Below are 139,493 nucleotides of genomic sequence, written 5' to 3' on the forward strand. Positions count from 1 at the left end.
GCTCTCATATGCACTTACTCCACACTCAACCAACGTGGAGACAGACATAAAGAGACGCTGTACACACGATCACACTCCCCAAGCGTACTCTACGAACCGGGTCTAGGTACCCTTGCCCCTGGAGGGGGGAACTGCACCCAGACCCAGGTGGTGTTACCCTTTTCCCTGCGGTGGGGGGAGGCAGACCGCCCCGACTCCGCAGCAGCAGGGAGGCCCCACACTCCAGACCGCAGTCGGACGGCCAACTCCTCCTCCTAGTGTGTGGGTGGATGTGGTGGAGCGGGAAGGGGGAGGCAGCTGGAGATGGGGAGGGAAGGAAGGGAGGGGCAAGTGACCCCTCCCTGGGGCCAGCTCCCCCGCTGACCCCAGTAGGCACCCCCATACTCCGCCAGGGAAAGGGGGCCCAGGCCCATCCAGACCGGGGCCCAGTGGGCAGTGGACAGTCCACCCAACCCCACCACAGAGAAAACTGCACCCACCCCACCATCCACTCATCTTCCAGACTACATAAGACAATAAACACCCAGGCTGAGATCTTCCTCCACCTCTCCTGTATAACTTGAGTTTTCTGAGTGAGCAATACTAAATATTTATCCACTGACAAAAATCAACTAAATTAAATCACAATTTGTGAGAACTTTAAATTTTGCTTTCATAAAAATTGAGTGTAACTAAACTAAACTAAACAAATTATGTTTTATCATCCTGGAGCTTAAGAAATTTCTTATACGGTGTTCATATTAAGTGTTGTTGTATGTAAGCATAATTAAAAACACTTCTTGTAATGCAATTAAAATCAGCCCAACTTTTATTTTTAAATGCAAAAACAGTATTTCAGCCAACATGCTGGACACCATTCTGCTGAACAACAAACAAGTATACTGCAACCATTGTAGCTTGAGTTATTTAAATATTATCAAATTGAAATGTTATATTTATTTTTACACAATTTTAAACTTGAATAACCTTACAATAAAACAAGGTCTCAGATATAATTATTCTGAAACTAAACTTAGGCTTCCCATAACTTTGTACTGCAAGTAACATTAATAAATATAAAATGTATTTATTGTTCAGCCATAAGTGCAGTCTGTAGCTCAAACAACATATTTGTTTTGCATTTAAACACAGAAGCTTGGTATATTGTAATAGTTCTAAGGATAGTTTGTTTCTCAGTCCAGGCCTTCTCATTCCCGACACTTCACACTCAGCTGTGAACTGCTCCATTGCCAGCTGGAGACCACCACTTGATGGCTGACCAAGCCCAATAGGACTCCTCCTTCAGCTTGATGGCTCCCTTCTGGGATTACCACCACAAAACAGGCACCACCAATCACGCAAAATAAAATGACCATTAAAACAAAAATAAAATGACCATTTCATATGTTTGTTTTTTTTTAATTATGAGGGCATTTGTATTGACCTGAGATACACTCTCTCAATCTACTTCTTTGTTTTTTATCTAGAAACAAAAACATAACAAACTACAAAAAAAAAAAAAAGGTCAACAAGAAAAAACGATCAAAAATATATGAACTAATTAATAATTAATGATTTTAGTTGGGTGACTTATTTGTATGTTTTACATACAAAATTCCAACAGTAGTATAAACTGTCAGATAATGAAGTAAAATATAAAATATCCATAGAGAGGCAGCAATAGAGAGAGGCATAAAAGGCCAGACACTCAAGTAAAGTAAGCTGCCTGTGAGATGTAACCTACTTAAGTACAGCACAGAGTAAATTAACTTAGTTACATTGCACCACTGAAAAGCAAAATTTCCAGCTTAAATTTTCCTAATTTAAGCCAATTCAAATAAAGTTAGAGTTATTAATCAGCTTTTTTTTTTTAACAAAAGCTGCTGGTAACTTAAACTGAATTCTAACAAGCTGACAAAAACTGAGTTCAGTCTACTTAATGTTTTTAATTAAGCACAATATTAGGTTTTACAGTTTACTTACATGTTTCAAAATCGTCAAACAAGAATAGAATAGAATAGAATAGAATAGAATAGAATAGAATAATCCTTTAATTGTCCCACAAGGGGAAATTTGGTTGTAACAGCAGCCAGAAAGACACATATACAAACAAACAGTACACAGGACAGAAACATACACAATTTAACATATGGACAATGGTTGCTATAAACAGAGTACTGTACAGTTATTAAATTAAATAAAAATAACTACAGATAAGAGGCAAACCAGGTTGTAGTGCAAATCGGTTGATTAAATTATTGCAGTTACAGCGCAGATGTAAACATCTGTGTTTGTTGGGAGCCGTTCTGATTGTACAGTCTGACAGCTGCAGGGAGGAAGGACCTGCGGAAACGCTCCTTCATGCATCTAGGATGCAGCAGTCTCTCACTGAAGGAGCTCTGCAGTTCAGCAACATTTACATGCATGGGGTGGGAGACTCTGTCCATCAGAGATGTTATTTTGGCCAGAGTCCTTCTTTAACAAATTTTAACATTAAATAACAATATCCCGAGCAAATATAAAATGCATTTTTTAAATGATGGTTTGGTTTATTAAGGGCAAAAAAAGCTATCCAAACCTATCTGCCCCTATGTGAAAAAAATTATTGCCCCTTAAAGCTAAGGGTTGGGCCACCCTTGGCAGGAAGAACTGCAATCAGTCATTTTCAATAACCGGCAATGAATCTTTCACATCACTGTAGAAGAATTTTGGACCATTTATCGTCTCAGAATTGTTTTAAGTCAGCCACAGTAGAGGGGTTTTCAAGCATGAATGAATTGTTTATGGTCAGGTCAAAGCATCTCGATGTGATTTAAATCTGGACTTTGTCTAGGCCACTCTAAAACCTTTATTTTCTTGCGTCAGAGGTAGGCTTGCTGGTGTGTTTCGGAGCTTTGTCCTGGTGCATAACCCAAATTCACTTTGAGTTTCAGGGTATAAATTAATGGCTGGATGTTCTCCTTCAGGATTTTCTGGTAGAGAGCAGAATTCATGGTTCCATCAATTATGGCGAGTCGCCCAGGCCCTGAACCAGAAAAGCAGCCCCAGACCATCACATTAAAATGACCATGTTTGAATGATGGTATGATGTTCTTTTATGAAATGCTTTGTTAGTTTTACTTCTTTTGTGACATCTTGAGTGAGTCATTAATGTGCTCTTAGACTAATTTTGGTTGGCTGACCACTCCTGGAAAGCTTCACCACTATTCCACTTTTTTTTTTCCATTTGTAGATAATGGCTCTCACCATGGTTCACTGGAGTCCCAAAGTCTTAGAAATGGCTTTGTAACTCTTTCCAGACTGATTGATGTTGATGACTGTGTTTCTCAGCTATTTCTTTAGGTTGTGGTGTGAAGCTTTCCTTTTTGGGATCTTTTAGCCTATTTCACTTGGTCAGACAGGAACGATTTAAGTGATTTCTCGAATCAACAGGCTGGCAATAATCAGTCCTGGAGACAGCTAAAGAAACTGAACTGTGCTTTCTAAAAAAAATGTTGTTCACATTAATTAACAGTTCCTTTACTGAGGAGGGGCCAGCTAGGTTTGGATTACCCTAATGAATGAAATCATCATTTAAAAACTGCATTTTGTGTTTCTTTGGGTAATCTTTGTCTAATATTAAACCTCCTATCACAATGTAAAAATATAAAATCAGGGGCAAGTTCTCCATTTTCTTGCCAATAGTAAAACGAGTTCCTCATCTAGGATTTTTAAAAATGAAACCAGAGAGACACCTTGTATAGTATCAAACAGTTTTCTTTTCTATTAGCCACACAAAATCTTTTTTTTTTTAATCTCTGAGAAGTCTGGAAAACGTGGAACAAACGTCTCCCAAATCAAAAATAATGACAAAAAAGAGGATGTGAGTTCTTCCCTTTGACACAAAATGAATATTAAAGAGGAAATTTATCTCAGATATAAAAACGTACCCCGTATTACGTATTAAACGGTAATAAACAATCATTTCGATGTCTCTTTATTTGAGACTTTCATTTCATCTCAATTAATAATTCATGAGTCTCCTACTACCATCACAGGAAAACAAAGCTACAGGGGGTGCGGTCTTTCCTGTAGGCGAGAACGGAAGCGGAAATTCGGCCATCTCCTCGTACATTCAAGCTACAGCAGGGTCAGTAGACATTTATTTTAGATATTTATTGTGCCGGGTTGTCAGCCTTTTTCGACTCTTGAATGCGTGTATTCAGTAGTGTCCCAAAGCAGGACGTGAAGCTGGAGCTCATACGGTCTGTCAGTCATGTAGCGAACTAGCAACAGCTAACTGCTACCAGGCTAGCTGGCTAATGTGTCCGAACAGCAACAGCAGCAAAGTGATTTCTTTTATCAGTCAAAGTGGCAGGTAACCTTCACCTTTTTATCGATTTTGGGGTAATTCAGCGCTGGGACAGGAGCGACTCGTTCTGTTTAGTTACCCCGCTTTTTTGTGCCTAACTAAACCCCTCCGTGCACCTGTTAGTACTACACCCAGACTTTTTGATAGCAAAGTGATCGCAAACAGTTTCGATTAGCTTAGCTGGGAATAAGAGAGTTTGGTGCTCAGCTTTAGTCGATAAATTAAGCCTCTGCGACATAAAAATGTTCGCTTAATACCCGTGTGTGCCATTTTACAGCGGGCATTATCGTTTGCTTGCAGCTAGAAAAACGTTAGATGACAGTTTGGTTGCTAACATGTCATTTAGTTAGCCTGCTATCTTAATAGGTGTGACAGGGAGCTCAGCATCTGCCTGGCAGGGTCGTTAACGTTATCTGGGTGGGGGTCACGTCTTCGGGAGGCTGTGCAGTGTTAGCTGGATATGAGTGATAGGAGGAATAAATCAGTTAACACTTATGCCTGCTTTTCGCCTTTTTTAGTTGGCTTCAACCATACAATCCATCCTTCATATAGAGCAGCTTCCTGTGACGTGAGTTATGAGTAAATAAACGCTACAGCAGATCGTTTATCGCTTGTTCTGTATGTGATATAAGTGAGAGATCTGTGTATTTTTGGCGCTTGAGGCTGATAAAGTGTGTACTGTAGTGCTTCTGATGAAACTTTGTGGGGGATCTTTTTCCCTTCAGTGTGGCTTCAGACTGACGATATCCGAGAAGAGGAGCTATATAAAAGGTATGTTATGTCACTTATCATGGTTATCACGGATTAGCTGGCGTGTCTGAACTTTGGCACTGGGCTTCAGGAGTCTCTGAACTGACTTTTGCAATGGTTGCTTTCTGTTCAGTTATGCAACATGCTCTCATGTTTATCTGGCCTACAAATCTGAACCCCTTATAGCTGTCAGGCTCATGTAAAACACTTAATGATCTTTGGAACGGTTATGTTTTTCATATAGTATCCAAACTAAAGGCTTTAAGTTTGTGCCATTTAAAATCCATTTAAAATGTGTAATCGAATGGTTTTCACACAGCTGAAATGGTGTGAATGACAGTTTTAGCTGTGTGGTCAGATGAAGGCATTTTTGAACGTGACACTGGGGCCAAACCATCCTAAATCATCCAATTGTTAAGAACATTTTCTGCTCAACCTTGTCCGATGTGCCTGTCTTTTTTTGTACATTTTCACTGCATTTTTAATATTCTTTGTATATTTTAAACCTAACCTGAGTCATACAGGGCAGTAGGTCTTGAAAATTAAGAACGTGCATGTATTTAACAAAATTTTCTCAGTTGAAACTCTGGAAACTATAAATTTACTATATTTGGATTATGAATTAACTAAGAATTTCATGTCAAAACAATATTCTACACATTTCATTTTGTGTAATTGTGAAATAAAATTATATATCACTCAGAAATTATTAATAGTTGGCTTTTGCAATGTGATTTTTTTTTTAATTTTTTTTTTTTATCAGTATGTGAATAAACATGGGAATTTACAAGATGGCTTTCATTTTCCCCCTCCATATTTTAGTTAGAAAATACTCTGTATTTGTCTGAAATTACAGATCCCGATTCATCATTTGATATAGTAAATTTCAGGTATTTATCTTTAATATTTGCTGAGGTATGCTCATTCAAACATGGTCCCAAATTTCAAAGTGTAAGCTAGAGAAGTATTTCATATATTAATATAAATCCAAACTTTGGACCATCTCATTTTTAGGGATATCTGCGATGTTCGAGCAGAAGGCCCACTTTGTTTTGTGATGGAATGACCCAGCAGTTTTCAAACTTTAAACCAGTGTTTATATCTGCAGAAACTAGCCTTTATGTCAGCTAAAATGGTGTGAATGACTGTTTTAGCTGTTGTGTCAGATGAAAGCACTTTTAAGTGTGACCCCTACAATTTTTTTTTTTTTTTTTTTTTTTGGTCTCCAGTAAGCTCCACAAACATGCAACTTAGTAGTCGGAGTTTCTCTCAAGATCTGGTTTTCAGGTGTGTCTTGCTTGTGTGGCACAGCGTTCACATTTGTTAATACCTTACAGAAAATAAAGGCCTATTAACATCCCAGTCCAGCTGAAGCTATAAAAAAGTATATTTTTTTGTATTTTTTTTTTTCCTCCTAACAGTTCTTGATCTTGAAGTGGTTGTATGTGTTTTTCTCTATACAAAAAAGTGATCAGTTTTACCACTGTGCAAATTTGATCCTCCTCACTCTCAATCAGGTCATTTCATGTCAACTAATGTAGTACATTTGAATTTCATTGGTTACTTCTTGTGCAGTTACAGTAATCATTTTTTTTTATCCAGCCACACTATTTGGGAACCACTGGTTTAAACATTGTCAGCAGGTTGATTTATTACTGCAAGTTACAACTTATTTTAATAAGTAACAAGCAGTCAGAGCTAAAATCTTATTTTTCTTTCGTTCTTTAACTAATCTCAAGTTTGTAACCAGCATGCTGTTTGTAGAAGTCAGTTTCTTTACTTTATTGGTTCAGTATGAAGAAGGATCTGCTTGAATCTGGAGAAACGGAAAGAGCGGCAATGTTTCTTGCCAGTGCTGGTTTGCCACCTGGGGGAAGGTCCTCATACAGTGGGTGGGGAAAATTTGATATTTATTATATTATAAAGGAAAGACAATGTGCTTCCTTTATTTTGATCTGTTTTATTGCCTTTATTCAGTTAGATCCATAAGTGTTTTGAGAGTGATAGTTTTTGTAATTTTGCCTCTGTTCACATCAGAAAAGTGTAGCTAGCCCCTTCAGTGCTTCTGTCGGTGTCCAAATACTTATGGACCTGACTGTATTTTTGTGGCACAAGCTGAGGTAGCATCTGTTACGCAAGGAAAATGCAGATTGTGGCAGTGAGAGCTTGCATCTGGTCAGCAACAGTGTTTCAACCTGATGCGTGAGCAATCGGATACTAAAAAAAGCTCAGCAGGTAGTGAGGGATGTGCTGTTGATCCACAAAAATCATTCTGCGTGCCTTTTTTCTTTCTCCATCAGCAAACAGAATAAGTCCATGGTTTTTTGTTTTTTTTTCTTAGACCAAATTCAGGAACTGTCAGTGGTGTTGCAAAACAGAAACTATACGTTATTGCACCATAAGGTTTCCCACACTTGTGGGTATCAATCTCTTCGAATTAAAATACTCATTTAAAATCCGTCTCAAGTTTATAGTTTGTTTTAACCATGCGTGTCATTTTCTTGACATCCATACGTGACTCTGTCTCTGATTAGTGTCAGCACTGGTTGATGATATGTTGTTTTTAATAATCTGTGGTTCTGCTCTTGAGGCCTGCAAATATGGGTTCAAGATTAAAGTTTGTGGCAGTGTAATGATTAGAGTACCTGAAGTTAAGTAAACGGATCCCTTCTAAAATATTTATCTTAGTGCAACTCTTGTATAAATTTAGTCTGGTGTGAAGCTGGAAGTTGCCTAGATGTTTAGATGTGAAAACTAAATTATTGACTTTGTTAAGGAATCAAGGTTGAGGAGCCAAAATGGTTTGCCTGAAAGTGTGAACGCCATCTTTTTCTGTAAAATCGCATCCAGTTAAATTCACTGCTACATTTCTGTCATAAATTTACTTTGTTTTCATTCACGCTTTCTTGCTCTTTTTACTGATTACTTTTATTTTTTGCTTCTAAAGATGGAATTTAACATTGTCAGTAAACATTATTTATCAGTTTGGCCTGGGGTAAATCTTCAAAGAAGATGTAAAGAAGAGAAAACAGACTTTAAAACTCACTGAATAATTATTTATAGTTAGATTGTAATGTTTCTCTTCACTTGACAAGTAAATAAAAAGACAACCTGTATTAGCTTTCAGTCAGATGGTCATATTTAAAATGACTGCATTCCTATTTTTAAGCTGTTTGCTCTAATAAGAGAAAAAGCTTGTAACTGATAAGTTGTGTCTCTGTGAAGCATGTGTGGATCAGCAACAGATCATGTGATATTTGTTGCTGAATATCTCCTTTGTCCTTTTGTTTTTTAAAATTTTTATAAATGGTTACTTTAGATTTAGTGACAGATTAAGTTTAAGGCTGCTTGCTGTGCTGTAGCAGAAGTATCCAAGTCACAATGCATTTACACTTACATTAATCTCAATCCTGCTCCCTAGTTTTCATCCCCCTTAGTCTGTGGTTTTGGGACCCAATGTTGCCACGGGAAGAAACAGACAAACCGAGACAAAGCACTCCATGAATGAGTGGCAGCCAAGATAGAGGAACGGCAATATACCAAGAGGAGAGACCCTTTTCCTGCATCAGTCTTGTGTAACAGGTGTGCATGATATTGTCTTTATTCCTCGTTTGATGCTGATTTGGGTTACCAATGCCATCTTCCACTCACTGATTGTTCTTCTTAAAGTCTGCTGCTCTTTCTTTCAGACTCTTGTATACGCACACTTCCTTACGAGTATTTCAAGTCTTCATCGTCTTTCTTGCTGGTTGTTTTATTGGTTGTAAGTCTTGTTGATTTGTGTGCGCTGGAAATAAACTTGTATTATTTGTATTGTACTAACTATACTTTACATTTCGTCTTGCCCATCTGCTGTTCAGATTTCAACAGAGCTCAGTGGCCAGACCGTTGCCATGTCGACCTCATCGCTACGGCGACAAGTAAAGAACATCGTCCACAACTATTCAGAGGCTGAAATCAAGGTTGTCTCTTGGCTTCTTAGCTGGCTTTTCTTCTTCTGTTTCATTTTCTGCACACATTCCCATTTTGTATCTAGGACTTAAGTGTAGCAAATGCATCTCTGCCACACAGATGATGAGATTATGCGGATTCCGATAATCTAATATTTCTTTGGAGAACCTCCTCACTCTTCCCCTTGTTATGTAGAGAATGAGCTAATCTAATCATATCGTACCCATTCATTATTCTCTGCAGCTTGTGATCTGATTGAATTTATTTTGTTACTCAGAACACTGTGCACCAACATGTCACAAAGTAATGTCTGAAATAATTCCCATCTCAGTCGGTTTGAGTGGAATAATTAATGGTTTATCCCTTTTGTGTGTTCTTGTGTCCAGGTTAGGGAGGCAACGTCGAATGACCCATGGGGCCCCAGCAGCTCCCTTATGTCAGAGATCGCTGATCTTACCTACAATGTCGTGGCCTTCTCGGAAATCATGAGCATGGTGTGGAAGCGCCTCAATGACCACGGCAAGAATTGGAGACATGTGTACAAGGTTTGTGAGTCCAGAAGTGAAGTTGGGGAATAACAATACAGATTAAACACAAGACCGTAAACACAATGGGAAAACTCCAAAATATAGCATATCATTATCTCATTATTTCATCCAAAGGAAATAAAGCATGCTACTTAAATTGTGAATATTTAAAAGTAAGTTGTTTGGAACAGTTCATCAGATATCTGGTTTAATAAAAAGGGCGAATCTGGGACTTTGCAGTGTGCAACCTTTTTTTTTTTTCTGCATATTTCTGTCTTTTTGCTTAACCGAGAGACCCAAAATGTTCCTGCAAGTATTATTTTCATACTAATCTCGTGGTATTTACACACACAGAGCACCACTGTGACTATTGGTTGACATAGTATTTATGCCACCCCTCCTTCATTAGGTGCCTTGGTAAAAGCTGACAGTGGCGAACGCAGCCTTTTTGAAATGTGTAAAAATATGGCACAATTCTTACAGACCTTTGGAAGGAAAGTGCCTCAATTATAGGAGAATTCATAGTCACAATTATTGTATTAAATAGTAAGATTCCAATTAATTTTTGGTTTTGCAAAAATCGACTGACTAAACGTAAAAGAAGAATGATGTCTTTTATACAAGTGTATTTCCATTAACTTTAATTCAACTGAAAAACTAAATAAAGAAATAAATGTGAACCAAACTAAATCTGCTGCCTGGCTGGAAGTAAATGTGGACTTTTATATAGAGGTTACAGTAAAGGAAAGGAATGTCCAAAACAGAGTGCAGCATAATAATCTTTCTATCAGAATCAGCTTGTGTTAATAAGTCGTGGAAACCGAAATTAAGGTTCACCTAATTGCACAGCCATAGTCTTTAAAAAACTGCTTGGTAGACACATCACCCTTAGATGTTTTGTAGTTTCAGTGTCTGCAAGTGCGCTGCTTGGGTCCAAGCAACAAAAAGTCTCCCATCAGACATTTTGCTTGAAGCTGTGTGCAGTTCTGTTTTCTTTTCTTTTTCTTTTTTTATGACTGCGCAGGTTTGTTTACAGGACATTACCAAAGAGTGCACTACCTATGTGCCCTTTAAAAAAAGTTTTCCAGGAATAACTACTTATCCGCAATGTCTGAGTGTCTGCAGCAGGGAATAATTGCCACCTAAAAAGGTTTGGGGCTTTGGATGGGAATCCATGGCGTAGTTATGTCTGTAGTACAGAGATGGTCAGTAATTATGTGCGGGATTTAAAAACCGAAAGCTCAAATATTTGTTTTTATTTTTGTGTGTAAGATGTTTATTTTCTTTTTGGGAATTTTTGTATTTGTTTTTTTTTTTTTTTTTTTTTCTCTTCTTTTTTGGCCTGTCCCGTTTGGCTCTTTTGCCATCAGAATTGTTGTCTAAAGGCAAAGAAAGATGCCCAACGGATTTACTTAACCAAACTGACCATCCCAGCCTTGCCGTAATGGTCCATTTGATTCACCTTTTATTGTTTATTTTATTTTCACTTAATGAATACGGGACAGACTTGACTGGGGGAAAGAAGGGGAGAAAGAAAGAGGGAAAGAGAAACAGCTGAGAAGAGGGACGGGGGAGAAGGGCAAAAGACAAAAACCAACAGAACGGGCAGAGAAAAAAAAATGCATATATCAATCACCTGGATCACCTGCTGAGAAAGAAAAAAGAAAGCAAGCAGAAGAGAACAAGAGTAATAGAATAAACAACATCACAATGATATATGGGAATATGACAGTAAATACTAAATGTTAAACATTATTGTGCAGCACATAAGATCAACAGAATACAGTGTGCTTTGAGGTAGGAGCCAAAAAGGGTGTAGTTTGTGGGTGTGATCGCCCGTGTGTACACCTGTGAGCATGGACGCGCTTGTTTTTTGTTTTTTAAAAGGTTCCTTCATGTAATAATCTGCTAGAGGGTGTGGGGGGGCCACAGCCCCGTCCTCCAGGGCGTGAAGCAGGTGTGGAGGAGATCAAAACTCCAGACATCCAGAGGCCCCCAGAACACAAGAGACCAAGGAAGACCAACAGAGGGGCAGCTTTTGTATTTGAAAATTTACAGTTCTCTCCATTTTCTCTAGGCTATGACTCTTATGGAGTACCTGATCAAAACTGGTTCAGAACGTGTTGCCCAGCAGTGCCGAGAGAACATTTACGCAGTCCAGACCCTCAAGGATTTCCAGTACATAGACCGAGATGGCAAAGACCAGGTACACAGACACACCCATGCATTCAAAGCTGAATGGAAAGGAGAAGTCAGTGGTGATTAAAGTCCACGTTTGTGGAATGCAGGCGCACTCTGTAAAACGTCCTTGACTAAACTACAAGCAGCATGTTTGACTAGGTGTCTCTGACCTGTTGTGCAACTACACAAAGCCAGCCATAAAAGTTTTATTGGTTGTTGATAAATGAGCTTTGCTTGAGTTAAAACATTTTTTAAATCAATACAGTATGCTGTGTAAGTAACTGCTTTTATACTTGATTTTGTATCTGTTTTATGTTATGTATTAAATTAACAGTGGTTCGCTTTGTTTTTCCAGGGTGTGAATGTTCGAGAGAAAGCCAAACAGTTGGTGACGCTGTTAAAAGATGAAGAGAGACTAAGAGAGGAGAGGATCCACGCCCTGAAAACCAAAGAGAAGATGGCACAGACCTCCAGTGGTGAGACACCTACTCTAAGTAGTTAACAGACTGATCCAGTGGTCACAGTTGCAGTATTTATAAGAGGGTTTGGTCCCTTCTGTGCATATTTATCTCCACTTTAGCCTCCTCAGCCCCCTCAGCACCCAGCCTGGGGGGCAGCCTGTCGCTGGGCTCACATTCTGGGGGTGCTGATAGTGAGCAGGCTTGGCCACAGAGCTCTGGAGAAGAAGATCTGCAGCTCCAGCTGGCTTTGGCTATGAGTAAAGAAGAGGCAGAGCAGGTAACACCAAGTAGACCTGTTGAGCTAAGCTTACTGGTCCTTTACTTCAGATAAGTTTGCAGTCAGTCTAATGTACACGTCACTTATGTACACAAAGGCTTTACAAATATTGTACATGCAGCACACCTAGCTTTGCTCTCACCATTTAACCCCTGAACTCCCCCAGAATAGCACGGACCCTCTGGAGGATGCAGAGCTCCGCTATGCACTCACACTCAGCAAAGAGATTCACCAACAGGTCAGGGGCAGAGAGTGTGTCCAGCTGGCTGGAGAGCCAGTCATCAACTATCTGTCTTTCTGTCAAATGGAATTTCTCAAGCAAATGTCAAGTATTGATCGATCAAGAAAAAATGAATTAATGCTCGTATTTGCAGTAATCCTGTTGCAGTAATTCAGTTTAAAAAGTCGCATCCTAAGAGGCGCTTTTCAGAACCTCATCAAGATGTGTTAAAACTGCAAGAAAAACGTGCACCTAACAAATTAATCATCTGCCATCTAGAATTTGCATGTCACTTGCAAATATTTGCCATAATTTATTAACAATGAGTGGCTTGCAAGTATTGATTATTCTTTCTTTCTCATTGCCGTCTCTGATAGCATGCACTTAACCCTAGTCTTGATTTGAAACATTTCTTTCCTAACCTCTAACACCCTCCTGCTGTTGTAACTTCCTGTTTCTGTGTTTACTGAGTGCTAACCTTGTTTGTCTGCATCAAGTGTTTGCAGTCCTGCACTTACTGTAAAACTAGACTAGTTTAGCCTTTCAGATTTAATGTTAATGTTGCTTACTGGCATTAAAGACGATCTGTTGTCTTGCAGATAAGTCTGTGTTATGCTGTCAGTCCTCAGTGAAATGTGTTAGAATAAAGGTGGCAATAGGCAGGATCTTAAGTTGATGTTCAAGATCTCCATCTGAGCTGAAATTAATTGTTATTGATTTCATATAAAAGGCTTTCTATTTCTACTATAAAAGTTTTGTCCTTCAGGTGATAAAGAAGCTCTGCTGTGCGCAGCTACCGAACTGATACCATTGTTGGTGCAGGCAGTTAAAAACCCACACAGCAGTTGGAGTATTCACCATGGCAGCATTTGATAGCAAACAAACGAACCACAGCTGCTTTTGCACCTGTATCCTCCCTCTCAGGAGCCGTTTTGCCTACCCATGTCTAAGACATCTTCCTGCCACCGTCTTCAGTTTTAGGATGCCGCGTGACAGCGCTTGTAATCTAAATTGTGTTAAGCTGTGTAAAAATTACAAGCTCTTCACACACATTGTGTGAACAGCCTTATCTTTTGCCTTTGAATCATGATTAAAGGTTAGGGTTTCCTCTTTCGCTCATACTGACCTTCAGTGTGGATTTAATGAATCTGTGCCTGTGGTGCGTTTTTGGAGTTTGCTGATGGATATAATTGTGTGTTTGTGATTGGCAGGAGGAGCGGCTGCGCAGAGGTGATGACCTGAGACTGCAGATGGCTATTGAGGAGAGCAAGAGGGAGAAACCAAAACCAGAAGAGGTGGGTGTTTTTGTTTTGTTTTAATGAATATAGATAAGCTGCATTGGATCATCTGCTTTACTTGGGTCTGTGTGTGTCTCCATGAGTAAATTCAGCTTTGTTAGCTGTGTGTCTGATTAACAAAGTGTGACTTGACTTGAAGTGAAAACTTTCAGATACTAAAAGTGTTGGTAAAATACAGATGGACTGTTCAGCAAAAAGAAAAAAGCAGATGGTACGTGAAAGCATTATCAGGTGTCTTATTTGACTTCATGTGTAAGCAGTGTTGCTAAGGATTCAAATTTGCATGAAGCTTGGAAACACACAATGTTTTCATTGTACTGGGGAGACACATTGTGCTCCATAAAACGCACAGTGCGTAGATTTTATCATGACTGATGCAATAATCCGCTCGTTCGTAAGAAAGCTTTGGGTCCAAAGCTACTCCTCAGTGTTACACAACCCTTCAGGTCTTTCAAGTTTCAGAGCTTAAGACACATTAATCATTCTCTGAAATGTGAGATACCTTTGTGCTTTCATTCAGTTTTTTTCTCCTCTACAGTAATAAAAATCAGTTCAGCCGTTGCCAGAATTTTCCACCAAAAAGGCATCTTTGTTGAGACTGCAGATGGTCTTCAAAGCATAACTAACAGCTATTATTATTTTTAATAATAAATTAATTAATATTTCTAATTTTCAATTTTCTCCTTTATCAGAACACTATTATCTAACCTCAGAATGTCACCTGAGGTTCTACTCCCCTGATCCTTGGTTCATACAAGCCAACATTTGAGATTATCCCAATTTTATTCATGTAAAATAGTTGCTTAAAAAGACCAAACACGCATAAGAAAAATGGAAGCCTCTGCAAAAACAATGGAGAGGAAGAAGGCCTTTAACCGCCCACACAGTGAGCAGTTTGGTTAAGGCTTACTTCCCTAAACTATTTGGAAAACTAAACTTTTGAAACAAAGATTGAAATCACTTTCATTTAAGTCCCAACTCAAGTAATAAATAATTTTAAAAATGTGCAAAAAACAGCGAAAGAAAAGTTGGTGCTGACAGAGGAGAGATGCCAACAATTCTCCTTCTGTGGTTTTACATCTCATCAGCACTATTGATGAATGCCCGAGAGAGAGAACAGGCTAATAAGACTGATAGAAAATGATAAATGTGCTGGCATAGTGAACCGTGTGTAATGATGTCCATCAGCTGTGCAAGCATTAATTCATTAAATGTTCTCTTGTACAGAGCGCTCTGATGGAGCTGAGTGCTGTGGACCCCTGGGGGACCCCTGCTGCTCCTGTCGTGAGCTCCGCCGGGCCCTCACCTCTACCCACAGTTTCTGCCTCTGCCGCCTCGGGCCCGTGGGGCACAGCCACCACAGATCCATGGGGGGTAGCATCACCCACATCCCCTACAAGCTCTGATCCTTGGGGTGGGGGAGCTCCGCCTGTTATAGCTCCTCCTCCAGATCCATGGGGTGAATCGTCCAACAAAGTAAACAACGTCGACCCCTGGGGAAGCTCAGGTAAGGATCTTCGACCCGTGGTCATGTTTGACGTCTGTCGGCAGTCAGGTGGGTGGGACTGTACTTGTTGCTGGTGATTAAAACAGAACCTTGTCTCTGTGGGTGAAAGAGGATGTGGAGACTTTTTCTCCCCTTCACTCCACGGTTGCATTTCCCCTCATACATGTCACCATGCTGTCATAGCTGATCTTTTCATCCGTCTATACATGCTTTCTCTTTGTAGTGATGAAAGCAAGCATGCCATTCCCCCTCTGTGTCTAAACCAGGGATTTTTATCCTCTTGTTTTTACTCAGGACTGACTGTGGCTGTCTCAACCAGAGCTTTCTCTTCTCTTGCCCTCTGTATGCCTTTTTCAGTTATTTATCTATTATTTATTTATTTATTTTTTTAATGTATAAGGTTGCTTCTTATCTCTCCTTTACCTCCGATAAGTTTCAGATTATCTTTAGGAGTAAGTAATGTGGCTGTCAGTTGCATCAGTCCTCCTGGAAAGTTAACAATGGAGAGGTTGAGGAGAGAGAAACACCTCTGTTGTTGCCCAGCCCAGCTTCCTGTCCCCGCCTTATTGTGAGTTGTACCTGTAAGGTGTTGTGTTAACCCTCCCCTCCCTTGCGTGTCCTTCCCTCCCCTGTAGCTGTGACCCCCCCCAGTGCTGACCCCTGGGGTCCTCCATTGCCTCCCAGCACTTCCTCCTCCGGGGGGCCAGTAGACCCCTGGGCAAAGGACGGGCCTGTCCCTGCCTCTGACCCCATCACCTCTGACATCTGGAGTGGCTCCGCCAAACACACTAACGGCACAGGTACATTGACACTTAAAACTACGTGAACTCTCACATGCTCGGGTTCTGGCGCAAAATTGTAAACAGAATTGACATATTTTGCACACAAATTTCCAAATGCATGCACTCAGCAGCTGTCCTGTCTAACATTTCATCCTCCTTTGTGTGAGTATGTACTCGGATATTGTTTTTTGCTGTTATGAGTGCGTTTTTAAGAGTCTGATTTACTCTTTCTGCTCCTCATTACCTCGCTTAGGAGATCCAGAGCAACTAGGATCTTCAGGAGCAGGCGCTGACAGCACAGGCTCACCGGTACCCTTTGACCTGTCCTCTCTTGGTTCTTCACTTCCTGTTCGGAAGACTCCCGAGTCCTTCCTGGGCCCCAACGCAGCACTGGTGGATCTCGATTCTCTGGTGCCGTCTAAACCCAAACCCAAACAGCCACCGCCTCCCTCTATCTCGTCCTCATCAGCACACAACCCCTTCCTTCAGAACACAGGTTAGTTACAGCTGAACTTCATGAGCTCGACGTTTTGTGTCCAGAAAGACAAATTCAGTCTCGCTGAATTCCTGTGACTCGTATTTAGGGAGAGCCTGGAATATTCATGAATTTCTGTAAGCATTTATATGAAAATGACTGACATTAACATGAAACTGCTGTGTAATGGGGCTTTGCAAACTTTAGGGGCGTACCTTTTATCAGCCTATGGAAGCATTTACAGAAATTGAAAAAGGAAAGAAAATCATTGAGTTAATAAATCAGTAGAAAATATATAACTTATTTGTTTAAATGTAAAATTAAAATTTGAGTAACTGTAAAAGTAAAATGTAAGAGCAAATGTTTGCGTTTCCACCTTTATTTTGTGGGACTGAAACAAAATATGAGTATTTTATTTGAAAGATGAAAAATGAATTTAAAACATGCTTGTCAGGGAAATAAAAACAAAATGAAGATGTAAAATGATTATCACAGTGGTTTCTGATTAATTTGGTCGATCAGTTTACTAATTCAGCTCCCGTCTCTTCATTTTTATTTATTTATTTTTTTTGCATTTGCCTCACTTTCATGCACATGTCACAATATCATAATATCTGATCAACATGCAGAAACCAGGCTGAAGTCCAAAATATTGTTTTGCTTTTTTGTTTGCTAAAATTTTAAAACTTCTAGGTTAACATGGCGAAAATTGATTTAATCTTCTCTGCGAGATTTTAACTCGGAGATGTCAAACTGTCTCCATTCTTTTATTCATTATTGTGGTTTACAAATAACGTTTGTGGCATTTTCTGATTCGATAACGAGAAACTTCTTCTTAATCACAATCCACACATCGTTACCGACCAAACACAGACAATAATGGCAAAAAACACAGAAGTTTCAGAATGAACTGCTCTTTTAGAAAGTGCAATGTATTAAAAATTAATTCCATAAAACGTCTGTTAGCAAAGCAAAGACAAAACGCAACCCTTTTAATTGTATGTGCGTGCCATATTCACATTTAGTTTGTTTGTTTTTTTTTAAAGAAAACATTTTCTTAATTGCAAAAAATATATAATAATCTCAAATACTGTGAAAGATCATTGCATATATATCTTAATATATCTGGCTATGTGAACTAAGCCAGTAAAAATGTATCTTTACTATGTCTTAAAGGCTTTCTGATGTTAATAAGGATGATGTTATGATATAGACCAGGGGTAGGCAACCTTTCTGATGATGTGTGCCGTCTAAACTTTCCTCAGAAGTCAATGTGCCATATGATTGCATTAGCAATAAATTTAATATCAGAATGGGTTTATTGCCAGATGTTGAGGTTTACAACATTAGGAAATTGCTGCGGTGCTTCAGTGCAGACAATAAGAATTAAAGTGCTATGTAGAAAGAAAGATATGTGCATGCGATATACATGAGATATATACATGAGAATAAGAATTAAAGTGCTGCGTAGAAAGATATATACATGAGTGCAGGTGGTGATCAGTGCCAAACATGAAATGATGCAGTGACACAGCGTAGGGTCATGTGTTAGTGGCGGGGACAGTCATGTGGTTATTGTTCATGTGTCCAACAGCAGAGGGGAAGAAACTGTTCTTGTGGCGAGAGGTTCTGGTGCGAATGGACCGGAGCCTCCTGCCTGAGGGGAGCAGGTCAAACAGACTGTGTCCAGGGTGAGAAGGGTCAGCTGAGATCCGGGCTGCACACCGCAGTGTCCTGGAGGTGTACAGGTCCTGCAAAGATGGGGGTCTGCAGCCAATCACCTTCTCAGCAGAGCGCACAACACGCTGCAGTCTCTGTTTGTCCCTGATAGTGACTCCAGCGTACCACACGGTGATGGAGGAGGTGAGGATGGACTCGATGATTGCAGTGTAGAATTGCATCATCGTCCGTGTTGGCAGGTTAAATTTCTTCAGCTGCCTCAGGAAGTACATCCTCTGCTGGGCTTTCTTAATGACGGAGGTGATGGTGGGCTCCCACTTCAGGTCCTGGGTGATGGTGGTACCCAGGAAGCGGAATGAGTCCACAGAGGTGATGGGGGTGTCAGTCAGGATGATGGGGGGGAGTGGGGCTGTGTGCTTCCTGAAGTCCACAATAATCTCCACTGTCTTCTGGGCATTCAGCACCAGGTTGTTGTGGCTGCACCAAGACACCAGACGTTCAACCTCCCTCCTGTAGGCAGACTCGTCCCCGTCCGAGATGAGCCCAATGACGGTGGTGTCATCTGCGAACTTGATTAGCTTGACAGACTGGTGGGTGGAGGTGCAGCAGTTGGTGTACAGGGAGAAGAGCAGAGGAGAAAGAACACAGCCCTGAGGGGAGCCGGTGCTGATGGTCCGGGAGTCCGAGACATTCTTTCCCAGCCTCACATGCTGCTTCCTGTCCGTCAGGAAGTCAGTGATCCACCGGCAGATGGGATCAGGCACATTCATCTGGGAAAGCTTGCCTCGGAGATGGTCTGGAAGGATGGTGTTGAAGGCAGAGCTGAAGTCCACAAACAGGATCCTGGCATAGGTTCCTGGGGAGTCCAGATGCTGCAGGATGAAGTGTAGGGCCATGTTGATGGCGTCGTCTACAGACCTGTTGGCTCTATATGCAAACTGCAGGGGGTCCAGGAGGGGGGCCGTGAGGGTCTTGAGATGGGAGAGAACTAGGCGCTCAAATGACTTCATGACCACAGATGTCAGAGCCACGGGTCTGTAGTCATTTAGTCCAGTGATCCTAGGTTTCTTGGGGACAGGGATTATGGTGGAGGTCTTGAAGCAGGCAGGCACATGACATGCCTGCAGTGAGGAGTTGAAAATGCCAGAAAATACTGGGGCCAGCTCGTTTGCACAGTGTCTGAGGGTGGCAGGAGACACACCGTCTGGGCCGGGAGCTTTCCGAGCATTCAGACTCTTAAACTGCTTCCTCACATCTGCTTCATGAATATGAAGAGTTGTGGTCGGAGGAGGTGGTGTGAAATCCTCTTTTGTGTGGGGTGAGGGGGCGGGTGTTGCAGGTGAACAGTTTGAAGGTGGTGATGGCTCTATGGAGGGGGGAGAGGTGGGGGAATGAGTGTCCAAAGTGCCTCTATTGTTGGGGCCATTGGAGGTGTGAAGGCTGCCTGATGGCTCGTCAAAATGGCAGTAGAAGTCGTTGAGGGTGTTGGCTAAGAGCAAGTCATCAGTGGAGTGGGGGGTTTTAGGCTTGTAGTTTGTAATATTCCTAAAACCTTTCCACACAGAGGCCGAGTCATTCTCTGAGATCTGCTGCTGCATCTTCTCAGAGTGCTGATGTTTAGCAATGTCCACTTCTTTAGTGAACCTGTACTTGGCCTCTCTGTAGCAGTCCCTGTCTCCGCTTCTGAACGCCTTACTCTTTTCCAGCCACAGCTTTTTGAGTTTAGGAGTAAACCAGGGTTTGTCATTGTTATAACTCACCCTGGTGCGTGATGGCACAATGCTGTCCTCACAGAAGTGGATATAGGAGGTGACAGTGTCCGTAAACTCGTCCAAGCTGTTAGAAGCAGCCTTCATTGTGTCCCAGTCTGTGGTCTCCAAACACGTGCGAAGCTCCTCCACAGCCTCGTTGCTCCACAGTTTTTTAGTCCTCACGACAGGTTTGGAGAGCTTCAGCCTCTGTCTGTACGCGGGGATTAGGTGGATCATGACGTGGTCAGAAAGTCCGAGTGAAGCGCGGGGCACCGCGCGATAGGCCCCGCTGATCGTGCTGTAGCAGTGGTCTAATGTCCTCTCCTCTCTGGTCGGGCATTTAATATACTGCTTATATTTTGGAAGCTCATGGCTCAGATTGGCTTTGTTAAAGTCCCCAAGAGCAATGATGAGAGAGTCCGGGAATGTCCGCTCCGTGTGGAGAATCTGCTCCGCGAGTGCGCACTGAGCTGCCTGCGCATCTGCGTCCGGCGGGATGTAAACAGCGGCCAGGATGAATGAAGCAAACTCCCGCGGAGAATAAAACGGTTTGCAGTGAATAAAAAGATATTCCAGAGAGGGAGAGCAGTGCTGAGCAATCACATAACGCTCTATATTAACAGTTTCACACTATATAGAACCACTTTGTAAAATTATATTTGTTTGTAGATGTTGGCAGCTATCAGCGAATAGTTATCAGCTATTTTGAAACAAAAAACAGACACTTTTTATCCATAACAAGAACTTCATAACAGCAAATGAACTGTACAACAGAAATGCAAATGCTATTTATGGTCTCCTCACAACAATGATAAGAAAAATTAACTGGGCCAATATGGCATGTTTGTTAATGCAGAGACACACATGTTAATGTGATTTCTGGTCTCCCACTCAGAGACACAGGTCTCCGAGTGTCCAGCATTCAGACGGCTACCTGAGGACACTATTCGTGTGAGAGAAAATCTGCTCACACAGATACAGTATGTAGAGCCAAAATCTGTCAATAAGACCTCTGCAATGTTCTGAAGACAGTTAAACCTGTCAGGTAGTGATGTCCAGCAGGTGAAAATGCAAGTTCCATGAACACGCACAGCTGTGGATTCCAGCTGCGTTCGTAGTTCTGCAAACTTTGACCCCCACAGAGTCAAGCTTTCCAGTTCAATCAGCTGCATTTCAATGTTGCATTAACTGGCATTAACTCAGCCAGTTAATGCGAGACAAATCCAGCTGCTCATTAAAGCTTTCTGGTTTGATCAGAAAAGAAAACATTGGTCCATACACCTGAAAGTCCAGAAAACCTATTGTGAATTCTGTCTCAAGTCTACGGAGGTAGCCATGTATTTCCATGGTGCTGATGCTGCGCTGAGCAGACAGCTCCTGAAGCTTTTGAAGTGTCAGAATGTGGAAAGCTAGCAACGTCCCTTGGCTACGTTATTTTTAGCCAATTACAAGTTGAATCTGGTAGTTGGGGTTGTTAGCTAAGATACCATCAATAAGAAGCGGCACAACTACTGTGTCTATGTGAGCTAATTTGCGATGTGCACCGCTGGCCCGGCCATTTATTTGAATGCACCTTCTCAGATTAATTCACTGCATGTCGTGCCCAGGGCTGGACTGGGACAAAAAACAAACGAGAGAAAAGCTGATCACTGATCAGTTTCATGATTGGAGTAGCAACAGGAGAGGGAGGGGGAGAGAATGAGAGAAGAGGCAGCTGTGCAGCGTATAGACCCAGAATAACTCCAGCTTTGTGTCTTTACGGGACAAACTTTGTTTCTTTTCAGCTCCATATGAAACGTGTAATATTTTCTCTGAATACGAGACGATTCTGTTTTTCTCTACTAACTAACCTTATGAATAAAATAAAGTTCACTATCAGTAACATCATAGCACCCACCCAGCTGTATAGAAACTCAGTCATGCTAGCTAGTACGCAGTATGAGTTATTGTAACTGACGGTAAAAAGTAAGCCCAACGAAAATAAACTACACCTAAACTTGGTTTATATCTGACCCAGATAGACTGCAGGTCATAACTTCTTATCGGAAGTTCAGTTCACCTGACACTCGGACCGGCGGCCGCCTCGGGTCTCTCCTCCTCCTGCTTCCCCTTTCGCTCATCCACCTGCTGGCCTCTGTGGATCCTCTGCCACAGCAACCACCAAACAACTGAGTTATTTTTACACATCGGCCAGCATCTGGCCAATCCACCACCATTCATTGTTTATGCTGTTACAAAAAAATAATAATAATCGGCCCATAAAAATGAAAAATCACCATTGACCCATCAAGCAAATGTCCGGTATCCCGATGGCCAGTCCACTTATGGCCATGCCATCAGTTAACCCAGCTGGCAAGCGTGCCCAGGGTTGCCGACCCCTGGTATAGACGTTAATTAATATTAACAATAATTCACTGACCAACCTAACAACCCTCGGGTCAGTTTAATGGCTCATGAAAAAAAACTTTTATTTTTTATTTTTTTTTAAATATTAATGCAATCTAAATAATATTTTTTTTATATCATTTCACTTTCAATCTGAAAAATGTTATGAAAGCCTTGTAATGAATATGGTCTAGTACACCCCTGCCCCCCTTTAGACTCACTCTGTCTGCTGCAAGTTGTTCCTTCCATGTAAAATATGACAGCTGCCGTCAGCCTTTAGAAAGCTGTATTTGTAATTTAACCATTCTGATATCAGACTACGTTAACAGATCGTCTGCATGTTTAATACAACTCCACAGCCTCCAGCTCCACATTAAACTGTGCCAATGTTAATAATAACATTAAATTAAAAATGTGTTAGACGAGTGAACTTTGATTTATCCCGTGTACGTGTTTCTTCTGTCCCAGGTTCATCTCCTGCTACTGGCATGGCAGTGACTCCGGGCAGTACCATTTCCAGTAGGGGGGTTTCTCCAACACCTGCATCATCCAACCCTTTTGGGGTGGCTCCTCCTATGACCTCCATCTCACCTCAGCCCTCCTCACTCGGCCTTAGCGGCCTCCGCACCAGTCCTGTGCCTCCCAATCCCATGCTGGGCATGGTGCAACCAGGAATGGGCATGGTGCCAATGAGTATGGGAATGGGGGCTCCGGGAATGGGCCTGGGCATGATGCAGCCCAGCCCCATGAGCATGCCGTACAGCGGGCTCTCCCCAATGGCACCCCCAGGCTCAGGTCTGATGGGACCTGGAGTCGCACCACCTCCTCAGCTGATTTTGGGTGGGCCCACAGGACCAGGAGGGGTGATGGGTGCTGGAGGATCAGTGGGAGGTGGAGGAACGACGGGCACAAGCACCAACCCATTTCTTCTTTGAGGAAGTGTCACCACTACTTGGCTCACCTTTCAGCCTCCTCTGTCATACCTGCTGCCCCCTTCAGTCACCCCCCCCCCTCACCAATGCAATTTGTGTCCAAAAAGAAAAATGTCTACATCTCTATATTTAAAGAAAACAAACAAACAAAAAAAAACGAAATCAAAAAAATGTTTCATCTTTTCCTTTTTTGAAAGCATTATTTCATTTCAGAATAATTATTTCGTTTATTTAGTCCTTTCATTTCACGGGTTATTTTACGGGTGGGAAATAGAGATCTATTTATTTTGTTTTAATTCTGTTCTGTATCGTACTTCATGTATTTGTTTTTGTTTTTCATTTTTGGTCCTTTCAGTCCTGTCTTGAAATGAAGGTAAGTCTGTGATACCTCGAGGCTTTTTCAGTAGTGTCTCTATTCTAACATTACTGCACTGGGAGAGAGGGAGGATGAGGAGACAGCCACTAACAAACTGGACAAAGAAACTGTTGTACCTGCCTCTTCCTCTTCTCTCCCTCTAGGATGAAGACAAACACTGAATCACTGAAATGAAACGAGTGCATGAAGAGCTATTTTTAATGAACTGTAGACTGAGATACGGGCTGAACAACCTGCATTAACATTTCAGGCACAATGTGGTCAAATTGTTTCACTTTTAATTTAATGGTAAATGTAATTTATTTTTTCCAACTTTTTGGGAACAAATAAACAAGGAGGATTGTGTGATGATGCCATCTAGATCAAATGCCTTTCCCCCCCCCCTTTTTTCCCTATTCTGCTTCTTCCTGGTTACTGTAGAAAACCTAAAGAGCTCTGACATCTGTGATCCAATGGGGGGAGGGAGGGAGTGATGTTCGTTGAAAGTGTGTGTGTGTGTGTGTGTGTGTGTGTGTGTGTGGCAAAGTGCGAATGAGAACACAAATGCTCATTTTTGAGTGTGCAAGTACGCAATTGTTCAAATGTTCATGTCTTTGTATGTGTCTGTCTCCATTCCCCCCCCCCGTGTCCGATCTCATTTCAGTGACTCAGAAAGGAAGAATCCACATTGATTATTTTTGCTTTTGGAAGTTGTAATAATAAGATGTAATGTGGGGATTTCAAATGAGGTGTTGTAAGGGTCACCTTTGTTTTTTTGTTTTGTTTTTTCCCTGCCAATCATATTTCACACTCTTCTTTTCAGTAATTAAAAGCAGTTTTTCTTAATCACACATTTCATATGGGATTCCTGGCATGCAGGTGTCCTAGAGCAGCACTGTCCTTGTGTTTCATCCCCCTTTCCTTTGGAGAGGGACGGCAACTGATGCTTCTTTAAAAATAAGAAATAAACAAAAAAAGACAATTATTTCAGCAAATGGAAGGAGATAAAACTGGGAACGACAATATGCTTTTCATGCTGTTCTTTTAATTTAGTTTGATGAATTTATTGTTATTTTATATCAACAAGAAGAATATCTCTTTTATCGGGTAAGGTGGAATTTTGTGTGGTGTTGACTGTGAACATTCACATTTGAAAAGTAAAATGGAAAAAAATCAGAAGAAATTTATGAAATAAAACAAAAACACGAAATGTCTTTTGCTTTTTCGTTCTTCCAATGTGACTAAAATCTTGTTTCATTATTTGAGTAGGAAGATGGGAAATGAGTGCATTAATGCATGTAAGGTGAACTAGCAAACACCGTCGTAGTTACATGCGGCTGTCTTCTTGTTTGATGGCAGATACTCCCTTCACCCTGGCCAAAAAGGCTAAAATGACCAAAGAAAAAGTGGAAAACAGTTAAACATGAGAGGTTTTTGGACAAAGTTTGTTTTTTCCATTGTTTAAGCACTGCTTCCAGCCAAGAGTGATGCCATAAATCCCCTATAGCTGCAGAAAAGGCTAACATTGTTATCTTTTTACAAAAAAACAGCTGAACATGACAGGTTTTTGGACAAAGTGTGTGTTCTCCATTCTTTAAGCACTGGTTTAAGCACCGGCGTTTCAAAAGTACCGGTTTGGTACTGGTATCGGATAAAACCTAAACCATACCCATCCCTATTCTTTGATGGATCAGCTGAAGTCATGTATCTCTGTGTCAGGTCTTTGCTGGATTTTCGCCTGTTTTTTAAGGATATGACTTTTCAGATACCATCCATCATCCACCATTTTTTAGGCTTGCTACTTCTTTCTTTTGTCCAGTTTCCTCAGATTTCTTTAAGAACACACCATGCCAAGTAGTAAAATAGCTCTGTGACTAGGGATGGGTACCGGTATTCGGTGCCATGATGGCACCAGTTCTGACATAAACGGTACTAGTAGTAACCAGACCGAAAAGCAGCGCACATTTCGGTGCTTTTTTCCCCCCTGAGATGTCAAGGATAGTAGGCGGGCCCAGGTACGTAAGTTATTTTAGAGCAGAGCTACAGATTAAAAATGCCCAAGGCGAAGCGGTCAAAAGTCTGGCTGTACTTCACAGCAAAAGATGCAAACTCAGCAGCCTGCAACAAGTGCTTTAAGCTGATACTGTGATACTGTGCAAAGGAGGTAACACCTCAAATCTGATGAGACACCTGGCGACGCATAGCGTTTTTTTTAAAAGCCGAGAAATGTGCCGTATTTGATAGCTTGCTGCCAGACCTCACACCGAGCACATCTACTGCGGGTGTGGTGCCTGTTATCGGACCCGGAGTTAGCAACATCCCCCAAAAACCCGAAGAGGAGAGTCCTGGCCCCTAGCCCTGCCAGTGTAGCAGAAATGATGACGGATGATGATGGCAGCAGCAGCCGTTCTTCTCTGCGTGAGTAGCTTAATGTTGTTCATGTGTAATTTACGCTGAGTAGGTTAACCACGTTATTACATTAATGCATGTAAGGTGAACTAGCAAACATCATCATAGCTACATGCGGCTGTCCTCTTTTTTGATGGCAGATACCAGAGGTGGGACCAAGTCATTGTTTTGCAAGTCTCAAGTAAGTCTCAAGTCTTTATCCTCAAGTCTCAAGTCAAGTCTCAAGTAATGTCAGGCAAGTCAGAGTCGAGTCTCAAGTCACTGGTGTAAAAGTCCAAGTAAAGTCACAAGTCTGAAATTTTGAATTTCAAGTCATTTCGAGTCTTTAAAAAAAAACGAAAAAAAGCATGTTGCAGTTTTATGCTAAGTGTAAATATTAGACCATGTAATTTTTAAATCTGTGTTTTTTCTCAACACATGACAAAATAGTGAACTTAGAAAATATACACAAATTGTGAAATTGCACCTCTTTAAAATGCAGCTCAATTAAACCTAGCTCCAAGAATAATTTTCACCGACAGTTCTGAGATAAGCTGCATGTTATTCTTGGATGCGGTTGTAGGACTGGCTTTAAAACCGCATGACAAAAATATCATACACATTAAAAAAAACTGTATCACCAACGTAGCCTGGACAACATTTGCAAGTTAGATGAAGTCAGCTATCTCATCGTAGCATATTTATATGCATATTTATAATTATACGGTTCTTGGAGTGAGTGCATACACTCATGAAGTTTAGTAACTTCCGGTCACTGCAACAAGCCCAGGTACAGTTTACCGACGGATGGGTGCAGGACCTTGAAATGCACCGTGTAGAAAGTAAAGACCATCGTACGTATCATAAGTTTACCAGTCTCACAAATCGTCGTCATAAATACACATTCGTTAACCGTTTATTAATAGGACCTTTGAGCTCAATGGTAATTAATTAGCAGTGGAAATAATTTTTGGTAGCATCACAGAAATGTAGCAGTGACAATAATATTGTATGCTGTAATCCTACTGTGCAATTAGTGATACAAAACAACTGTTTTATCCTGTGAATAAAAGTATATGTTTTTGTCAATGTACCATAATAACAGAAGCGAAACGCAATATTGTGTCAGGACAATTTACTATTTATGCACAATAAATAAAGGAGCATAGCGCGACCATTTCTGTTCAGCGCCAGACTTGCTTGTAACCTATATCACCAATTATGTTAAAAAAATGACGTATTAACTACAACAGCAGACTGACCTTTGTGTAAATGCTTGGAGCAGACTAACATGTGAGCTGGAGTGTTCTGGGACGTTATATTTTGTCTTTGAATGGCTGCAATCCAGTCGCCTCTTTGTTACTTCGGAAACATGGCTCGAACAATTTCTCTTCAACGACGTAATCCGATAACAACCGATCTCTTTACCCGTCGGCTTCCCGTGGCTGTCATGCGACCGGCTATTGCAGTTAATAATACAACAGCTTCTTGACATTTTTGTGTTTCTTTTTATCGCTGTGTGACTGATTTTAATTGAAAGCCTGCGTGCGCTAGTACCGCTTGCCACGAGTTCCCAGAATCCTTTGCGGTTCTACCCGTGAATGACGTCACATTTTCAATCTCTATATAATATGCATGTTAAATTTTATATTTGGGGTAAAATATCAAGTCTTTTCAAGTAAACCGGTTCAAGTCCAATTCAAGTCCCAAGTCATTGGTGTAAAAGTCCAAGTCAAGTCACAAGTCTTAGAACATTTTTTCAAGTCAAGTCTAAAGTCATAAAATTAATGACTTGAGTCTGACTCGAGTCCAAGTCATGTGACTCGAGTCCACACCTCTGGCAGATACTCCCTTCACCCTGGCCAAAAAGGCTAAAATAACCAAAGAAAAAGTGGAAAACAGCTAAACATGAGAGGTTTTGGACAAAGTTTGTGTTTTTTCCATTGTTTAAGCACTGCTTCCAACCAAGAGTGATAGCATATAGGCCCCATAGCTGCAGAAAAGGCTAACATTGATATCTTTTTACAAAAAAACAGCTGAACATGAGAGGTTTTCGGACCAATTTTGTGTTCTCCATTCTTTAAGCACCGGTTTGAGCACCGTTTAAGCACCGGCACTGTTTCAAAAGTACCGGTTTGGCACTGGTATCGGATAAAACCTAAACGATACCCATCCCTATCTGTGACAGGCAGCAAGTAACAAAGAGCCTAAAGATGCAACTTAAATTGAGTTCTTTATAAGTTATGTGTAGGCAACACTGGTTCATCCCTTGAGTTTGGTGTCTTTTTAATGATTTAAAGGTCAGTGTTAAGTAGCTAAACCAAAAACAAAAAAAACATTCCTCTGAAAATGGTCAGGTACAAGGACTTGGCTGAAAACGAGTTATCAAAAACAAAAAAAAAGCAGCCAATGTCCAAAGAAAAGCTCTGAAAGACCTTCAGAAATCTTGGAGAACTACTGCTCAGGAGCACTTTTACAAAAGCCTGGCTCCTTGGAAGAAAAACATAAAAAGGTGAGGTGAGGCTCAAGACCTTTACACAGTTCTGTGTTTTACAATCCAATAGACACCAGCCTCCCAACTACCTACATAGGATATGCTAAACAAACAGTATTACAGCATATGAATTTGAGTAATATTGAAAAAATAACTATTTGAACCTCGGGGGGCATTCAGTCATATGTGACAAACTCGATCCCATACTTGCTGTCAGAGAAGCTTTAAACATGTACAACAGAGTGAGACAGCTTCTGCAAAGAGTAGAGTATTTTCTCAAAAACATTTTGGGGTTTCCACACAGAGCGAGAGGGTCAAACAATCAGAGAGTCCCAGTCAAAGTCGTCCTGGATCTCCTCACTGTTGCTGTGCAGATTCTTTAGTGGGGGACGCTGTCGTGGCGTCATCGGCTGAGGATGAATCCCAGCTGAGAAGGAAAAAAAAAGAGGACACATGGACTGAGTATATAACAAGAAGGAAGTGAGAGAATGTCAAATCATATTTTTCTATCTAAACAACTTCTTTTAAACAGACAAAACCTGCTGTCCAGATTTATAACAATTTCTGTTCAATCTTAGGAGAAAAACTGTTTTTAATTCAGTGTTTCCATAAATAGCTCTCATAGCAGAAACATGTCACTGATCTGGAAGATTATTCTAAAACAGGCTTGGGGAAAATATGAACCCATCCTGTCTTATTTCATAAAAGTAAAGAAGAAAATATGTTTTTAAGTCCAGGTCTCACCGGCTGTGCTTGCAGGCTGTGTTAGCTGTGGTCTCTGAAGACCTGGTCCCTGCATGGGCAGAGCCCGCCGCGGTGGTTGTGCACCATTGGCAGGGGGAGCTATTGAAGAGTAGGGAAGGGGTGAGGGCTGAGTGAGGCTGGAGAGGGTAGGGGGTGGGTTGAAGTTAAAGGCTGGTAAGGGTTGAGGGGCACCAGGGGCTACAGGGGAGTTATTCCCAGGGGTGATCATGCCTTTCTGAGTGAAGAAGCGGTTCAGAGAGTCGCAGAGGGAAGTGAAGACCGCCGGGTCCAGAGCCCAGTCGCAGAGCTCTGCCTGTCTCATGCTCTGAACAAGGTCTGCAAATATAAAATGAAACAGCAGATCAGAGCACGAAGGTCCAGTCTGTGGCTTTTTAAGAACAATATGAAACATCACAGTCCTTTCTTTACAAAATACAGAAAAGCTTTCAATGGATTGGATTGATTGTTTAGTGTGCATGATGTGCTTGTCTAACTTCTAAAGAGTCAGGCCGCCCAAATGACAATAAAAACACTGGAGGAATATAGCTACGACAACTCTTGTTTCTTGGCTTAATAATAACTTGCACACAGTCTGCAGACAGCCATTTTTCACAGCAGCCATTTAACATGAAACAGCCTTTCAGTCAGGTTGAAGTCTGACTGAACCTTGGTTCTTCATTCATAAGCTGAGTTGTCATGTTCTTTTTAGAGGGAAGACTCTTTCTCCTGGCAGCTCTTCTAAACAAGCCATACTTGTTCAGTGTTTTTCAGATTTTACAGCCGTGAACTTTAACATTTAACATCCTGAGGCCAGTAGAGCCTGAGATGTAGTTCTCAGAGTTCTTGAGTCTTGCACCTGGGGGGATTTGCTGGGACATCCACTTCTTGGAAGTTTGTGAGATTGACTGAATGTTTGATTAGGATCAGTTAATCAAGTGTATTTGATTAAAAGTGTAGGGATGATATTTATCCTATGGAAGTTGTAAATGTGTGCATGGTTTTTCAGAGGACTCTTTGCAATCTTTTGTTTTCCTGCCAATGTACGTAGCACTGAAACATGTCTGTGTTTAACCACTATTTCATGTAAATGGTCGCAGTGAAAGAGGACTGTAATCTAGGACAATAATTACTTTTACTAATCAGCTGATCATTTCTGAAAAATTGCCTAATCTCCTTTTTACAGGCCTGCTGTGAAATCTTCTAACTGCTCGCTTTATGTAGCCATCACTCCAAAATACAAAACTAAATACTTCAGTGTTACATGTGACAAAGATAAAGGTGAAACCAGAAAAGACTAAATAAATAATAATAATAATAATGATTAAATTAAATGATGAATTAATGATCAAAATGACTGAATTCCAATCACTCTATTAACTGGCTGATTAAACATTTTTACTCATGTCCTCACGACTCTAAACTCCACAGATCTATGAACCCTGATGATTGATTAATGTGCCCATTTAAACAAGAACAAAACAGACCTGGGTGACCAGTGAGGTCTATGTTTGCCCAGTCTAAGTTGCTGGCAATGCGGAAACTCTCCTTCAGAGAATCTGGGTTACTGAACCAGTCAGCTGGCACCGCTACAAGTGGAAGGCAAGAAGGCAACTTTAGAAGCATTGAACTTTTATACAGTTTATGCATTTCTGGTTTGAGAAAGTCGCATGAGACTTACTTAATTGTGAAATGCGCTCAGTGTCGGCAGGATGTGCAGCTGGTGCAGCCAATGCAGGTGGTGCAATTTGTGCGGTTGCAGGATGGGGGGACATGGGTAGCAGAGTTGGAGTGTGAAGTGGGGTAATGTCATTATTTGGGATCACCAGGGGAACTATATCCGCTGGAAAGAAAAGAGGCAATTCCTTCAATCCATCTATGCAGAATCTAAACTGTACAGAGTCAAAACACAGATACACACATGCCACTTACACTGCGAGCCTCCCCTCTCGCGCACTGTCCTGAACAGAGACTTGAAAGACGCATACAGATCAGGTAAGTTGAGCTCGTCAAAGGTGAAACGCAGCAAGGGATCAGTAGGGGTGTTTACTGAAACGACGGGAGGGGCGACGGCTGATGATGGGACAGTCAGTTCGGATGAGTGATTGGGTCCCGAGACGATGCAAATGGGAACAGCTGTCGGATCAGGCGCGCAGGAGAAAGCGGGAACAGACACAGGGTCTGAAGTCACAGGAAAAGACAGCGCAGCGTCAGAGAAGGAGGGAGCAGCTGGAGACGCTGTAGACATGTTGGCAGGAGCCAGAGGTGTAGCAGAAGCAGGGGGGATGGAGAAAGTGGGGCCAGGTGGGTGAGAAGGTGGGAAAGAAGTGATGGATGACATAGGGGCTGCAGGTGGGAGCACCGCTGATGGCGAGACGGATGGATGAGGGACAGGGAGACTGGAGACAGAGGTGGGCATGTAGGGAGATGGTTGCTGTAAAGATAAGAATAAGGTGTTATGAAGAGCAAGGTGTTGTTTAATTAAAGTAAACCTTATAAAAGGAGTGAGAAAGTGACTGTACTTTGCATGGGGGAGGAGAGAGGGAGGCAGACTGTGGCGACTGCTGCTGGATGCCTCCAAGTGACTCTGAGTTAAAGAGCTGTTGGTCTGTGTGTGAAGCTGATTGAGGCTGACGAGGAGAGAGCCCCGTCTCTGCTTTTAGTTCCTGCAGTTGAGGAACCTGTAACAGCACAGCATAAATACTTTCAACAGCAACAACAAAAAAAGTTGTCAGTATCCTGCAGGCTAATATATATATTAAATGTTAAATAAGACTGAGCACCTCCACTACAGCCAGAAATTACCTCCTTTCAAAAAAAAAAAAACAACTCCCTTTTGGCTCTCAGCTTTTATCAAAAAAGAAAGTTTGCTCAGTCTAATCTTAAAACTAGAGATGCTGTTTGTCTCCTAAATCCAAACTGGGAGTTGGCTCCACTGGGGAGGGGCCCGGAAGCTGAACTTTTAAAGACCCGGGGAAGCACATTGGTACACTTCTTTTCATAGGACGTAGCCATACCAAAACTGATATCTTAGTCCATCTTAATGTTCTCACACATTGCAAATAATGGCATAATTAGAAAAATGTGGCGGTTTTAATAATCTGCCACATGCTTGAGGTTTGGTTAAGAGTTTTAAGCGTTAATGGGCTATAATTTACATCTGTGTTTGCACTTTATGTGGTCTCATTATGTATTTGACAGGTGGAGAATAAAGGTTTGTCACAAAAAAACACCCCGAAAACCAAAAACATACATCCTCTCTCTCCTCGTCCTCTTCAGGATAGGAACGTTTAGGTGCCCTCACTTGATGTCCGTCTGAAGGTCCATCCATTGTCCAATAGGAACCCTGGAAAGACACCACAGGTTTGTGAATTCATGCTCTTTTTTTTAAACAGTCATCAATCTCAAATGATGAAAACTCCAACAGTAGGTAGAAGTAACTCACCTTGCCAGGGTCGTTCTGCGGTCGAGGAACTTTCCTGAAGCATTTATTAAGGGACAGATTGTGTCGAATGGAATTCTGTTGGGAATGACATGTGTCAGGAATGTCCAGTAAAGCAGATGTTACACTGACTACACTTTAGTGACATATTATTACTGCTCGCCCACACTGATAATATGTTGTAGCTTACTTTCCATCCGCGGCCCGCCCGGCTGTAGTAGGGGAAAGTGTCACTGATCCAGGTGTAAATGTCATTTAAACTCAGTTTCCTCTCAGGTGCAGCGGCTATTGCCATGGCGATTAGAGTAGCATAGCTGTGAGGGGGTTTCCCTTTACAGTTAGAAGGGGAGGGGTCCGGCACTGAGGGTAGAAAGTCTCCTTTCTCCCTCCCTCTGTCTTTTTTCTTCTCCTTCTCCCCTCCTCCTCTTCTCTCTTTCCCAGAGCGCAGGCTGCTGATTCCCAGCTGGGGCAACCAGTCAATACTGGTAAGACTGGAGTCCAAGTCAGAGGACATTTTTCAGTTTTAGTTTGTTTTGTTTTTTTTCTCAGTCCAGGCTCTGAAGGATCAGAAGAGAAAGTACTGGATCAACAAGTCTTTTTACATTTTGCTTACTCTGAATATAGTAGGCAGTCAAAACACTGAGCACTCCCACAGAGGATTTCCCTCTGCCTGTAACTGTGTCAGCAGTCCTGTTCCTGTACTTCCCAACTAGCGTCTATTACACACCAGTAAGTTCAGACAGAAGACACTTTGTGCTGCTCGGGAAACTTTCCACTCACCAGCAAAGCCATAGCATGACTATAGGTACATATGTTTGCCAATTCCAACTACTTGTGTTGTTTTCTGAGAAGGAAGAATGACTTACTTACCTCTGTATGGTCACTCGAGGCCCAAGGCCTTCAGAAGTGTTAATGGCTTATGTTGTCATCAGCTGTGCACAGCTGCTAACAAACTGCTGTACGTCCTCTCCTTCAGGTCTCTGTCCTCAGCATGTCGGTCCCCGCAGGGCTGCAGTCATACCTTCGGCTAGTGAAAGTTTGTGTAACTTTGGAGAAATATACACACAAAAAACTTATCCGACAGCTTCCTTTTTCGCTCTCCCTCCCTCTCTTTGCTTCCCCTCCCTTTCTGGTTTACCAGAATTACGTCACTCACTCCTCCTCCTGCGTGATATCACTCTATGCACCGCCTCTGGGAGCTGGTTCCACCTCTTTACTCTTTCACCAGCCTTTTCTCTGCCTGTCAGGTTCTGGTTACAGATAATGCACCTGAATTTTCCACTAAGACAAGTCCAAGCTGTTATGCAAGGTACAAGGGTCTGATTCATATACACAAACACACACAGAGCAGATTTAAAGTAGCAGCATCGCTTTATTGGTACAGCTCTTTACAGTGGGACACAATGGTAGGACATGGGTCTCTTTACAGAGCGCTGAAGAAAGCAAGGAGGCCGGTGTCAGGAGACGGATGCGCCAGAAGCTTCTGAATCTGTCAACACAGTTTACGACGTGGGTTAGTCATGTAATCGTATAAATTTTGGCATGTTCACACGCGCAAAAACAGGTGTCTGATTGCTGCACCCTTTACAACAAAAGGTCAGTGGGGATAAGTCGCAAATTATTACCACTCACAACAGCTTATTGTGTGTGTGTTTGTGTGTGTGAGAGAGTGGGGGAGAGCGTGCATGGGCCATTTCTGTTGCACCTGGTTTTTGTTTGTGTTTTTGTCTGTTTTGTGTGACTTTAATGTTTAGCTCTGTTTGAATTTTCCCTTTTTTTTTTTTATTCAGCCCCTGAATGCCAAAACATTATCTTATGCATGTCTGAGCATAGACATCATCAAACATTTAAACTGACATGCTGTATCACTGCAAGAAAAGAATAAAGTAATTTTGAATTTGATGATAGCAAACTGTCTCCAAAAAGCTGGGATGAGGGAAAACAAAGGGTTGGAATTAAAACAGCTGGAGGAACATTTTGCAACTAATTAGGTTTACTGGCAACAGATTGAAGTGTATTTCTTTTTTCTCACCAAAGAAAAGGATTAAAAAAAAACATTAAAGGAATTTGTGTTAATATTGTAGTTATTGTGTAATTACTTTAATAATGATGATATAAACACAGAAATGTGTATTTTGCTCATTTTTTTTGTTTGGTTTTCTTTAGGGGGTTAAGCCTGTTCAGTGTCTGTTTTGTACATTGACCACCAACTGTTTATGGAATCTAATATGTGTTGACTGAATAAACTAAGCTAAACAATACTGAGTCAGGAGGGCGACAGGAAGCATCTGTAGCAGGTACCTCCTTGAAGTTGGGGTGTTTGGCATCTTGAACCAGCTGCAGCAGAACAGCCTCTGTGGTGGTGAGGTATGCTCCGCTCTGTTTCAGTCGTGACAGAGCAAACAAACGATCCGTTTGGCTGAGGAGGGAAGTGAAAACGTTATAGTAAAGTGCACATGTAACTTCCCCAAGGCACACTCATTCCGTGTGTGTGACATCTCTTACTGCAATGAAAAAATACTGTTCAAATACACCGATACCTTCTGGATGACACGGCGTCAGCTACAATATGAACCTCTATCCCCTTCTCGAGCAAATCAAAAGCTGTGCACTGAGCAAAAGACAAGGAGGAAAGTTTTCTATTTGTCAACTAAAACTGCAAACTCAGTCAAACACAGTTACAAAATTACATATTTATGTTACTTAATGACAGTGTAATAAATTAATAATCACCTAACATCATTACCTCCACCACTCTGTTTTTGTGATTAAAACTTAACACTTAGCCCACATTATAAAGATACAATATCTTGCATGCATCCAAGTGCACCTTAAATTATTATATTTATGTCATTTCTGCAGGTCACAGACAAACTGCTTGTTGCTTCTTTTGTGGAACAACTGATAAGACACATACTGATGTGACATGCATTGTTTGTGCATGTTAGAGAATCCAGTTGAAGACTAACGTCTCCATATAATTGTCTCCTGATAACTACAACTATGCTTCGCATATAAAATATACATTTGAAAAATATGAAAGAGTTGGTGCCTCATTGAATAATTGTATGCTCAGAATAACAGATACTGAATGTCACTCTATTCAAAATACCCAAGTCAATGGAAAGATTTTGTTTCGTTTTAACGGCGCAGATGCTGAATCCCATTTGTGTCTTACAGCGATACAGGCGTGAGCCTCTATTCCACACAGTATGGCTTGTTTGGGGTTCCCCAGGGCCTCCAGCTCCTTCTGCACCTCCTCTATCATCATGGTGAATGAAGTTTTAGCATGGGCCTTTAGGTCCTCAGCTCCCAGCTCTGGTACTGTGGGCCCAAGACCTTTAGGATATTGCTCTGTCAAAATGGGGGGGATGCCCAGGATACGACTGGCCTGTCAGAGAAGAGGAGAAACCTGGCAAATCTGATTCAGACTCTCCAAATTATTCATCCTCGACAACTGTGCTGATGAGGAGAACCAACCTGGAGCAGTCTGGCTGCATTGCTGACAATGTTGGTGAACTGGAAGATGTTGGGTCTGAACTTCTCCTGCATATCGCACAGGAAAAGCACTGCATCCTTGGTGGAGAGCCTGCCAATGTTTGCCACTACAAGAGCAAGGTCACAGAAGGCATTCAGGTAGATTTAATACCATCTTGTACTATCATCAGAGAGATTTGAAGTAAAATTTATAAAGGTGAAACTTTATAAGTTTTATAGCTTACAACTGTAGCACAGCTGCTTGTTGCAGTCTTTAACCATTATTTGGACAATCGTAGACTCTAGCTAACCTGTCAGCATGAGTCTAAAATGGTGCGTTTTCTTCCTTGTAGGACATTATTTCCTTCTTTGATATTGCACTGTTTTGATAACAAAGGCACCAGTGACAACTCAAAAACAGCTAGACTCAAAGGAATTTGCTAAGATCATGGCTCGTTTTAGCGAATTAAAGCATAAGAAATGTCACTTACTCTTGTTGCTTTAATAGTCCAGAGGTGAGGTAGAGAGTAGTGGGTAACAGGCTGAAGGGGACTGCAGAAACTTTAACTGTCAGGTTAAAGTATTATTTCCCATGTGACGTCGCCTGTGTAAACCAAATAAAATATTTACATGTCTTACTTGTAATAGAAAAAAGAACGACCGAATTTAATATTGCAGACAAAATTGCGTATATGTAATCATATTAACTAATAATAAATAAGTATATTTGTTATTAAAGAGTTAATATATTAGCATCTATAGTCGGATGTAAAAAATAAAAACTAACCTAGCACGAAGCTAAGAAGACCACGGAGTTCAACTTCGGCTTCAGCCTTTCTTTGACAGGCGCTGCCTTCCTGGGAGCGATTATTGACCAATAGTATTGCGAGCTGTAGAGATTGACGCTTCTTTTGCGCCAATAGCCGCCGCTGCTGAGCAAATGTTGAGGTGGTTGGAAACCATAAAGTAACCCGGAGTGGTGAACCAAAGATGTCTGACACTGCAGAGTCCCCAACAGAGACGCAGAAAGAAGAAACACAGCCGCCGTCAGACGACTCGACGACAAATGACGAGAAGAAGAAAAGTAAGAGAGCGGAAAATAACTTCTCAGTTACGGGAAAACAATTGTGTTTCTGATGACTGTTGCTAATGCTAAAGAAAACACATCCGGATGTGTGACGTACAATATGATTGACAGTGAAAGTCGGCCACTAGGGTGGAAGCATGTTCTCTCTTCAGCCAATAAGCGCGTCGTTTTCTAGCAAGTGGTACTGCCGGTTTGGGGAACAGCTGAAGCTAATGCTAATAAACATTACATGTATTTTGTATTCTTATATGTTACATAGTTCACAGAAAGTCTCTGTTTTGCCATATTTGATCAAATATACTAACCAGTCGTCTCAATAGCAACATATTCTGCGTGCAAATGCAACAAGGATCTTAAGGAGCTACACTTGGCTCAAATCTCTTAAAATGTCACAAAATCCATGGAGCTGAAAATCTGGGATATGTTAAGAAGAGAACATAAACTAGAATATATAAAACTTGCATGGTGTGCCTACGACTGTGAGTTTAAACCTAATAAAATAGTTTATAGAGTCGAATCCTGGACTGCAAAAGGAATAACAACAGCTACTACTGATCTTCTGATCTACACAAAGGGGAAATTAAAAGGCTTTGAAAGATTGATATCACTTTATAATATGACCTCTAAAAACATAACTTTTTCTGTTGGCTCCCGATGTGCGATTACTTTGAACATACCACTAAAAATAGAACATTCCATCTCAATTCATAATTTTTTTTTACATTTGCTGCTCAACTGTCTCCATTTGCCTAAAAATGTTAAGCTCCAAAGTTTTCATATATATACAAACCACTGCTGTTAAAATATTAGCTTCATAAATCAAATACTTTTAAAGATATATTTGTTTTAATAAATTGTCCATCAATCCACTCCCAGGATACTCACTTAGGTGATGTTTGAACATCGAAAAACTATAAAAGATAAGCCAGATGTTTTCACTGGCCTCTCTTGCCATAAAAGTCAGTCAATATCTGTAGTTTGGGACTGATCTAAAAAGATCTGAATATTTCCTTGTTCTACAAAAAACAATTCAAGCAGTTCAAAGTTCCATACTAAGAACATACTAATGAAAGTAATAATAATAGGTAATAAGAGACAAACAGCAACTATTTTTGAATGATATATAGCTAATGCAAAATAAAATGACTATAATACTTTTTAACATGAACTTCTTAGTCACAAAAGGGAAGAAAATGCTACTTTCCTTCAACCTTTCTGCTGGATTTACCAGAAATATGAGTAGACAGTCTAATGAACAAAATTAGGAGTTTGCAGATGTTATATCAATTATAACTACGGAAATAACGTTAAATATATGCATATTTTTCATTTTTGAGACCTACTGCACTGGAAACATTCAAGAGTAAAGAAAATAAGAAAAGTAAAGATAATAACTCACTTAACCTGCGTAGTTTTGCAGGACTAATTTGCACAAATACCACAACAGAAATTTAAATTAAAATGAGGTAAAGAGACAGCTTAGTCTGTATGTAGCCAGACATCTAATTTCAATTTTGCAATACCCTGCCTAAAATTTAATGAAACAAATGAATGAGGTCATAGTAACTTATAACTAGATTTTAGTAATTGAATTAGATCTGGGTGTTGAATGTTGTTTATATTACTATTAGAGGTTATGTTTAAGCTTAGGCACTGTTTGGGTTTTTTTTTGGGGGGGGGGGGGGTTCTGCCCTTCAGAAAAGCTGATGTGAAAGCACACGAAGACAAGAAGTTAAAGGCGGTTATTATGCACATTCCACATTAAACACATCACAAAAAAAAAATAACAACACCTAGAGCAATATGAAATTAAAATTTCCACAGGGGAGTGTTTGATATTTCACCAAAACACTATTGGGGGAAAATATTACAGTAACATTTTTGAACTCTGTGCAGCACTGGCTTAGTTGCATAGGTAGATGTTTACTTGGGATGAGGGTTTGCCTTTACAGTGTTTTTGTTTTTCCACCATGGTATAATGTAGTGTCTATGCATCAGTGACTGCACCTTCCCAGAAATTCCACTGTAAATTCAAGTTGAGATTTGCCTGTGCCAGTCGGCGTTGCAACAATGTTGAATAACTTTCAGTTTTGTTTTCTTCATTTTTATAGTCGATGTGCTGTTGAAGGCAGTGGGAGACACTCCTATAATGAAAACAAAGAAGTGGGCAGTGGACAGGGGGAGAACAGTACAGTCTCTTTCACAATTCATATCTCGCTTCCTCAAGCTTGATGCCAATGAACAACTAGTAAGCATGACATTTTTTTCTACCAGCTTGTTAATTTTTGAAGTCTTATAATGGACATGATTTAAAAACCAATTATGAAAACTAAATCTTTTTTTTCTTTTCTCAGTTCATCTATGTTAACCAGTCTTTTGCCCCCTCACCGGATCAAGAAGTAGGGGTCCTCTTTGATGTGAGTGTAGTTTTAAATGGGGCAGCACACACAGACATACAGTTTATCAACAACATTATGTTCCCTGTTGTTTTATTAATTTAATAGCGCACAGTCTGGAGTTACAGACCGAGTTGGTCTTCACTGAAATATTACATCAGTAGCACTAGTGTTAGGCAAGTATTTAACTGGGTCCAAACTTCTTTGGACACTTCTTTTTGCCTCTGTACATCAGCTCAATTAATTTTTAACTCAAACCATCAAAATGTGACTAAAGTGCAGACTTTCAGCTTTAACTCAAGAGTTTTTTTCTTTTTGTTTTTGTTGTTTTTTTAATACAGAATCCATTGTCAGAGGCGCAAAATTAATTGGACAAATGAACATCATTTTAAATATAAGTATTGTTTTTAGTAATTGAAAGAAAATCCTTTGTAGTCAGAGACTGCCTGAGCTCTAGAACCCAGAGACCTCACTAAATGCTGCGTTTCCTCTCTTAAGCGTTTTGACCTTTACTGCAGCCAGTTGCTGCTTCATTGTGGTTCTCTCCACAACCAATAACTGAAAATCTGCTCTATCAGGTTGACATGAGGCCACTGACATGGCTATTGAAGTATATCTAATTTCTTGGCCGTGAGAAACTCTTGAGTCGCTTTTGCAGTACATTTTGGGTCATTATCCATTTGGACTGTGAAGTGCTGTCTGCACAGTTTTGAAGCATTTAGCTGACTCTGAGCAGAGAGTGTAACCCTGCACACTTCACAATTTGTCCTGCTCCTTCTACCAGCAGTGACATCATCAGTAAACACCAGTGCCCAGCTTCCACTGGCATTTCCTCCACCAGATAATGTCATATGCTTCGTGAGCTGTTCTTTCCTTCTCCATACTTTTCTCTTCCCATTGTTCTGATACAAATGAATCTAATCAGACCTTCTTGTTCTTGAGGGGTTTACATGTTATTGTAAAGCCTCTATATTTCTATTCATGAAACGGTCTCTTGCTTGTGGACCTGAACAATGCTACTGCTTTATCCACTTGAGTTGTTGTCTGTGTTTTTTCAGGCCATTTGGTGTTGCCTGACCAGATTCCTCCCTTTTTAAGAATGAGCCAGATTGTTAACTTAACCACTCCTAAAAATTTTTGCTGTCTCTCTGATGGCATTACTTTGTTTTTCCAGCCTAATGAAGGTTCCTTTACTTGCATGAAACTACTGTTTGGACATCTTATCGAGAGTTCCAGTTAAAGCTGCCAAATGCATGTTCAACACTTGGAAATAACTCCAGATCTTTTATCTACTTAATTTGTTGTTAAATAACAAGGGAACCTGCTTCACCTGGTGATTACTCTGGAAGTCTTTGTATAAAAATCATTGTGGTTCCTAGGCAGTTAATGAAAACTTCTGTTGAACCCCTTAAACTAATGCTGGACATCTGCACTTCAATCACATCTTGTTTTCTTGATTTAAAATCCACTGTGGTGGAGTATAGATGCAAAATTAACAGAGGGGAGAAAACGGTCAATGTCCAAAAACGTATGAAACTTCTAGACCTAACTGTTTCTGCAGGTTCAGCCTGTGTGACCTGACAGGTCATGCAGAGCTTCTACCAGCAGAGGGTGCAATAAGAGACAAGCCTTCTGTGACATAATCTTAAATCCTTGAGCACTGGTAAATGTCTTAACAAGTAACAGTAAAAACGTCAAAGTCTAGATCAGTGGTTGGCTGATCACCTCTCTGCTCTCACTGCTAGATCAATATCTAGTTAAAAGGTCCTTTCTGATGTCACAACAGCAGTTAACACTGATTTTAGACTTTGTTGACAGCTCACTCCTGTGTTTGACAGTTTAACTTCAACGTTTGTATTCCCGTCTTTTTGTCTTTCAGTGTTTTGGAAGTGATGGCAAGCTGATTCTACATTATTGTAAATCTCAAGCCTGGGGTTAGCTGCTTTCTACAACTACATTTTCCCTCCTATCCCCATCCTTAACTTCAAAACACGACAACATAGTGTTGTCTTTCCCCTTTGCTGTTTGCTGTCTTACAGGTTTTTTTGTAAATACACTGTAAATAAATTATTGTGTATATCATAAAAGTCTTGACACTGTTCTTGTTTTTTGTTCTGTTGCTAATCTGGGGAAATGTACATAAGGTACTATAATGTTAATAAAAATAATAAAATAGAGCTGTAATGCAGTGGAACTTAAACTGCTGCTTAAAGTTTAGGGAGGGTTAGTGAAGGCCACTGCTGAAAAGGGACAGACACGGGAAGAGAGGGGGCACTATAGTAACAGATGGACTTAGAGGGATTACATGATTCAGGGTGGGTTTGTGTCATAAATTACCAAGAAAGACAGTAAAGGGAGTAGAGTGGCTTGGAGACAGACATGCAGTCACTCCATTGGTTCGCATCTCCATCGGAGGAGGATTACACGGGGCTTGCAGCCGGAGAGGTAAGGGCCACTGATGCTCACACTGGAGAAGGAAAGCTGATGCACAGAGAAAAGATGAAGAGAGTAGCAACAGAGAGGGTATTCAAGATGGAGCAGCTGAACTAAAGTTATGAACGAGCTTTTTGATTAAGGGCTTATCAAGAAGGCAGAGAAAAACCACAATGTAAGTTCACTGCAAGGCAGTGAAATATGTTTTATGATGGACATGAAAGACTACAGAGGGCGAGAACAAAGTCTGGTAGGTATTTTACTTATTTAAAAATAATTTGTTCTGAAGTCATTTGTGGATTCTTCATCAGCAATCGCAAAAACATAATTTCTTTAATATTTACACATAGCAAAAAAACGTCGTTATTACACTGAGTGTTCAATTAAATCTGTCATTTGTGAACGAAAACTGAACGAGCTATTTTGGATGGACGTCTGCAAAAATTGAGCAAGCTGGAAAATGATGCATCAGCTAGTTACTGATGTGTAAAGGCTGAAAATATTTATTGTCTTAGCAACAGTCGACATGGTAAGGTTCATGCTAAGAGTAACCATTTCAAACATAATCTTATAAATATCAATACTTGGTCACTGGCTGCTGTTAAACCATCAGTAATATGCAGAGGTAGACTTTCACACAGATTATCAAGGTGCTTTGTGGGGTAATTGTTTCAGTGCTGAATGAATTAAACTGGCATCTCTGTGATGGTGTGACGCACTGAGCGGTAATCTAAACAAACAGTGCTTAAAAGATGTGCAGTTCTGAAAGGACATAATGTACATCTGAGAATAAACGCAATGCAAGTATTTAGGAAAGCCTTATCTCTGCTGAGCATTGGCTTTAACTGCCTCAGTAACACTCCAATGGTCATTAAGCGTATTATCATACTGATGGAGTTTTATTTCCAGCAGTACAGATGACAGAAACCATGCTAAGGGATGAGTGATGTGCTACATTCACCTGATTTAATCTGTGTTATGTTTCAGGGGCTGTGAGCTGACAGGGGGACATTGCATGAGAGAAAGATTGGCAGCAGACATGGTCAAAGTGTACTTCACACTAAAACACACCTAACAAAAACAGATTAAAGCAGATTTCCAGGGATTACGTGTAAAATTTCATTTAGATCTCTGTCTTATCTATAATTTCATCAAAAAAGTAATCTAGTGTTTTGCTCCCCTGCATCGTGCCTTCCACTTAAGGCCCACAGTTTATAATGAGCGGCAGGCTTGGGCTTGAGTGCGTTAATCAGGAAGCACAGAGATGTTAGCCGGGGTCACAGGAAAGTACACATTACTCAGCCTTTCACAACCCCCCTTTAAACAGCTGGAGGACTTATGTGACTTCAGGCAGTGATTGACAGTGTAAAGCTAGATTTCATTATATGGGCAATTTCCTTTTACCCTCTGTTTTCTTTTTTATGCTCACTTGCTCTCAATTTCATTTAACTTTTTTTGCAAAATAATAAGTTCAGGAATCTATTTTGATGTCCTCTTTAGACATACAAGTTTTATTAATAAATTCTAGTATTTGTAGATGCTTTTTTGATACAGTTGAATTGATCTAATACAGGAAAAAAGGGCTTCGAGTGTTGATTTCAGAGGACGCATGTCTGTATCTGTTCCCGCAGGAATCAATCGCTCCTCATACTGAAGAAGTCAGGGCAACAAAGAGTAATATCCTGGAATCCCTCGGTTCTCTCCCACTGTGCCCAAATCATCCACCTAAATCTCCTCTTGTTCATTTTTTTGTTCCTTCTGTCCCTCTTTCCCACGTGTATCAAAATCAGAGCATCTTGTCGTGCTCCCTGCTCTCTCTCTTTCTTTATCTTCCTTTCTATTAATCCCACTGACTTTACAATATCGTTCCCCATCTGTTTTCTTATCTTCTTTCTTTACTGTTACATCACGTTTTTATTTGTTTTCTTTTTAAACCTGGCCGCCCATAACCTCTTAAAACCCCCACAAAGCATCTGTCCCACCCTCTCAGCTCCATCTGTGGCTGTTTTCATACCTTCTGTCCTGCTATTCGCGTGTGCCTTGTCCCGTTCTGTCCCCTGTTTGTCTTACTTTGACCTTCCTCTCTCTATATCTGACCCCACCCGTACCTCCATCTTCTCCCGCGTGGCCATGCTGGAACGCATGTCCCGTCGCTCTCGCTCCCTGCTCTCCCTCACCTTGACCTCTTTGGCTCTGGCCCTCTCTATCCTGGCTCTCTGCACCTCATACTGGTGTGAGGGCACTCACAAGGTGGTCAAGCCCCTCTGCCTGTCGCCTGTCAAAATGAAGAACTGTGGTCAAAACAACAGTGAGCCTTACACCACAGGTAGGAAACTCAACATATCCAAAGGAGTTCTGTATTTATTTACTGTTAATGTATTGTACATACACTTACAGTGTCATCGTCAAAAGGAGTTTACTCCCTTCCCGATTTCTTAGTTGTTTGGATATTTGTTAAACTTAAATATCTCAGATCAGACAAACTTTAATATATTATACAAAGATAACCAGAGTAAACACAATGCCGTTTTCAGATGCTAATTTCACTTGTTAAAAGCTATCAAAACCTGAATCAAGAGATCATTTAAATAGCTCCTGTCAATAAAGTGAAGAAGGCTAAAAGATCTCAAAAGCCAACACATTGACATCTATCAGTCTAGAAAGGGTTACAAAGCGATTTCTAAGGCTTTGGAGTGCCAGTGAACTACAGTGAGATCATTATCCACAAATGGAGAACACTTGGAACAGTGGTGAAGCTTCCCAGGAGTGGCCAGCTTACTAAAATTACTCCAAGAGCACATCAGCGACTCATTGTAGAGGTCACAAAAGAACCTAGAACGACATCTAAAGAACTGCAGGCCTCATGTCTCTCAGTTAAGGTCAGTGTTAGTTCCAAGTTCCACGGAGAAAACCTCCTGCTGACCAAAAAAACACAAGGGCTCATCTCTCATTCGGCAAAGAAAAACTTTAGATGAGCCCCGAGACCTTAGGGATAATATGATGTGAACTAATGAGACAATGCTGGGACTTTTTTGAAGGTTTGAATCCTGTTACATGTGGAGTAAAACTAACACAGCATTTCATAAATAGAACATCACACCAACAGTCAGACGTGGTGGTGGTAGTGTGATGGTCTGGGATTGCTTTGCTGCTTCAGGACCTGGACGGTTTGGTGTAACTGATGGGACAATAAATTCTGCTCTTTATTAGAAAGTCCTAAAGGAGAATGTCCGGCCATCAGTTTGAATTTTTGCTTATGCAGCAGGACAATAAAACATATCAGTAATGGCTCCAAAAACCCCAAAACAAAATAAAAGTTTTGAAGTGGCCTAGTCAAAGTTCAAAATTCAATCGTGGCAAATGATGATTGCAGTTTTCGTTGCCAAGGGTTACACAACTAGTTATTTGATTTAGGGCACAATTACTTTTTCCACATAAGGGCAGGTAGGTTTGGATAACTTTTTCCCTTTAATAAATTAAATCATCAATTAAAAACTGTATCCATTTTTATTTGCTCAGGTTATCTTAGTCTAATGTTATTATTTGTTCGATGAAACATGTAAGTGTGACCAAAATGCAAAAAAGAAAAGAAAAGAAAAAAGAAATCAGTACGGGACAAATATTTTTTTCATCGCATTGCTTTTTGGTAACCTTTAACCTTTTATCGTGTACCTGTTTATTAAGACTTATGCTTTTATGATCTGTGAGTCATCATATTTTATAGTATAGTTTTGAAATAGCATCACTAAATCTTTAGGGCGTCAGCAGAAATTCAGTGTCAAAGTGCATCGTCCTTTGACCTTTAGACATTCCATGAAATGTGGAACCATGTGGAAATGCTTATGCTTCATAGTAGTGTTCAGGAGTATTTAAGAACATCAGGTTTTGACTTGGACTAAAAGAAAAAGCAAACAATCAAATCGGAGTCGACTTCTGTGCTGCACAGAAGTTGGGAAAATACACTGGTGACTAATCCAGAGTCTGCTGCATCACGTTCACAGACATGTCACAATTTGCTTGTAACAGCAAAAATCCTTGGATTCATTCTTGTGTAAACAGTTGTGATATTATCTTGGCATTTAGCCACTTGAAGAGCCTGGGATGATTTGAAAGTCTTAACTGTAAGTAGAAAGGTACAGCCAATCATAGCCACAGCCTTATGATACACCTTCAAAAGCAAACATGCTGTCTTTCATTGCGTTTTATTGCAGTAGGTTGTATAATCGCCAACGCAATACAATAAAATAGGATTTAATTAGGGATTTCTATCATTTATAGACAATAGATAAGATTTGATTTGATTAGACAGATTTGTCAAAATAATTTTAATTTTTTCTGGAGCTTCTCTCTGGTTCTCAGTGTTCAGGAACGCTTCATGTAAAGCAGATGGAGGCAGCTCTGCTTGAAGCAAACTCCATCTGCTTCATCTGAAGTAAACTCCATCTGGGGGAAGTTTGCTGAAAAGAAAGCTCTGCTGAAAGGAAAAAAGCTCAACAGGTGGAGTCTTAGGTAACACTGTTATGTGAAACCACGTTTTTAAAGTTTAAGATTGAACCTTCATGCCTAGGTGCTTTTTGAGGCTATGCTTCTATCCTAAGTTAAACAGTATCTAGAGAATTCAAATCTGCTCCTCAGGCACACTGAGATTGTTTGCGGTGCTGGATCGGCTTACACAATAAAGTGGATGAGGCTTTCTGACACTGAACTGTTAGAAAGCAATTGTCCTTGCTTTTAATCTCCTTTCCCCCCAATACCTTTGTTCCACAGTGTACTCAGTTATGGCTTAGTATTAATCTGTGGGGTGTGAGGTTATTTCTAAAGGTTTCGTTGTTGACAGCTCTTATTGCATATAACAATCATCTTTGACACTACACGTGCTTTGTGAACTCACACAGAAATATTTCATTTTTACTATGTACAGTGCGTCCATTTAACTCTCCCTTATGCTTCTAAACCTCAGGACGTGTTTGGCACATCATAGTGAACACTGACAAGACTGCATGTACACAGAGGCTTGCTGATTTTGAGGCACTGGTATAATTAGCAGACTTGCAGGACTTTTGTGTTTACCCCTAACCATTCTCTTTTTAACGACACATACTTTTACATGCTTACCCCTCAATTTGATACCCGCTATTCTGCTGTCTAACTCCCTCGTCATTTATATGTTCTCACTGCCTTTTCTTGCATTGTGTGTTTGACAGTCAGTGGATCCGCTGTTAATACTCATGCCTCACCAACAACATTTCCTGAATTTGTTAAATGTTTGCATCATATGGTGAGAAACTACATGGAGACAGAACGTACCCCTAGTGAAGGCTGGATTATACTCTGACCACATTAAGAATGAGCAGGTGCAGAACCGAACCTTAAATTTGCTTTTTTCCACTGTCACCCTCTCAGAGAGTCCCACTCAGAACCCATACAACCGCACGCTATCTCCAGCCAGGAGAGAGGAGCTGGCTAAGATCAGACAAAGGCAGCTGGCCAACGCTGTCCACTACATATGGGAGACGGGCGAAGACAAGTTTGCTTTTAGATACTTCCACACGGGCTTCTGGGAAAGCTGTGAAAAACACAGTGATGGTAAGAGGCACACCTGGGCAGTTCATTTTTTTGGTTGCCGTTTGGTTTCAACTTGGATTGTTAATCAAAGCTGATGTTTTTCACTTTCAACTACAAAACTTTATCCTTAAATCATGACGTTTTGTTGGCAGGGGAGAAGTGTCGCAGCTTTATAGACTTAACTCCAGGAGAAACTCAAGGTGAGATGTGAACTGCTTAACAGTCTCCTGCCTTAATATTGCCATGTTGCCATTTGATTAAAAGTTAGCTTGTGACAGTGTGCTCACTGTTGTTGACATGTTGCAGGTGTGCTCTGGCTGTCAGTTGTTTCTGAGTTTACATACATCGGTCTGCTGGGAATGGGGTTCTTACTCATGTGGCTGGAAGTCTTGTGTTCCCATAAAGAGATGCACTCACTAAAAATCAATGCCTATGCAGCTATCTGCACTGTGTTATCAGGTCAGACTCAGTCTAATGCTCACTTTTACATTATTTTGTAACCCGCGTGTGCATATTCAGATATATCTATTTTATTGCATGTTCCTCTGATCTTTCCGGTTTATGTTGGATTAAGTTTGTCTGTTTCACCTCCTGTGTAGGTCTTCTTGGGATGGTGGCACATATGATGTTCACCACAGTGTTTCAGATGACAGTAATTGTGGGCCCCAAGGACTGGAGGCCTCAATCCTGGGACTACGGCTGGTCATTTGCGTAGGTGCCAGATATGATTTAAGCTTTCGTCGGGACTTAATGTTTCACTACAAGCTTGATATTTCTCATCTCCTAACTATGTTAAATTCCCTGCTCCTAGTCTCGCCTGGGTGTCCTTCAGCTGCTGCATGGGAGCTGCTGTCGTCACGCTCAACTCATACACAAAGACCATCATCGAGCTTCGCCGCAGACAGAGACTACGTTTAGAGGAAGCCAGAGCCACCACTCACGCTCCATCCTATGACGAGGTGGTCCCAGGGGGAGGGCTCTACTCTGTCAGTGGCCTATTGCAATGTCCAGATGGGATGATTGATGTGGCGTGGGCTCCAAATGGCAGCGTAGTCGGAGTGGGAAATGGGGATGTACCAACTTTGGTTTTAGTAGGAGGCTGTGGCCCTGAGGGGTGTGAGGACTGTGAGAGAGAGATGGATGAGATGGGGGAAGCCATGGACCGAGTTGATTCACCTTGTTAGCGAATCAGTAACACGTATCAACTGAAAGGGCTGAAAATCTGAAAAGGAAAGACACTTTAACTAAGGTGGAGAAGGTCAATGTAAGCAGACACATCCTTTCTTTCTTGTCGTCCACTTTGACTCTCTGTGAACATGGGATGTACTGATTGGGCTCAAGGTCCAAAGAAATCCACACATATCAAAACGCTAAGCCTACAACGTATGTATCTGTGTATGTATCTCGTTCACATGCAAGCCTGCATTTTTCTGGGTATTTCTCAGTGCCTCATAGTAGGAAAGAAATGTATGACTTTGTTTGCAAATGGAAAGAAATGCTTCCTCTATTCTATTGTTTATATATTAACTTGAAAAGCATCATCTTAGCGATCAGTTCGTTTCAGAGGACGATGCGTGTATTCCTGAAAGAACAGCACGTTCTATAGAGAAACATGCTGCTCATAAACATGTTTCCTTTTTTAAACTTCTTTGGTCAGAAACTTTTGAGAGACAAAATTTTTTAATGCAATTCATGTATAGCAGAAGCTACCACAAGCACAGCCTCTCTGGAGATGCACAGACAAACCCATAGAGATGGAAAGATTACAGAGATTTTGAAAAGTCTGCTCTCTGATGTTGAACAGAAGATTATGTGTAAACCAGTAATCCCGAGTTGGATGGAAGGGAGGAGGAATAGAGGGAGGAGAGTGAAGCAAGAGGGGAGCAGCATGTGGGGGGGTCAGGATGAAAGTTGGAAAGAATTGCCTGCACACACTAATATCTGCAACACCGAGACACCAGTTTCAGGAAAACAACGCTCTAAAAAACTGCATTTAGCTCCTGTCATATACTATGTTTGAGATAAAATTGTATAAGTACTGAGGTTTTTTTGTTTTGTTTTTTTACAAAAGTCAAAAACAAGTAGTTAAATTTACCTTTAATTTTTGTAGGTTATACATTTGAGGTAATCCTGGATTTACTGTCAGGGATTAATACAACTGAAAAAGTAAAACCTAAAGTGAAAATTTTATCAACTACCAGCATTTTAATATGCAGTATGTTTCTAGGTCAAAGGAGATTTAATTGTTTTCCAGGAGAGATAAGATAAATAGATTTCCAAAGCCCAGATGAATGATAAAATCTTTGATTTTTTTGTACAAGTGAGTAAATTACAATACTGGAGGACATTTCAAATTTCTAAAAAACAAGAAAAGCATAACAAGCTAATAATTAAGTATGATACTTAATGTGTATAAGTATGTGTAACACACAAATGTACAGAAACTGTAGGAATGCTTATTTACAGAGGGGCCGAGAATTTAAGGAAGAGGACGGAGAAAACATCTGATACGGAGAGAGAAAGAAGAGGGGAAAAGTGGGTTTTTAAAAAAAGAAAAATAGTTTAATAAAAACTGAAAAGGGGTCCAAGAGGAGAAACGTAGGAATGAGAAGGGATTTAATGTTTTATTGGTTCGTAATGGATCAGACGCATTGCGTTCTCATTTTCGATCACTCCTGTAATGAACTCTCCTTCAGCCAGTCGATCTGTGAAGGGAGGAAAAAATAAGGAGTTAAGACGAGAAACGTATAAGTACAAAACAAGCCAGGAAAGTGAGATAACACGAGGATGGATTATTGTTATCTAAACAACATGTTCTTATCTCGTGTGCTTGGTACACAGTAGCATGTGATGTATAACTTAAGATGTTTTTGGGCCAATGATTTGTAATAAAGCTTGCGTGACACAAGTGATCCTGTAAGTGGAGACTTGCCCCCAGGTGGATTAATCCTTGTATTACTGTTAAGCCAAACAGCTGATTGTAAAATGTAATCTCCCCCACAGGATGCTGGAACATCAGCTAAAGAAAGGTAGCAGAGGCTTCCATTGATATTATCTCCCTCTGAGCAGAAGCACTACCACTACACGTCCTACCATTGTCTTTCTTTTCAAAGCAGCCCCACAGCTTGTTGGCTCTCTTCTCGGGTGTGTTCTCATCATCTGGTAGTTTGCTGAGGTCCTCTTTGGGGATCAGCTTAAACAAGGCCTGAGAGGGGGTTGGGTATAAGATGGAAAGTAATGCTGCATGATTTTTCTCATCACCAGCACAGTACATAAAGCAGATGGATACTGACCAAAGAATATGTAAGCACTAGTAAAACTGAGGATGCTAACAGCCTTCTTCAGTTAATTTATTAATGTCTTGTGCATATTTGGAGTTACTGGTATTGTAGTGAAAATATGGAGGCCAGTATTTTTTTTTATAGTTTTTAAACATAGACTATTTATACAAATTGCAAAATCCTTTTATTACAAATACATAAATATTCAAACAAGCTACAGCATTTCATAGGGCAACTCTCCTGTCATCTCTCAGACAGTGGACTGAATGACTAACTGAGTGTAAACCTCCTGAGTGTGCACTTTAGGTTCAGGCCTTTAAGTTTGTGTCCCACTTAGAGAGGGAGCACTCATCTCCCACATTTAAGACACCTAGATTAACATGGATTAGTGCCAAGACTCAGGCCACAGGCCAAACACCAAGATGTCATCTCTTTTCCCTGGACTATCCCTCAATCTCGCCCCTGCTCTGATGTTATGGTCAGTACAGTTTAGACTTCAGACTGTGATCTACGCTGACAGACATCAAGGTTGTGAAGTCATAAAAATAAAATTAAGCAGCTGGTTTCCTTAAAATAAATCACACTTGCAGTCTTTAAGGATTTGTCTAACATGTCAGAACAGTGTACTTGCGGGCTGGTTTTGAGGCATTTCCACCTTTTTCACTTATGTTTTCTAATTTAACATATTATTTATACATTACATAAGAATACTTTCTGGAAAATGGAGGCGGTGTATCCTTTTACCACACAGTAAATTTGTATTTGTCGACCTCTACCTCAGTGTTTTACAGACCGGAAAGAATCTCATCTTATAGTAAGTTTTTGAACTGCTATTGGGGCTTTAAAATGCAGCTATTTTATGCAGTGTGCTGTAAACATGGTGCTTATGGACTCAAGCCAGTTGGCCAGGAATTCAATCCCATTACAATGCCAGCTGGATTCTTGGCTCATCTGTCTAAACCTCTTACAATTCCATATCATTTGTCTGAAGAGAGAATATAGAAAAGTGTAAAACCTCCATAAGTTTCATAACATTTATTATAGTACAGTCTTCAGTCCACAGTGGCAGTCTCACAAGTAAAACAGCCGTGGATTAGAATCGAGATGATGAGTATACTCTTGTTTAGGAGTGGAACTTAAGAGTAGCTCTGCTCAGGAGTAGGGCTCCCTATATTGTCTGCAGGCTAAACCTGTAATCGCCAAGATTATCAGTTTTAGGCTCAAATAGACTGGCTAATAGGGCTGCCAATTAAGACTGAGACCTACATACCATGAGAAGAATAGTAAATTCTTAGTTAACAGCAACACAGCTTTAATGGATTTTGCAGAACGTGGACAAAATAAGGAGATAACCTAACAAAATAATCCATTAATAATGCTAGTTGACCTAATGTTACAGAGTTAAACCAGTTAAACATAGAAAAAAAGCAAAAACATTAGATTCAATAACAGGCATTAATGTAAGGTTTTGCGTTATGTTGCCTTATGTCAGTTAATCCAATAAATTTAATCGGACATCTCCGTTCCCTCCTCACTGAAACCACGGCTGGGAGAATAGTTTGAACTTCTGATTTACAAAGTTGTTATAGTGAAAGAAAAATAACACTTTAGGTTTTTGGGGGCTTGGGGATTAATAAAAACCAGAATAAGAAAAAAAGATCAATGTTTAAAATGAATCTCTTTCTGACGGGATATGAGTTAACATTAACTGCTTGCTGTCACACTAGAACCATTAAAGCCACTCATCCATTCATCAATGTCGCTTTTATAAACTGAACCACGCTCACCTGGCATATTTCTTTCACTTCTGCCTTGGTGATGTATCCGTTCTTGTCTACATCAAACAGGGAGAAGGCCCACTCCAGTTTTCGGGTTGTCCTCCCAGTGGAGGTCATATGTAGTGCAATGATGTACTCCTTGAAGTCTAAGGTGCCGTCATCGTTGGTGTCAAAGGAGCGAAACACATGCCTTGCGTAGCTCTTAGGATCACTGTCAGGGAAGAAGCGCTCATAGATTTCCTCAAACTCCCCTGGTGAGATGCGTCCTGATGGACACTGCTTCTGAAAGTTCTCGTACCACTGGGAGATTTCTTGCTCAGTAAATTTTGTGGTGAGCTTCAGGTCCTCCAGGATCTCCTTTGATATCGCGCTACTGGTTGCATTTCCCATTGTAGTTTCTTTTTAATATCTTTGCAATGTGTTAAACTGCTTGGCTGGGATATGCCACTTGATAGGCTTTCTTCTCTGGTGTCAAATGACTCTTCTTTTTCCAAACTATTATTGCTTACTGGCTTGATGTCTTCTCTCGATGTCAAAAACCAAGCAGAAATCTGAAATATAATTTTGAATTGTGATATAATTCACTTAACTTTAAATTAATAACAACTTGCTTGTTAAAATGTGCAAAATGTGCAGAAACCTTACCAGTGTGTTGTGTGAGCAGATGATGGCTGAGGAACCGAGTGTCTCTCTCGACAGTAAGACAGTGAAAGATATAGGCGGGCGGGGAAAGCACATCCTACACGAGTTGACTAGGTTAAGTCTGTTAATGCGGGATTTAAGGTGGATGAGCATTTGACCAAATTGCAACCCCAGATCCTAATTTTATCTATTGTCTGTTTGAAAAGTCCGGAAATCTCTAGTGTACGTTTATACCCCTGCTAAATTACTTATGAACTCTGGCAATCAATTTGTCCCTGTTAGTCTTGTACTCACTAATTTACTAGTACTAAATTGCTGAATATGAACCGATAAACAGAACTTTAGTGCATCCAACTGTAAGTTACAGTTCACTCTGGGAGCCAAACGTTACTTCGGTAAACTCACCAAAAAGTGAGTAGGTGCTTTCTAGCAAACTGTGAACAAAGCTTCAGGTGGGTTTCAGAAAATTCTGTCTGCTGTTTTAGTTATGACCTTCAATAGGTTTGATTGAGCACTGAAAGCCACTCCACCATCTGTCCCAGACCCCGTCTGTGCACGTCCTCCTTCCTGTCCTACAGTACTGCTTTCCTTTGAGTCACTAGTTTAGGTTTATATTACCTAGCTAAACTTTGTTTTGTTTTTTTACATGTTTTTTTGACTGTATGAATTTCTTTAATCTCAACATTAATAGTTGCGGACATGACTTACATTCTCTTTTCTCCGCCATAAGGTACTTTCATGTTTTAAAGGCTTACTGAACTGCACACTAACAAAACACACACTGATGACTTCACTTGAATTTTTTTCTGATAGAAACTCTTTTCTGTCTAGTCTCTTGTAACTCAGCTCCGATTTACTTTTTCTTGTCGTTTCCATATTCATTGCCAACAGCTATGTTCTCATTGGAGGCTATCAGGTATTATCAGTATAACAAACTCACTTCATGACACTTTGGCTGCCACATTTACGTCATTAGTCTGTTTACTTTGTGTCTACTTTAATTAGAGCGAAAGTATTATCTTGATTGTCTTAGGTGTTGTTTCAGACCAACATAGCATGTGTAAAGGAGACTTCATGAGTTATGCACACGTATAAGAAACACACATAAACACCAGAGATGAAAGCAGCATGCACTTATTGTATTTAGGACATGTATTTCCCTGTATGATAATCAATAATTCATTTTTTATGTTTAAACTATAATTTGCTAACTGGATTAGTCAAGCCCCGCCCTCTCCTACACAAGCCAGAGAATAGCCAATTACCCCCGTCTTCATCCTATAAGGGTGACGGTCAACTGAAATACCCCTTCTCTACAGAACAATCCCTGACATGTGATCTCTACTCTTGTTTGGGCTAATTGCTAGAGCCAGAACGAGCAAGGATTTGTAGCTACTCTTGAGATGTTTTTCCACTTGGGGGAGAGAGTGCGTAAAAATATCGGTAACATGGGCGTTTGGCATCTTAGATTAATTAGGATTCTGTCAGAACTTAATAAAGAAGTTTTAACATTGCTTTGCAACATTAAATCTGTATTTCTTTCACAGGCAGGAACACATGCACATACAGTAACATAAACAATGAAAACTCGAAGGTTTATTTGTATCAGAAAATAACATGACTATAAATATCCACAATTACGTCAGTGACAACCTCCTACTTGGCAGCATTATATGGTATTAATGGGCTGTATCAAGTGTCGCATGTGTTACAGCACTGACCTGTGAAACGTCAGTACTGACGTATTCTATAAATCTGCAACACTTAATGTGTCAATGAAGGATCAGCCTTATTAATTACTATCTACATTTAGTAACAGATCTCTGAAACAAGGTTGTCTTGAAGTTAATCGTTTATAACTTGAATTTGTGTTGACCTATAGTTCTGTTTTAATATAGACAGGCTCAGGATTGAAATTCCCCAATAACATTTCAAAGTTGAGTACGAGTATAAAGTTTGAGATGTAAGAGCACTGAGAAAATAATTCGAGAAATAGGAATGCCAAACAGGAAAACGTTTAAAGAAAAAAAAAACAATCTTAGTCCAAACAGTGCCTTGGTGGGACGCAACTCAAATCTTAAGACTGAAAGCAAGAGGAAAGGAGGAAGGGAGTTGTTTCCAGATAAATATCTGGTAATGGCTCATAATGACGCGTAATGACAGACGACAGCTTCCTACTAAACACAAGGAAAGAGGGGAACAAACATGCTGTGACGGAAGTCTTGATGATTGCGTCCACAATTTTGCAAGGCCTCGAGTAGGTGATGTATTTCAGAAAAGCACTTTGCCGCTGGCGCCCATTTCTACACCCACTGTCCAGAGAGAAGTCAGGAGTGCCTTTAGTGTCTAATCATAGAGAGTTTCATATTTAAAAGATACTTACTTTAAGACTTTATTTAAGGACCTTCACTTTTATAAAGTTTCCTCTGACGTCTAAGCTCCTGGATCAAGACTGAGGTAAGAAATGTTACACTTAAAATGTAAAAAAAGAGAAAAAAATGGACTTTTTTGGCTGTCTAAAATTACAAATATTAACAATTCATTTGGCTTTCTAGAATAAAAAGCTTTTATATCCTAATATTCAGGTCCACTCAATTAAAAAAGTAAAGAGTTACAGTTACAAATACTGGTAGAAAACCTGACGTGACAAACGCGTGTGTGAAAGGTTGTTTCGATTATCAGATTAAAACAATGTCCAATCTTTAAAAAAGTGTGTACTGAGCTAGTTTACATTTAATTCACTGAGCCTGCAGTGAATTGATCGATGCATATTATACTTTACAGCCACAAAATACACATCGGTCATCAGTTAAGGCTTTTTCATGAAATGTGTATAATATGTATGGCTATCATTATAAAATACAGATCCTATAAGCTTTGGACGTTTTCTTCTGGTTGCCTGCCTAAACAGGTTCAGTTATTTCAAGGAAAGCTCAAACACACTGATGGGAATTTGACACAGTATATAATTATACAAAGTTTATACCGACAGCTTGGGATGATTTATTTTAAACTTGAAGCTGCATAACTGATACCAGACATGAAAGCAAAGTGGGGGGTTTTCTAATCAAGACTATGTGTGATATCGTAGAAAGAAGAGAGAAGAAGCTACATGTAAAAAGCCCTCTTGGCCATCTACCAAGCAATAAAAACAGACCATGGCGTCCAAAATGGAAACCCTTGATCCTTCAACTTTATCAGATGTCACCTCTACTGTGAGATACGGGTCTAAATCGGAAACCGTGACCTTACCAGGAGGAGTTGTGTCAGTGGCGGGCGTCACTGTGGTTACTGGAGGCGTTGAACTGTCTTGTGGATCCTGCATGCTAGCTTTTGGATTTTGGGGAACTCTCATCGGCTTCAGCTGCCTGGCTGTGGGGCTGTGGGACCAGCTGAACTTCTATAAAGGGGGAACCTCTCATTTGCTGGGACTGGGGCTTGTGATACTGGCCCTCAGTTTTGTGGTGGTGGTGGGTGTGGCAACAATTCACCTCCTAACCAAGAGAAAAAGACAGATGACAAAAGAAGTGAGACAGCATGGGAAAGAAGTTCTTGTAGAGAGTGGTAGGGTAATAAAAAAAGTCACAGTATAAACAGTGTTTAATGACAGACATTAAGGAAAAAAGATCTCTGATCTTTTAGAAATAAATTATCACCATTCCAACCCAACTCTGTACCACTACTTATTAGGTATCTTTAATCTAAATAATGTAGAAATGCAGTTATTCAGTTTTGAGGCATTTTATTTCAACTTACAGTCATTAAAATTTTACACACTAATATTGTAGTTTTGTATTCTAATTGAGCCGTGTAGGCTGGCAAAGTTCTTCTTAATGATCAACATATGTTATTGCTTATGCTTATGACTTGTTGCTTTGTAAATCTAAAAAAAAAGCAGTGAAAATGAGTTTCGTCTTGAGCAGTGGTTCATGTCACATTAATAATAATAAGCCAATAATGTAACACTATTCGACTACATTATGCACATTGTGCTACTTACACTTAATTAAAATTATGAATATAAATGTTTAATCCCACTAATTATTTTCCTTGTAATGGGTTTTTTTTTTTCACTCCTGCAGCTTGTAATGTGTGCACAGAGCATAAACAGAATGCAATAATTGGACTGGGTAAAATGTGAGAGAATCAAAAAAAGGAAGAGAGAGACAGGGTTTTATTACAACAGAATACAGGACATTGCTCATTTTAACCTAGTGGGTCCCATGCATGCAGATACCTTTTAGGTTTTGTATTTGCACCCAAACTTGATATTAAAAACTCAGCAGGACGACATCTTTATAGAAACACTGGTTAGTGAGGATAACCCAAAGCCTTTCACAATGTTGCTGGGATAACAGAGACCTTCCTGTCTACGTATCTTTTAGGATCAGATATGGGGATTATCCTGAGCTACATTATCCTTAGTATTTTGCCTTTTATGATTTTTTTTTTTTTAACTTTAAGCACCACAAATGTCATTTGAGGGTTTAGTTAAAGTTACTAGTAACCAGACAAATTTACAAATCACAGTGAGCATGATTCATAAAAGTGCAGACCAACAGAAGTAAGGTAGACTATAAAAAGCACTGGAGTTACTAATACACAGAAAAAAAGTTGTTAATTCTTTTTTGGGAGTCTCAGGAGTGTGTGTGACAATAAAATACTAAATATAATTTTAAATTGTATATTATTTTTCTAAGATTTGTGTTCACTGGGGTCCTTTATTTTGTATTTTTGGTCAGATCATATTTGATTTTATTGAGCTTTCCTGCTTGATTTGTAATTTTTTGTTGTAGGTTATGTTTAATGTTTTGGCTACTGTAACGAGAATAAATAAAGTACAAAATAAATGTTATATTTCAGACCTGTGCTTCTCATGTGATGTGCCCATATGTCTTTGCTGCTCACTGACCTGAAAAGGAAAAAAAAAGTGAAAGAGAAACTATATCACCAGTAAGACCCACAGAAGTTAGCTAGACAGGGACAGTTAAGCTAACTTAATAAAGTGCAAAACAAAGTTTAGAAAATTAATTTAATATCACAAATAACATTAAAAAATAAACAAAAGCAATGAAATACTTGATATCCAACAATGCAATTCAGGTTGTTTTTATCAATATTTTATTTAGTCAAAGAAAATGACCATATCGTGGGAATTTCATGGAACACAAAGTCACATAGTCATTTTGTTTTAGTCAACTCTAAAATTTGCAATTTGATGAATTATTCAACTAATTATTTTAATCCTGTAGAGCTAGCTAGGAGGCTAGCACAATTAAAAATGTTTGTATAGTAACACTCTGACTATCTTCTGACAAAAAGAGGGACAGGACTTCGGATATTAGGTTTCTGTGACTGTCTAACGTGAGAGTTTAAATGTATTGTTAATTTTTTGCTGAATTTACCTTGTAAAATATCATTTACCTGTTAAGGTTCATGGAGCAGGCATTTTAAAGTGAAGGTAGCTGCATGATGGACATCCTGCAGATAGGATTCATGATCATCCAGGTATAGTATAATACTTTACAAAAATAAAAAAAGGAAGGACAAAACTCCGAAAGGCTTTGTTTTTGTTTCCGTAGCTTATTTTCATTGACACTGAGGAAGTGTAATGTTCTTTTATGCTTGTAAAAGCAAATGTAAAAAAGTTGTGAGAAAACAAAAACAGCAAAACAAACAAACATAACAAAGCTCTAACCACATACAATGAACATGAAATGTACTGAGGGACCAATACTGCCCAAAATACTGACTTAACTGATTTACCTTCATTTTCCCTTTAGTTTTGTTACACAAGAACAATGTTTAAAGTTACATTTAATAAAATCGAGTCCAATTAACTGTACCCGATTGATATACATTCAGGTTAAGCACATTTACCTTAAATATTAAGTATTTGAATTATTATTCTTTTTTTGTCTTTTTTTTTAGAATATCGCCATCTAGTGGAAGGAAAACTAACTGTACTTTATCCTAAGACAATTCTAGCTTTTGCAAGTTTGCAGTAGTTTTACTTTAGTTTCGTCGGTGTAATATTAAACACGTTTGCATGATTGTTTTTCCCCATCTCACTAGGAAAGAGATCCCTGCACAAATATCCCTTAAAGACACTTCATCTCTTTCGACTTTTTAATTTGACATCACATCTGTAATGTTTTTATTTTAATGATTCGCTCACAAACATTGCGGTAAACTGTTCCAACCACTTGTGGCAACATGGGAAAAGAGATTGAGCTGTTCTCAGGAATGTAAGGTATTTCGACAGGTTTCGGATTCGAACGTGCTTTCCTCAGATCACCTGACAGTCCGCTGCAAACTCCTTGGTCACGTGTCGTCGCTCAAGTTTCAGGAAACCGTTTTTTTTCCTCCTCTCGAAAACAAAACTAACAATGTCCCGCCCATTTAACCGTCCATTGGTTAGAGCAAACAGTTACAGCGCTCGCATTGGTCAATCTGAGGACATGTCTGCGCACGTCAAATTCGAGCAACACCCCCTTCTTTAAACTCGTTTATGTGTAATTGATATCGTCCCGAAGAAAAAGACGGCTGGAGTTTCCTTATTTTGGGGCAGTAAAATGAAAGTTGTGAGGAAGTCAGGCGCTAAGGTAAGTTTGTAAAACGGCAGCCGAACAACTGAAGAAACACGGCTTTATTTTTGGCTAGATTTCAACTTTGTGAACCTACTGCTAACGAACTCTCAAGGTGTCCACTGTCAGGCTTCTTACTTATTTATACAGTATGCCGATTCGAGTCTGTTAGGTCTAGTAATGCTTACCGAGAGTATTAATAATTAGAGTAAGGAGTCGAATAATAAAACCTATCGCTGTCATAGTCTGTCATGTTTGCTTAGTTGGTGCTATTTGTGGAGCTTTTAAAAACACACACACACAGGAGGTCACTTGGTCTGCATGCTATGGTATTATCCTCATTAGATCCATATAAATAATTAACAGAAAGCCTCACCGTACTGAGGTGAAATGTCAGCAGTTTGAAGCACACAACTCGACTTTAAAGTCAAATATGAAGTATGTGATTCTTCGCTCTATTTGCTAGTTCACAGAACATAGTTGTGTCTTGTGCTATAGCCTGGAAAACCAAGGAAACGGACAACATCACATTAGGTATCTATAGTTTAGTTGTGATTTATAAGGGTTTTTTTTTTAATTATTATTGATCCCAAGGTTGAACTACTGGGGAAACTATTATAGATTAAGATCAATTTATTTGGTGTGAAAGCAGACGTTTTAGCTGAGTAAAAGTGCAAAACAAAGCGTTTAAAAATAGAAAATACACCAAAACCAGGAAATAGCTTCCTTTTCTTATTTCTTTTAATATTTAATTGATCAAAACCTAATAGCCTGCTTCATGGTCTCAAAAAAGTTCAAAGAATCATACCGGAATACAAGAAAACCAAATGATTGTGTTGTGTCACTTCCAAGGTTATAGTAATGCTGAAAAGGGAAAATGGCCAAAACAGCTGACAGTGCACTTCCAGTTAAATCATCTCTAAAGAAAGTGACATGACCTTTTCCTTCCTTTTTTCTGCAGGATGGACTCTAAAACACCTCCAGACATCAGATAAACCTCTATAGAAAGTGAAGTCTTCGAGGATGCTGCTGTATGAATGAACATGTGGAGAATGGGAGGTGCTAGTGTTGGGAGAAAGGTTAAGAACCTAGACAAACGAGTTGTTAGTGAGAAACTGTAACACACCATCGACTCACAGATCTGTTTGCTTTTGGTTTTGAGCTTTTGGCAACTGTGTTGCAGCAGAGGTAGCGAAAAAAAAGAAAAAAATCTTTGGCTGATGGAGTACAGTGAGAGAGTGCTTTGTGGGACCGGGGAGGTGGAGCCGGACCCAAACATTGTGAGTGAAGAGGCAGGAAAGCTGTATTCAGAATTACAGGTAAGAATGAGAACAATATGTTATGTTGATCTGGGTGGAAATATTATTTACATGTGGTCACAGATACCTGTTTTCTCTCTCTGCTGCTTTACTCTATCACAGACTGTTATTGAGATCCATGGTGAAAGCGTGGTGGAGTCTCTGGTACCCATATTTGTGTGGGTACTGGAGGGCCTGGCCAGCTGCAAAGCACAGCTGAGAGACAGGGAGGAAGAGGCTGAGAGGGAGAAAGCTGAACGAGAAGAGCTGCTCGAGCGATATCATGCAGAGAAAACACTGAGGAAAGAAAGTCAAGAGGTGAGTCATGATACTGTGAAGGTGTGCTATTGCAGGTTTTATTGTAAAAGCAGGCATTTCACTGTTCAAGTCTTTTTCTTTTCTTAAGAGGTATCTTGAGTTGGATGACCAAATTGAACAGGAGAGGAGAGCCATGAGGGGCAGGGAAAAGGAGCGAGAACGGCGAGAGAGAGATCTAGAGAAGAAAGCAAGACAACAAGCTGATCAGTGTGCGTATTTGAATATTTACCAGCAACAGTAATGTCACTGGTATTGTTTTGACCCTGTACGTCGGTCTCTGTTGATAAAATATGTTTCTGGAAACCTCTACTGCAGTAGAAGCTACTGCAAAGGCAATTTGAGGATTTTTAGCTGGTGTTCATATGTCTGTGGACAGATACTGTCAACATGACAGCAGCACAACTGTACAGGCGTATTGAGATCAAAATAAAGTCTTAGATTCATGCAGTAACAATGCAGTAATGACTACTCGGGGGTTATAATTTTAACATGTTAATCGGGTTTGTGGGGCTCTCATGCACAGTTTTCTCCAGGACGTTTAGTTGTTTGGTTTCATTTCTGTTTTTTCTTTTGAGTTTATCCTGTCTTTGCTGTGTACAAAGAGTCACGCACAATGAGGTTGGCAGCAGATTGTGTGGGTTTGCCATCCAGGGGTGACATGGTGGTGCAGCCTGCAAGTTCTTCCTGTGACTCTGTGGATTCTCTCCAGGTGTTCTGGGTTCCTCCCACAGTCCAAAGATACGCATGTTAGCTTAAATGCTGATTTGAAATTGCCCGTAGGTGTTTGAATAGTTGTTTGTCTCTATATGTGACCCCTGTGACAGACTGGTGACTTATACAGGGTTTATCTTGCCTCTCACCCCATGACAGAAGGAATAGGCTGCACCCCCTCCCCCTTATGACTCTGAATTGGATAAACTAAAGAAGGTGGATTGATGGACATTTGAATATGGTTTGCACAATGGAATAGGCTTGTATTCAGGATTTGGGAGGTTTAAAGGCCACATCAGTCCCTTCTTTCTGTGTTTCTCTAGCCATTTCGAGACAATTTCTTTAGTAGAGGACATTGCCCTGAAATAAATCACATTACGCAAAAATAAATGTGAAGGTGCAAAGTTTTCCCACAGAGCACAATTTTCACTTCAAATGTCAGTGGTTTAAAAGTTGTGGCTTACTGGTGTGTATCAGGAATAAATGCCAAAGAGCAACTCAAGTCTAGTTTTAGGTGTCTAGACTGTATTCTGTTCTTACATGCCTTCTGTTTTCTTGCAGTGGTGGCCTTGGAGGAACAGAAGGCAAATCTCAGTAGAGAACTGAGCGCACTGAGAAATACCCACAACAAGGTCAGATATTTTTGGTTAACCTCCATGCGTATGCTCAGTAACCACTGTCTTATTCTTAAGTTGTCAGGTTTCTTACATGTAGCTGATGTTCTTTTCTTTTCTTTTTTTTTAGTTGGCCCTGACATATCGGGAACTTTTGGAAAAGAGGAAGGAGTCTGAAAGAGATTCTCCTTTAAGGTTCTTTTCAACATTATGCTAAAACACATTTGCTATTCTGCATAAAGTATCACACAGGAAGACTTTAAGTAGCAGCAGCCTTATTGTGAATCGTGTTGTAGCCATGCGCAAAATGAAAAACTCTCAGCCTGTTGTAATATTAAACTAAATGTTGAATGCTTCTGGCATTTCTGACAGCAGGTTGGTGGTATTTCTTTGTTTGAAAGGGATATCAAGTACAGTGTATACCACATGTGACTGAAAATGAAAACCTGAAGCTACTTTGTAGCGTTAACTTCAGCTTTTTAGTTGCATTTGGCAAGATACTCGCAAATTCTCTACCTTTATTGTTGTTAAATGCAATATTTGTGGAAAGTGATTAGTAAAAGATTATTAACTAGAAATTTATTTTTTTTTAAAGTCACAGGATATATTTTAGAAACACCGTTGCAAGAACATGGTGAAAAATAAGAGGATTTAAAAAAGCATAAACTGAGTTGTTGCGTTTAGGAATCATGTGCGTTCCAGGAATGCTGACTTTCCGTCACATCAGGTCTTGCCAGAACCCAGTGTTACTGAAAAGGTAAATGGCTTTGCACCTAAAATGACCATCTTCCAAATTTCTAATTCGAGATTTTGCCAAAGATGTAGCTTACGTGTTCTGTTTTGTTTTGTTTTTTTTCTTTTACAGATGATTAAAAGACCACATTCAAAGTCTGGTCCCCCCTGTTTGGAAGATCTCATGGCCAAGAAAGAAAAACAGGTCGATAGAGCTGCAAAGCCTTCCACAAATCAGTTTGTCATTGACATCATAAACTCCACTCCTGAGTTGGCACATTTTAATGGCTGTGTAAATGCAAGGTACTAACCTGAAAGCATTAACTGATTTATTTCAGCTTTATATTTATTAACTAAGCCAACATTTACTTGAATTCATCTGCTCGCACACATATTGTATCAACCACCTCCAAATTTTTCAGCACCCCAGTTAAACCTGACACTGAAGAACCTTTAAAAGGTGAGCTGGAGACCAGCTTCAAGGACGAGATGAATGAGTTGGGGCAGAGCAAAGTAGAAGAAGAAAAAGGAGAAGAGGCGGACAAAAAGGATGAGGGAGAGGAGGTAGAGGACGAGGATAGTATAGAGTGGGAGCTCCGCAACACTGACTCTGTATTCTCTGAACTGTCTGAGCTGAGCCGCGATTATGTGGAGAGTGTAGACCGAGGGGCCAGTGTCAGAGGTAAATGCAAGTTTGTTTTTTTTGTTAAGATCTGCATTCCTGAGTTGCTTTTTTGAGTTTTAAAGAAATAAATGTCACAAACATAGAATCTTTGCTGCTTCTTTGAAACACAAAGTGATCCGAGGCAAAAGAAGTGACAGAAAGTTGGTATCCAAAAATAATCAGGCTCTGTTGGGAGACTATTTATACTCTACTTATATTAAGTTCAAGTATGTGTTTTACAAAGTTTTACTTCCCCTTTTCCTATTCTACAAAATCTCATGTCCTGATTTCTTCTTAAACATGAATGCAGGTTAAATAGTCCTTAATACAGGTTAGAAATGTATTAATTTCAGTACTTGTCTGTTTGCATGTGCATTCACGCAGTTTAATTTTTTTGTGTGTGTTTTTAGGCAGCGTAGACCAGTCTGAGGAGATTCTTTCTCAGTATGAGGAACTGAAAGTCACCCAGTGAGTCCTCAGTTTATTTTCTATGACTAGTCTATTGTGATTTGTTGAGGACATGGGGAGTTTCCAAACACTTGGATTTCTTACTTCGCCAAATACCAACAGAAAGCTTTGTATTATCTAATATGATTAACCACTGTTTTTCTTTTCCACCATAATTCTGAGTTTTATATCTGATGCTATACTTCCTTTTTCTCAGTGAATTGGTTGAAACTGCTCGTAAGACTTTGATATCTCGGGTAGTGGAGCTGACAGATGAGCGTTCAGCTCTTAAACTGGAAGTGGAAACTCTTCGGGAAACACTCTCCCGATTGGAGGGGCGGGTGAAGGAGAAGGAGGAGGAAACTAAGAGGTGAAGAGGATCATTCAGCTGTTCAATAAATAACCTGTTCATTGTTGTTATTACATACACGTTCTGACAATAATCTCGCCCTTTATTTTACAGACTTCGGAAAGAACTGGAAACTTGTCAGTCTGAGGATTCTGATGTAAGCTGTGATGTACTATCTGTAGGTGTAGTCTTCACTGCCTTTCTAGCTGCTCATAGATGGTTTGATGGATTAATTTATTTTCCCCTTCAGGTGTCTCAGCCAGCATCCATGCGTAACTTTTCCCGTTCTGAAATGGCTCGCGTGGTCATGGAGAAGAACCAGTATAAGCAGCGTCTGTTTGAACTGCAGGAGGCGGTTAGACGCAGTCAGACACTCAGGTAACTTTTGTGCCTTTCTTGAAGATTTAAAAAATTGTTACATTTGAGAATCTGTTGTGTGCTTACAACAACTCGTGTAACATCAGTGGCTCAAATCTTTGCCTCCAACCTCATCTATTACTTTTTCTTTAGAGCAACAAAGGAGGAGAGATTTTCAGAAGAAAGAAGGTCAAGTGTTTGGAGAAAGTAAGTAAATCTGTCTTTGAAAATAATTTACGACTTGTTACACACCCATCCTCCTGTACCTTAAGATGATGTTGAAGCTCTTATAACCCAAACAGAGGTGGGTGGTGCAAGCCGCATGATCTGATATCTGAGCTGACATCTTCATAACAGTGTTAGTCCAGGATCATCATTGCAGCTGTGCAGTCACATTGGCTGAGCATTCAGCTAGCAGTTGCCAAGAAGTGCAGAAAACAACACGAGATGAGAACCATTACATAAAAGTGAAAAGGCGTCAGTTAAAATGCAGGAGAGGGACAAATGTTTTGGTGTTGTGGTGTTACTAAATGCACCTGGCATTAGGTGGGCTGAAATTAAGAAGTGTATATTTGTTCATGGTTAAAATACTTAGAATTGTTCATTTTTTCTTCAATTAAAGATTCAACCGCTTCTTTGGCCGGTCCAAGGAACCATTAGTTTCACCTCCTGCTTCCATATCAGCTCTGCGACCTTCCCCATCACTCACTCGCACTGCTCTGGGCTCTCCACAACCACCAACCATCAGTCGAACTCAGGCTGAGTAAGCATCTGTCTCTTAATAAGTTACTCCTGCTTATGTGTTTTTCAGCAGTTGTGTGCAAAGATTTAGACAAAATGCAAGTGAGAAAAATAGAGATTGGATCTGAGTGAGGTCTTCTCTGAACTACAGAGTCTGGCCTAGCTGATTACCTCATTGTCAATAAATATTTTTCATTCACGGTTGGGGTTCAGCTACTTGCTAATGCAAGTGAAATAAGAATCAGACATGAAAAATTATCCGTTCCCTTTATATCTGTGGGAAATTCATAAGCACGCTTCACAAGACAGCCTAAGAATATCTCAGAATTTTAAGCGATAAGCTGGAAACATTGGATGAAAATCATAAATAGACACTTTCTATTTATATACAACAAGTGTTTGCCTCGGCCACAGGAGAGGTCACTAAGTACTGAAACAGGAGTGTCCAAACTCTTGCACCGGCCTCGGGTACTTCTTTCCACTTTCCAAATTATTAAGTAAATGAAATGCAAGATACTAACAGTGAAGGCTCTTTGTCCTACCGTGGCTCTATGTATTTCACTTAAAAAAATAAAACATATTTAATGTGAAGCTGATAAATGCCAGAATCATTTTGTCTAGGTCTGCTTCTCCTGCTGCTCTTTCACCACGTGTCAGGAAGAGGGAAATCTACAGAGAAATTCGCTCCCAGATTTGGGGAACTCTGGGAAAGCGGCAGTTACATGGCTGGAGCCTGCCACTAGCAAACACACAGGTAGTAGAACCACATTTCTATATACAAATAAATAGTGACGTGCTATAGAGAATAAATAGGAAACAGTGGAATAAAAAGCTTCCTGTTGCTGTTATTGAGTCTATATAGTTAAAATACTAAAACAATGAAAATAGTAACTATACCAATAAAAAAAATAAAATAAAATAATGTCTGGCTTTAATTCAAGACTTTTTTTTGCACAATATGGATATTTACTGTGCAGATCACTATACAAGCAATACTCCGGTAAAAATATTGTTAATTACTGTAGGACTCCAGTGAACCAGTACCAGAGCCTAAAGACGTGCCTGTTCTAATGCAGCTCAGACTGCTGGATCACAAAGAATCGACTGCCAAGGTAAATGTCACTCAAAGGAGGCTTATTTTCTGTGCAGAAGTCTTGAACTACCCCACTGGATGTCACTCAGTGGTTTCGGGGACCTTTTTTTTTTTTTTAAAAATGGATGGAAATATGAACCCAGAAAAGTACCACAAGATTTTGATCCACCATGTCATACGATCTGGAAAGTGTCTAATTGGCAATACCTTCATTTTTCAACATGACCATGGTCCCAAACATACACATTGGCCTCACCAGAGCCCGGGCCACAACATTATTGAAGGGGTGCATGGGATCATCTTGACAGAGAACAGAAGAAAAGGCAGCTGTCATCTAAAGAAGAGCCTTGAAGGTCCTTCAATATGCCTGGAGAACTATTCCTGAAGACTACTACCCAGTTTCCTTGCAAAATGTAAAGAAATTAAGGGTGGCTCAAAACTTTTGCACAGCACTGTTTAATGCACAAGATGTTTTTTGTTTTTAACCATGAATTCAAAGCTACTTCTGTTCCCTTCAGCTTAAGTGTGCAGTCGCAGTCCCATCTGAGATCTCTGGCGAAGCCACAGTAAGTTTGTCATAATCCTAGTTAAGAAGCAGCTACAGTCATCCTCTAATTATGATCACCCAACCATGACTAACACTTGTCGAGGCACAAATTGGTTCATGCCATTCATCTTTTCAAACTTCATATCCACCCCTTTTCTGCCAGTGTTCTGTGTGGGTAGTTTCTGGCCCTGCCTCCTGCAGTGATATTACAGTGATTGATCCAGCACGCTCCAACACAGTTCTGGATCAGTTCAGCCTCCCTCCCACAGCTCCTGCCCTCTGCATCTGTGCTGTGCCTCCCATAGGTCAGTGCTGGTACAATGGGCTGCAGCAGCTGCCCACAGATGACTTGTCGAGTGTATTCTGTACTTCTATTATCCCCTGTTACCGTGCTGTTTTACTGGAAACGCTTGGAAATCAACATTGCTTACTTAGCTCTGACAGGGCCTGTCTGTCTTGTTATTTAAGGTAACACTGCAGGAACTGTGTGGATTGGAACTCAGGAAGGAAGGTAGTGCCAGCTGAATAAGCAGTTTACGACAGTAAATATCATCTAAACAATTAAAAGACTTTTTTGTCTGTTAGTTTATCACAGACTGCCTCTTCTTCCCTTGGCTCCTTTCTCCCATTGTCCTTCTCTCACAGTATACTGGTGCATTTGGCCTCTGCTGGCAGAAGCCTCTGTCTGCGGTCTGTATCCCTCTCTGAGAGTGTTCATTCTCTCACGTGAGTTCTGTCCATTTGCATTTGGATGTTGTAACACAAGATGAGTTACCTTGAAGTCTCTAAGCAGAATTGAAAACGATCTACTTTGTGTTGACTCGCTCTCACAGGTATTCACAGGGTCAGGTCATTGCTGGTTTAGGTGATGGGACTTTGGCTTTTTTCTCACACAGTACAGGTAATGGATTTGTTTCAAACTTACATCCAGCTGTCTCGGCTAATTAATTTCTTCATTTTGTTTGATTTGCATAAGTGAGTGAAATGAATAATGATGCAATGAGTCGTGTGATTAATAGATGGCTGGAATCTGCAGTCACACTCTTTGATGCCTCTTGGATCAAATCCTGTGCAGCCCATTCGTTGTTGCCTTGCAAAAGGCGGCCGCTTGTGGGTGGGATACTGGAACAAAATCTACGTGGTAGACACTGAAAGCAAGAAGGTGGAGGTAAGAAACAGAGGAAATGATACCTATTATTGTTTATTGTGTCTCATTCTTACCATATCTTTAACTCACTCTCTTTATTCCTTATCCTACTTTATAGCAAACATTCTCAGTCTCTGAGCGCAGTGAACAGCAGGTTCGCTTTCTGTGCGCTGGTGGAAGTGGGGTTTGGACTTCCTGCCGACTGGACCCAATCCTCAGGCTGTTTGACTGGTCCACAGGACGGCCACTACAGGAAGTTGACTTTGCAGCTTTGGTCACTAAAACATTAGGTAGTCGAACCGTTTTTGTTTGTTGTTTTTTTTGTTTTTCTTACAATACATATACCTGTATGTATGACTTAAGTGTTGTTACTGAGCAGCTACTAGAGCAAAAAAATCATTTGATGGACTACAGTAATGGGAACATTTATTACTATCATTTCTTATTTGGTAACTGGGAAAAAAAAGTAATACATCTCTTTAAATTTTGCTTCCAAAGAGCCAGACTTTGTTGTACTTTTTTAATCAGTCTTGAGCAATAGTTTTTCTGAAGGCTTTCTGAAGATATTTCTCTTTTGACATTGGCTATTTGAAAGGCTAAATGTGCCAAATTACACATAAACTGAACTGAAAGTCAGTGGCAACAGGTCCTATGTAGTAATGAACTCTCTTAGAAGCTTTCTTGTAATTTGTCGCCATATAAGGTGGTCACACCAAATATTGACTTTGAAGCTTGTACACTTTTTTGCCTTATGTACAATATTTCCATGTATGTACGTTTCAATAGATTGATGCCCCTTTTCCCCATTTTCTGAAGAAAATATAAAGCAATAAGGGATGCAGAGTACTGTGTGTATATTTTATTCATTATTTTTGTTTTACATACATTTTGTTTTGTAACCGACCACTTTAACTTTAATCTCACAGCTTTGCTAACCAGTTTTCTCTCTCTCTCCACAGGCCAGCCCTTCCTGACACTCTCACCTCTCCAGATCTCCTCTCTCACTGTTATCTGTGGCCGTTTGTGGGTGGGCACAGGAGGTGGTGCCATTTTCTCCATCCCTTTGTCCATAAGTATGTTTAGCTTAAGAATGCCTGGAACTTAAAGTTATTTGGCCATAAATGGTCTCTATGTACTATTAACCATATTACGAACTCTCTGCAGCTTCAGAGGATGTTTCCATCCCTTATTGCTCCACTGCATCTGCCCAGCTGTGTTACCATGGACATAGACAAGTTGTCAGATTCATCATTGCTGCACCCGGTAAGAGTTAGATAGGCATTACATGTAACTTCTTAACAATTAAGTGAGACGCTTCAGATTGCACATGCATGTTATTTTTTGTGTTTGAGTGACCACAAAAAAATGTTTGTGCCTGTCAGGTTGTTTGATCACCAATCCTGGCAGCAGCCATGTCACTACTGCTCAGCTTATCCTCAGTGGAGGAGAGGGCTACATCAACTTTCGAATTGGTAAGCTGAAGAATAATAAAACTGTACTTAAGTCTGTCTCATCCATTGCATCATTTGTGCACTACTTGGTCTATTTAAAGGCTGACAAAGTCCTCTTTGTTTCCAGGAGATGATGCAAGCGATGACTCGGAAGAGGTGTCCCAAGCCACGCCACAGCGATCTGAACGTAGTCACATGATCATCTGGCAGACTCCCACACCACCTGTGCCTAACCCTGCACTCTGAGCTTTTTCATCTCACACGTCCTTTTCCTTCAGCGCAGTGCTGGTACCCAATCTAGAAGCAACACCAACTAAATATATTTCTGTACCTGAAGTTTGAACCACTGATGTCAGCAGCTGTGTGAGAGTGTGAGAGGGACTAATGCAAGAAATTCTTCTGACTCAGTTTATCCCAACTTATCCCAGGTTTAAACCTGCTGGAATTCTGGCAGCTCTCTTGTTCCCTCAGCACCAGCACTGCATTGATGGAAAGGAGGTAACTGTTCCATGCTTCTCACCTATGATGAAGATGGAGCAGACTCAACAAAGCATTGAAACGGGTCTTTCGTGGAACTGAATGAACCAACATCTTAGTGTGGTAGCAATAAAATACCATTTAAAGATATGAATCATACTTGTTTACCTCATTTTTATATATATATATATATATATATATATATATATATATATATATATATATATATATATATATATATATATATATATATATATATATATATATATATGAGTACATATCTTTTGATATCTAATTATCCTAATGGATGGTGAAACCTTCCCGTGTGCCTTCATCTCATTTTATATCACTGCTGTATAACTGGTCAGTAATTCAGCTCCCTGGTGGTTAATAGATCAATACCTTTGCCCTAAAAATCAATGCAGTATTGCTGACTGTCAACTGAATTATACATTTTTCCTTTGCTTGGTGGGGAAAAAAATGTAGAGAGGAGTCGTGCATGCATCAAAAACATATAAGCTGGTGATGTGGCTTCTCTCGTAGCTGCTGTGTACATACTTTGTTGTTAATTGTGAACTGGAGACAGATTTTTGGTCTCGCACCATAAACACAATCAGACATTTTATTGTCTTATTAAAGCTCCATCTTTTGTGATGTATATTTTTTGGGTATTCCTGCCATGAGTGTTAACTCAATTTCTACCTGTTCACAGTGCTTGAGGTGTCTGTATTGAAAATATATCCGATATCCCCTCGCTTAAAGGAACAACTTCAGAAGCTGTTGTTAAAAATGTTTTATTTTCTCAATTGGCTGTTTGCTTGACGTCTTCCTTTGGATGTTATGCAATTCTTTTAATTTCAGTTATGTTTGGATTTCTGTTCTTGTTTTCCTTGTAAAATAAGGGAGATAAAATCTTTCAAATGTCCTTTGCAGTATTTATATGCAGTTTGTGCACACATGTTGATGTCGTAGCGGCTCTGTATCCTTCTTTGAAATTATGTTTTGACTCAACCTTGTGCAAATATGATTAACAGCTGAAGGCATTTTAATAACAATAATGTACAATCCTTAGCTTTGAGTGATTCTGCTGCCATAATCTGGTCCAGCAATATGACACAAGTAAATGAATGAATAATTTTCAATTAGCACTGTGAGACAATGTTGCAGATTCATGTCTTCAACCTCTATAAATTATTCCTTTTATATATTAGGTAAAGATGAAACAAACATAGTTTTCTTAATAGAAAATAGCACAACAGATCGTTTTTAAGTAAATGAGGTGGTGTCAGCAAAGGAAGTATTTGTAAAGAGTCAAACCGTAATGACACTCCTTTGCCTCAGGCAGTCTGGCCTGCTGCCTAAATAAGGACAGCCCAAGTCAGTTAGTCTTTGGTCCAGTGAGGCTTCTCTACCTACGATGGACTGCTTTGGGTCCTGGGCAGCCGTATCCTGCGACTCAGGTTGCGGGCAAGTCTGTCCACAGCTCCACCCACAACTCCACCAAGCTCTATTTTGGAGGTTAGACCCTCAATGTTTCCACTGTACCACATGACCCAGCCTGCTAGGGAAAACAGCACCAGCAGAGCTCCCGAGTACACCAGCAGATCCCCAAAGTCTTGACCTTTGATCTCCAGTGGGGCAAAGACCCCCAGCAGCAGGGATATCACACCGAGCAGGTCCATCAGCACAGCAAACACCAGAGCCAGCTTACAGTGGGACAACCCATCATACTTCGGTGCCATTACTGCACTGAAAGAGAGAGGGAGGGAAGCTTGTTCCTTTAACATATCAGCTTTTATATCTTTTGACTCCATTGTTAAAAATAGATACATAAAATATTTAAACAAAGTCATATTTACAACATATTATTGGGGCGACCGTGGCTCAGGGGGTTGGGAAGCGTATCTGTAACCGGAAGATCGCCGGTTCGATGCCCGGGCTCTTTGTCCTGGTCGTTGTGTCCTTGGGCAAGACACTTTACCCTACTTGCCTACTGGTGTTGGCCAGAGGGGCCGATGGCGCGATATGGCAGCCTCGCTTCTGTCAGTCTGCCCCAGGGCAGCTGTGGCTACAACCGTAGCTGCCTCCACCAGTGTGTGAATGTGAGAGTGAATGAATAGTGGCATTGTAAAGCGCTTTGGATGCCTTGAAAAGCGCTATATAAATCCAATCCATTAATATTATTGATTTTCACACATCTCTACCTAAAAATAATTTTAAAAGAAGCTAACAATATAAAAAAATGTGTGTGTGTATATATATATATATATGTGTGTGTGTGTGTAAAAATGGGAGTAATGTTGATAGCACTGTTTACACCGGCCATGCCACACTTATAACACCTGTGGATGCGCCTTTAACGCCTTTTACAAACAGATTTTACTGTTTACATGAGCTAAAAAAAAACATTTTACCAAACAAAAAACACACAAACTCAAAACAGAACACTTACCCCCTTCTACGTTGTTGAGTACTTAAAAGTCAAATGTTTCTACGCTTTTGTTGTCCTTCCGCATACAGTTTGTCAGAAGCGACCAGTAGACAAAGCTGAAACCTGACACCTCGTCACCTGTTCAACCTGTCCTGTAGTTTTCCTACACCAGAGGAAAAACAATGAAATGTTTCGAAACAAGTGAGTGGAAGTTACGGTATTTTATTTTTGTTTTTTTACAAGTAACATTTTATCAAGAAACATGAGTTTAAAAGTAAAAGGTTTCCCAAATATCTTCAAATAATATATACATTTTATATAAATATACCTAAACGTTTATATTTACTTATATATTTAACTATACACACGCATTAAATACCGTCGTTCAAAAAACCCCAACACTTTTCCTAAAATAAAAGTATCTGCAGCGGGCGGTCATCCGGAAGTGACGTCAGAGTCTCGGTAGAAAAAAAACCCCCGATAATTGTTATTGTTAGCTTGTTAGCTAGCCGACGAACTGGTGAAATGGAGATATGACGGAGTTATAACGTCTTATTACATGTGCAAGACTAAGTTATTACAAACATAAAGTGGTATGTAACAGTTTCTGCAGATGATATTCGTAACTCGGGGATTTTAACAATGTGAGAGTGAAATCATTAAACTTGAGGGTGCAGAAAGAAATGGATTGTAATTTTATATTGTAGCTAATTTTTTGTGCTAATATTACAGGACGCTAACATAGGGCTCTCTTCTGAGCGCCGTAGCAGGGCGCTACAAACTTATGTTTGAGTAATACAATCAGTTTCACTGTTTTAATTTCTAATTGCATGGGAGAGAGCTGTGTGATAAAATTAGCTATGCTTTGTAGGCTCACTGCGTATGCATAAAGCACAACACCCCCACGTTGTGAAAGGTTTCCGGTGAGCTGTAGCTGTTTAGATAAATGTGAGCACATCATCGCTAAATGTAACAAAGTCACTGAAGACACCTTTTAAACTGTGCACCAAGCAAAGGTTTGTCTGTGGTGTGAGATGGAGGACGGAAACAGGAATGATGCTGCGTCCACATCCAAGAGCCACGCAGGCTCACTCCACCTGCAGAGTAAGATTTCGAAGTGGTCCCAGCACATATGGCCGTCCTGTCTTTGGGTCAAGCATGATAATTAATTTGTTTACGTTGTCTCTTCTCAGCGCCAAAAAATGAGGACGCCTATGAAATTTCCATCCCCTATGAGGAGGGCAACTTTGAGCAGCAGGGATTTTTTAACCAGAGTGATCAAAATTTTGATGGTGAACATCCGCATCAATACTTTAAATCTACTCTACAATAACTTAATTCCATACACACAATCTGTTGATGTGCATTATTAGTTATTGGCCAGACTAACTATCCATCGATACTCTTCAGAGTCACCGTCATCTGCTGGACCATCTCCAGTCAACAATTCCTACATGGTGATCACCAACCTGCGGACCCAGCTGCAGATCTCTCTAGAGAAAAACTCTTGGCTTCAGAAAAGAATTGAGGACTTGGAAGAGGAGAGGGACTTTCTCCGTTGCCAGCTGGACCGCTTCATCTTTTCCACAAAGAGCCATGGACAGGAGCAGAGTCAGAGCCAATACAGTAATGGTGAGGACAGGGGGCAGGTGTGAGTTAATAACACATCCAACAGTTTTACCCGTGGTTAATCCATGTAGGGGACTGGCAGCTATCCTATCTGTCACTGGGGGAGAAGATGGGTTCATTAATGTTAGTTGGTCAACGAGAAACTGATTTTTTAGCAAGTCTATTAGAATCAAAAAAATTTTTTATCTCTTGTTATTTTTTTCTCTTAAGGATATGAATCAAGACGATTTAACTGGAGGGCAAGAAGAGAGGAAGATCGTCCTGCTGGTAAAAATTTGAAAAGTCATAATTAGACATACCCAAACAGCCTGTTAATGTTATACTTTATTTCATATATTTGGGCTTAGCTTGCAGATTCTCAGGTTTCCTTCTTTTTGTAGAACAACAGAAGACCGACTCTCAGCATTTCCCCTCACGTCACTTTATGCAGCGAAGGCCTGGTCCTCCAACTATGGTGACTTCGAAAAACCACGTGTCCAGTCCATTGACCAATCAGCTTGCATCTATGAATGCTCTCTTCAACTCCACACAATCCCAAGCCATTCTGCAAGGCCATAGCCATAGTACTTCCAGTACAGCCAGTGGCAGCAGTGGCAACAGTAGCAGTGCTGCAAGGTCATCCATGAATGAAATGAGTGGGCATAGCAACGTACGTCCAGGTAATATACATGACACGGCATAAAGCTTTGAATCACCGTAATTAACTGAATGCAATCAGTGCTTTATACATGTTGTCTTTTAACTATTGGGTTTAGTTAAATAGAACATTTTTGTCTCGTCAGATTCCCTTTCACTATTGGGAGAATCAGATGAGTATCTTGAGCAGGATAGCTACATTGAGGAGGAGGAAATGATATCAGGGGAAGATGTGATGTCAGACGCCATTAACAGCAACAGACAGTTAAAAAGAAGGCGGGTCTTCAGACCTCCAAGAGAGCGACAAAGAGGTGAGGAAGGGAAAATCTCAACATTGCAGTGTCCTTAATACTGACTGTATATAAAAGCTGGACATGGCTTTTGGGTGTTGTTGACTGATTAACAAAACATAAAGACAGAGCAGAGCAGGAGCAAACTAACTGAAACCAAGAGGTGATTAAAACAACAAAACACACAACATGAAGTGCAACAAATCACAAAACTGATAGCAAATCACAAAAGCCTTGGGTCCAAGACCGAGGGACTACGATACTGGGTGTCTTAAACCTGTGTTCTTTCTAATGACCAGCAGGCTGCAACTCCTGGTTGAAAAAATTTAACCCATAAAAAGAATACACTTGATTCCTGATGAGCTGATAGTTTCAATCGTTAGTTTCTAATCTTGTTTAATACAGCATTAGGTTAATTCTGTAAAATGTGGTCCCATTTAAAATACAATAGATGATAAAATGTAGTTATGATTTAGTGTGTGGATGCCTTTTGACGTACAAGTCGCTACCTGTGGTGTGAGTGTGCACTGCCCTCTCTTTCTCAGTCAGATTTGTGACATCTGGCCACAAAAATGTCAAGTTAATGGTTAAAAATAGTATTTCACAAACCGCTGTGTTACATCCTGGCTGTTTAATCTGTCTTTTACATACTATGGTCATGAGTTACCACAATGCTCATGAGATTGTAGCTGACTCACCTGTGTGTTTTTCTTCTTCAGTGAAAGATGCTGCTGGAGTGCTTTTCCGTTACAAGAAGATCCTACTTACATACCAGCGACTAAAAAATATGTCCAAAGCCTTCCAAATTCATGGCGTTGACCGCAACACAGTGGCGTCTACCACGCCCATTGCTGAGCTGCTGCTAGTCGCCCCAGAGAAGGTGGCAGAGGTGGGGGAGTTCGATCCATCCAAGGAGAAGCTGCTGGATTATGCCCGGCGCTGCTACACTGCCCTGGATGAAGAGACACTTAACAGAGTCCAAGCCCTGAAGAAGAATAACCTGCTTCTGCCCATCTCCTACAGGTTCAGACACTAAGGAAAGAAAGAGAGAATAATGGGAGATCTCTCTAAACAACAACTGTGGTTTGAGTAGTAAAAGGAAAGGCAGTTAGGTTCTGCTGGCTAGCTCACTCCCAAGAAACAATATTAAGATCATTTTATTGTTATTATTTATTATTATTTTGCTATCTCAGCAATCTAGTTTTGGCCATGTAACCTGGGACAAACCCTTCACGTGTTACTTTTACAAACATCCTACACGTTTGTTGTTTGTCCTTCGACAAATCTTCACTGCAGTGGGTATTGAGGATGTGGGGTGCCTGCTGCAGACAGAAAGAAAAAAAACACGCTTCTGTTGTTGAGGCCAGGAGGGTATGTCTGTGTGATCCAGATTTGGTGAAAAACAATGTGTCTTTACCAGGATTATAGAGGAGACTGCTTTTTTCAGTACTTAAATGAGCATCTTTAGCTTACCTCATTTAGGGCTCAGCCTTTATTGTGCAGAGCTGCACTGTTGTTTCCTTTTCTGTTTACAAAATCTGAATCAGCTAGAGGTTACGGGTTCAGTGTTTTACTGTCAAGATCATTTTGCAGCATGAATGAACACTTGGTAGATTTCAGAGGCAGGTGGAGTTTCAGGCAATGCATTCCTTCTAAACCAGCCAACTATGGCATAAAGCTTTGGTGGATCTGACCTTGGAACAAATTAGAATATCTAAACCGCTTAGGTATGGTAAACATCAATAATAGGGTCATAAATGACCACTCTGTCATGTTAGTCATTAAAATATCTTGGTTGCTTAAGGGTTAGTAATAATAGTAATATGACTTCCAGCTGCTCTTGTGTCTGCATTACTCTGTTGTTTCACTGAGGAGTGCACTAATCCTTTTTTGTACATGACCTGCACTAAATTACAGTAGATGTCATTTCTTATGCTTCTGATACCAAGGCTTCTGTAATGCATTGTGACACTAACACATTTTTGTAAAATACGGTTTTGGAGCCTTTAAAATGATTATTACTATACTGGTTTTCTGTAACATTGTGTAACTTTTGGTTCCTTGTGAAAAATTGTGAAACATTTTTACAGTGTCACTTACAACTTTAGCAAAAGCAGCTTTCTCATGATGACAAAAGATGTTTTATTCCTTCTCAATGCTTTCTCGATGCCGCTGCAAGTGCATGTTAAAGAGATCTTCAGTGAGCTGTAGTTTATAGGGATCTTTTACATTTCAAAGTGGCACACACATTGACTATAATGTACAGTAATGTATAGTGTGTGTTCCAGTGAAGTGAGACAGTAAGTTCTGTTAGAATAAAACAGACTAAGTTACAGTGGAATACTGTGACCTTATATCTCAATAACCTGTTTTCCTAACAGTGATAAGTACTCCAATTTGTGGAACTCAAGCCATTTTAGTGTTTGGTTGTGGAGCTAAAGAGCAGACAGTGAATCTGCTGCAGAGCCTTTTAAAGGTCATACCAGTGTGCAGTGTTTAAATAATGTAACGTATTATTCACCTAATGTATAGTAAGACTCAGAATTCATTACAGCATAGATTTCATACGAAAATGTAGATTTATTTGTCTGTAAAATTGCACAGCTCCACTGTTTATGACTCATGAACTCTACTGTTAAAACATAATACTAATTAAAAGATTTCATTTCTGATAAGTAGTGCGAACTTCTAATTTTATTTCTACTTTAATGGATTTGTTGCATTGCTGGTGCTGGGTAAGATGTGAGGAGACGTCAGGTTACAATAAATAGGTGATAAAATGTCTTAGTAAGTTATTGTGGTACCACCAGATACCAGACCAGCTTCTATGTCTCAGAGATTCGACTGAAGGGATGGAGGATAATTTTTCCAAAGATATTTCCTCATTTTTACTGCTTTGATACTGTCCAACATGTCAGTCCAAAAAGTTCCAAATTGATGTTTAAATGGGTGAAAACGGGTGAGTGTGATTGTCAAAGCTCACAGTGCTGTGAAAAAGTGTTTCCCTCTTCTTCGGTTCTTAGTTTTTTGCACATTTGTCAGACTTGCGTGTTTTAGATCATTAAAAATGTTTTAATACTAGCCAAAGACAACCCAAGTAAATACAATATTTCATTTATTAAGGGGAAAAAAGAACTGCAATCAAGTGTTTGCAATAACTGGCACTGACTCATTCACATCGCTGTGGAGGAATTTTGGCCCACTGTTGTTTGCCAAATTGTTTTAATTCAGCCACCTTGGAAAGTTTTGCAGCAGAAATGACTTGTTTAAGGTCATACCAAAGCATCTCAATCACATTTAAATCCAGACTTTAAATAGGCCACTCCAAAACTTTTTTAGAGGTGGACTTACTGGTGTGTTTCAGATCATTGCCCTGCTCCATAACCCAAGTAAGCCTCAGGGCACAAACTTATGGACAGAATGTTTTGCTTCAGGATTTTTTGGTAGAATTCATGATTTCAGTAATTACAGCAAGTTGACCAGGCCCTGAGCCAGAAGACAAGACAGCAGTCAGGTTTGCAGTAGGAGTGACAGATGGGTTCAGAGTGTGGGTGGGATTATTTCAAGTGTTGGGCTGATGTTGAAGGTAAGAAGAGAGAGTGATATGGAGGCCTGTGGCGACCCCTAAGGAAGAAGTAAAAAAAAAAAAAAAGCAGTTTAAGACTGAAGTTAAAGGTTTCATCTTCACTTGAACTACAAAATAAAACTTTGACACTTTGGGACTCAGCATGTCCTTAGCAGATAAATTAACTCTGATGGGAAAAGAATAAAAAACAAGCGAAAACGGACACCGGAGCGTCTCTTCTTTCTCACTCACCGGAAACAAGGCATTCATCAACTTCCTGTGTCACGGAGCTCCAGGGAGACGGAGCAAAAAAAGCGGGCATACCGAAGTCTTAATTGTTTTCTCTAGCTTCGAAATATTTGAAAGCGCATATATTTGTCTTGTAAAGCCGAACAACTGGCTCCCGTGGATCATTAACTCCCCGGATCCGCTTTGGGCTCCGAAAAGAAGCTCATTCATTCGGCGTTGGTAGCTAGCTAGGAGCCACGGGCCCACTATTCTTCTGGACTTTGCTACAAGCTAGTTAGCTAACGTTAGCAGGCTAACCCATGCGAACACGTTTTCTTTATCAATGATTCTGCTGTTACGTTGTAAACAAATACTTTGCCGCTAATATATGTTCTAGTTAAACATTTTCGATAAATCTGTCGTTAGGTAAGCTACTAGTCGAGGCTAACTTTCCGGAGCTGCATCTGCAAGACACTTGTTTTTAAAAGTGTTGTTCACTTTGTTGCTAGCTTAAGCTAGCCACCGCCAACTGAGCAACGCAATCTCCGAAAGCGTAGCAGGCTTCAGCAGAGAGATGTCGGACTTCGACGAATTCGAAAGACAGTTATCTGAAAACAAACAAGGTAAATCACTTTTTCTTTTTGCATCAGCATTTAGAAACGCCAATGGTGCCTTTGTTTGTACAGGCCGCCATCAGTGTATCCTACTGTGGCCATGTCTATTTACTGGAACAGTATTAGCAAATTACTAGCCTACAGTTTTACGGGAATATTGCTCGTCATTTTATTCTGTTGGATGAGCATTTTTCCGACTTTTCTGTAAGTTTACCGGTAACCAAATACAAACTAAATAAAGGTTACTGTTTCTTTAAAGCAGCTGACTGAATAATTGGTGCAGCTAGCATTCATTCTTTGCAGCTGTTGCGTGCACTGAACGTTTCTAATCCAGATTACTGTTACTACTAGATTATTGCCTCTAACTTTTCGACACACAACCAGTAACTGTACCAGTTAAAAAAAAACTTATCCGACACAGACTGTTTTCAAGGTAGATTTGTATAGATACACGCACACTATGAGCTGCATCCGTGTAGTGGATGGGGTTTATTAAATTCTACGAGCTGTTATTCACGTTATTAATCTATAAAAGCTGTGGTCTTGTTTTTAAAATGCTACCATAACCAGTATTTATTTATAAAATGCTAACGTAACCACTTTAGCATTTCCTTATAATTTCAAATATCCTGCTGTATAGCACTACAAGGCTTATGGTCTTATGTCTATGTAAAGTTTATTTGGTTTATTTTACCAATCTGTAAATTAAGCTATGTGTACACCCATACGGTACACAGGACTAATATTGTGTGGTCTCTCCATAGGGCTTCAGAAATACCTTGTGGCCTATGGACATGGGCTTTTTGTTCAACCATAGACAGGGAGCAGTGGATCTTTTTGGGTCCTGTAGGTTGTGAGTGGATATTCTGTATCCAGCTTGTCTGAATGGATCCTACAAATACTCTTTCAAATTGTTATGATGCAGTTTTGAGGCTGTGTTAATCCTTTGAGCCATTCTTCATGGCCCTTGCAGTTTTTTTTTTCTTTTGCTATCTAGGAGTGCAAGGCAGTGGGAACGAGGTGTAGTTGGATGTGGATTGTACATTTCAATTAAACATCCACAAGATGATCAGTGTTAAGTGTCACCTCTCACTGGTTTTAATGCTGTGGCTAATTGGTGTATATCCCCAGCTAGCTATGTATCCCATTTATGTGCAGTCATGCAAGTTATTAAACACTTAATATTTAATTCCTACAGCTGAAAGGGACAAAGAGAACCGCCACCACCGTCGGTCCTCGTCCCGCAGTCGCAGCAGAGAGAGGAAGAGGAGGAGCAGAGACAGGGACAGACGCAGCAGAGACCGCCGTGGAGACAGTAAGGAGCGGAGACACAGACGCAGGTTAGTACCACATCTGGGCCAACAAGCAGTCAAAGCTACTGTGTTGCATCAAGAATCGCCCCACTATACTGGAATGTAGTGTACATTGTATAGTCATCACACTGGCCGAAAATAAAGCATCTGCAAAGAATAGATCAGATTATATTAACCTCTGGACACCTTCTTAGTACAATGATGAAAGCTACTTGTGAGTCCAAGTAAACTTGGATCTCACAAACATGTAAACACTAAATTTTTGAAGTTTTAAATTGCCCTATATATATGCAATACAAATGTGTTGAAACACCAGCTTGTCTAAACACCCTCGACTTTGCACTGACATCGTGCCGCACAGTAGGTGGCTGCAAATTCCAAACTCAAGCACATGCGCACAAAAAACTGACACTATAAAAATTTGTTATGTTTGCAAAATGCAGCCCTCTCCTTCCTGGCTTTTGCTGTCATCTGTTCTTTTTCTTTTGTTTGTTTGTTTGGTTTTTCTGTCTTAATAGCATATTGTGTTGCTGTTCAGGACAACAAATGCACTTAAACACATTAATCAGAACTAAAAACTAGCTTAGGCAATGAGCTTCTGCCACTTCCTGTCGACTGTGGAACTCATCATGCAGAATATCAAGAGTCAAAACTGTTTTTTAAAAAGAATTTCAGGTCTATTAATAAAACTCCAGAAAGAATCTTTTCTGAAACGTAGATTATTTGCATATTCACTCTGAAGTTGCATAATATCGGGTGTCTCTGAAATGTGCTCCCACTTTTTCTCGTGACAAGCCTGATCTGCAGTCTTTGATCAAATCTCGTTAAGCTTCTTGCTGTGGGAAAATTGTCCGTTCTTCTAAGAACATCATCTTTGATACCAAAGAGATGAAAGCTTGCCTGTTGACGGGGCAACACATAACCGTATGTGTTTATGCTCACGATTAGCCAGTCTTTCCTTCACTTTCACCTTTGGATTGCATTTATATACAATAACTTCTCATTTGAAGTCACACATCTCCTTTGTGACTGCTTCATTATGTTCACTCTCTTGCGGACTTCTGCAAAGTTTTCCAGTTTCCTGCTTCTTATTGGCTGTGAATGTGACCTCTTTGCTTGACTGCTGCTTGACTCTTTTCTTTCTCGGTACCAGTATAAAACGCGTTACTTGCAGATATGCAGTGTGAGTAGTTAAAAAGATGTAATATCTGGCTCCTCAATTTTTAACTATGTAATTTATGCTTTCATTGCCTCATTAATAGTTTGAATTCGTGCCAGCTGTGAGGCTCACTTAGTGACTGACTTGTATTCAAAATGGAAGCTCTAATTTTGTCAAGTGGAAATGTTGGTTAATGTGTTTATTATTTGAGAGAAATGTGAAACCCTTCCGATGTCATTTCAGCTCACCATCCAGCTTCCCCCAGGACAATGCTGGAAGGTAATACAGCAAACTAACACAAAGCTGGTTTGTGCATTACTGCAGCAACTGGATTTTAATTATCTTCTTAGATTCTGTCTACCGTTTAGTATGTAAATAACTGCCTGGATGAGGGTTTTCTATCCCTTTTATCATCTTTAACATGAGTTTTACAGTGTTGTGATTGAAATGTAGTCTGTTTTGTTCATTTCTGAAATCAAACCATCGTTTCCTGTAGTAGTCCAGTGTGAGCTAATGAGAGATATGTTACATGATGATTGTGTGTTCCTCAAACAGCCGTTCTCCCCACCGTGAGAAGAAGAAGAAGGTGAAGAAGTACTGGGATGTCCCTCCACCTGGTTTTGAACACATCACTCCCATGCAGTACAAAGCCATGCAAGGTAACCATCCATTTTCCTTCTCGTCTCATCTATTTATATGTTTACTACAATATTTGATTCTGCCTTACTTGAATGAAAGACACCTTTAAAGTGGATCTATTATGCTCTTCCTTATTTTCCCATCATATTTTAAACATAGTCAGTGTGTGTAAAATTACTCGTTTTCACCCTTAACAGAAACATAGTAGAACTAAGGGGCTATACCAAGGCCCAGCTTAAGATGAAAAATGATTAATGGAGTCCAAAAATGCAAAATATGAAGAATAGAAATGAGCATAATAGTTCCACGTTTATGTGCGTATTAATCTGCCACATGGCTTTATTGAAACAACAGAATGAGGTTGTTAAATATTTCCTGTCTTCACGCTCCAGCTGCAGGCCAGATCCCAGCTACAGCCCTCCTGCCGACCATGACTCCAGATGGCCTGGCTGTTACTCCAACCCCAGTACCTGTAGTGGGTAGCCAGATGACCCGACAGGCTCGTCGGCTCTATGTGGGCAATATCCCCTTTGGTATCACAGAGGTGAGTAACAGGACAGCATTTGACTTTGGCTCCTGCCCTATAAACATCCTGCAGTAATTTATACTTGTGTTTGGTTGTTATTGTGCAAATTAACACAATCTATTATTTTTTCCCCTCCCTTATGTTTAGGAGTCAATGATGGACTTCTTTAATGCCCAGATGCGTTTGGGTGGTCTTACTCAGGCCCCCGGCAATCCCGTTCTTGCAGTACAGATCAATCAGGATAAGAACTTTGCCTTCCTTGAGGTGAGTCAATTTTCCCATGAACACTGATTGTTCTCTCTTGGTATAATACTAAAACCTTATTAAAATACGCAGTTTTGAAGTCAGCCATCTTTTGTCTTGTGTAGTTCCGTTCTGTGGATGAAACAACACAGGCAATGGCCTTTGATGGCATCATCTTTCAAGGCCAGAGTCTTAAGATTCGCCGTCCCCACGATTACCAGCCCCTGCCCGGCATGAGCGAGAACCCCAGTGTCTATGTGCCTGGTATACAGACAATTAATGGTTTTTAACTCTAATTACTTCTGGCACAATTCTCAGCAAATTGTAATCTGTGTGAACTCAATTTCTCCATTAATGTTTCTGTCTGTTGCTGCTCCTGCAGGTGTGGTGTCCACAGTAGTCCCAGACTCTGCTCACAAGCTCTTCATTGGTGGCTTGCCTAACTACCTGAATGATGACCAGGTCAGTGTTTGTGCCTTAAACAGCTCATATTTTCTTATAAGTGCAGTACAGCTTGTTCAGTATCAATTGTTCTGCACAATACACTTACACACTCACCTTGCAAAATGGCCCAAACAACACTACATTGCATTCTGTTATACTTTGAGTCCTGTATTTCTCACATGACTAAAGATTAAAGAACCCCAGAGTGTACTCTGTTCTTTCTTGTGCTTTTCTGAAAAAAAAAATGTGCATACATCGGCATATAATTTCCACTAGTATTGAAACATAGAGACACTATACTTACTGTTGGAAGAAGCGAAAGAGAAGGAGCATTGTGTTATTCTTTTTATGTTTGCTGTCATGTTACCCAGTAACACATCTTGAACAGTGGTGTCATGTTGGGAGTGTCTGGTGTTCATGAGACCTGTTGGAAACCATTGGAAATGCCTTGCAGTGACCTTTATGCATCATGTGTGCTAGGTGAAAGAGCTGTTGACGTCATTTGGCCCTCTGAAGGCTTTTAACCTGGTGAAGGACAGCGCCACAGGCCTATCCAAAGGATATGCCTTTTGTGAATATGTTGATGTCAACCTTAATGACCAGGTAACCAGTCCAACAGAATATACAATGCTATCTCTGTAGTATGAGTTTTTGAAGGCATGGTTTTCAACGTTGTTATGTCATTATAGGCTATTGCTGGACTGAACGGCATGCAGCTGGGAGACAAGAAGCTTCTGGTGCAAAGAGCCAGTGTGGGATCGAAGAACGCAACTCTGGTAAGTGTCCAGGAGCTGGACAGATGACAGCGGGTGGTGGGAGGATCGATGCTCTTTTAGAGAGTGTAAAATGCATAAAGATTGTTTGGCCACTCTTCTCCAGCAATTCATGAAGTTACTCTTAAATTTAACCATTTACAAGTGCACATCTAAATGTAGTACATTTTTAGTTGCCTCCCCCTGCTTTTATTATTATTTTATAATTATTATTTTATAATAAAAGCAGGAAAAATGCATGTAGCAGCACTTTCCTTATCACTGCCTGAACTAATCTCTGTGTAGTACATCCATTCGGATTCAATTGGATACGGTACAATAATAATAAAATATGAAACAGATCGTATTTATTACTAATCGGCTATGGCCAATGAAATACTGCTGACTGAAGCTCTGCATGAAATCAGTTAAAACGTGTTCACCCGAAAACACATTTTCTCAATATTTTATGAACCAGCAGCCGACACTACCTAGGGTTAAAGCTGCAACCACACTTACGAAAACGGTGATTGGAGACCAAACTGAGTTTAAGCTGGACTGAGATTGTTTGTCTGGTGGGTGGCAGTGGCCAGTAGTTTTTTTTTTTTTTTGTTTTTGTTTTTTTTTTTGTTTTGTTTTGTTTTGTTTTGTTTTTTTAGCTGTGAAAATGGATGTAAAGAATATTAAATTGTTGGCTTTATACAGTTTACTGTAAAATGTAGAGAAAGCTGTGCTATAAAATGCCTCATCTAACCTTTGTGTGTCTCCTTCCAGTCGAGTATAAACCAGACTCCAGTGACGCTGCAGGTGCCAGGTCTGAACAGCTCCGTGACTCAGATGGGCGGTCTGCCCACGGAGGTGTTGTGCCTGATGAACATGGTGGCCCCTGAAGAGCTGTTGGATGACGAAGAGTACGAGGAGATTGTGGAGGACGTCAGGGATGAGTGCAGCAAGTACGGCCAAGTTAAAAGCATTGAGATACCTCGACCTGTCGATGGCCTGGAAGTGCCTGGAACCGGCAAGGTAGGAGCCGTTTACATTTGACTTGTGGTAAACAATGCTGTGAGATGTTACAAGCCCTCACTGCTTTTTTTTTTTTAATCTTTTTAAAAAAATTTCAGATCTTTGTGGAGTTCACATCAGTTTTTGACTCCCAGAAGGCCATGCAGGGGCTGACAGGCAGGAAGTTTGCCAACAGGGTGGTGGTGACCAAATACTGCGATCCAGACGCCTATCACCGCCGGGATTTCTGGTAGAGGGCGCATGACGAGAAGAGGGGAATGGGGAGGGTGTGCACTGCCAGTTTCCAAATCAGCCCCCAAAGTGATTTTTTTTTTTTTTTTTGTGTGTGTGTGTAGCGCAACGTTGCAGGTCGATCTGGGAGTATTATTTGTTTGGCAGTGGTGATATCCAGATTATCATTGGAGATCTTCACGAAATATTCAGCAGTTAAGACAGAATTGGAAATGGAGGAGGAGAATTTATGGGGTTTGTTTTCAGTACATAATAAAAGGGGGCTAGGTTTGGTTGCTAGTGGTGTAGCTGGGTGGGTGGGCAAGTTAAAGATTTTTGAGAAAAAAAAAGTGTGTAATAATAGGTCCAGGGGTTGGGCGAACATTTTTTATACTTTGTGAGACAGGGATGTCATTTCTGGGTGGGAGGGGGGGTGCCACACTTTAAGGTTTGTATTTAAATGGAGTTAGCCTGTTTTAAGTACATTAGGAAGGAGCCGCGGTAGGGCACTTACTGGAAGATTCTGGTTGGGGGGTAAAAAAAAAAAATGTGACAGGGAGGTTTTGGGGAGATGGAGAGGAAGATGGGAGGGCATTTTCATTTGACCATCCAGTGTAGATACACAGTAGTTGTAACATCCACTTCAGCTTTTCTGTCATCATTAGAAAGGCAAAAGAACACTCTTATTATTATTTTTTTCCTCCACCCCCTGTCTGGACTCTGTCCTTTCCTTATGTTCCTTCATTTTCATCAGACTGCTGCCCCCCACCCTTCAGGATGATCTCTAGAAAATCTGTTGTCTGATTGGACTCTATCTGAATGTCAACTGTAATTGTTCTGATACTGTGTGTAGCTTCACTGATTTCAGCTGTAATATCACCCTGCATTCAGTCCCTTAGAATAACACAAACTGCAAAAAAAAAAAGAGAATTGTTTTTTTTTTTAATTATGCGCTTTCTTGTTTTTGTTCAAATTTTTGCAACTTTTGTCACGTCCATCTTTTGTGAACAGCATTTTAAAGGTGAGATTGTTTCGTCTCAGCAGTTCAGCCCTGATTTAGTTTAAGAGACAATAAAGACAGATTGGGAGGGGATTTCATGGGGGGATATATATTTCTTCCTTACCAACAAGCCTTAATGTTATTACATGTCAATTTGCTATTGAAAGAAATATGGCTTACCCCTCTACCAATGATGTCTATATATTCATGTATGTTACTGTCTTGTCCTTCAGCCAGCTCACATTTTTCCTTGTTTCCCAGCAGATTTGGGATGTAAGATGTGTTGGACCCAGTTGTTTGTTTGTGCAGCGTCTCACCTCTGACAAGACCAAATAAACATGAGACTAATACCCACGACTCATGTTGTACTGCAGAGTGAAACTAAAATCACAAAATGCCAGATTTGTCTTTCAAAAAATTAAAATCAGAGTTAAAAGTAAAACTAATACTACAATCTCCTTCAGAAATTTGGGGGCTTTGAGGAGATTATTTAGGGAAAACAAATAAAGTAACCTGATTTTTAAATTTTAGTGTTCACTGTTAGTCATTTTTCTGCTGTTGAACTATTTGGTAATTTCACTAAATCTGAGGTCAGCTGTTGGGTTGATAGAAAACAGTCCCTGTGTACGTAGACACAATCTGCTTATCGCTCATCTCCCTCATCTTCTGCCCTGTATCCTCTGAGGACCACATGTTCAAACTGTATGGGCTTGAGACTGTGCTTTCATTTGATCCTTTGGTTTGCTTTACAGCGCTGAAAGAGAGACTGTGTCAGTGATAACACTTTAGAGATGTTACTCCTTACTTTCTGAAAATCTGCTTTTCTTTTCTTTTTTTTTTAAGTGTCTTTTAGTTTCTTTTTCTCTGGAAAAAAATGTGATTTCTTAAATGATTTAAAACCTAAAAGCCACACATAGTTTATAAAAGCAGAAGCAGTCTTTCATTTGTCCAGTTTGTTTTCAAATGTTGATTAAAACATGAATTTACATGACTGCTTTTCTTCCCTTTGTGCTTCCTTTTCCTGTGCACGCCCACATCCATTCACCACACCGTAGCACAGTTGATAATGGAGATGGAGTAGACTGGAGCTACAGTCAGCTTTACTGACCTGATAGCATAATTAATCAAACTGTGTAGTTATTGGTAATGTCCAAATGATGGTGCTATTTCACAGTCACTAGACTGACTTTTACGTAAGAGTAGTATAAACATTGGTCACACACAGGGGCCACAACTGCCTCAGTTCTTCATGGTATAGATTCAACAAGATGCTTGAAGCATTCTTCAGAGATTTTGATTCATACTGACCTGATAGTTGCGTTCAAGCAGCCAGTTTGTGATGATTTGAGCTTTGTGACATGGTGTGTCAACCTGCTGGAAGAAGTCATCAAAAGTGAATAGATATAAAGGGATGGACAACAATATTTGGGAATACTGTGGCATTTAATTGAAGCTCAGTTGCTTCTAAGGGGTCCAAAGTATGCCAAGAAAATATCCCCACACTATTACACCACACCCAGACAGCCTGAACCTCTTGTACAAGACCGGATCTTTTTTATGTTTAAGCCCAATTCTGATCCTACCAAACGAATGTTGAAGTAGAAATCCAGACGAGACAATGTTTTTCCAGTCTTCTATTGTTCAATCTAGGTGTAAATTGTAGCCTCATTTTCCTGTTTTTAGCTAACAGAGAGGAGCATGCTCTTCGGCTGCTATAGCTCTTCTGCTTCATCGTTCTGTGTGTTTTGCATTGACAAATGCTCTTCTGCATAGCTCGCTTGTAACAAGTGACTGATTGCCTGTCTTCCCATTCCTCTGATGCTCAGCTTCAACTTCAGCAGGTCATCCTGACCACGTTCTCAAGCTTTAAATGCATTGAGTTGCTGCCATGAGTGATTAGAACAGGTGTACTTAATAAAGTGACCGTGAGCATATAGTTTTCATATATATAAAAAATCCAACTGAATCATGTCAATCTTGATGATAGATTCAGGCTTATTTTGAGCCAAGTCATTTATGTTCTTCCAATTAACCCATTTATTTTTCTACATCTCACAAGGTACAAAGAGTAAGGCAGAGCAAAAGCTGGATTGTCTTATTCAGCCTGGATTTCATGTAAAATGGTTACAGGAAAGCAACTACACTCTGTCATGCAATAATATCCTGTGTCAGCTCTATCTGCATCGCTGCACCTCACTGCACAAAACCCAGCAGCAGCAGGGCCTCTGATGCAACACTCACTACCCAGTAGTTCCCTCAGGACAAAGGTAAATCAGCAGCTCTCTCATGCAGTTGAAACCATGTCCACTGGAGCAAAAATGGAGAGCTGACCCTGAGTCTTTTAGAGATGGCTGTCTGTCATGAAAGCCGCTGAATGTTATTGGCAGCCCTCTCTCAAGTGCATTGTATGCCCTCCCCAGGCCTAACGCTGCAGTAAAGGCTTGTTAATACATTATCTCCCTCTAGTGGCGGATGCAAGACTCTGGTGATGGTCATTGTCATTCTAGGCAGTGCATCCCCATTGATCTTCATTCAAAAAGATAGAACACTGCAGCAGTGGGAGAGTGCAACAGTGGAATAGAATGGACACATTGAGTACATGATCCAGTTTGTATTTAATCCACAGGAGGTTAGACGAAGTAAACACCTCACAAGAAAGAACTTAATAATACGTACATGTCAAAAACATTAGTAGAAATGTGTCCTGTTGATGTTCTTCCACCTGTGTAAAAATGTCAATGATTTGCAATAGAAGAGATCAAACATTAATGCAATGCAGACAAGCCATATTTGTAGTGTTTATCATTTAGAAAAGGGTCAATGGGCAGGAAACTGGAACTTTAAAATATGAATCTACAGAGTAACATAACTGTTACTAAACAGAACATGTAAACTGCACAAAGACTGCAGGCAGCTTATCCCAGGATGCATGAATTAATGTATAAGGTAATGGTGGTGATGAAATTTGGGAATTTATAGTTGTAGTTTACATACATTCATTCATCAATGTTATGGTAATTATGGGCTTTTAATGACCACTTTGAACTGTTCTTTTTCCCGGGTGGGAATATACGGCATCAGATATATACATCCATCATATTAATATTTGGTCTATTAGTAAATTCCATCAACATCCATCAACAAGCTTCTCGCATTTTGTGGTTGGATATTTTACTACTCTACTTGGCAGAATTGGTAGAGTTCATTAAAATTGGTTGGTTTCCTGGCACAGACACCTTTTAAGCATAAATACACAAATATACAATAGGGTTGAGTTCAGGGCTTTGGTAAGTCCATTAGCATGGCTTAGTTTAGCATTAGCTAATGTTAGCCTGCTTTTCAAAACCACTTTTGGTTTGCTTTTGTTCGGGTTGTTCCTGAACATGCTTTTGATTATTGACCCAACAGTGTCCAAGTTTCAGCCATCTTGCTGTTGATTCGAGGTGAAGATGAAGAATTTGGACCGTGGAAATGTGCTGATATACCTGAATTACTTGTACTTACATTTACATGTTTAAAATAATGGATGATCTTGGAATGTTTTTTTGGAAATAGCTTCAAGAGACCTTCACAACTTCTCTAAATCTGCAGTTCTCCTTCTTATAACTTCATTGACTTTCTTGCACTTTCCCATTGTTCCCAGCATTGGTCAGTCGAAAGAGTGACGTCAAACAAATCCTTTGCATGCTGGAAAAGAGAAACTACCCTGCCCTTGTGGTGTTAAAAGGCTCTCGAGACCTTTCAGCACCACTTATTAAAAGTTTAAGTGCACATATAGATTTGGTGTATAGCTGTTAATGTGTACCAAGACACATACATAAATATATCTTAATAAAAGCCATCCAGCAGTATGACTGAACATTAATTTTTTACTTTAATCTAGTTATTAAGTCTTACCCCTGAAAAGATTGAGGGTTTTTTCCTAACTGTCCACATCGCTCTCAGTGATCTCCAGGCGTATACCAAAAGGTCAGTTTATCTTTTGCTGTCTCAGTGGCATCTGCCTTGACAGCTGCTGTTAATAAAAATGTGTCTTTTTCTCCAGGAAGATATCATAGAGCATCGTATCAGATCAGTTACTCGTTGATCTGTTCAAAAATTAGATTGATTAACAACAATTTACTACCTAATAGAAGGAACCTGTATCTCTTTATGTGACACAGTGGTACATTGAATTTGCTTCAAGGTCCGATCTGTTGTTCCATCAGAAATGCTTTTCTGCATACGTTGATTGTAACGGGAACTTATCTGACTTACTGTTGCCTTCCTGTCAGGTCGAAACAGTCTGGCAGTTCTCCTCTGACCTCTGGCATCAACAACGCAGAGACACCCAGAGAACTACCGCTCACTGGCCATGTGATTGGTTGATTATATATTTGTGTTAACCAGCAGGTGAACAGATATAAAAGTCCCCCCTTTCCCTTACCGGATACTCAGGATACTTCTGCAGTCCCTTTTTTTGTTTTATCAAGTTCATTATTGAGTTTTAAAGCTTTTTGCAGGATTGTTCGTAGTAGGAAAATCATCAGATGCTTCAAGTGGGCAAATACTCTTAGTCAGTACTACTTAGCAGCATGAAACTAAGAATTTTCTGTAGCTGTAATCATAAGTGTGAACGGCATGCGCATGAGTGCATACATGAGCGTACAGTACAAGCATAAATCAGCACTGCTGACAGGGGCACTACAAGACATATGAACAAGACTGTTCACATCAGCATAATGTAGAATATTGATGGCCTCCAACTGCCTGTGGACACTTTGGATCTATCTTATATGATGGATGAGCAGTGGTGGTGTGTGTAATTAGAGGAAGCGATTTTAAAGAATTGGCACACATGTGTGCCTTAAAACAGATAGCTGTCCTCCACATTAATTAATCTATCATGGATGTCACGCATTTAGCATGTGACCTCTGTCTGAAGAGGCCGTCTGCAGACTGAAAAAAGGAAAAGAGAAGCAGAGTTTGACTTTTTTGGACATTCCAGGTGTTTATTTCCCTGTCACAGCCTGCGGCCTACTTTGTCCCTTTTCTGCAATTGTCTCCTGTTATGTGTTTCTGTCCCCGACTCACTCTCGGTTTGCATCCCCCACCCATCCCCGCCCTCCCTTAGTGTTGCTGGCTGCAGGGTTTGGCCTCCCTCCCTCTCTCTCTCTCTCTCGCTGTGCCACGTATGTAACCTAAACTGTGGAACGGCCAAGCAGGGATGGGCCACGAGAAAAGCTTTCCACAAGATCAGCCTGAGCCTCTGAAGTCTCCCTGGACCTTGTTCAGTGAGGAATGAAATGGGGGCTGCACATTCTCATTTTCCTCTCTGTACTGCTTCATTTCAGCCAGTGTTGTCCATTTCGGCAGCTACCTCAGACTTCAGCATTCCCTTACAGTTTTTACTCCCCTTTTATCTCCTGTTCTCATACGTCTTTTTTCCCCCTTCTATATGCGTCCCTGCATGCTGTGGCTCTTTTTAAACCCCGAGTACACTTTCAATCTGTCTCTCTGTTAGATTTTCACCTCTTCACAGTGTATTGTGTTGCTGTAAAATGCTGTTCTGGTCCCTCTCATATAAACACAGACTCCTCCTTCACTCTTACTTAATGTCATTAACAGGTGGCTGTCCGAAATAGACGCACACACACACACAAACAGCAAGGCTGTCGCAGATACAGAGATGTTTTTTATCATGCTGGCAGGCTTGTCATCATGTGAGCGGACCACCCTGCAGCACCTTTCCTTGCTGATTTAAAATTTGAAACATTTATGGAGCATGAGCTGGATGCTGTTGAGATTAAACGTGAGGTGTAAGCACAGTCTGGGGGCCAAACACCAGACACACACCCACCCACACACACACACAGATGCACACGCATTTAATGGGCAACAGCATTAACCAACCAGACTCCAACCCCCTTCACATCCCCCACCTCTACTCCTTTACACTCACTTTCCATAACTCTTACGTTCCTCTCTCCGACCCCTTTCCTCTCTCTCTCTCTCTCTCTCTCTCTCACTCTCTCTCTCTCACACTCACTCTCACATCACTGCTCTCCCCCCTCTATTAAGTTTCATGCTTCTCTTCCTCTCGAGCTGAACAACACACACGACACAGGTCAGATTTATTCTTCTTTTCAATCAAGTGCATTAGCCAGCTGTTGCTTTCTTACGCCCACGTGTCACACAGGTGGCGGTGGCTGTCACCGGTCAAGCAGTAGAGAGAATTTCTAATTTTCACGACAGAAAATGCAGCATGAAGTTATATCCTGTGTTCAGACGCTTTAGAATTTAGGCTACTGCACCAAAGTTTTCGTTGCATTATAGTATATAACTTTGTATACATGCTCTATATACCCTGCTAAGGATAATCCTTCACTTACTGCAAAGTAAGCACTTGTTTGTGTCGCCCACCCTGAGAGCAGCTTGGCTCCTCTGAGCCGTCTGATCACACTGTGGTTAATATGAATGTAATGTGATCAAGGTTTGTAATTCTATGACCACTAATTTGGCTGTCAGCAGCTGCAGTATTGATGTCCTTTATTACAGTTAATGTTGGAGGGTTATTTTAATGCACGGTTGCTATTCCATACCTTTGGTTCACTAGTCACACGTATGTATCTGCCTTTTGTTAGCTATAAAAGGATTTTTACCCCAACTGTCACTTAGTGCTTGTTGATAAGCTGATATTATTGTTTATTGACATTGCAGAACCATCTTCTCATGCTCTGTGTAAATGCTGTCTGCTCTTACTGAATTGTTATTATTGTGATTATTGCGGGGCAGACGACACGCAGCACGACTAAATGACAATGAAATGTTTTTTGTTACATGTTTATTATGTTTATTATTATGTCTCCTCACATACTACAAAGTATCAAAGACAAAGGCTTTGCGGTGAGACTTTGCACATGTTGCCTAAATAAAACCTCTGATGCTGTCAGCCCAAAGCTCTGAATTAGGTGATTCGCCAACTGTGCGTGGCCTGCTGGTGCTGCTTTCCTAACTGGCCAGGCCTCTCGCCTCCACTCTGTGACCTGTTGGACCTCACAGCAGAGTTAATTACTATAGCCCCCTCTCTCTGTCAGAGGGTTCAGGATTGAATTATCACCTCTCGTGCAGACCATCGACACCGTTGTGCCCCGTCACTCACTTTGTTTAAATCGCTCCAAAGGTCCCTCGCTCACAGTTGAAAGTCTCTGTAAGCTGGGACCAAACTCGTGCTGAAGCACACATGTGCAAGTGCACAGCCGCTGCTACATATTCCCAGTTTTCCTGGTATAAGTAATGCAGCCTGAGAGGTATTTGTGGCAATCCATTATCCCCTCAGATCAAAGGGGATCTGTGTCTAAGCCAGAGATAGTGTACCTGCTCAGAGAGACGATGGGTTGTCAACTCATCTGGGAAATTGGAAGCTGGGTGGTCCGGTGTGACACTACGGTGTTATCTCTCACCTTGACCTTGCACAAACCTACTCCAGTAGCTCTTCCAGTCGAATTGTTTCTACATCTCCTGCAAAATCTGCCATATGGCTTATCTATTGTTGGCTGAGAGCATTTCATATGGCTTTTAGGGAGGGAATACTGTAGATGCTGATAAAGCTGTTGGAAATTAAATATTACGCTGGTGATGAAAGGATTTTGCTCTGGTGAAGCATATGCTGGCTACTCTTTCATCTTCCTGTTTCATCTCTCTTTTTCAGAAGCCTGGACGGAAAACAGACAGACAGCTCTCCTGGTCCTTGCCTCCATCTATCCCATTTTGTCATTACCTCACTTCATCTGCCCCCCTCTCCACTTCACAGTAGTTCTATTCATATCTCTTATGTCCAGCCCATTTATTTTTACTTGATCTTCTCACTGCTTTTGCTCAATTTTCCCGTCCATCACAGGACAACTGATAGCTCTCTTGCAAACTTTCGCCTTCCGAACCTAAAACATCTCATTATTTGATTCTAATTAAAACACTTTTCATCTATTATCTGCTTCTCTAATCTTCATTTGAGGTGTCCCGTCCCATCCCCTGTACTTCTTCGGTTCTGGCCACTTTAGATCAGTATGTGGTCCAACTTCTTTGTACAACAGGATGAGGAGGGTCGCACAGGGGTGGCAGGACAGAGTGGAGGTTTGGCTGGAATGAAAGGTGGTAGAGGACAGAGGCGGATCCACAAGTTGAGCGACAGCCAGGAGGGAAAGATCAAGCTGGCTTTCTTTGTCTCTATCGTCGGTGTGACCCTCACGGTGCTCGGCATGGGGACAGAGTTTTGGGTGGAGCTGGCCCAACCAAAGAATTTCAGCGGCAACCAGACCTGCCAGCTGGCCCATTACGGCCTTTGGAAGGGCTGCATCCGCACCCTACGGGTGGATGAAATAGACCCAGAGAGGACAAGCTGTGGTCCTGCTGATCTACCTGGAGGTGAGACCTCAGAGTGGTGTGTGTGTGTGTGTGTCTGTGTGAATTTGTGTAAATCTGTTTGATCTGCACAAGATGAGCTGGTGAGTTTCTGCAGGGACTATTTTGTGTTTAACTCCCTGTCTGCTTTCCTTGCAAGTCTGAATTGAAGCTGCCACCATGTTACAGTATGTGTATCGGTATCAAAGTGGATTAACAGCAAGGGGTCAGAGACTGTTTGTGGAAAGAAGTTGCTGACATCACCCTTAATCACTGTAGGTTTTCTGTGCCATGACAAATGTTGTAAAATAAGAGTGAGCTGTCATAGCTGACATAATGTATGCCCCCTGCGAATACATTTGTAGATCTTTGTATCTGAACTCATAAGAGGCTGAAAAAAGCTCTGTTGCCACTTTGTTTAAAAAAGTCATTTGCATCCAACGCGAACAGTCTTCATTTTTCTGAGCAACATTTTTCTGAGTTTTGATATAGATTTAAAAATAAATGTATTCCTTGTGTGTATGTACACTTGTGTGGATTTGCAAAGGAATAATGAGAGTTGGGTATCTGAAGCCGCTTGTGTAGATACAGTATGTATCTAGGTCATCCTACAGATAATGTGCAAATTGAATCATTAAAAAGTATAAAGCGTGAAAATGCATTCAAGTGCATAAACACAGTGGTGCTTTATCAGTTTGGATCCTGCTGGACCAACACACAGCAGCATGCAGATACAATATACAGCATATTTGTTGGCAGTCATAACATGATCTGTGTAACAGGGCATTATTAATATTAAGATTTTCTCCTGACTAAGCATCGAATCATCTCCTGTTTTACCAAGAGTGCAGACAGGTGATAAAGGGGCAAACCAGAGGTTTATTGTGCTGACGGACATTCATGTTTAGAGTAGTGACAGGTTCTTTCTAAAAGCACTTTATTCAACTTGACCATGGTTATGTTCTCCGGAGTGCGCCGATTATCTGCACAATGACCTATTTCTGTCTGAAAAGTGAGTCTGGAGATGGAAAGAGGCAGGTACTGGAGGAGAAAGACTTGCTCCTGGAATCACACGTCTCGTGGATTCTGCCAGGACCCAGCAGCGGTCTGAAGAAATCACAAAGTCTCTTTAAATTTCAGAGACACAAGTGGTTCACATATACAACTTAATGATCCAGTTTTCAAGGATTATTTATCTATCCTTTGCTAATTTATCTTTTGTGCCTTTTTGACTGCTTCGAGCTGGCAGATATGATTCCAAGATGCTCTGTTGGTGTTTGAGAGAAGCCAGTATGCTTCTGACAATCTTCATCACACGTCCCAACACTGTTGGCCCACGCCGCCTGTCACAGATGGCCGTGGGCTCATCATGTTTGCAGGAAAACAAATGTTTTTGCCATCTATGGTTCCCCATTTCACATCCCTGTTTACATGCCTCTGGCTCCCGTCCCGCTCAAAGTGCGGCCTGACGATGCCGTGTCTGTCATCCCGACACCAGCTATCCATCTTCGCTGCCTGCTGGAGAGAAACATGGCGGCTCAATAATTACAGTCTCAGCGGGGGTAGTGGGAGCAAAACCAGTTGACTGTGATAGCATAATGTGTTACAAAATCAGTATGGTTGACAAATGGACGGTCTGCTTCATTAAAAAATGTTTGCAAATGCCCTCAGCCACAGCTATATTTGTGTGGTGAGGAAGGATGTCAGAATATGTGTGTGTGTGTGTGTGTGTGTGTCTGTGTGTGTGTGTGTGTGCACATGCACGTGGTCATCTTGGAGCACATAGTTTTCAGTGGGTGAAAGTCATCACTATGCACTTGTGAAGCCAAACGGAATCTGACTACTTCACAGTTTTTGTCTAAATATAGAGAAGGGGAAACGAGGGGGGACAGGCAGGGACCGAGTGAGAGTGTATAACTAATGCAGTATTAACTAACCCCCCTGTGTTTCCCCCCCCCTCTTGACATCTCCTGCTCGCTCGTCTCACCTCCTTCTCCATCTGCGGCTACCCTCTCTCTTTCCCTTCACTCACCACCCTTCCATCTGCCAGCAACTCACTCCTCCTTTTCACCGCTCTCATCCTCTGAGCCTGTATCCATACTTCTCGCATCTTCCTCCTTCTTTTTCACCCGGCACATCCTCTTCCCGTCTTCTGTAGCCATGTCCCTTCATTAGCCTCCATCTGCCCCTTCTCTCTGTCTACCACTATTTCTCCCCTCTGCCATCCACCCTTAGTGTTTTGCTGTCTCTCACCCTCTTTGGCGGCACCATATGTGCAGTGCTGGAGTGTGCGTATGTGTGTGTGTTTGTGTGCGAAGAGGTGTGTGTCTCTGGGTATTCCAGCTAATGCTCGATATAAATAGGAATGATGCCTGGAAGGACAGAGTGCATGGATGCATAGTAGGCACATCAGAGAAGACAAGAAGTCGTCCATAGGAGAGTGAGTGTGTAAGTGCGTGTGCGAGCGCGTGGGTGCACGTGTGTTTCTTTGTCTGATCTCTTCTTTATGCCCACAGAATCCAACTGTACTTACTTCAAATTCTTCACCTCTGGGGAGAATGCAGTCATATTCAAGAAGACAACTAAGAAGAGTGAGATGTTACACCTTCCCCTGGACATACACATTAGCAGTTACACCAGCAGCTTCTTCTTTCAATAAAGATGCTCACTGCGGTGCTCACAGGACCGTACTGGTGGTTTTTGCATGTTTTAGACCATTAACTTCCACTGCCACCCCTTTTCCAAAGCAAGCCATAAGCTATCAGACTGATTAATGTGTTTGCTGTGCTGCCCAGGGAGCCACTGGTTTCAGTGTAGTTTGGAGATAAGCTGGATGAGAATTAATAGGCTACTTACATCACAGCAAACATCAGTCATTTTTATCTTTTGGTCGTAAGTTGTGAGCAGAGGCTGTTTTGAAAATTTGCTTGCTGATATGGTTAAAGAGAAGGCGGCATTTGACATATGAGCTGTGGGAAAGATTTGCTGTCAGTGGCTGCACAGTAGACTTGACATAATCACACCAACAGATATGCACAGTCCTGTGAAAAATAAGTAAGGGTATACCACTTCTCAATCATAAGTCATTAGCCAATGAGCATATCCCATCTAACCCTTTCTGACTTTAACAGTGACCTTAATTTACAAAATGTACTTAGTTTTTACTCAATATGACCCGAAACTAGTGAGTGAGCCCATAAACGTTTCAGTAATTTTTTTACAGAGGTCAAATAGGAAAGGAAGCTGATGGTCATTTACCCATAGGCACAACCACAAATCTTCTTGCATCCAGAAGAGTCGAGTCGCCCCTTGCTGGTTATTACAGAAAAGTACATTTTAGGTTCTGAGCTACCGGGAAGCTAGCATATCTATTTTGTACTGTGTTTACGGTTTATGCTAACTTTGTGGCAATTTTTCAAAGCATAGATTCCTAAAGTGTTGACCGGGGTGGGCTACGAAAGTACTGCAACTGGGCTACAGTAATAACAGAAATTCTGTTGAAATTACTCACAAGTATGTAGAGTTACATATTTATATGATTTTATTTATTTGTTTAAAAAGAGAATAAAAAATGATAATAAGAGGTGGCTAGTCTGTGATGTTACTCGTTACTCTGACGGAAGGAATTGACCAACTATGACCATTCCTGTTATCTGCAATGCTTTTATTAATGAAATAATATCTACGTGTTGGAGAATCAAAAAAACAAAACAAAAACAGCACAATTGGCACAGGCTATTTTTTGGGGTCGCACCTGTTCAGGTTTGGAATGCCAGGAAAATCTGTTTTAAGCAGAGCCAGTACAGGAAGGAGCACAGATGACATCATTTTTGTTCTTTAACAAAAATCCAGATTTAACCAAAATCCCAGAGGAATCAAACATGTGTGAGGTGGTGTAACATAACTAGTTTCCAGACCTCACAATAATTCCTCCATCTTTTGTGCTGCAGATTTCTTTCTGCATGCACTTCTGAACATCTGCGCTTTATATTTTGTTATTTCTCGCTGCTCTCCCTCACAGGTCTGAATCTAGCAGCAGCTGTCTTGGCCCTTTTGAGTCTGACCATGATGGTGATGGGCTCCATATGCATCGCCATGTCGCTCAGCAAAGGAGTGCAATTCTTTCTTAAGCCAGCCTCCTTCTGCTTCATCCTATCAGGTGGGATGTGACTCTTTTTTTAGTCATGCTAGGACAATATTTTCATGAGTATTTTAAGGATTGTAACTGCTGATTGAACTTTTAAATGTTACTGTTACTTTTTTATCTTCTCATGCAGGTGTACTGGTCCTGCTCTCTGTCCTCATATTCCACCAGTCTGTGCTGGCCTTACTGTCCAGTGACCACTCCATACCTTTACACCATGAACTGTCCTGGTCTGTGGCCTGCGTGGGCTCAGCGGGAGGCATTCTTATTTTTGGAGGCGTCCTCTTCATCATTCTCGCTCTTCCTTTCAGCCCATGGCAGAAATGTTTTCCACACAAGAACAGCGACACCTAGCCCTCCGATGCTGCACACAGTATTCACGACGTCTTTGCTTATGAGGAAGGAGAAATTGATTTCTGACAGCTGTGATGTCAAGCTTGCTCTTGGCATTGGTTTTGCCAGAGAAGCCATACTAACTTGGTCTTAAATTTATGAAAGGGAGTCAACAACACATACACAACACAGCATGGCCTGCAGAGGTAGATTTTGCAACGAAGTGCTTTTGTTCATTTTAGCATAAAATCGAATGACTGACGGGGCTACTGCTGACTTTTTTAGTATTTACTCAAACCTGCGTCACAAATAGGTTTGTTAGTCCGCCTGTAGCTGTACAAACATATAAACCCAACCTTTATACTGGGATAAGTCGTGCAGATGCTTTTCTTTTTAATTGCTAAGACTTTTTTTTTGAGGTTTGAAAATGTTCATAGTCTGCTTTGTATGAAAGCTCACCTCTCCCTAAAAACACAGTTAAATTAGAATATACAGTGTAGTCCATGCCCTGGAGAAACTCTTCTCATACTAATGTTTTCTGATGTGACTATTGGCAAAATTACAATATTTAGCTGTGCATTTGAAGAATTCATTACATTACACCATAGTTTAAGTTTGATGAGGGCACAGTTAGGTTAGATCATGACACAAGTTAGAACGTTTACATGACCTAGATTGGTATAACAATAATTTAAGATAAGGGGAAAATGTTTTGTTGATCTACACACTCACTCATTTCTCATGCCTACTAATGTCAACTGACTTTCTAATCTCCGCTTGCTGTTCTTGGAAGAATGTGACACAAAATAATGCAATAGCAAAACCAAATTTGGACTTTAATCTGTTCGAATTATAAATAAACAAGTGAAAACTTTGGAATCAGGCTGCTTAATATTGTTATTTTTTATTTCTATTTATATCATGCTTAAATTGACATATATCAACATTAAACAGTAGCAAATGCTTTGTTTTGATAGCGCTAGTAATTATATCATGTACATGTTATATGATTACATGTACATGCAGGAAATTCTGTTAAGCTTTTTAAATCTTAATATTTTATGTATTACTATTTATTTTATTACCTGTGTTTTACACTTGTGTAAATGCTGCTTCAGTGTAGCAGATGAATGTAAGTTGAATGAAACAGATGAAACACTATGTTGATATCAGAGAAGTATGTGGGCATGCGTCCTCTGTATATAAAAGGATTTGTTTTGTGCTTTATGAATGGTCAATGCTTGTGGTGTTGTCTCTAATCACTCTATGTGCAATGCAGTAAATACAATTTATTTTTGTCATAGGATGCTAACGTCTCAAACAGGAAACATTGGTTTACAGTATGTAAACTGTGCTCAGTATATGGCACCACTATTGGTTATTATTAAAACGATTTGAATAAAATAAAATAAAATAGCTGCCTTCCTTTGTTCTGCTGGCACGACACCATGTCTGCCCTCCAATTTGACATTCACCCATTTTCACCCCTTTGCAGAGTGACTCTTAACCCCTCTGCCAAACACCCCCCTCCCCCAGACTCCACTCCTCTATAATTAGGCCAGAGCTCATCGCAATGCATTTCACTGCAGAGGTTGGGAAACTTAATACTTGAATTTTAACTATGTACCCCTATCCTCATACCTATGCGGCCTCCCCGTCTCGTTCTGCCACCCCGACCTCACTGCGTCACCGCCAGCATGCCACCCGAGTTTTTTGCTCCATCCAAAAACCGACTGATTATCTCAGAAATAACAAATCTTCACACTCATCTCTCTAGAGACTACTTGACATCCTGGCAGTCACATACATTCCCATGCATGCATGTGTGCATGTAGACTCACATGTTTTTACCTCCCCAGTGGGCAGAAACTGAATCCACATGACACACTATCCGGGTTGTATATATAGCTGTTTAATAGTTCTACTGAGACTGCATGAAAAGTGGTTCGTAGGCACTTGTTACGTGTTTGTAAATGGAGAAATGCTTCCTGGAATTCTTTATGATGGACCTGTAGACTGAATGTGACAAGTAAAAGAGCATGAAATGATGAAGGGCTGTCATTATTGATTGTATATATAAATATATATGTATCTATATGATATATATGATAAACTGTTAATGGTGCTTGTGCAGTAGATTTGTTTGCTTTGGCAGTCCCTCTCCTTAAATGTTTCATCACAGTCATCCTTATTGTGACTGCAGCTACGTTGCAGTAAGTATGATAATATGCAGGGAAAGACACTCACTAATCCTCAGGGTGCTGGAGCACTTCTAGGATTCTCAGGCCTCTTGTCAAGGATGTCACTGCTTCCTCCTGCTCTAATGCATCTGGAGTATCATCTCTTGTCAGTAATGGGAGTCTTTGAGCTGCCACTCCTCTGCATCCCTCTGAGGAGAGTAGTGACCGAAGCACACCTTTACAGTATTTTGTAATCGTTCATGCAAAAAACGTGCATGAGGTACCAGATGGCCCTATGAGGCGGAAAAAAGTTATTTGGAGGTAGGGCTCAGTGAATTAACTTTCAGTTGCTCTTCTCATTATCTTCTCTGGCAAGTACCACCCATCTGGCACTATCCATATATTTGCAAATATTAGGAGCCTCAAGACTGACAGGGAAGGTTGAAATCGTTTTAGGATCACAGCAAACAAAACATTAGCTAAGAGTCCTTGAGCCACAGTAACTACTAAGAGCAGTGTTTATGACAAACTGTGTGTGTTATTGACAAGTGGTGAAATATCACAGTTGCTGTAATGTACTGCACTCACTTTAAAATTCTACTCTACCAAATATTTATGGAAAATAATGCAACGATTGCTCCAATACGTCAAACAGTTAAATCTGGCTTTAGCAGATTAAACTGCAGCATTAAAATTGCGCCTGTATGTTAGTTAAAGGATGACGATAATAATCCTTCTTCTTCGTCTTTCGGCTGCTCGCTTGAGGGGTCTCACCTGCCTCCATCTCAGCCTATCCCTAGCATCCTCCCCTGTCATACCAACACTCTTCATATCCTTCACAACACATCCATAAATCTTCTCTGTGGTCTTCCTGTTTTCTTCCTGCCTAGAAGCTCTATCTTAAACATCTTTTGTCCAATTTATCCACTATTCCTTATGTGAACATTTCCAAACCATCCTAACTTTGCGTGTCTAACTTGTCAACTACTCAACCTAACTGCTCCCTCTGATTTTCTCATTTCTAATCCTGGCCATTCTGGTCACGCTTAGTGAAAATCTTAACATCTTCAAATCTGCCACCTCGAGTTTCCTGTCTTTTGGTCAGTGCCACTGTCTTCAAAACATAGATCATAGCAGGTCTTAATACTGTTTTATAAACTTTCACTCTTGCTGCTATAATTCTGCCACTAACCACCCTGACACCCGTTTCCATCCACTCCACCCTGCTTACACCCTCTTCTTCACCTTTTTTTTGTGCTCTATATGCTGCTTTGCATGGTATTTAAACTCACCTCCACCTTCACTACATCTCCTTGCAACTTTACCTTTTCTGTCTAGCTCTCATTCACACGCATGTAGTCTTACTTCTACTAAATTTCATTCTTCTTCTCTCTTGAGCATACCTCCGCGTCACCAGGTTCTCTTCCACCTGGTCCCTACTCCTACTTCAAATCACATTGTCATCTGCAAACATCACAGTCCTCAGAGACTCCTGTCTGACCTCATCTGTCAGAATGTCCATCACAATCGCAGTATGATAATAATCCAACTATTTCATAACATAAAAGTGACAGAGGCCATCATGAGTACCTTTAGTTTTGATGCTTTAAGTAAATTTTGTTGTAAATACCTTATCTCATGGCACTTTTTTTAGATTACTTTGATATGGATCAGAGTTTGTGAAATGGTCTCTTGACCAAACAGTTGAATATGCTCACATCGTGTTCAGACTACTGGCTTCAAGACACGTTCAGTGGAGGCATGTGATGTAACGTGCCAAACTGTCGCACAACACTTGGAGCTCGGTGACAGTCATGATGGTGTAGAGATGAAAGCTGGGTTCTCCTTAATTTTTTAGCTCTCTAATGATACGGTGAAGTACTAACTTCAACTCTGCAACAATGTAACTGGCCAAGCTTTGGCATTTTACCATTTTGTCACTTGCAGAGTGAGCAGAAAAATCAATTGCTCTCCTTAGCTGTAATTGAAAAAATATTTTTTTTTAAATTATGCAAATATTCGCTTATTTCAAAGTATTAAGTGCAAAAAAGGATCTTCTAGTTAACTGAGAAGTCCATTCTCAGTCATGAACTAGACTTGCAGATCTCACTTTCAAGGTCATAGTTTGGTGCACTTCTGGGTGGTTTTCAGCAGCATTCTGTTTTTAGATTGTTCCTTACAAGTACCACTGTGTCTCTTGGCACTTGTTTCTCTGCAGTGGGTGCTGGATTTCTTCCAATGTGTCAAAATGGGGATCCTTCAACTTGATTTTCCTTTTTGGGAAGTGGATGAAGTTGCAAGGAGCCAAATCTGGTGGTGAGCAAAGGTTGTGTTTGTCTAGCCAAGAAATTTTGCGCTTTTTAGTGCACTCTGAGTGGGACAGTGGCACGGCTGCCCCTCTGTTGGTCTTCCTTGGTCTCTTGTGTTCTGGGGGCCTCTGGATGTCTGGAGTCTTGATCTCCTCCATACCTGCTTCATGCCCTGGAGGACGGGGCTGTGGCCCCCCCACACCCTCTAGCAGATCATTACATGAAGGAACCTTTTAAAAAAACAAGCGCATCCATGCTCACAGGTGTACACACGGGTGATCACACCCACAAACTACACCCTTTTTGGCTCCTACCTCAAAGCACACTGTGTTCTGTTGATCTTATGAGCTGCACAATAATGTTTAATATTTAGTATTTACTGTCATATTCCCATATATCATTGTGATGTTGTTTATTCTATTACTCTTGTTCTCTTCTGCTTGTTTTCTTTTTTCTTTCTCAACAGGTGATCCAGGTGATTGATATATGCATTTTTTTCTGCCCATTCTGTTGGTTTTTGTTTTTTGCCCTTCTTCCCCGTCCCTCTTCTCAGCTGTTTCTCTTTCCCTCTTTCTTTCTCCCCTTCTTTCCGCCAGTCAAGTCTGTCCCGTATTCAGCAAGTGAAAATAAAATAAACAATAAAAGGTGAATCAAATGGACCATTATGGCAAGGCTGGGATGGTCAATTTGGTAAAGTAAATCCGTTGGGCATCTTTCTTTGCCTTTAGACAATAATTCTGATGGCAAAAGAGCCAAACGGGACAGGCAAGAAGAATAAAATAAATAAATAAATAAAAAAGGTTGTGTTTGTCTAGCCAAGAAATTTTGCGCTTTTTAGTGCACTCTGAGCCAGCACGAGGTGTCACACTCGTATGCCCTACAGTTAAGAAGATGGAATATTCTCCCTAAGACGTTACAGCAGAACTCCATCTTTACAGCCTGTCCCTGGGGGCTGAATTCACAATGGTGAGCCCAAGAAAAGGAAAAGAAAAAGAAAAGATGAACATAGTCTCCCTACTAATCTTGAAATCTGCAGACTCAACTCAGAACAACTGAAAACCACTTGGTCTCACCCAGCACCCCAGCTTTCATAATCAGCAGTTATCCTCCGCACAATATTTAGGTGAGTCTGAAACAGAAGTTGATGATTGCTCTCAGGTATAAGGTCCATGACCTCTGCCAAATTGCAGGTCACGGTGTAAGTTGTCTATAGGGAACTCTTGTTGTTGTTGTTTTTATAACTTTTTGATCCACTTATATGGACTGGAGAGTCTTAACTGACAGGAGTCATACTCAGTGCTGCGTTTAGCTACTGTTGCCCATCTGCTTCAAGGTTTGGCATGATGCATGTTCAGAGATGCTCCTCTGCATACCTTTCACCTGCATACCTGCAGACCATTCTCTGTAAACCCTAGAGGTGGTTGTGTGGGAAAATCCCAGTAGATCAGCATTTTCTGAAACAGACTGACAACAGCAACCATGCCACTTTCAAAGTTACTTAAATTGCCTTTCTTCCCCATTCTGAAGCTCGATTTGAACTTCAGCAGGTTGTCTCGCTGATATCTGTATGCCTAAATGCACTGAATTTCTGCCATGTGACTGGCTGATTAGATACTTGAGTTGACAACATAATAAAGTGTCTATCAAGTTAATGCCTAATTAACTTGTTTTTGTCAACCACCATAACAAATTAAAATAAACTAAATAATTTTATATATGAATATGCACTGAATATGAACGGAATTAAATCTGAATCTTTATGATTCAACTGTGTTTTTTCACAGCCTTCTACTGTAGCGCAACAACAGGAGAAAGAACATGAAACACAAATTAACTGCAGGACTTTTTTTTAGTGCAGCATTTGTAAAATATTGTATTGCTTCATTTACTTGGGTAAAAAACCAGAATATTCCACCTTTTTTTTTCAGTCAATTTGGAGGTTCTACTGAACAACAAAAAAAGGAAAAAAAAGACAGCACTCTGTAAATATTTCTGTTATTGTTTTTTTATAAACTTCGTGCAATACAGTGTTTTAAGTTTATCACACATTTAGATAAACCATAATCATTTATCTAGATATATCTATTCTCAACTACATACTATTCATATTGCCCACATAAATGCTATCTGTGTGCATTTTTAATCACATTTTTTTCTTTTTCTGAAATGAAATCAACGAAATGAAAATAATCTGGAAGCATCTGGTCATTGTTTTTGTTTCTTCATTATACCACGTAGCAGGTGAATCCACAGTTTCCACCTAGATCTGCAGTCACTCGGGACAGTTTGGAAGAGGGTGGGATGGCTGGGTGTTACATGTGTCTACATTCTCATCCACATAAACAGCGCAGAGTTCAGACTCAGGAGTTACTGGGGAAGCACAGTGAAAGGAATCTTTGGGGAGCTTAAGGGGTTGTCTGTGGTGAAGCCGCCATTGGTGATAAAGTAGGGAAAACACTGATCGTGTGGCCGTAAATGGGCAGATATGGCGGGCCAGGGTTGGCGGTTGAAACCACCCGACAAGAGTCCAGGGACGGCACTGGGAGCAAAACACTTAAGCCAAACCGGCTCGTTCCAAAATGCATACCCATTTTGAACAGTGGTCCCGAGAAACATGTCTATAGACGTTACAAATATATGTATGCATAATTACAATGTACAGGTATCTTTTTTAAACCCTTTAACCCACATATACAGAGTGTTTTTCTTTTTTGCCACTGAAAATGATGATTTGCATGTGTCACTTTGGGACTTTTCATAGAAAAAAATCTGCTTTTTTTTGTTTTGTTTTTCTCCTCAGGCAGCAACCTTCACCTGATTCTGTACAAATGTGTAATTCTATGTCTCTTTTTTTTTTCCTGCTACGTCTGAGCAGAGGTTCTGTTAATGCCCAAGAACAAACATCTTCAACACGACTAGAGCTACAATTACTACTGTTCACACTGATTAGAATGGAAATAAGACTAACAGAGGCCCATAGAAAACTCAGACTCATAATAACAATGAAGTTGGTGAGCTGTCGCAGTCACTCACATTATTGTTGCATTTCTTTCAGTATCAATATTGGAAGACAATTTACAGTATTCACATCTGACTTCATCATATAAATGAAAATCATACAACATTTGGGTTAAAAAAGAAAAAATAATTATACAGGCTCTCATTCTCCCACGTTATTGTGCACACTCATGCTGGACACTGACATATTACAGCTCACTGTTAGTCCCAGTGGCTCTGCATGGAAGAGATTCACAGTAAAAGTCATAAAGGAAAAGAAAATGTGAAAATTAAAATTTCATTCTAAATTATAGTGTTTGCACATACAGCTAGCCTGTAATAACTCTAAGAATAATCACAACAACAATTTTACATCAATGATGGCCTGGTTAAATTAGCGGTAATATTGCACAAAAATTATGTGAAACATTTTCATAATAGCCCAAGGTTAATTGTGTTTGATCATTAACAAAATAAATCATTTCTAGCACATTAAAATATCAAAATAGTTTTATTGTGAAAGTTCATTGTTGTTGTTATTATCGCTCTGTTATTACTCTTCTTTTTATCCTCAGTGAGATTGAGTAGACTAAATAACAGTGAACATGGAGGGAGAGATGTAGCGTTTTACCTGTGTTTCTACCTCCTGTGTTTCTGCCTGTGTTTCTACCTCCTGTTGAGCCTGCAGTGCTCCTTTCTGGCTTCCCTCTTTCTTTACTACCCATCCTCCTCCCTCCTCACCTACCCCTCTAATACCCTTCCTCTAAACAGGTGTTGTTTTTCTATTGAGGGTGTTAGAGTTGCTCTCCCTGTCTCCCTTCAGCCTGTCCAGAGTCCCCATCCCTCGCTCCCTGTCGACTGTGGATGAGGTGAAGGGCGGAGGGCCAGAGCCCACAGAGTTGGGAATTGGTGGATTGGAGTTGGAAGAATTGGAAGGGTTGTGGGACTTGAGTGATGGGAGAGTGCCGCTCATCATCACCCCCCCTCCCCCTACGCCTCCATCCTTTGGAAAACAGTTGTGGAGCTGGTAGAGCGTGGCCCTGTCCACCGTTCCATACATGGGCGGCAACCCTCCCAACTTGGGGTCACGGGACAACGTGTACAGGGAGATGTCTCCTCCAGCCAGGGCTGTGTGGGAGCGAGAGTGCGGGTTGGGTAGAGTGGACACTGAAATGGGGCCCTGGGAAAGTAGTGCAGAGGGGGGCAGCCCGAAGTTCTTTCCTCCACCTCCCCCCACAGGCGAGGGGTCTCGGGAGCGGGAAGGGTCGGTCGAACGGGATGAGGAGCGAGAGCGGCGGCGGAAGCGGTAGCTGGGCAGGCGGAGCATGGCGTGCGTGGTACTTTTGAAAATGTCGGTGCGAGAACGGCAGCGGAGCTCCTTGTTCTTCTCGATGTAGATGTTGACAGCCAGCACCCCCACCATTTCAGCCATAATGAAGGAAAGGCCTCCAAAGTAAAAGGACCAACCATAGGAGTACTGCCATTTCTTATCTTCATCCTTCTTCGGAGAAATGTCCCCCAGCGCAGCCGAGATGTAGACAATCACACCAATTATGTTGCTCAGACCTGCGACAGCACAGAAATACGATATTTATAAAAGATGTACACAAACATGGGCCTGCATACAGTGCTAATACATAAATTTGTCTGACATTTGTTAATAAAAACAACAGGTAGCCATTAATTTGGCAGCGACAGGCACCCCCAAACAAAGCATAGAAACTGTTGTGCCACATGAACACTGTTCACACATCTACCCTGCTAAAAAAAGGTATAACAACCATTTAAAAACAATCAGATCTCAATGGAAAAAAATGCAGGATATCTACACTGATATGGACTGGGTAATGCAATAGGTACAAACGGATCCTACATCATTTCAAGGAAAAGAAAATTGTCATCCTACAGAGAGCTGAATTCAAAGACACTGCAAAACCAAAGTGAAAAAATGATGCAGGACTGAAACAGAATGTCACACACATTAAATCTACCGGATTTAGATCAAGTGATGGTGGGAGCCAGTTAATGGTATCAATTCCTTCATCCTCCAGGAACTGCCTCCATGCTCTCAGCAGATGAGCATTGTCATGTACCAGGACGATCCCAGGACCCACTGCACCAGCATATGGCCTGACAGTGGACCCAAGGACTATATCCTGATACCCAATGGCAGTCAGGGTGCTGTTGCCTAGCTTGTAGAGGTCCTTGCATCCCTCCATGGATACGCCTTCCCAGACCATCACTGATCCACCACCAAAACAGTCATGCTAAATGCTATTACAGGCAGCATAACGTTCTTCTCCAGACCCTTTCACATCTCTCATGTGTTTAGGGTGAATCTGGTCTGATCTATGAAAAGCACATGGTGCCCATGATGGACCTGCAAATTCTAGTATTCTATGTCAAATGCTAACCAAATCGGGCTCCACAGCGCTGAACAGTGAGGACAGGGCCCACTAGACAATGTCAGGCCCCGAGGCCACCCTCACGAAGCCTGTTTTTGATTATTTAGTCAGCCACATTCACACTAGAGGCCTGCTGTAGGTAATTTTTGACCCTAGCAAAATGCAAAACTAGTGAAAAAACAGTCAGGAAAAATAAGGAGGGAAAAATGTCATTTCCTCTCTAGGGGATTGTCTCACTGTTGTCCCTCTAGTGCATCCGTGTTAATTTCATTAACTCCAAAAGAGATGAAACTGATTAACAACCCCCTCTGCTACTTAACCGACCAGATCAATATCCCAGAGGTGTAACTGACTTGGCACTACTATAAAAATGTGTTCCTGTAATTTTTTTATAGCAGTGTAGATAAATACATGAAGACATGTGCACACAAGCACAGATACTGAGCTACATACAGAGTTACGTAAAACAGTCCTCACTTACCTGCAGCCACGAAGAGGATCCCTGCCCCCAGGATAATATTCCTTTTGCTTTTATAGAAACGACTAGCAGCAATGCAAACTCCTCCCATCAGCAGAAGGATGGCACTAAGGATGGGGAAGATGTTGGAAGCCCTGACTACCCCTAAAAGAATGGAAGATGAAGAGTAAATGAAACAAGCAAAAAGCTATTACTGTGCAACATGACATCAAGAAACTTAATGAATAGAAGATTTTCACCAGATCAAAACTTGCTTTTGATAAAGTTTGTGTAATATAATCAAATTACCTAAATAAGCACAAGTTATTTAGCTCTTGTATACAGGACAGAACAGTCAATTATGTCATAGGTTTTCTAACAGAGTATCACAAGCATTTTATTCTGAAATAGGTCTGTTAGAAAAACCCTATACAAAAAATAAGATCATTGTTGCAACTGTGATTGGCTTCTTCATTAAATCAGCATGCAATTGTTGTGCCTGTGCTGCAGGCAAATTTACAAATTGCTCTTCTGATGTGTTTTTGACAAAGTAGGTGCTCAGAGAGTGTTTATTGTGCATCCTGGCACTACGACAACTAGGACTAAATCTTTTATGCTCATTTGTAGCACTTTCACATTTAAAGAAAACATTTATTCTCTGTCTGAAAAAAGTACCACAAGGCTCCATTTTTGGACCTCCATCTTTCTCTTTGCACCCACTTGGCACTATTTTCCAGACACATAATATTTGCTTTAACTGTTATGACTGTCAAGTTTATTTTTATAGTGAAACACATTGGTGCATGTCCTGTCCAGCCTTTCCTTAACTGGCTTATTGATTAAATTTTCCAAATTTTAATGAGAGCAAGACAGAAGTTATGTTGTTCCAGTGGCACCAAATGCACCTCCTGTGTCACATTTTCTTCTTGACCTTATATAAGAAATTCACTAATCACTAATTCACTAATTCACTAATTTAGGTGTGAAAATGAATCATTCTCTATAGTTCGATCCTCATGGGAACACAGTGTCTAATTCCTGCCTTTTCCACTTGAGGCTGCTGTCACAAATCAAGCCTCTCCTGTCCATATGCAAACCTTGAAACATTAATACATGCTTTTATTACGTCTCATCTCGATTACTGCAATGCACTTTTCATAGGAATTAGCTTGACTTCACGCTCCTTTGCACCTCCTACAACTGGTGCAGAACACTAGATTTTTATCTGGTGCAACCAATAACACTCCAATTTTAGTTTCTCTACACTGGCTTCCAGAGCCTTTACAAATCCACTTTAAAATCCTTTTATTTGTTTTTAATTCTCTAAGTGGTTGTTTCCCCCGTTTCAGCTGTGTGCGCTGTTACATCCTTACATCCCGTCTCGTTCTCTCAGGTTAGCAGACCAGACGACTTCGCTTGTTACAAAGATGCAACACAAACTCAAAGACGATAGAGCTTTCACAGCTGCGGCTCCATGTATGTGGAACAATTTGCCATCGCACTTCAGGCAGTCTCCTTCACTTGCTGTTTTTAACTCTTGTTTACAGACACATTTTTACGCCATGGCCTTTGACCCAGTGTGTTCTCTAACTTTTACCCTTTGGTCTTTTATGTTTGCTGTTATTGTGCAGCACTTTGATCAGCACTGTAGTGCTTTATAAATAAAGTGGTATGGCATGGTAACCTAAGCCATGTTAAAATAAGAAATATAAGGAAAATCGTTCTGAGCTGACATCAACTCGACACAAGAGTAGAAAACCCATTGGAAACCAAGCGTTTAGTGCTGTCTGACCCCTGACCTTTTGGCTCACTGGGATTTCTTTCGCTATGCTTAATATGATCATCTAACATTGAAACTGTAAGAAGCATATTTCCCTATAAGGATTACAAGGAAGAAATTATAGCCAACCTGTTTCTGTGCTCCTACTGTAGTGACAGGTGGAGAAAAACATTCTATGTCCTTGTTAACCAAGGCTTAGAAAATGTGAGAAAAATGGGTAAAAATGCTATGAAATAATTAAATATGTTGAAATTTGCTTTAAATAAAATACACAGAATACTTTTTTGAGGAAATTAATTACTCAGTTCTAGGCACCCAACTGAATCAAACCCTTCCCATGTGGCCCCCGGTCCTTTCAGGAGGTCTGCCAACCACACACACACACACACACACACACACACACACACACACACACACACACACACACACACATTAACACGCCTCTCTCATCTAGGACAACTAGGCCACAGGAGAGAAAATGCCACCTAAATGCCAGCAAAATGCCTCTGCAACATTGTAAACAGAGCACAAGCTTCTCTTTACGTATGCACGGGCACACATGCATCATATCAGTGCAGAAAGACATGTCTGCAGGGCATTGAGCATGAACTAGGGCACCCCTTCTCTCATGGCTTTGTAAACCTTGTCACGTGTTTATTTCTTAATGTGATTGAGAGAATGAGCAATAAAACGCCAAGTTTAAAGCATCAAGGCATCATTTTATACTTTGCTCTTAATTTGTTTTCAGGTTGTTTTTTTGTTCCCCCTCTACATCACCCACATCTGGCACTTCAGGTAATAACTTACGTAGGACGTACTCTGCCCCATCATGGTCAAAGTCTGCATCCTCTGGGAAGTGGTTAATCTGAGAGCACACTCCTCTCTTCACTCCTGAGACAGACAAGAAGAAAAATGGTGACCAGACTCAACAAAAGGCAACAACTCAAAGCTGAAGCCTTATGAGAACAGTTTCTATCCTCTTGATGAAAAGACTGATTGACCTGGAAAATGTTGTACCGTGATTTGAAAATGAATCCAAGCAAATGCGCTGAATGGTAAATTTGGGTATATTGTTTAGGAACATCATCGAGGTTAATGACTCTCGTTGTAATTACAGCTTATGTTAGTAATGTCACAAACACAGTGAACGCACAGGCACAACGTAAATACATACAAGCAGACACACAGGCAGACCGATAACTACCCGGCGGGGTCTTGAATGTAGACAGACAGACGAACGGAGGGACGCACGGAACGATGATGACAGCCCACCACTGTTGTTGGTGGATGGATTTTGAGAAAGGTGGAGTGATGAAATTAAGAGACACAGACTGAGGGAGAGACGAACAGATGTGGGGTGAGATGGTCTCTCAGTGCTCCTACATTTCCACAGGTAGGTCTGTAAAGAAACAGATGGTGGTACAATGGGAGGGAAATACTGGATGAGCCACATGGATCAGGCATTTTTGAAACCCTGCATTAGTCTATGTTGGCATTTTCCATCGTCCTTTATTAAACCACAAATCCAGGACTGTGAAAATACCACCTTATGCACACACGTTCTTAGAGTATTCTATATCTATAGTCTTATATAAATGTAAGAGTTAGTTTTAGAAACACTGGTTCATGTGGTCTGCTGCCCTAAGAGGCAGAGAGAGTGAATAAAACGTTTCAGTAGCCAAATAGGCTAGTCAGTATTTCAGAAACTGCTGATCTGCTGGGATTTTCCTACACAATCATCTCTAGGATTTACAGAGAATTGTCTTAAAAACAGAAAACATCCAATGTGCAGCAGTTCTTTAGGTGAAAATGCTTCATTGATATGAGAGGACAGAGGACTGCTTCGTGTAATAAACCTCATTACAACCAATATATACATCTCTCAATTCATTTCATGGATTCCCATCAGCTGTGACGCTGTCATTCCAATATGGAGCAACATTTCAGAGGAACATTTCCAGCACCTTGTTGAATTTGTGCCAGGAAATAATTAAGGTAGCTCTGAAGACAAAAGGGGCAACTGAATAAAGTATTCAATGAGTGTATGTGAACGTGCTTCCAATATTATCTCACTACATGACCTCAAACACAGCTGTGCTAAGTGACTCTGGCAGCTGACATGTTCAGTATCGGGCTCACACATTTGTGGAATTATCTAACAAAAAATCACACAGACAGATAAAATCTTCATTGACTGGTAAGTCAGTGCAACCCCACCTTGAATGAGTCTGCAGAGGGGAGAAGAGGACAGGACACGTCTATATCCACAGCACAATGTGCCACCCACCTGCAGGCATAAATCTTTTGGAGCTAGCATGTCCTGCATTTCCACCCCTTCTACACCTCACTGCATCACTGCACAACTACTGAGCATCTATCTTGGCTGAATACTCCACAGACATCAAGGATACTTGACCTCTAAGCCACGCCAAGACTCTGTCAGCTTTACTGCAGCAGAAAAGGCTGAAAACGAGAGGAAACTACAAGGAGGCAAAGATGAGGACAAACCAGTGAAAGATGAAATGTAAAAATGTTTGGGGGAGGAAGGCAGAGAGATAGCAAGTGGAAAAAACTGAGAGAGAGAGCGGTGAGGGAAAGAGTGGGTGGGGGTGCACTGCAGCAGAGCTGCAAGGGCTAGAGCTTATCTCTAATTGGCTGCTTTGCTATCAGGAAGCTTAGAGATGAGGACAAATTAGCTTTGTACAATGACCAAGCCCAGGATGGGCCAGGGATGCTTTATAAAGAGAGCCAAGCGGTTTTCCCGGAGACAAAAAAAAGCTTTTACCTCAGTCTGCATGTGAGCAAAGGCACAGATCGCAAACTCACACCACCCCTTTGCTTCTTCACTGTTAACTCCATCCCAGCTTTTACTGTAGAGTGTCAGGCAGGCAGTGTAATGTATAATGAATTAGCAGCTTGTGTTGCAGTGACACAAGAAGTGAAGATTGAGAGATGGTTGCTGCCAGATTCTGTATCTTCCGCCACTTGAAATGAGAAGCCGATGGGTGAACAGAGGCTTTTGTTTCAGCAATTGACTTGAATGAATGCATCCTGAATCACAGACAATGATTAATGGATTATTTTGGATGAGGGTTACGCTTCAGTATCACGTAATTATATTGCAATTATGCAAAATTGTTTTTTTTGGCCCTGTGGCACGGTCGACCAAATACAAATGAAATGTGTATGTTGGTGCTGCTGCAGTGCTGCGCCCTCCTGAACAAAGTTTTTCTAAAGTCAAGTGAGAGGTTCTTGCTGTTAGACTCTGATCCCATTTAACAGAAGAACAATGCATACTATTAAAAATATGTGACTGAATAATGGGAAATGTACTCCCATTTATAAGCTTTAACATTTCAATGAGATACGATTGTCTCGTTGGACCTCAGGAGCGGGTTTCAGGCCACCAGCTTGAAGGTTAAATATTTGAATATAGAAAATTAAAAAAAGAGCCAATAAATACAGTATAATAAACAGAGTATCAAAATTACTGCGTGCAGTGATTAATGTGATTTAAACAGTGGTTCAATTCATCTGCTGCCTGCACAGCATCCAGTCTGAAACCACCACGACCATAACTTAAAGTCACACAATACTGTGAGTGCCCTTCCACCCTGCAACTCTATTATATCTCTCAGTTGAATATGAACCTAAAGATCCAGAAAGTAGCTATAAACTTCAAACTTTTTCCAACATGCGTCTACTTAAGTCCAAAATCCCGCACACAGATTCCTGTCGATGAAAGCTCTTTTGTTACCTTCCAAGCAGCATATTCTCCATAGACCGGAGTGGGTGAGAGCACCAGGGTCCTTCTTGTCCTTATTATGAGGGTCATCCTGGGTCACGTTGGCTGTGCTGTTGCAGATGAGGGCACGGGAGTACAGCCAGTAGTCCGTGCCTATTGCCACCGTCATCAGGCCGAAGGCAGCGAATGCCCCCACGGTGGTGAGAAGGATCTGGATCCCCTTCTCACACACCATGCCTTTAAGGGAAACCAGAAAGTGGAGGAAGAGGTGAGTGAGAAGTTGGAGAGAGTGGGCATCAGGAGTGCAAATAAAAAGCATTTATCGAAGAGTAGGAGAACAAGGAAGAACTTAACAAAGTGCAGTTTATTAACAAAGTGCAGTTTATTAAAAAAGACAGCAAACAAACAAGGTGAGATGATGAGGAGCAGGAGGAGGCGAGGGGCACCGGTGGGAGGGAGAGAGGGAGGCGATGAGAAAAGATGAGCGCGAGGTGTAGGCGGATGTGGGAGGTGCATAAGTGGCTCTATGATGTGTCCTTGGAGGAGAGTTTGATGACTCTGCTGACTCTGCTTAACAAGACAGAATTGATGTGAAGCACAACAGATCTCACCCTCCCAAACTCAGTCTACTCCATATTCATGACCCTGACAATGTTCTCCCCCTCGGTATCAGCAGGGCTCGATGCACACACACACACACACACACACACACAGCAGATGAAACATGGGATCACCTTGCACCTACTTCTATTACAGAGGCAATGTTGGTGAACCTCTTACATACAAACATCCATGTATACACTCACACATTACATAATTCACTTACAGCCTTTCACATTGAACCAGGCAAGTGTGAAAGACAGAAAGTTGTCTCAGTATCGCAGAGTTACCTCCACAGATATTTCTGTTGTGTTAAAAGTTTCCTTTTCACAGACACAAATGTGCTAAACCTGACGGTGCAGAGAGTGACAAAGTGAGACCTACCTGACGGCGAGTTTCTATCCTTCGACTCAATTTTGAAATCTTTCTTTTCCTCGTCAGTGAAGAACGTGCTGTCCCCTCGATCCGGACAGCATCCATCGACTGTGTTCACCCGCTCTCCTCTCTCCTTCTTGCTCTTGTCCTCTCTCTTGCCTCTGTCTCTTTCTCTCTCTTTCTTTTCGACTCACTGGAAAGTTGGTGCTGGTGGAAGTTGTGGACGGTTGTCCCGCCCTCTGCTCGTCTGCTGTTAGCAGGAAACTTGCAGATAGAAGTCCATGGTCACTGCTCTGATGCTGCACATGAACAAAGACAGAACTATATTGCACTGTATTAAATTTATGTACAGCAGTAAATATTAAGTCATGACTCTGCAGATGAGGGCTATTATGTAACGGTTGACATGAGCCATTGTTGTATTTAACTTCTTTTCACATGTGCATCTATAAGACTTTTTAGCTGGTATCATGGATAACAAAGAGCTGTATAAATTAGGACTAAATTAGTAAATGGACTCTTATTGTTGCTGTGATTTTTGGGTCAACGACATATTATGAAAAAAGTAAATGTGGCACATTACATTACTTTCCTTAAATTAAAATTTCATTTTGCCAGCTCAACAGTAGGGTTAGGGCTAGGGTATCCTTCGTATCCTTATATTTGAGGAAAATGATATTTCTGTTGGCATGTGGTCATTTGGGAAGACTTCCATAAAATTCTTTAAGTTATTATGAATTAATTTAAGTTATCCCAAGTAAGATTTATAATATGCTCAATATTTGCTTGGAACCAAGTCGCAACCTCTGTGGATTGAAATAGAAACATGCAGTTCCTCAAATGCACAGCTCTACAACAACGTTATACATTCACCAGCCTATTTGTAAGGTCCATCTCGAGAGTAATGGGTTGGACCTTCTTAAAGCTGGTGTGTGCCAAGAAAATATGTCATCCAGGGAAGGACGGACGTTGTTTTGCTGTGCTGTATTTTAATGTGAAGTGTACATATTTATTTTTTATATTGCATGCATTGGTTATATTTTTGTGCAGTGTTTTTATTTAGTTTGCATGTTTTAGTTGCCGGCAAATTGTCCTGGAGAGACTCCGCCTTTTCCCCCGTTTTTACTAATTGGACACACCTGAGAGAAAAAAGGTAATTTACAGAGTGCTCAAGGTCACATAAGAGGTTTGGAGCCGGTGTTCAACGAAAATGTAACACGGAGAATGCGAGACAGACAGAGGAAAGACACAGACGATCAGAGGGGAGAGCGAGAGACGATCAGAGAGTAGAGATGATCAGATGGAGCAGACGACCAGCGACTGGAAAGGGGAAACGATCAGAGGAAAAAAAGGCAGATGACCAGCGACTAGGGACGCGTAGCGGCAGTCTGGTGGCAATAACGACAAGAGCCAGCTCGTGCACTGCGGGAGAACAGAAGCAGTGAGACCGCGGTGCCGATTGCAGTTTGAGGAAGCGGCGGGCGGAGTTGAGAGCTCTGCCCACCCGGGTAAGTCTTTGACTTATCCTTTTTATAAAGTAAACTGCCAAAGGAATAGTGACTGCCGCTCCCTCCCTTTCTTCAGTGCACCAGGACGTGGAATGCGGGGAGGAAGGCGAGGACTCCGCTGGGTTTCCCTCTTTTAATACTGTAGCGGTAGACTACTGTTCCCATAAGGCTGTGTGTGGGGGGAGCTTCCGGGTTACGAGTAAAGTTGGAACACATCACCCGAACACGCTGCGTCCAGTGTCATCATTTATACGTGGTGTCAGAAGTGCGAACGGCGGTCTCCACAGTTTTTTTTCTTCTTCTTCTTTTTCGAGTACAGTACGGTGCAGTTAACTGCGAGAGAAGTTTTCGCATCGATAACCCGAACAAGACCGGCAAGCAGGTGAAGCGTGGCCGAGGCTGTGACCGGCGCTAGCAACAGGGCGCGTGCGTGCGCGCGCGCGGTCGAGCACGAGCTTCACATGTCGGAAGGAGGAGACGAGGTCGGCGCACCGGAAAGCTTGGATTCTGAACGCGAGGAAGCCAGGGATCCACACGTCACGATGGCGACCACGGTACAAATAACACCCCCAGAAACATTTGACTTTTCTCATCCTGCCGAATGGCCAAAGTGGATCAGAAGGTTCGAAAGATTTCGCATTGCAACTGCTCTTGATAACAAATCAGACGAGTATCAAGTTAATGCACTCCTGTACGCTATGGGAGACGCTGCTGATGATGTTTTGGCAGTTTTACCACTGTGCGATGCAGATAAAAAGAAATATGCAACTGTCAAAGAGGCATTTGACAAACATTACGTAGGAAAACACAACGTAATTTTTGAAAGAGCACAGTTTAACTCCAGACGGCAACAGGAAGGGGAAAGTACAGAGTCGTTCATCACTGCTGTGCACAAACTTGCAGAAAATTGTGCATTTGGAGCACTCAAAGACGAACTCATAAGGGACAGAATTGTAGTTGGCATAAAAGACAAAAGACTGTCCGAGCTGCTGCAAATGGACTCAGAGTTGACTCTTGCTAAAGCCATTGAGAAAGTTAGGCAGAGCGAAACGGTAAAGAAACAACAATCAATACTTCACAGCAGCGCGGCAGTGGAGAAAACACTGAACATGGACACAATACGGACAAATACAACACGCGGGAAAACGCAGACGTGGCAGAAGAAGGAACAAAAGCCAATCAAACAAAGTGGAAAGGAATGTGGCCGCTGTGGTCGCAAGAACAAACACTCATGGAAAGAATGTCCAGCCAAAGAGGTACAGTGTCGAAAATGTCAGAAAAAAGGGCACTTTGCTGCGGTCTGTCGCAGTAGTGAAGCTACAGCACTACGCGAAGTGACAGAAAATCAGAAAGATGCAGACAGCGAGGATTGTGTGTTCTTGGGTGAAGTAGAGACTGGGAGGTCACAGCCCTGGGTGCAAAAGGTCAAGTTAAATGGGGAAAATGTATATTTTAAACTTGACACAGGGGCGGATGTTACATCTATTCCAGAGGGTTTGTACAGTCCAGACAGGGATGGTAAGCTGCAGAGACCCAGAAAGAAGTTACTAGGGCCGGGCAGTAACCCACTTAATGTTAAAGGCTGCTTCGAGGCACAGCTAGCAGTAAAAGGGCGCAGTGTTTCTCAAGACGTCTACCTTGTGTCAGGTCTAGTACAGCCACTGCTAAGCAGGCCAGCGTGTGAGGCTCTGGGTCTTGTGTACAGAGTAAGCACAGTAGAGGAATCGGTGACAGACTTCAGGGCAGCATACCCAGACGTTTTTAAAGGTTTAGGCGTGCTGAGGGAGCCTTATCACATTGAGATAGAGCAAGGAGCTGTACCAATAGCCCTATCTGCCCCAAGACGTGTTCCCCTTCCCCTCAGAGATGCAGTGAGAAATGAGCTGCACAGAATGGAAGAAATGGGTGTTATCTCCAAAGTCACTGAGCCTACAGAGTGGTGTTCTGGCATGGTAGTGGTCCCCAGACCAGCAGGAAAGCCCCCCAGAATATGTGTGGACCTCACACCCCTGAACACAGTAGTCAAAAGAGAAAGACACATCCTCCCAGCAGTAGATCAAACACTAGCGATGATGAAAGATGCTAAAGTGTTCACAAAGCTCGACGCCCGGTCTGGATTCTGGCAAATTCCGCTCACGCCAGAGTCAAGGCCACTCACTACCTTCATCACGCCTTTTGGAAGGTTTCAGTTCAACCGCCTTCCTTTTGGCATTGCATCGGCGCCGGAACATTTCCAAAGGCGAATGTCACAGATGCTGGAAGATTTTGAAGGGGTGATTTGTCACGCCGATGATGTGCTTGTATACGGCAGAGACAGGCAGGAGCACGACCAGAGGTTGCACTGTGTGCTCCAAATGTTTCATAAGGAGGGTCTCACTCTGAATGAGAAGTGTGAGTTTGCTAAAAGTCAAATAATCTTTGTGGGACACAAAGTGTCAGCAACAGGCATTGAGGCTGATCCCAACAAGATAACAGCAATCCAGCAGCTGCCGCAGCCTCAGAGTGTGGAAGATGTGCGCCGTCTCATGGGCATGGCCAACTATCTTGCCAAGTTTATGCCACAATTAGCCACAATCACCACACCATTAAAGGAACTGCTAAAAGACAGAAATGACTGGATATGGGCGGAGCCACAGGAAACAGCATTTAGGAGACTAAAAGGGATATTAAGCTCTCCAGAAGTGCTCGCTCAGTACTCCAACTCAGCAGATACACGAGTCGCTGCAGATGCATCGCCATACGGTGTCGGGGCTGTTCTCACTCAGAAACAGTCTGACAACTCCTGGCGACCGGTCACATATATCTCAAGAGGTCTCACAGACACAGAGAAACGCTACGCGCAGATAGAAAAGGAGGCACTAGCTGTAACGTGGGCGTGTGAACGACTGTCATCTTACCTCATGGGCTTACAGTTCACTCTAATCACAGATCACAAACCCCTGGTCCCTCTTCTGAGCACAAGAGGCCTGGATGACCTGCCTCCACGCATCCTGAGATTCCGCCTCAGGCTGCTGCGCTTTACTTTCACCATTGTCCATGTTCCAGGGAAAAACCTTGTCACTGCTGATGCTCTCTCACGAGCACCGCTGGCAGGGCCTCCTTCTGCTGGGGATCTTCAGCTGGAAAAAGAGGTGGAGGTTTTCGTGGACGGTGTAGTTTCCCATCTCCCAGCAACAGATAAAAGGCTGGAGGAGATTAAGTTGGCGCAGGAAATGGATGACCTGTGTAGAAAGGTGGGGTATCAATGTGGGACAGGCTGGCCAGAAAAAGGTAAACTAGATCCAGAGTTAAAGGGATACTGGCAATACAGAATGGACTTCAATCTAGTCCATGGTCTTCTCATGAAAGGGGAGAGACTTGTGATACCACCTCAAATGAGAGCGGAGGTTTTGTCACGTTTGCATGAAGGCCACCAGGGCGTTTCAAAATGCAGGGCCAGAGCAAAAGAGTCTGTGTGGTGGCCGGGCATCTCAACCCAAATACGTCAAATGGTAGACAGGTGCGAAACATGTCAAAAACATAGGTTACAGTGCCGTGAACCAATGCTGGCAACTCCTGTTCCCGACCGCCCATGGCAAAAAGTCGGCATGGATCTGTTCGAGTGGTCAAAGAAACACTTCCTGCTGATTATTGATTTTTTCTCAAGGTACATTGAGATAGCTGAACTGAGACACACAACTGCAGAGGTCACTATTAATGCTGTAAAAGAAGCCTTTGCAAGACATGGTGTTGCCGAGACTGTGGTATCGGATAACGGGCCGCAATTTTCATCAGAACAGTTCAAGCACTTTGCCAAAGAGTACCAGTTCGCACATGAAACGAGCAGCCCTAGGTACCCCCAAGCCAACGGGGAGGCAGAACGCGCTGTTCGTACCATTAAAGACTTGTGGAAAAAGGACTGTGACTACACCAGAGCACTGCTAGCGTACAGGGCCACCCCACTGGAACATGGGCTCTCGCCGGCGCAGTTGCTTATGGGGAGACACCTGCGGACCACGCTGCCACAGGCTGTGGCAAAGCTGGTGCCAAGGTGGCCTGACCTACAGGCTTTTCGAAAAAAAGATGAGGAGGGGAGGCGTGAGCAGGCAAAACACTACAACCGCAGACATAGAGTCAGACCACTTCCGGAACTATCGTCAGGACAGAAAGTGTGGATTACCACGGAAGGAACTACCGGAGCAGTAGTTGGACCTGCCAGTGCTCCCAGATCCTATGTGGTAGAGACAGACAGGGGTTTTCTGAGGAGAAATAGGAGCCACCTCAGACCAACAGGGACTATTACCAGATCTGGTCGAGTGGTGAGACCTCCTGAAAGACTGGATGTGTAATTCTCTGAAGTTATCCATTCATGCCCTATTCAAAGCTGGGTTAAGCTGTCAGAGATGTTTACAATAATGTGTTTTGTTTAAATGTAAGTGAACAAATGAGGGATGTGTATAATTTTCATGTTTCATGATGTTCCCCATTTCTGTTCTAGTGAGCTGTTTGAGACGTTATGAAGTATGTCTTTAGCTAGAAGGAGGAGGTGTAGCGGTAGACTACTGTTCCCATAAGGCTGTGTGTGGGGGGAGCTTCCGGGTTACGAGTAAAGTTGGAACACATCACCCGAACACGCTGCGTCCAGTGTCATCATTTATACGAATACTACGCTGGACCTCTTAGTTTTCTGTGACTTTTAGGCCGTGGTGGATTCCACTGGACTTTTAATGTTGTGTGTTATTGATTTTTATTGTGTCTTCCCTTGGCCAAGGTTGTTTTAATTCATTTTACCTTTTTAACTATTTAAATATAATAAATTATATTTTTAATCTTACAGTTTAAATTGTGTGCTTTCCCTTGGCGGCTCCACTGCTCTGCCCGTTTTGAGGAAGGTTTCCTTCCTTTTAAAAAACACAAACCATCTTGGAAACATAATCAGCCTTTCCGCTCCGTTACAAATATCCCCCACAACATTATCCCACCACCACCAGCAGCCTGAACCATTAATACTTAATAATTTATCAGTGGGTGGCTGTAGCTCAGGAGGCCAATCGGAAGGTTGTTTCGATCCCTGGCTCCTCTGGTCTCCAGTCTGCATGTCTCAGTATCCTTGGGAAAGATACAGAACCCCAAGTGGCTCTCCCATGTCTTCCATGGAGTATGTTAGATAGAACGCACTTGTATGAATGAGTGAATGTGCCATGTTGTATAAAGCACTTTGAGTAGAACAGAAGGGTGGTCTACAAGAACCACTTAATTTACTATTTATACTTTCACACTGCTAATGTCAAATTCTCACCTTACCTTCTGAATGTTGCAGCAATGTTTTTCTAATCTTCTACTGTCTAATTTTGATGAGCCTGTGGGATTTGTAGCCTCAGTTTCATGTTCTTAGCTGACATGAATGGCACTTGGTGTGGTCTTCAGCTGTTGTAGCACATTTTCTTGAAGGTTTGAGATGTTGTGTTATCAGAAATGCTCTTCTGTATACCGTGCTTGTAACAAGTGGAAGGCAACAGTTTGAACTTTGGCTGCCTTCCTATTATCCTGAAGTGGTCTGGCCATTCTATTCTGACCTCTAACATCAACAAAGTATTCAGCTCACCTGTTTATTCAGTCTATTCAGGCTTAAAGTTTATTTATTAGCGCCATGGCTGCCTTAACTAGCCAATGCTAACTGCTAGCTTCTTCTGCTGGGATTCACCAATTTGTTTTTAATTCACTGAGCTTGACCTCTTTACAGTTTGGCCTTTTATATATTTAATTGTACTAATGGACCTCCCAAAAATTCTGTGCATCCCCTTTGGTGAGTGAATGTCTTATGTTTATTTAATTACACATCACAGTTAGCAGGTGTATGTGATATGCACTCAGCTAGCTAAGCTTGGGGCGATCATGGCTCAAGAGTTGGCAGTTTGTCCTGTATTCGGAAGGTTGCCAGTTCGAGCCCCAGCTCCGACAGTCTTGGTCGTTGTGTCCTTGGGCAAGACACCTCACCTGTTGCCTACTGGTGGTGGTCAGAGGGCCCGGTGGTGCTAGTGTCCTGCAGCCTCGCCTCTGTCAGTGCGCCCAAGGGTAGCTGTGGCTACAATGTAGCTTGCCATCACCAGTGTGTGTGAATGACTGAATGTAGTGTAAAGCGCTTTGGGTCCTTAGGGACTATACAAATACAGGCCATTTACTTGTTAGCATTCATGGATAAATTAGCACTCCAACCTTGGTTATTGAATCTGAAATTAAAAATGGTGAAACAACATTTTATGTACTTGAAATCGGCACACTGTCACCGTGATAGTGATGTGTCGTCGCAAACGAAATGGCTCTTAGAGCCGGATCTTTGACGTGAATGACGCGAGCCGGCTCCTTATCGCGAGCTGTGGGGTTTTTTTTTCTTTCTCTCACCCTCTCTCGCACTTTTTTCCGCTTCACTCCGCACGTGAGCCTTGTGCTTTGCGCTGGGAAGAGGGAGAGGGGCAGTAGTTACACTTGCAGTAGCACAGGAACAGAGCGGGAGGGAGAGGCAGAGAAAGAGAGCCAGGGACAACAACCTCACATTAGAAAGGTATAGTAATCAACCACAACTATTTTCAGTTGCAGATGCTAAAGGATTCAGAAAGTTTATTCATGCAGGCCCATATGACAGAGAATGTTCATCTTCTTTTTGTTTTCACATTTTAATTTATATTTAATTGTGTTGTGGTTTGCAGTGTTTTGTGTTGTTTCACTTTAAATTTGTTTAAAAGGAAAAAGCTGAAATTTTAAATAATTAAAAGTTGAAATATAAATAGTTGTTTTTTGTATTATATGATTTATTTATTGCATTTTATGTGGAGTGAATAAATAAAAGTATATCTACGATGGCCCCTCGAGACAAAGCCCATACAAACTTCAAAACACGTACGAACTCTGAAGCACGTACAAACTCCAAAACACGTAAAAACTCAGAAGAACATAAAAACTCCAAAACACGTACAAAAGACAAAAGAAGTGCTCCAGGATGCTAGGGCGCAGTGTTGAGTTTTTGTTACCTAGTGGCTACACAAGCCAGCAAGTACCAATGACCGGATTTGGTGTGTGGTAGTAACAGGTAAATGAACATTTTTTTAAATTATTTGATTATATATGTGTGCTTGTGTATAAATACACAAACAATACACATATGCCTTCAATTGTGTAATTTAAGTGATCTAGGTAGCTCTGTTTTGGAAGTTCAGTTAACGCTAGAAATGTGTTTTGGAGTTTGTACGTGCTTTGTCTCTAGGTCTAGGGGCCACCACATATATTTATATATAAACATATATAAATTAAACCACTTTTTTTTTTTTTTTTTTTTTTTTTTTTTTACATTAGTAATTCATTTTGTGCATAATTTTATATTATTGGTAATAATAAATTAATTAAAGCAACAAAATAACCCGAAGAGCCGGTTCGGAGCCGAAAGAACCGGCTCTTTTTAGTGAGCCGAGCCGAAAGAGCCGGAAATCCCATCGCTACACCGTGAGGCATGCTGATGTTAGCATTTAGCTCGACTGCTGCCTAACAGACCTGTGTGGCATTCAGGAATGTCGACGGTTTGTAAATTAATGGAAGTGAAGTGTATGACATGAGTTATGATTTATTTTCCATGCTTAGGGTTATGGCCAAATTAGTTTTTCCATTTTCAGCTCTGCTCTGTTGTGTGTTTTAACACTGTTTACAGAAAGTGTAGTCACAGGAGGGACAGCTTTAAAGGTTAAAGAGAGAATGAATCCAGAGCAAGGAAACTGCATCTACTCTGAATAAGAGGAGCAAGAGGGGGAGGCAGGGAGGACCAACCCGACATTGTTACCATAGCAACATTGAATTCCAAAGTCTGGATCAGCATCGAGCGAGGGGGGTGGTGGGGGGAGACAGAGGGAGAAAGGGGCAGAGATGGGAAAGAAAGAGGCAGAAATAAGGCAGATATTTCAAGACACTAACGGCGTGTTGACTCTGAGGCCGGGGCAGAAGGACGAGCGTGCTAAAGCTTTATCAATAGATAAATGTGTGACCACAGCAACACAGATGCTCTGGGTCACACACACACGCACGCTCATAAATACACATGAATAAAGACTAAACGGCATCCGTTACCGAGGGCACAGGAAGTATTTCCTTTTCTCAGCGTCTTTGTATGATGGGTTTTGAAACAAACACGAGGGTAGGATGAAGCAGCACACATTATTCAGCAAACATTATTTAGCAGACATAATGCAGTGCAGTCAAGTCTGTTAATATTTGATGATGCAATATGGCACCGTGATCAAAATAGGTTACATCCTGTTTGCATTGTGAGGCCCAAAACAGAGCTGCCTCAGAGACAGAAAAAGAGACATGGAAGGAGAAACGGTGTGTGTGTGCACATTTCCTCTCCAGTGCTTCTGAGGATGGGTCTAGTCCAATCTTATTGAATCCCAGCAATGTTCCCCTCAGCTCCCTTTGGTTAGACAGTTAGCCTTGTATCTCTGCTTTCAGGCATCTTATTATGTAAACTGTCAAATGACACCACCACAGTGTGGCTTATTATTTATACACTGTGGTTGAATATGTGTAAGCAAACAAGCGAAAGTGATTGTGTGTGTGTGTGAGTGTGCCGTATGACCTTCCAACCCTATCAACATGCTGCCTCTCCCTGTGGAAAATACATTTCTAGAAGGGATTACACTATCTCCAAGGCGTAAAAATACAGTATCTAATCTGTGTGTACGTGTATGTGTGTGTGTGTGTATAGTCTTTGACTCCATGTAATGAATGACCTTAAGAATAACCTACAAAGTTACTCTCCCGAGTAAAAACTCCCCTGCGTGGGCGGAGATCATAATTGTCATTTAATTATCTGTAATTTCTATTTTCCAGCAATAATTAAGAAAGAGGGGAAAGAAGAGAATGGCACAGAAGCTAGAGCAAGAGAGCGTGAAAGAACAAGAGGCCATGAAAAAAAATTAAAGAGCTGCACAAAAAATATTAAAGGGGTTCAAGGTCAGATAAGGGAGAAGGCATTGTAACTTTTCTTTAGGCTAACAGGAGTCTTGCTTTTTTTTAAAAAGTCTTTATGGTGTAGTTAAAAGGGTATGTGAACATGACATGCTTCTTTTGCAGTTTAAAATGAGAAGACTTTGTATTTTGGGGAAACATATACTGATTTAGGCTAGGTTGTATCAGGTAAAACAATAAAAAAAGAGACTGCAATAACACTGTCTCTACCAAAAACCTCCTCCATGCAGGGATTTTGTTGCTCTATGAAACCCCACTTTGGCATTTTGATAATGAGCCATACTGCTGTAACCATGCAAAGTAGACTTATTATAAGCTATGACACCACAATGCTTTGTGCTCCTGTGGAAACAACAAGTCCGTATTATGTTAACAATCTTTGACAAAAATGCATTTAATTTGAAATGTTGCAGAAAAGAACTACTCTACCTACAATCCTAAACTGATATAATCTCTGACTGATGGGAGTTGCTGTTACTGTGGAAATGTTTAAACCCTGTAGCATCATGTCACTTATTGATCACAAAACCTCAAAAACCATCAGAGCGGTGATTGCATTCAGGAGCGAAGCACTGTACCATAACCAGGCTATATTACTTTACGGCCTGATTATTGACAAAAAAAACCTACGTACTGTTATTATACAACACTATTATTAATCACATTAATCACAAACCCTACGATAATGAAAAGGAGTCAATTCAACTGCTATGGAATTAGAGACTCACAGTTGGTTATTTAAGGAGTAGTTCCTTCACCATTAAAATAATTAAGTTCGGTCCTTTAAAGTTTTTTTTTTGCTTTGTTTTTCTTCTTTTTTGATCCAAATATTTTTTTTATGGTCACGATACAACTGACAACCAGTATTATCTTTTTTAAAAAATTCAATGTCTGGTTAGAAAATACAGAAAAAACACAATGGTACGTTATATTGTAACTTTACAGAGCTTTTTTCAGTGTAAGGAAGGTACAAACAGCAAGTTCACTTGTGGAAATGGAGAACTTATAAAAGTGGAATTTCTATTGTCTGTAAAAATACCGGTATAAACTTTTACGTAAAATAAAAGTGTCATATAACAATATAATTTAAATATAGGGATGGCATACATTTACACGCCCTTGTGCACCACACCAGCCTTTCTTTTTAGGCAGAATGATCATTTCTACCTAAAAAGGTAGTAATCATAACCAAGCACTACTTCAACAATTTGCAAGATATTTTCCAATACTTTTCCCCCCAAAACTGTTTGTTAAAGATGGAAACAACAAACTTGTTTCAACACTTGAGGCAAAAACACAATGTCGAGCATAAGCAGGCTATGATGGCATGTGAGAAGAAGATCCTAACAAACCACAGAGTAAATAATTAATCTCTGTAACTCTGGTTAGTTGCACTCCAAATGACAGAAAGAGCAAACAGTGGATGGGAAATATTGATGACATTATATGGTGATGGTCTTAAACAGCTTTAAAAACCTTGACCCAAGATGTAACATCCCAGGCTGAAAATTTTTTTTCAGTTATATTATGTGACAATATTGTGCGGCTCCTGAAGCCTTACAAGGTTAGTTACTGTTAAAGTGTTAAACAGTTATGTTAACACTTTTACTTCTCCACTGAAAACACTACCTGAGCTCTGTGAACTGGCTACATGCTACTGTTTGACTATAACTCTGGTGGTGCTGCTGAAACTTTGCAGCAACAGATTCACAGTTTGATTTAGGCAGTCTTTCATCAATGGAATATATCTTTTGTTTTGTTTACACTAATACATATTGCTGTATTGCAAACTGCAATCATTAATATATCATGTAATCAGTATTGCTTTTCTATATCATCATAAATATCATTATCATTAGTGATAAATACCATTATTGCAAATATCATGATATAATTTTGAGGCTACAGCATCCACCCCCTAGTGGTCAGTGTTGAGCTCTGCAGAGTCTTTTGTCAGCAGACATTTGCAACTGACAGTGTTGTTAATCTTGCAAGCACTGGGGTTGTACTCTTGACTGCTGATTGGCCGATCCATACACTCGATGATCTACTGTGTTACTGACACAAGTGGGACATCAGTTACATGCCAGAGTTAACCCATTTTTGCAGCAGAAAGAACGGTAACACTTTATAATACAGCCTGCAACCAAAGACATAATTCTTCTGTAATTAAATGGAATTTCCATGTATTTTGCTGTTCCATGTAAATAACATTGTAATAATGTTTAGATGGACAAACTTAAAGGTAGTAAACTAGATTAAGGGGCTCAGTCAGCTTTTTACAGGAAACCAAGAAAAAATTATATTGTAGGTAAATTTCAGTAGTGCGTAAGTCATTTTAAGTACTGCATACGTAACAACACATGCAGGTATTTTGCAGGAAAAGAAATACAAATTATACTGTAAGCTTAAGTTATTTTAAGTGTGGTAATACATCAGCATAATTACGATGCGAGATGGGGAAAGAATAAGACTTTTCAGTATTATAAAGTGGCTTAACTTCTGGGTATTTTATAAGAAAGGAGACACACATTGTATTTGAAGTAATTTTAAGAACAGTGTAAGTAAAAAAGGACAGCTGCATAACACAAAATTCATCATGCACATTAGCTAAATGAATATTAAATAATGATGTAAAAAAAATAAAGACGTAAAAGGTAAAGTTAAGTCACTCCATAATATGGTGTATTCCCGACATAAAATGGGAAAATATTGCATTTGCTCAAAGGTAAACACACATTACTTAAAATTACATACAGTATAATTTGTGTCACTCTCCTTGCAAAATAGCTGGAAGTTAGGAAAGATGAAGTCACTACATAATATGGACCTTGCCCCAAAATGTAAGATGGGAAAATATTGTTTGTTTATTGTACATCTTTGTCTACATTACTGGGAAATTATCCAGTACTTACAATTACTTATGCACTACATACATTTACTTGCAATATAATTTCTGGTTTGTTTGACTTGTTACCCTCTTATTCTTGTGTAATGCCTTTATATATTTTCATGTAAATATAATTACAATGTAATTTTGAATAAAATCCATCGAACTCCCTTTTTATTGCAGGAAAATTAAACCCGTAGTAACGAGCCGTATTGCAAAGTGTTACCGAAAAAATACACCATCTGCAACAAACTGGGCATCTTTACTACTTTGAACTTACCCAACCTAAACGAGATTTCTAAGTCTAACTTACTTAACCTTTACAAACTGTCCGCATGACTGCATTTCATAAAATAAAATAAAAAATCAAAGAGACAACATTCCAATCACAGGGCAACGAGGCAACAACCAACAAAGTATGTATTCTAAAAACCGTAGGCTACATTTTCAGTAACAGGATGTTCTGTAAATCAAGAATTAACGTATTTTAATATAGTTTGTCCCATAATTGCTCTTTGGAATACTTGCAGTGGGCAACAGCTGTCAGCAACAGCAGCAGTCCACCTACACCAAGCTGGATGTAAAGTATTCTCTCTCATCAAAAAGTAAAATTTATATCATGATAGGAAATGTCAGATGTGTTGTTGCTCTGGATATTTAGAGATACAGATTTGGAATGTAATGAGCACATGTTGGAGTAGTGTATGCTCTGCAATTCTACTACATTGTTAGGTGGTTGGCAGAAAACACGTTGATGTCATAATATATCATGTTTACTTCAGGTTTTGTGGATCAAAATTCTTAAATGTTATTGGAATAAAATTATAGTGACACATGATATAGATATAGAAGAACCTTGAGGAGTCTATGATGTACCTGTGTGCCAAGTTTGGCTGCTCAACTTCTGACTTGGTAGAAGTTCGCAGACAGACAGGCAGGCAGAAGGATTTTGTGTATTTTATTAAGATATGGACAGGTCTGTTGTTATCATTTCTGTGTAAGATAACAAGGTTAAAATGATTTATGATGCACCAATGCAAGCTTAATGTCTGTTTATAATTCATTTAGGCCAGGAGGGCTCACAGGTGGAGTGCACTCAAGTTTAGGCCACAATGCACTCAAGTGCCTTGTGGCATATATAGAAAGTCTGTATATGTTTTTTGGTTGAAGAGTAGATGACTTCTAAAGGCCAAGATTTTCTAACTGCACCCTGAGGAAATAGTGGATAATTAACAGTGGCAGTATTATTTCAATAGTTGCGTCACAGTGATTAGTTCAAACGTTAATGTGGACAAAAGATTTTACACATTTAGTTCTGTTTGCAGGTCCTGTGGGGTACTACTGCATATGTGCAGAAATCTGTACAAATGCCCTCTGTGGCTCCCAAGGGGGCTGCGCAAGATCTGACAAGCGATTTCACTTGACTCAGTGCTGATCTGAGCTGAGGAATACAAAAAAAGGAGGAGGGGGGAGTTTGAATATGAAAGAGGTGAGCTTAGCCAGACCTCTAACTCTCTCCTCACCCCTGCTTGAGGCTAGCAGATCAAAGCAACATTAACCACAACTAACATAGCAGACCTGAATCTCAAATACACACTGTCAGCGGCCATTGTGTACCGTGCTTAATGCAGGTGCCAGGTTGAAGGATGAAGAATGTGAGAAATAAATAAGATAGTACCTGTAGCTCAATTCTGATCCTTTTTTAAACTGTTGCAAGCCTGACGATGTCATAAGAGTGCACTGCAGCATCACCTTTTTTACATTATGAAATAGTGGGTTCAGAGCCACTCTTCTCGGCAATAATGTTCACACTGGTCGTAATAGCAAATGATTGCAGGAGTGGTGATAAATTCTGGATAGTACTGGAGTTTGTGTGGATGTAATATACACATTCCCCTTTGCCATAAATCTGAGCATCCCGGACCTAACACCCTCACAGTGATGCCTTCATTGTATGTTGCTAGCTAGGGGCAATTAGCTGTAGCTGGACTTACTGCAGAAACAAAGGCTTTGGAAGCAAGCGGCTGCAGGGACCATTACAGAACCAGGCTCTCACTTGCCTAAAAAAAAAACTTCAGATATAATCAGATCTACCTGTGTGACTCATTCCCAGCAAGGCAGGCCACCTTGCTTGTATGAAATACAAGCATGCCCAATGAGTTGTGGCGCTAATAACACAGCCATAAATCACACAGGAGATTTGAATTCTGTAGCAGCTGCTCCATTAGCTATTCATTGCATAAATCAGCTACCAAACTGCTTGTTGAATAAATGATGACAGCCGTAATAAGTTTTTCCACACATGTGAAAGGCAGTGGTCCTGCATGGGCGAGTGTGGAAGTTTTCAGTGCAGCATCTACACACACACACACACACACACACACACACACACACACACACACACACACACACAAGGGTATCACATGGAAAGAAGAATTATGTCTGGTCTCCACAGGACCAGAATCGGGACTGTAGTTATTGAAAATGACATAAGCTAACAGTGAGTGCTTGACCAAAAGTGAGTGCTTGACCAAAAACATGCACTAGGCCTACTTATGATGGCAGATCTAAAAATACAAGCCGAGTATTCTATTCTGAGGTGCTGATGGCGGCAGTGAACATTAGGAAAACATGCACAAATATTCAGAGCAGTGACTTTTGGTAGCCGCAGTGATTTTTCCCCTTAATCATGAGAAAGAGCTACACACCTGAGCTCATTGCTGAGCTCCCACATCTGGCAGGCGCACATTTACATCTTTGCACGCTCACATGCAGAAACACACTCGTGAATGCACAGGAAAAAAAAAAGAAAAATAGGAAGAAATCCACATGCAAACGAACCAAGCACATATGCGGCCTTTAACACCCACAACTGTCAAAATGATGACAACAAATGCATAAAATAGGTCATCTTTAAAAGGTACTTTAAAGTGTAGCTGAACTGCCATTAAGCCCTCGTGAAGAGTCTGCTAAGATCCTCTGACTCCATGTGACCAAGGCTTTGCCTGTCTGAGCAGAAGTGCCTGAGGAGGCAGTGGCAGTAACACCTTGGTTTAAGAGGCTCTCAAAATAAAGTGTCTCTGAATGACTGGATGCTCATGAACCCGTGAATCCATGCTTAAACACATGGACACTTGCAACCATGAACTTTAAATATTCCAGTCTTCACAGATTAAACCGCTTTCTGACAGCAATTCTAACACAAAATTGCCCTTTAAATTTATAGTTATTATACATAAAAGAGTAAGTTATCCTGTTATGTAAGTGCAGCAGGGGAGAAACAAATTAACCAGGAAACAAGCTTGCAAATAACTCAAGAAGAAAGCTGGCCGTTGTAAAGATAGAAAAACTGGGGATTATAATTATTTTATTACTGCTCTAATACAGAGTTTAGTCAACAAGACTTTGGGAAACTCAAACAAGTGCCTATCCAGTTTAACCAGGGAGATATCTTCCAGTAATGGGTGATCAGCAGTTAAATTAGGCCTGCAACAGATTTTCATTACTGATTCATACATTATACGACTGTCTCGTTAATTTAATTTTAATTACCATTTGGCTTCAAATGATTAATAAAATAGGACAGGGAGAAAGAATGAAAGAAAGAGAGGGAGAGAAAGAAGACCAAAGGGGAGAAGAGACGGTGAGAAGGGGGGGGGGGGGGAGAAAGAAAAAAACCCAAAACAAAACACCTGGATCACCTGTATGGAGAAAAAAAACAGAAGAGAAAGCAAACAACAAAGAGCAACATAATAAAAAAAACAGCACCATCACAATAAACTAGCTAACAGTAGATAACAGTAGATACTAAATAATAAACGATATTGTGCCACCCTCCTGGGAAGAGCTGAGTAGAGCCCCAAAGGAGAGGTCACCCCGCAGCTACGGAGCAGAGGCCAGAGGGGGTTGCAGTGGCGTGCCCACGGGCTCTGCCGGCAGCCAGCTGTGGCAAAGAGGGCCGAGCTTCAGGCCCAGAGGCCTGAGGGCACCCCACCCCCCGGAAGGGGCCCAGCCGGGCCACAGGCGCCAGGCCCTGCCAATCGGCCACCAGGAGTGAGCCGGTACATACATGAGCGCCCAGCCCCAGACGACAAGGACCACCAACACACCAACGTCTGAGGGCATCAGCCACCGGCAGGGAGTGTGGTGAGGGGAGATAGGCCTCCATACTTTAGAGGGCCTGAGATGTACCCAGACATCAACCTGACATATAGACACAGACGAACAGGCACACGCGGACACAGACGTGCATTCCCACCCCATATGCACAACCAAATACTCGGCACTCACCCAACGTGTAGACAGACACAAATTGACACTGCACAGACAGTCGCACTCCCCAAACATACTCTATATCCCAGGTCCAGGTACCCCCGCCCTCAGAGGGGCAAGCCGCACCTAGACCCAGGAGATGTAACCCTTCTCTCTGGGGTGGAGGCAAGCGGACCACCTCCTTATCTGCAGTAGCAGGGAGGCCCCGCATCCGAGACCCCAGTCTGACGGCCAGCACCTCCTCCCAGCCCCCCAGCCCTGACGGCTAACAGAACCGGGGTGAGTGAAGACCTCAAACCTCCCTACGCCCGCTCATATGTAGTGTTGCTGTGTGCTGTTCTAAAGTGCATTTAAAACTCAGGAGAGCATGGTACTAGCTTCCTCTCAGAGAGCAGCACAGCTCTTCCCGAAAACCCTTAGTGTCTAAATGCATTTAAAATTGAGGGTAGGGCACCAGCGCCAGAGGTGGGTTGGAGTACACCGACCATCCTCTGGATGCTGTAAAACGTGCCCACCCCCAAGGCCCTATATGTATGTGTTATGTGAGAGTGTGAGTAATGTGGATGTCTAGGTTGCAGAATATAATTGAGGCACAGGCGGCCAGAAGGGGACAGAGGGGGAGTGCCCCCCCTGCACCCTGGTGACATACCTGCACCCCAAGCCCTGCGTGTGTGGGTGGGTGTGGTAGAGCGGGAATAGGGAGGCAGCTGAGGATGGGGAGGGAAGAAAGGGAGGGGCAAGCAACCTCACAATCTGGAACCCACCAGGGCAAGGGGGCCCAGGCCCATCTGGACCGGGGCCCGCAGCAGCAGCACCGCCCAGCCCCACAGAGTCCGGGGCAGCCCACCCGACTCCATCCCAGAGAAAACTGCACCCACCCCATCATCCAATCATCTCCCAAACTACACAGGACAATAGACACCCAGGTTGAGTTCATTCTCCACCTCTCCTATATCTCTCCCCCCACCTGCAGAGTGAGTGATTGATTATTGTACTTCATTCTGTTTTTGAATCCCTCTCCCTCTTCACTTTTGCACCTCCCTTAAAGTCTAAATACACAATGTCATGCTGTGGCATATTTAGTTCAGTTCACATTTATTTATTATTTATTTCATTTTTTTCCAGTTGATTTATAATCTATGTTCAAAGAAATGCACTTAAATACAAATAAAGTAACAATAATTAATAGGTTTCACCATAAATGAGTAGTTCAAATGTGGTGCCTGTTTTCTTTATGATTTGGTTCCTGTTAACAAAATATCAAACTTACCTAAAGCCCAAGCAGGTGATTTAAAGATGTTTTAACTGTCTGACAAACAGGCCACCAGGTGAAGGCATCACTGTGAGGGTGTTAGGTCCGGGATGCTCAGATTTATGGCAAAGGGGAATGTGTATATTACAACCACACAAACTCCAGTACTATCCAGAATTTATCACCACTTATGCATCGTGTAAGAAATGCATGAAATCTTCATTAATGAGAAGGTAAAAATGAGTCCCCAACCCCACTAAACAGAATATCAACATATGTAGCATATCTAAATATGTAACTAAAGATACTAAGTTAAACACTTGCCGCATCATCTTCATTATTTCTTAGGTTGATGCAGTGATGTTATGGGTGTTTTTTATTTTTGTATAAACTGAAAAACAAAGAAAGATTTAAAAAATGATAAATGTTATAATTAATACGTTTGTCGTTGATAGATCTCGGCCAGTTGTTTAAAAATATGATATTCAGATTTTCTTTCAGACATGTGAAACATAAACTGATTTCCTGAACATTTGTTATGTTTGGTGATTTATTTACTCGTCTACGCTCTGTCCACCTCTGCTTGGATCAGCTGACTGTGTTGGGATTCCAAACACGCCTATTGCCAGAAAAAGCCACCAATTGTATCTTTACATTTTGCAATTAAAATGGGAAGAAGTGCAGCGATTTAATAAAACACTTGCAAACATAAATGTAAATAAAGCATGTAAGCCAAAAACAGTTCGTACAATTCTAACGACTTTGAAAGTCAATATTTGGTATGACCACCTTTATTTTTCAACTGCCTGAACTCTCTTAAGCAAGCGTTCCTGTCATTTCTTTGAGTAGTCTTCAGAAATAGTTCTCTGGGATTCTTGAAGGACATTCAAAGCACTTCTTCGGATTTTGGCTGCCTTTTGTTCTGTTCTCTGTCAAGATGATCCCAGACTGGTTCACTAATGTTGAGTTTACTATGGATCAGTCCTGGACTAACAATCATGGTTTGGCTCCAAGGGAGACCAATCCATTACTGACAGTGTTCAACTGTGGGTTTTTCTATCCGGCTATGTTTTTAGTGCACTGGCAGTGTGTTTGGGATCATCGTCATACTAAGAAATGAAGCTGTTATCAATCAGATGCTTTCCAGATGGTACTGCATGGTGGATCAGAATCTGATGGTACTTTTCTTCCTTCCCAATTTGATCAATTCTGACAAGATCCCCAACACCAATGACTGAAGTGCAGCCACAAACATGACAGAGTCTCCAGCATGTTTTACACATGGCTGTAGACACTCACTGTTGTACCTTATCCTGACCTCCTCTGTACATTTAACATTACCCATTGCAAACCTTTCAGTTGATTACAATGGTAATGCCAGCTGTATCAAAAAACTAGGAATTCAGGGTAACAACACAAAGTACATTCAAACCTGACTCTTACTGCCTCGTGGCAGCTACACCAGTCACCATCATGAGGTTTTGCTTTTCCGAGTGTGGTTTTTCCTGCACTTGTGGGTGTCATTTTTCTTCAGTGTGTAATGATACACTAGGACGCTTGGTTCCTGTGACATCCCTAGGTTTATGAGAATACACATAAGCCTATTTAAGAAACTGTTGAGCAGAGTTTTCTCAAGATCTGCATACTAGATAATTTCTGGATCGTTTCATAAATAAATAGGGAAAAGAGTTGATGACAAATGTAAATGAGCAAACTCTTGTGGACCTGGGGTCTGCTCTGTTAATCACTCAGCTAATCTCAAACAGATGTTTAGCAGATAGTCATTCATTTATTTACTCATAGGCTTAATAGTAGAGTGATATGTCTGCACCTACTCTGAGTCACATAATCTATTTCATGTGTGAGCAGCTTCAATATTCTAATATAAACAACTAAGACTCTCACTCACACCTACACCGTTTTGTAATCTGTTTGTGGGATTTAGTTACAGGTGCTGCAACCTGTATCTACAGCCTTGTGCTGGCCTATCAGACATGCTAACACGGTTTCTGTCGTGTTTTTATGCTGCATGCTCCTGCACACACGGACAGGTCAGCTAACAGCATATCACTGACACAACACGGTTCAATCACAGGCTCTTACAACCCTGCTCTTAGGCTATACAAGCTTAAACAAAGCACTTAAAAACACCAAAGCTCTGGGTTAATTGATGCATGGGTCATAGCCACTGAGAACGGAGTCATTTAGAATGCTTTGGATAAAAGCCTCTGCTCACTGGAGTTATAAGCAGTGTTGTGTATTGAATGTAAGCTTTCCCAATACTGCAAGACTTGCTACAAGTGTAAGTTTAGACTTTTTCTTTAAATATGCAGGAGTTTCTTTTTACTAATAGGGTAGAGATGAAAAGTTATGCAGTAATGTGAATGAACATTAGATTGTTAAGGGGCTGTATTTCAAACTGAGGCATTTGTGGCTCTTGTACAGCACTGGGCTTCCTCCTGCACTAAAGAGAGGAATGAACAGTGTGAAATCTCAGACCATCAAGAAAATTGCAGCAAAGGCATTGATCCTCTGAACAACAGCTACATGACAGATGTGATGATCATTGCAGAATTACTTCTCCTCAAAGGGAGAAAGCGAGATATAGAGAGAGAAAGAGACCAACCAGGAGTGAAATTTAAGCGAGACAGGTAAACGAGTGGAAACAGTCAAAAGTTAGAGATCCTTTCCGATTGTTGTGGACCGCTTGAGCATTAGATGATTATAATTTGGCCAGCGTTAAATCACACCTACAGCCTGTTTGGGCTACGCATCAGTATTGACTGCAGTGAGTCACCTTAGAGTGTAAAAAGCAGATCTTAGAGCCAACTCAGGGGTTTTGAAAGTGATCCAAAGTCCACAGAGACGATCATCAAGGCCACACGTACATCACACACACGGCACAGACGGTGTTTAGCACGTGGGAGGCGGAGGAACTGATGGGGTGTGACAGGGCCAAGATCACTTAATGAAAGAATCACTGATAGCTGATAAAGAGGTGGGCGGCAAATGGCAGCAGCGTGATACAAAAACGACACTTTTGATTTCTCATCAG

The 139,493-nt window shown here is 40.9% G+C and overlaps 13 protein-coding genes across 22 annotated transcripts; 8 read left to right on the forward strand and 5 right to left on the reverse strand.

Annotated features, from left to right (window-relative positions):
* The first annotated feature begins 4,053 nt into the window (after positions 1–4,053).
* epn1a (epsin 1a) lies at positions 4,054–25,063 on the forward strand. Of its 7 annotated transcripts, none has more exons than XM_085366471.1 (15): positions 4,054–4,108; positions 4,849–4,898; positions 5,056–5,101; positions 8,502–8,662; positions 8,941–9,042; positions 9,418–9,576; positions 11,636–11,764; positions 12,095–12,215; positions 12,320–12,477; positions 12,644–12,715; positions 13,909–13,992; positions 15,223–15,502; positions 16,138–16,302; positions 16,538–16,780; positions 23,044–25,063. In XM_085366471.1, exons 5-15 carry the CDS (start codon positions 8,974–8,976, stop codon positions 23,508–23,510), a joined length of 1,947 nt encoding a protein of 648 aa, XP_085222597.1. In that variant the 5' UTR covers positions 4,054–4,108; positions 4,849–4,898; positions 5,056–5,101; positions 8,502–8,662; positions 8,941–8,973; the 3' UTR covers positions 23,511–25,063. The 7 variants fall into 7 exon arrangements, with proteins under 7 accessions (XP_085222597.1, XP_085222596.1, XP_085222602.1 ...); XM_085366472.1 differs by lacking the exon at positions 4,054–4,108 and adding an exon at positions 4,120–4,336; XM_085366470.1 differs by lacking the exon at positions 4,849–4,898.
* A 3,545-nt stretch (positions 25,064–28,608) lies between these two features.
* foxj2 (forkhead box J2) lies at positions 28,609–34,015 on the reverse strand. Its single transcript, XM_085365530.1, has 10 exons — positions 33,798–34,015; positions 33,118–33,484; positions 32,931–33,005; positions 32,739–32,831; positions 32,008–32,166; positions 31,418–31,919; positions 31,167–31,328; positions 30,973–31,074; positions 29,489–29,824; positions 28,609–29,171 (listed from the first exon to the last, which is right to left on the reverse strand). Exons 2-10 carry the CDS (start codon positions 33,439–33,441, stop codon positions 29,059–29,061), a joined length of 1,866 nt encoding a protein of 621 aa, XP_085221656.1. The 5' UTR covers positions 33,442–33,484; positions 33,798–34,015; the 3' UTR covers positions 28,609–29,058.
* A 278-nt stretch (positions 34,016–34,293) lies between these two features.
* On the reverse strand, positions 34,294–37,246 carry isoc2 (isochorismatase domain containing 2). The gene is made up of 7 exons (XM_085365531.1): positions 37,192–37,246; positions 36,896–37,008; positions 36,408–36,532; positions 36,106–36,318; positions 35,468–35,538; positions 35,229–35,346; positions 34,294–34,416 (listed from the first exon to the last, which is right to left on the reverse strand). Coding segments are annotated over exons 2-7 (594 nt in total). The 5' UTR covers positions 36,897–37,008; positions 37,192–37,246; the 3' UTR covers positions 34,294–34,350.
* A 130-nt stretch (positions 37,247–37,376) lies between these two features.
* On the forward strand, positions 37,377–41,920 carry atg12 (ATG12 autophagy related 12 homolog (S. cerevisiae)). Its single transcript, XM_085365532.1, has 4 exons — positions 37,377–37,488; positions 39,603–39,739; positions 39,846–39,908; positions 41,767–41,920. The coding sequence occupies exons 1-4, from the start codon at positions 37,395–37,397 to the stop codon at positions 41,824–41,826; spliced, it is 354 nt and encodes a 117-aa protein (XP_085221658.1). The 5' UTR covers positions 37,377–37,394; the 3' UTR covers positions 41,827–41,920.
* A 2,530-nt stretch (positions 41,921–44,450) lies between these two features.
* On the forward strand, positions 44,451–49,069 carry LOC146622931 (germ cell-specific gene 1-like protein). The gene is made up of 6 exons (XM_085365533.1): positions 44,451–44,646; positions 47,724–47,906; positions 48,038–48,085; positions 48,192–48,344; positions 48,485–48,596; positions 48,697–49,069. Exons 1-6 carry the CDS (start codon positions 44,451–44,453, stop codon positions 49,067–49,069), a joined length of 1,065 nt encoding a protein of 354 aa, XP_085221659.1.
* A 1,432-nt stretch (positions 49,070–50,501) lies between these two features.
* rcvrn2 (recoverin 2) lies at positions 50,502–53,334 on the reverse strand. The gene is made up of 3 exons (XM_085365534.1): positions 52,954–53,334; positions 50,979–51,090; positions 50,502–50,590 (listed from the first exon to the last, which is right to left on the reverse strand). Exons 1-3 carry the CDS (start codon positions 53,332–53,334, stop codon positions 50,502–50,504), a joined length of 582 nt encoding a protein of 193 aa, XP_085221660.1.
* A 3,410-nt stretch (positions 53,335–56,744) lies between these two features.
* On the forward strand, positions 56,745–57,179 carry LOC146622933 (uncharacterized). The gene has a single exon (XM_085366073.1). It carries the CDS (start codon positions 56,745–56,747, stop codon positions 57,177–57,179), a length of 435 nt encoding a protein of 144 aa, XP_085222199.1.
* A 2,917-nt stretch (positions 57,180–60,096) lies between these two features.
* LOC146622934 (C-Jun-amino-terminal kinase-interacting protein 4) lies at positions 60,097–71,241 on the forward strand. Its single transcript, XM_085365535.1, has 28 exons — positions 60,097–60,191; positions 61,135–61,492; positions 61,595–61,789; positions 61,878–61,998; positions 63,062–63,132; positions 63,245–63,309; positions 63,799–63,871; positions 63,980–64,149; positions 64,269–64,528; positions 64,921–64,978; positions 65,175–65,327; positions 65,421–65,463; positions 65,557–65,684; positions 65,817–65,870; positions 66,286–66,426; positions 67,026–67,158; positions 67,430–67,516; positions 68,016–68,063; positions 68,208–68,349; positions 68,513–68,555; positions 68,690–68,770; positions 68,878–68,945; positions 69,064–69,212; positions 69,310–69,481; positions 70,151–70,264; positions 70,356–70,454; positions 70,574–70,663; positions 70,770–71,241. Exons 2-28 carry the CDS (start codon positions 61,394–61,396, stop codon positions 70,886–70,888), a joined length of 2,976 nt encoding a protein of 991 aa, XP_085221661.1. The 5' UTR covers positions 60,097–60,191; positions 61,135–61,393; the 3' UTR covers positions 70,889–71,241.
* Positions 71,242–72,531: 1,290 nt separating this feature from the next.
* LOC146622935 (transmembrane protein 238-like) lies at positions 72,532–73,635 on the reverse strand. Its single transcript, XM_085365536.1, has 2 exons — positions 73,566–73,635; positions 72,532–72,863 (listed from the first exon to the last, which is right to left on the reverse strand). Exon 2 carries the CDS (start codon positions 72,859–72,861, stop codon positions 72,532–72,534), a length of 330 nt encoding a protein of 109 aa, XP_085221662.1. The 5' UTR covers positions 72,862–72,863; positions 73,566–73,635.
* Positions 73,636–74,056: 421 nt separating this feature from the next.
* ccdc106a (coiled-coil domain containing 106a) lies at positions 74,057–78,092 on the forward strand. 3 transcript variants are annotated; one of them, XM_085365537.1, is made up of 8 exons: positions 74,057–74,143; positions 74,562–74,654; positions 74,744–74,842; positions 74,961–75,182; positions 75,390–75,446; positions 75,560–75,838; positions 75,962–76,126; positions 76,825–78,092. In XM_085365537.1, the coding sequence occupies exons 2-8, from the start codon at positions 74,585–74,587 to the stop codon at positions 77,139–77,141; spliced, it is 1,209 nt and encodes a 402-aa protein (XP_085221663.1). In that variant the 5' UTR covers positions 74,057–74,143; positions 74,562–74,584; the 3' UTR covers positions 77,142–78,092. The 3 variants fall into 3 exon arrangements, with proteins under 3 accessions (XP_085221663.1, XP_085221665.1, XP_085221664.1); XM_085365539.1 differs by having other exon boundaries at positions 74,567–74,654; XM_085365538.1 differs by lacking the exon at positions 74,057–74,143 and having other exon boundaries at positions 74,386–74,654.
* A 1,867-nt stretch (positions 78,093–79,959) lies between these two features.
* On the forward strand, positions 79,960–87,194 carry u2af2a (U2 small nuclear RNA auxiliary factor 2a). 2 transcript variants are annotated; one of them, XM_085365540.1, is made up of 12 exons: positions 79,960–80,521; positions 81,711–81,852; positions 83,228–83,263; positions 83,540–83,643; positions 84,016–84,167; positions 84,297–84,413; positions 84,518–84,674; positions 84,775–84,854; positions 85,317–85,439; positions 85,526–85,612; positions 86,363–86,611; positions 86,710–87,194. In XM_085365540.1, exons 1-12 carry the CDS (start codon positions 80,473–80,475, stop codon positions 86,842–86,844), a joined length of 1,431 nt encoding a protein of 476 aa, XP_085221666.1. In that variant the 5' UTR covers positions 79,960–80,472; the 3' UTR covers positions 86,845–87,194. The 2 variants fall into 2 exon arrangements, with proteins under 2 accessions (XP_085221666.1, XP_085221667.1); XM_085365541.1 differs by having other exon boundaries at positions 84,518–84,656.
* Positions 87,195–93,843: 6,649 nt separating this feature from the next.
* Positions 93,844–105,461, forward strand: cacng6b (calcium channel, voltage-dependent, gamma subunit 6b). The gene is made up of 5 exons (XM_085366477.1): positions 93,844–93,927; positions 95,512–96,224; positions 98,717–98,791; positions 100,222–100,359; positions 100,478–105,461. The coding sequence occupies exons 2-5, from the start codon at positions 95,867–95,869 to the stop codon at positions 100,696–100,698; spliced, it is 792 nt and encodes a 263-aa protein (XP_085222603.1). The 5' UTR covers positions 93,844–93,927; positions 95,512–95,866; the 3' UTR covers positions 100,699–105,461.
* Positions 105,462–108,926: 3,465 nt separating this feature from the next.
* On the reverse strand, positions 108,927–116,788 carry cacng8b (calcium channel, voltage-dependent, gamma subunit 8b). The gene is made up of 4 exons (XM_085365542.1): positions 116,563–116,788; positions 113,613–113,696; positions 111,050–111,190; positions 108,927–109,729 (listed from the first exon to the last, which is right to left on the reverse strand). The coding sequence occupies exons 1-4, from the start codon at positions 116,783–116,785 to the stop codon at positions 108,927–108,929; spliced, it is 1,251 nt and encodes a 416-aa protein (XP_085221668.1). The 5' UTR covers positions 116,786–116,788.
* Positions 116,789–139,493: the final 22,705 nt, after the last annotated feature.

The sequence above is a fragment of the Diplotaxodon limnothrissa genome, linkage group LG11, assembly GCF_057381915.1.
Source record: "Diplotaxodon limnothrissa isolate DT_005_m linkage group LG11, D_limnothrissa_male_GT1.1, whole genome shotgun sequence".
NCBI lineage: Eukaryota > Metazoa > Chordata > Actinopteri > Cichliformes > Cichlidae > Diplotaxodon > Diplotaxodon limnothrissa.

Bases quoted from the DNA above. Each gene is read 5' to 3' on its own strand.
- epn1a (XM_085366471.1), top strand. From the start codon at position 8,974: ATGTCGACCTCATCGCTACGGCGACAAGTAAAGAACATCGTCCACAAC. The intron at 9,043-9,417 runs GTTGTCTCTTGG...TCTTGTGTCCAG, and splicing joins ATTCAGAGGCTGAAATCAAG to GTTAGGGAGGCAACGTCGAA. The intron at 15,503-16,137 runs GTAAGGATCTTC...CCTCCCCTGTAG, and splicing joins CGACCCCTGGGGAAGCTCAG to CTGTGACCCCCCCCAGTGCT.
- foxj2 (XM_085365530.1), bottom strand. From the start codon at position 33,441: ATGTCCTCTGACTTGGACTCCAGTCTTACCAGTATTGACTGGTTGCCC. The intron at 32,832-32,930 runs GTGAGTTACTTC...GTGTCTTTCCAG, and splicing joins CGCAGAACGACCCTGGCAAG to GGTTCCTATTGGACAATGGA. The intron at 29,825-30,972 runs GTCTGTTTTGTT...TTATATTTGCAG, and splicing joins AGACCTCACTGGTCACCCAG to ACCTTGTTCAGAGCATGAGA.
- isoc2 (XM_085365531.1), bottom strand. The intron at 36,319-36,407 runs GTTGGTTCTCCT...CTTCTCTGACAG, and splicing joins ATGCAGCCAGACTGCTCCAG to GCCAGTCGTATCCTGGGCAT. The intron at 35,347-35,467 runs GTATCGGTGTAT...TTCCCTCCTCAG, and splicing joins GACGCCGTGTCATCCAGAAG to CCAAACGGATCGTTTGTTTG.
- atg12 (XM_085365532.1), top strand. From the start codon at position 37,395: ATGTCTGACACTGCAGAGTCCCCAACAGAGACGCAGAAAGAAGAAACA. The intron at 37,489-39,602 runs GTAAGAGAGCGG...TCATTTTTATAG, and splicing joins AAATGACGAGAAGAAGAAAA to TCGATGTGCTGTTGAAGGCA. The intron at 39,909-41,766 runs GTGAGTGTAGTT...TTTGTCTTTCAG, and splicing joins AAGTAGGGGTCCTCTTTGAT to TGTTTTGGAAGTGATGGCAA.
- LOC146622931 (XM_085365533.1), top strand. From the start codon at position 44,451: ATGCTGGAACGCATGTCCCGTCGCTCTCGCTCCCTGCTCTCCCTCACC. The intron at 48,086-48,191 runs GTGAGATGTGAA...GACATGTTGCAG, and splicing joins AACTCCAGGAGAAACTCAAG to GTGTGCTCTGGCTGTCAGTT. The intron at 48,597-48,696 runs GTAGGTGCCAGA...CCCTGCTCCTAG, and splicing joins GACTACGGCTGGTCATTTGC to TCTCGCCTGGGTGTCCTTCA.
- rcvrn2 (XM_085365534.1), bottom strand. From the start codon at position 53,334: ATGGGAAATGCAACCAGTAGCGCGATATCAAAGGAGATCCTGGAGGAC. The intron at 51,091-52,953 runs GTGAGCGTGGTT...ACCCCCTCTCAG, and splicing joins AAGTGAAAGAAATATGCCAG to GCCTTGTTTAAGCTGATCCC. The intron at 50,591-50,978 runs GTAGGACGTGTA...CTCCCTTCACAG, and splicing joins CTTTGAAAAGAAAGACAATG to ATCGACTGGCTGAAGGAGAG.
- LOC146622933 (XM_085366073.1), top strand. From the start codon at position 56,745: ATGGCGTCCAAAATGGAAACCCTTGATCCTTCAACTTTATCAGATGTC.
- LOC146622934 (XM_085365535.1), top strand. From the start codon at position 61,394: ATGGAGTACAGTGAGAGAGTGCTTTGTGGGACCGGGGAGGTGGAGCCG. The intron at 68,556-68,689 runs GTAGTGCCAGCT...CTTCTCTCACAG, and splicing joins ATTGGAACTCAGGAAGGAAG to TATACTGGTGCATTTGGCCT. The intron at 70,664-70,769 runs GTAAGCTGAAGA...CTTTGTTTCCAG, and splicing joins CTACATCAACTTTCGAATTG to GAGATGATGCAAGCGATGAC.
- LOC146622935 (XM_085365536.1), bottom strand. From the start codon at position 72,861: ATGGCACCGAAGTATGATGGGTTGTCCCACTGTAAGCTGGCTCTGGTG.
- ccdc106a (XM_085365537.1), top strand. From the start codon at position 74,585: ATGGAGGACGGAAACAGGAATGATGCTGCGTCCACATCCAAGAGCCAC. The intron at 74,843-74,960 runs GTGAACATCCGC...GATACTCTTCAG, and splicing joins GAGTGATCAAAATTTTGATG to AGTCACCGTCATCTGCTGGA. The intron at 75,839-75,961 runs GTAATATACATG...TTGTCTCGTCAG, and splicing joins GCATAGCAACGTACGTCCAG to ATTCCCTTTCACTATTGGGA.
- u2af2a (XM_085365540.1), top strand. From the start codon at position 80,473: ATGTCGGACTTCGACGAATTCGAAAGACAGTTATCTGAAAACAAACAA. The intron at 84,414-84,517 runs GTGAGTCAATTT...TGTCTTGTGTAG, and splicing joins AGAACTTTGCCTTCCTTGAG to TTCCGTTCTGTGGATGAAAC. The intron at 86,612-86,709 runs GTAGGAGCCGTT...AAAAAATTTCAG, and splicing joins AAGTGCCTGGAACCGGCAAG to ATCTTTGTGGAGTTCACATC.
- cacng6b (XM_085366477.1), top strand. From the start codon at position 95,867: ATGTGGTCCAACTTCTTTGTACAACAGGATGAGGAGGGTCGCACAGGG. The intron at 96,225-98,716 runs GTGAGACCTCAG...TTATGCCCACAG, and splicing joins TCCTGCTGATCTACCTGGAG to AATCCAACTGTACTTACTTC. The intron at 100,360-100,477 runs GTGGGATGTGAC...CTTCTCATGCAG, and splicing joins CTTCTGCTTCATCCTATCAG to GTGTACTGGTCCTGCTCTCT.
- cacng8b (XM_085365542.1), bottom strand. From the start codon at position 116,785: ATGGTGTGTGAGAAGGGGATCCAGATCCTTCTCACCACCGTGGGGGCA. The intron at 111,191-113,612 runs GTAAGTTATTAC...CCATTCTTTTAG, and splicing joins TGGGGCAGAGTACGTCCTAC to GGGTAGTCAGGGCTTCCAAC. The intron at 109,730-111,049 runs GTAAGTGAGGAC...GTGCTGTCGCAG, and splicing joins GATCCTCTTCGTGGCTGCAG to GTCTGAGCAACATAATTGGT.